Genomic DNA, 118,609 nt, shown 5'->3' on the forward strand with positions numbered 1-118,609 from the left:
CGAGCTTTAGCGCGTGAAGCACACAACGGCATAAGCTGTCATTAAGTAATTACAAGAGGTCTTCGCTACGCATGGCGTTCCCCACAAACTTATGAGCGAAAGTGAGCCACCGTATAGGATCCACAAGTTTCCTGAGTACATGAGCTACCTCACACTATCCACACTACATTGAGCCCACACTGCGCCCATTTAGGCAGAATGGCAGAGCTAGCCGTCCAAGAGGCGAAGAAGCTTCTGATCAAGACACCCTACCACACCACAGAGTTCTATAGTGCCATACTGGAGTGGAGAAACATGACAAGAGACAAGCCCCTGCAGTCTCCAGTCCAGCGTCTGACGGGAAGGACAAGGACACAGCTGCTTATGCACAATAAGCTTCTAGAGCCTGAGACAGTGCCACCCCAGAAGTGACTGCAAAACTTGAGGAGATACGCCAGTGCAAAGAGACATACTACAACTGAGGTGCAAAATACCTGGAGAGTCTGCACCCTGGGTCTGTGTGCCAGCCGAACCTCCAAGTGGTCCCCAGAAGGCACGGTCACAGAACACCCTACACCCAGGTCCAACATCATCGCAAACGAACCTGGTCAAGAGGTTCGTTGCAACCGAGAGCATCTCCGCTCCCACAGCCCCACATCAACAACAGCAACGATGCCACTGTCTACGGGACCCCAACCCCGGGCACGAAGGTGAGGCTCAAGACAGCACTGAAGGTCACCTGCTGCCAAAAGCCACGACGCTACATGGAGTATTACGGAAGCCTTAGTTTCAAAACAGTCATTTCCCTTCACTAAACGAAGGGAGATGTGGCCAGCAACATTGTCATATGCATCCCCAGAATAGCCAGTGCCGCCACCCTCCTTATTTGTAACTGGGGCACCTATAAAATGTCCCGGCCACAGTATGCAGTTGTGTGTGCACCACCGTCCACAGGAAGGGGGAAACCAAAGAAGCACGAGCATAGTACAAGCAGAAGCAGATTAGTGATTTCAATCTGTGCAACCGAACCGTAAATCTGCCTCCACTACTAACAGGTCTGAGGGTGTAGGTGCGACCCGACCAAGTACACGCCACAGTCTTCAGCTTGGCACAAAGGCCACAATGCTACATGGTTGAAACAAAGCGAGGCGGTGTCCTGCAACGTAACTGGCGCCACATGATCCCTTTGGTTCCTGCAGGAGAACAGCAGAAAACTTCACCAGGTATACAGGAGCTGCCACAGCATCTTGTTGCAGTCCGAGAACCACCGTCTTCCAGCACAGCAGGGTAAGGAGCCGCCCAGGGATAGCCTTCTAAGGTTGGTGATTTAGTGCGGAAACGTGGTGGCCAACGTGTTGTTTCCCCAGATCGCCTAAACTTTTATTTGTTTCGTGGCCTCACCTCTTTTCTGTGGTCTTTAAGAGGGGAGATGTAGAGGATGCCACTGTTCTGTTAGAATGCCACAAGTTCGTGGCTCCCTCTGGACATTGGTTGACTGTACGTGTATACTGGCCTTCGAATATTAGGGGCACTTGTTCCTTTGGGATTGAACGTGTCGGCCGTCTGTCTTTCTATGCGGTCACAAGTGACATGGGGCTACAAACCTACACCAGTCATATCTGCACACATCTTACATCTACAACATAGTGCTAGCTCCTGTAATGAACGCACATCGTGTTTGCACACAAGATGTGAGGAGGATTGTGCAAACAGGGTACCTCACATAGCACCTAAAAAGGAGCAATACTAAATAGCAGCTTAGCAATCTAGCTGGTATAAATCAGAAAATTTCCTGGACTTCAAGAGAGCCAACCTTTACACCAATATTGAGCCTGAGGAAAACTATCAGTGGCCGGTCCTCAATATTCATCTTCACTGTTTAAATTCGGGTTGCTGAACATGTGCTTTTTGCATTGTGGTGAGCAGGTGCTCAAGCAAGTATTTGATTCACTAGCAAAAAAATCCGAGATAAACAGGGTAACAGTATGAAATGCATGGTAAGAAAGAGTACACGTAAACGGTACATAGTGCGCCATTAAAATTTGCAACAGCTCACCTACTCGCGCATTATCTGCAACAGCAAGCCCCACGAAGAAGGAAAAAAAATTTTCGCGATCGATGCGCAAGGCCAAGTGGCTACAACAGCAACAAGCGTAAGAACCGGTTTAAATATTTGCACCGTAAGAGAAGAAAGGACAAGCTGACAACCCACATGAGCCTCATTCACAGTGGCAAATTCAACAGACAAGAGCGACAGCACTCAATAAAAGATAAAAGCTGCCCAGATCCAATCTACCAACCACAAACGCGCTGCAAGGCACAAGGAAATGAGGTGCTCCTGGGTTGCACCTAAGTATCCCAACGTGTGTGTGGTGAGAGAGAAAAAACTTTATTGCTGGTCCCTCATAGTTCTGATGTTCTGTCCGGTACTCCTATGTAGACGCTCTTAAGATCCTCAATGAGGGCATCGGTCGTGCCATCGTATTCATTTTCAATTAATTTCAGTGTTCTGTTTGTGGTGGTCCGTGTTCCTATCGGATCTATCATACTGCGCAGAATAGCCCATGTTCGTTTTGTGCTAAGCGTTTCTTTGAGTGCATCACAAAACTGAAGGAAATTGGTGTCTTGCAGCTGCTGCGCGTACTCACTGGCTTCCTGCGCAAGCCTGGCTATCCTGATCCTGAGTTTTCTGTTGTGGCTCTGTCTTTTCTAACGTTTGGTCACGCTTCTCCGCGCTTCCCACAGTAGTAGGTGCCTGTCTACTGCCGGTGTTTCGACTGTTGTCGATATTTCCCGTGTAGTGCTTCTGTGTATTCTCCTGATGAATTCCGTCCATTCTGTAGCACTATCGCACGGTGTGGTCTGCCTTTGCTTCTGTCTATAGGCTGTCCAATCGGTTATGGTGGCTTTTCCTAATCTATGGCGAACCCGCCTCGTGTCAACTGAGACACTAATAATGCAGTGATCACTGCCAAGGTCTTCGCATAGGTTGGTCCAGATAACACTTCTGTCATTGTTGCTGGAAGCAAAGTCCGGCGTGGTATCCTTGACTACACTGTTTCCCGTTCTGGTTAGTTCATCCGGTCGCGTCAGCAGGACCAGCTCATGCTACTCCGCGAGGTCGGCCAGCCTTTGGCCCTTAGGACTGCCTCGATCATAGCCCCAATCAGAGTGCGGAGCATTAGTCCCCTAGGATAATTGCCCGGTCGTTACTTTTCACTTTGCGCAATGCGGCCATCACTAGCACGTCGAACTTTGCCTTCCTGTCTCTAGGTGGCTGTAGACGTTGGCAATAACTGTTTTCGGTTTGCAGCGTCTACATGGCCAGACCGTGATAACCTGATGTTGGACACCGCAGTTAGGGACGTAGTGCACGCTCACCGCTATGTCCGCCCGTGTCGGTGCTGCTATCTGGGGATGGTCAGGGTGCGTGTGCATCTTGTATCCTCTGAGGTTCGGTATCTTCTTGCCTGGTTCTTGTATGCCTATTATATCCGGGGGAACAGGCGTCGCATCTAAAACTCAAAAGTGCTGCGTGTTTAGTTCTAAGAGTCCTGCAGTTCCTCTGCCAGATCTCGAAGTTTTCGGCTACTCTCGTGTGGCGAGAGTAGCCGAAAATCGTCTCTCTCTATAGTATTTTCGCTGTCGGTCAGCTCTCACTCTTTAGGCCGGCGTGCAGGAGTTCCTGGGCTGGTACATTTTCGTTTGTTCGGTCCCTCTTTCGTGGCACGAGAAGAGGAGTCTTCTATTTGTCGTTTGAGCTTGTACAGCTCTGCGAAAAGAAGTTGGATTTGTCGGGCTATGGTATCCAGTTTATCGTCTTTTCCTGTCACCTGTGTGTTTGCGTTCTTGGTTTCTCCTGGCTTGGCTTTGTTCGTATGGGGCTCCTTCCTTTGTTTGAAATCAGCTAGCTCCCTTAGAATTTCTGCAAGGCTGTCCTTTAAAATTCTGTTCTCCTCTAAGATCTTCTGATAGCCTGGACTGAGTTACTGGATCGGCAGTGGGAGACACTATTCGCGCCCAGCTAACCTGTTGTGTGGCGATGGCCGCCGTCTGATGTTTAGCCAGCGGAGCCCGCTCCTGTTTGGGGGCTAGAGGCTTGCAATAGCGTGCCCAGGATGTTGACCTAGATCTCTGACGTCTCCGCCGTCTGGTACGCGATCTCGACCTGGATCTCGATGTTCCTGGTTGCCTGGGTTTGGAGGGGGTCCCCTCTTGCCGTTGAGGGAGCTCCGGAAAGTCACTGAGCTCCAATTCTTCGTCGCCTGTTGCAAACCACCGGGGTCGGTGTTGTTGAGCAGCTTTGTGCGCTCCGCTTCTCGGTCGGCCTTGTGGTCGTGTTTGCTTCAGGCGTTTTTTGCAGCTTCGGTCGCCCGTGAGGTGCTGACCCCCACAAGCGGCACATCGCAGCGAGCACTCGTGTCCATCTTCGGGCTCGAGCATCCCACATATCCCACACATTTTTGTGTCCGGTTGCGGGCAAACGTCCGTGCAGTGGCCGACGCTGTGACAAATCTTGCAAACCTGCAGCGAGTTTCGGCATGGATGGCACGCCATTTCCCCACCGCGGTAGGACCGTGCCGAGGAAAGTGATGACTGCGCTCTTCGAGTCCCCTAGCGTTCTTGCCTGGATTATCTCAATGCCCTGGGTACGGACTCGGATGTTTGCCTTGTCTCTCCGGGCGTGTGCGGCGGGAGTCCATGAATGACACCTCTGACGGTGCCTTATTCTCCTGTGGCAGCATACGCATTGAACGAGTGCGTCTAGCCGTTGACTGTGAGAGCTGTGATCTTGCGTAGGAGATTAGCTGTCTCTTCCTCAGACGTTGAGACTATTGCGATGTTTGAGCCCTGTTTTATACGCAGTATAAAATGCTCACCCTTTACTTTGTTGTGGCAGGCCGCGATCACTGCTTCTGCAAGCATCGGGCTGGTTAGAGTTTTCAACGGGAGTCCTTGGTGCGGGCGGAGAAAGATCTTGAAGTCATCCCGCGGCAGTGGTGGTAACTTGTTCCGTCGCACCCTGCGTCGGCGGATGGGGTGTGAGTTGTGTTCCTTTTGCGAAGGCTCATTCCGTTTTGCCTGCAGGCGTTCCTTCGCTTGCTGCCGTTTTTGGCGGAGCGCTAGCACCATCTGCCATTCCTCTTCGTCGGGTTCTCTCGTAAACCGCCGCAGGTCCTCAGCGTCCGTGAGAAGCGTTGTAGTAGTTCCATCTTTACGAGGAGTTAAGGCTTCGGAAAAATCCATGCCGTCTTCCTCCGTAGCAGGTTTCGGTTGGAACCAACGTTCTTAGACATACTTCAGTTTCACAGCTCCGCTCGGGAGATGGCCGAAGTGGTGGTCAGGCGAACTAGCGGCGCTGCGATCGCGTCTTTCGTCACTTTTTGTTTTGTTTCTGATATAAGTTGCTCCATTTCTGGTAGATTTCCGGTTTCCATTTTGGGAAGTAGTTATTTCACAGTTCTTAATTTAGAGCCTCTTCGTGAAAATTTGTCATATCTGAGCTAGGTATTGTAAATTCGTTTCTGGTAATGAACTTGAAACTTGACTTCTGCTTTCACTTCTGGTTTCATGTTGGTTGCGCTGCATCGTCTGCCACTATCCTTCTCCGTTTTGTAGGTGTTGTGTGATGTGTCGTGATTTGCTCTCTTGAAAATCTTCTTGAAGAAGCGTTTCAGCGTCTCATGACAGCAAGAAGTTCGCTATGCCGCGCTCTTTTGCCCCCGGCTGCACCAGGGGCCTGAGACACGATGCCGCCGGTCACCATTTTTTCGCACTGCCGCAAGACGCTGGAGTTGGGAACGCATGCTACACCGAAAATACAAACGCCTCACAAACAAATCAAAAGTGTGTGAACGCCACTTTGAGGACGACGACATTTTGAAATACTACAAGCATGTTATTTGTGGGTAACAAAGAAGTATTGTTTCCTCGCGGGAAATGGACGCTTGTTCCTGGCGCACTTCGATCGGCTCTTTCCTGGGCTGCCTGAGCACATCTCAAAGCCAAAAAATGTAAGGCGATGTCCACCAAAAGAACGAGCGCAAGTGCCGGCAAGTACATCGGGCGAAGCTTGTAGTGACAGCGCTTCAACTTCAAACCTGCGGTTGGGCTTGGAAGAAGGAACTTGAGAAACATGCGCTACACACTTGGTGCTCAACGAGCTCACGAACGTGACACTGCTTCTGCACTCTGGAAGTTCGAAATTGTTGAGGACGACGCAACGCAGAGGCGATGTGGAGTATTTTTTATGAGGCAACTGGTAGCCGGGCATCAGCGAGTAATGAAAACTGTTGTGCTTGAAGAGGATGGTACTTGCTGCATAAACGGCTACAGCAAAATTCACAAGAGGCTATAGTATTTCAAGCTGCGACTAGCATTGCAAGTGTGGAAAGAATCCTGAGAGAAGCAGACAGCTTGAACATATGTGCGGGCGTGAAAGCAGGCCAGCGTGACACGGCGACATCAGATAATATGCACCACAAGCAGTCCAATGTACTTACAAAGCAAATAGTATGCGCGCGTTGTCTCCGTCTACTGAGAAAACTTCAACTGAGCATGAAGGCTCCGAGCGCAACGCTCAAGCGATATCAGAAACTACGCAATGTGAAGAAGAGGCTGCTTAGGGTGGCTGCTGCACATCAAAAGCAAAAGAATTAAATTTTGGCTCTGAAGAAACGGCTTTCTGAAATGCCCGATAACAGAATCGAGGAAACATTGGCCTAACTTCCTTGCATTTATGACATCGTTTAAAGAGTTGAAAGCAGTCTCCGTGTGGCGCGCGGTACAATGCGGACTGGCTTCTGAATTGTTTAATGCTGAGGATAGGGAGCCCTCGTGCATATAAGCTTCTATATCTGATATGAATATGCTGCCCTTGCCCTCTCTGAGCCGTCTCACACAAATTCTGAAAGGAATACCATGCAAGTATGGTTTCAGTCCTCTCTGTATGGAAGCTATTGGAAAACAGCTGGGCAACAGAGCAGATGGGAAGATATTCGGCACACTGATTTCGGATTAAATTAAGTTACGCCAGGCGTACAATTTCAACAAGTCAACCTTCAAACTTGATGGTTTTGTGGACTACGGTGGTATTTCAAGTGAAGGAACTGACCAACTTGCAGATCACGCGCTCGTGCTGATGTTCGTACCACTTCTGGAGGGCTGGGTGCAACCGATTGCCACCTTTGCCAAGAAAGGTGCTGCGCCTGGCAGGATTTTAGCAGAGCTGGTGTTGCAAGAAGTAATGCAATTGCATAAACATGGTGCTATAGTGATCGCCGTAGTCAGTGACGGAGCTGGGAACAATCGCTCGATGTGGCAGCAGATGGGAATCAGCGGCAGCGTAACCTCACCTTCTCACAGTATTCCACATCCATGCCTGCCTGAGCGCGCGTACCTTTATTTCCTGTGCGATGTGCCACATGCCCTGAAGTGTGTATGCAACCATTTGCTCAAGCACAAATATGGACAGGTGAGCTAGCGTAGTTTATTTCATATATAACCTGTGCTGATTGGCGTCGATAACTCGCTGACAGACCAGATGCAAGCAGCCAGAAAGAGGGCAAAATTGCTTTGAGCAAAAGTTGCTCAAAATTACTTTTTTGTGCACAAAAGTAAATAAAAAGTGTCACTGTGTTTGTTGTTTGCTTTGTTCGTCAAAGAAGAAAATGAATTAAGCCTTGACCTAAATATGTTCATAGTACTTAACTTCGTCCTTGCCACTGCTCGCAGATCACTTCCAACGCATTTGCACGTCCCATAATATCTACGGACAACTATAAAACGTACATGTGTCAATTAAATTTATTAGGCGAAGAAGCGTTGACGGGGGTGTATCAATTCACCACAGCGTTGTCTCAAGCGACTGCTGGGCGTGATGAGTTGACGTGCCTACGTCTGCACAGGCGCTCGCCGTCTTTAATTAATACACATCTTAAGAATAAGCAACAAAAAACAAAGCCCCCGCTGAAGGGAGCACCGTGGCGCTTTTATAGGGAAAAAGTTGGTTGAAAAGCGGAATCGCAGTGCACGATCGCTCATTTGCGCTGTAGTTGCAGCCTCTAAAGACTAGCTAGACATGTCATTCAAAGGTCCTTGGCATAAAATATTGTTCGGGCAGCCAAAACAGAGTCGTCAAAGAGTGAACGGCCCAGGCCAGTTGGGGAAAACGACCCACCGCAGAGATGACATCGCAGGAGTAGACGATGCGTGCTGCGTGAGAGATAGGTCACTGCAGTGCCGTTAGTGCACAGACACCGTGAAGTCCCCGTTACTTACGCGCGGCAGGTTTGTCACAAAATTCAGACTGCGTATCTAAACTACAATTACCGAAGGATAAGCGCCTACAGGCTTGTTGGTGCAAACGACGCGTCACAGCAGGAGCAGACGAAGCGCGGCGCACGACGAAAGACGCGACTGCAGCGCCGGTAGTTTCAGTGACACCCGTTGCGGCCACGTCGGCCAATGGGCTCGCATATGGAGCTGCGAAACTGGTATGTCTAAGAACGTTGGTTGGAACGGCGCGCCATTTGAGGCGCCCGCCGCAACAGAAGCGATTTCTTGAGACGCCATATGCGTCGGTGTCGTGTGCCAGACGCTGCACCGACGCGACGCTTAGTCGTTTCGGAAGTGACGTTGGCTCACCGTGGTCATGTGAGGTGCGTCATGCTACTGACGCGAGCGGCAGCTTCCGGCGCGGGCGCAAGAATCCTAGCGGTTGTAGGTCTCCACGCCGCCACGCGAAACAGCCTCCGCGCCTGACGCCGTACGCGCCCAGGCGTGGTGCGGCGCGTGCGGGCGCATTGGAACGCGTACGTCTGGTTGAGCCTTTAGCTCTGTTGCATGCTGGCTCCGACGCCGCGTACCTGGTAGCTTCTTGAAATTGTGGAGCCACCGGAAACTGGCCTAGGTCCAAGAGGATGGTGCCCCTGGGTTCCGTAGACGTTCACGGTTCTGGTGATACACAATTTCGGTAGGTTACTGGAACTACAACCAACGAAAGACATGGATATTGCGGAGCTCGAGGCGGGTACTGCTGCACTCCTCGACGCCCGTGTGTGTGGTCTGACTTTAAAGGAACTGACAACCAATTATCATTGAACCCATTTTTTTAGTGCAATGGAAAGCTTACCGGTCAGAGTGTCTAATTATGAAGTGCTAACGCGGGAAATCAAAATCTTTTATCAAAATTTTTCGATCTACATAAAGGATGTAGTCGTTCGGAGGAAGCAAGCTGAAAACAGTGATTGGTGAGCGCGATATCGATTATACACTGCCAATAGTGGGAGGCACACGACAAGCGTGGCCGTAGCTGTAACAAAGTACGATTTTGTTTATCAAGCCGATATTCCTGCGATTCGTGTTTTCCCAATTGCTAAATTATTGGTGCAATAATAGCCACGTGTTTTCGTAGTTTCCTGTCCAACGTGCCACAGTCTGAAGGAATGCGTGTCACTGAAATGCCTGAGTGGATCTAGAGCTAATCCTTAGGAGTGGAACTTACAAAAAGAAACAGAAAGCCTCACGTGTTTATTTATTACGTGTAGGTACATTGTTGCACAATATAGAACTAATTTCTCATATCGAATGGGATAAAATTTGAATAGCGCCCGAAGAGAAAAAAATGCAGAATAAGTTTAAAATAGTTTTGAAATAGATTAGGAAAAGGCATTTGATTCCGTAGAGATACCAACAGTCATAGAGGCATAATGTAATAATGAAGTACCCCACATCGCTTACGTAAATACCTTCGAAAATATCTACAGAAGCTCCACAGCTACCTTAATTCTATACAAGAAAAGCACGAAGATACCTATAAAAGAAAGGATCAGACAGGGAGACACAATCTCTCCAATGCCATTCACTGCGCTCTTGGAAGAAGTATTCAAGCTATTAAACTGGGGAGGATTACGAGTAAGGATAGACGGCGAATATCCAAGCTACCTTCGGTTTGCCGATGACATGGTTCTATTCAGCAACAATTAATGCAGACGAATTAAAACGGATGATTGAGGACCTTAACAGAGAGTGTGAGAGTGGGGTTGAAGATTAATATGCAGAAGACAAAGATAATGATGAACAGCCGGGCAAGGGAACAAGAGTTCAAGATCGCCAGTCAGCCTCTAGTTTCTGAAAGAGTACGTTTACCAAGGCCAATTAATCATAGGGAACCCTGATCATGAGTAGGAAATTCAAAGAATAATAAAAAATGGGTGTGATCGCATACGGCAGATATTATCAGCTCCTTACTGGAAGCTTACCATTATAATTGAAAAGGAAGGCGTACAATCAGTGCATTTTGCCAGTGCTGACATATGCGGCAGAGACGGGGAGACTGACAAAGAAGCTTGAGAACAAGTTAAGGACCGCGCAAACAGCGATGGAACGAAGATTGCTAGGCATTAGGCACGTACCCAGGGGGGGCCCGCTCCCCTCCCTCCTTCGAAACTAAGCGCAATACCCTCCCCCCTACCCGCGCCACCACAGCTCACACACATTTCTAAAGTGCCGCCAAATCAATCTTGAGACTTGTCGGCTATATCCGGCGGTCCCCATTTTGCTACCTCTTACACTCCTTTTGGATGGCGGTAGTTATCGGCATCTCCTGGGGTGTGAAAGTCAGTTTTCTCATCGATTCCATGCCCGCGTGATTAACTCGAGATGCGTTCAGTTGTCACCATCCATTGCAACGGTCACGTGCATCGCTGTTGCTTCGTTTGTTCAGCCTTCTTTGTCTAGACTGATCCAGGGAGCAGGAAAGGGATTCAATGCGTAGTCAGCTGGTCTGTATGCTCGTGGAACGAGTTTCGGCGGGAAACAACGCCAGTTGCGTTGCCAACAATGCCAATCGCATGCCTGGTTGCTTAAGACACAATTTCTCTATGGCACCATTTTCATTAAAACTTTTACTCTGTAAATCGCTCGTACGCCCAAAACTGGTGTATGAATGCTCGGTGTGGGATTTCGGTCTTGAGTGTCTCATTCAAACTTTGGAATCGGTGCAATATCGTAGCCTATAATTCATACTTCATAACTACTCTCGTCTATCTAGTCTGTCCACCATGAAAGCTAGTTTGAATATTTCTCTTTTTTCCTTAGGAAGGAAAGTGTCTCAGTGACACTTTCACAAAATTTATCATCATCGCCACCTTAAATAAGTCTTTCCATCTGAGCCAGAGTACATTTCATCCCGTAGACATCATCTTCATAAAGTAGTCGTCCCCTTTTCTCGAACTAACTCATATTGTTACTCATTCCTAAGACAAGTAACGATTGTAATAGCCTGCCCACCTCAATTGCCAAAATTACCGACATTGACTTGTTTAAACGTTCTATTGAAGCTATTGTTTATACTCAGTAATATCCATTTTGCTGTAACATAGGTAACTGTTGTTTCTGTTTTTGTTTTCTGTGTCGTCACATTTCTGTGTTAAATACATTTGTTTTTCATGCATTCCATTCCCTCCTGTAATGTTTAGGGGCCCTGAAGGTATTTAAATAAATAAATAAATAAATAAATTGCAACAGGGGTGTCCGCCTAGCAGCACTAGTTATAGGTTGCAGCGGTAAGCTTAAACAGGTCGTCGCTATATCGTAATGGGAAGCAAGCACTTCTCATCGTGTTCTTCTCTTGCACCAGCACACCAGCACCATGCCCACTGCTCAGTGCCTTCAGTACAATCGGTCCCCACCGAAAGAGTAGCCATCTGCCGACCTAAGGACAGGAGCACACAGGGGGGTCATGGCACTGCTTGAGCCGGGAGACGTGGACAATTTCCTGGCCCCGACGATGCTGGTCGGAAGGCGTTTTGATTGGCTCGATGAGGTAGTTGACCGCGGATGTTTGTTTCAGTACCCGATAAGGACCGTGGTACTTGGAGAGCAGCTTGGAGGAAAGGCTTGGAGGAGTAGAGGGCACCCACAACCAGACCAGCGAGCAAGGCGCAAAGCACGTAGCCGTAGTGGATGAATCGTGGCGAAGCTTTTGGCGCCACTGGTCCTGGGATGTGAACGAACGAGCGAGCTGGCGACATTCTACGGCATAAGCTGCCGCTCTAGAAACAGTTCACTCCGAAGCATCTGGCCGGTAAGGTAGAATCATGTCGATAGTGGATGAAGGTTCGTGTCCGTAAAGGAGAAAGAAAGGGGAGAACCCAGTGGTGCTTTCCGTGCCGGTATTGTAAGCGTAGGTAACGAAAGGTGGAATGCGATCCCAATTCGGGTGGTCAGATGAAGCATACATGGCCAACATGTCACCAAGGGTGCGCTTGAAACGTTCTGTCATCCCATTAGTTTGAGGATGATATGCTGTGGTAGTGCGGTTAATTATGCGACACTCCTTTAGCAATGCTGAAAGGACGTCAGAGAGGAAAGCTCGACCGCGGTCGCTCAGTAATTCTCGAGGTATTCTATGGCGTAAAATCAGGTTTTGAAGGATAAAACTGGCGACGTCTTTTGCTGTTGCAGATGCTAGGGCTGAAGTTTCAGCGTACCGCGTGAGGTGGTCGATAGCAACAATAACCCAGCGGTGGTCGCTTGGAGTGTTGGGAAGCAGACCGTATAGGTCAATGCCGACGCGGTCGAACGCGCGCGCAGGGCATGGTAAAGGTTGCAAGGGGCCGGTGGCATGTTGAGGTGGCGTCTTGCGTCGTTGGCATATGTGGCATGACCGGACATACTGGCGAACGAAACGATACATACCGCGCCAGTAGTAGCGATGCTGGAGGCGAGAGTATGTCTTTAATACACCCGCGTGGCCGCATTGTGGGTCGTCGTGGAACGTCGCGTAGATGTCGGAGCTGAGGTGTCGGGGTATAACAAGAAGCCACTTGCGGCCGCTTGAATTGTTGTTGCGGCGGTACAGCAGGTTATCCCGAATGATGAAGTGCGCGGCTTGGCGACGAAGCATCCGAGAGATCGGTGCTGGCGACTGGCTAGACAGGAAGTCAATAAGCGAAGAGATCCATGGGTCTTTGCGCTGCTCTGATGGCATGTCGGAAATGTTGAGAGCGAAGGCACCGCAGGTGGAAATAGACAAGTGGACAGGGCCAGAGGGCAGGGGTGACCGGGATAGAGCGTCTGCGTCTGAATGCTTTCGGCCTGAGCGATAAACAACGCGGATGTCGTAATCTTGTAGGCGCAATGCCTAACGGGCAAGCCGACCAGTTGGATCCTTTAGTGAAGATAACCAGCATAGGGCATGATGGTCGGTCACGATGTCAAATGGACGCCCATACACATAAGGACGAAATTTGCCGATAGCCCAAATGATGGCCAGACATTCCTTCTCGGTAACCGAGTAGTTCGCCTCGGCTTTGGTAAGGGTGCGGCTGGCATACGCGACAACGTACTCTTCGAAGCCATTCTTGCGTTGTGCAAGAACAGCGCCGAGCCCGACACCACTAGCATCCGTATGGATCTCAGTTGGAGCAGAGGGATCGAAATGTCGCAGTACTGGAGGCGAGGTGAGAACGCGTCGCAGTTCTTGGAATGCGTCGTCGCACGCCGGGAACCAGGCTGAGAGGTTGGAACTGCCGGTGAGAAGCAGCGTCAAGGGGGCGATGATAGAGGCAAAGTTACGGACGAAGCGTCGGAAATATGAGCACAGGCCGACGAAGCTGCGAAGCTCTTTCATGGTGGCTGGTTTAGGGAACTCGGATACGGCGCTAAGTTTTCTGGGGTCCGGGAGGATACCGTCTCTTGAAACTACATGGCCGAGAATAGTAATCGTGCGAGCGCCGAAGTGGCATTTCTTCAAATTTAGTTACAGTCCTGCAATGGAGAGGCACGCAAGTACTTGCTCTAGGCAGCTGAGGTGCGACGCAAGGTCGATGGAAAAAACCACAATGTCATCTAAATAACAGAGGCACATTTTCCCCTTCAGCCCTCGAAGAATGGTGTCCATCATTCGCTCGAAAGTGGCAGGCACGTTGCAGAGGCCGAACGGCATGACAGTAAATTCATATAGCCCATCAGGCGTTACGAAGGCTGTCTTTTGGCGATCGGCCTCTGCCATTGGCACTTGCCAGTACTCGGAGCGCCAATCCAGCAAGGAAAAGAATTCAGCTCCCTGCAGACAGTCCAAGGCATCGTCAATGCGCGGCAGAGGATAGACATTTTTGCGCGTTATTCGGTTAAGGCGGCTATAGTCGACGCAGAACCGAATGGAGCCATCTTTTTTTTTTTAACGAGGACAACCGGAGATGCCCGGGGACTGTTAGAGGGGTGCATGATGCCTCGCTCCAGCATATCGTCAACGTGCTGGTCGATGATATGGCGTTCAGCAGCCGACACACGAGACGGACACTGGCGCGATGGTGTTTGTTGACCGATGTCGATACGGCGAACGACTGCGGACGCTCGGCCCAAGGATGGTTGGTGAATGTCGAATGAGGAACGAAAACGTTGGAGGAGCTAGATGATTTCTGTGTGCTGCGCAGGTGCGAGTTCTGCATCGACGGCACGAGCGAAGACGTCTACAGGGGCATCATTCGCAGCGGGAGGAGTGACGGAACAAATCGGAAATGATGCCGTATCACCAAACATGATGGCCGGAAGAACGCTATGGAAAGTTTCAGCGGTACCCAGGCACTCGCCGGGGAGTGGGGATGATGGGCAGGCCGACGAATTGCACACGTAAAGGGCAGCAGAATCGTCGCAAAAAGTGACGACAGCAAACGGAAGCAGAAAGTTCTGGCGGCGCGCACAAGTGGCCGACGGGGTAAACAGAAGAGATGAGTTCGCAGCAGAGTTACATGACACAGGAACCAGAGCGGCGGAGAAAGGTGCGATATCGATGTCAGAGGTAGCACCAACTTTAGTAGAAGAATGGTCATCAGGGTCGAGGCACGGGACTGATAACGTAAGTTCGGCACGAGCGCAGTCGATAAGAGCTTGATTGACAGATAGGAAATTCCATCCAAGAATAACGTTGTGTGAGGAACGAGATAGGATGACAAATTCTATAACATACATAACGCTTTGAATGACAACCCAGGCCGTGCATGACGCTGAAGGCTGAATGCGATGCGAGGTTGCAGTACACAGAGAAAGAGAGGTAAGGGGAATGGTCACTTTGTTCAAGTTGCGGCAAAGCTTCTCACTAATAATAGAAACGGCAGCTCCGGTGTCGATAAGTGCGTGTACGGTGACGCCATCTACAGACAGTTCAATTTCGTTCGCCGCGGCAGAATGAGGTCTCAAAATGTTCGACGTAAACGCAGTTCTTGCCTCTGGAACTGCGACTGTTAGTTTTCCTCTCGGGCTGGGCTGGGTCGGCGAACCATCGGGGAAATGGATCAGCGACGTGGGGAAGGTGAGCGGCACGCATCGGAAGGGAGGCGACTGTAAGATGAGTCCGGAGGAAGGTTAGATGGGTCGTGGCGCGGAAGTCGAGCAGGCCTGTAGCTTGAGGTGCCCCCACTGTCAGGTAAACGGGGGCTGCGACGGCGGCAGAATCGTGCTACGTGGCCCGGAAAATGGCAGAAATAGCATATTTGCCGGTTGTCAGGCGTACGCCACGGCCGATTAGTAAGGGACGACAAGCGGGCGTGAAGGTGGCGGCGGCACATGGAAGGTGCCAGTGGCCCAGTACGCATCAGGAGCCAGAGGAGCGTAAGGCCGGGCGACAGCGTCAGCGTACGTAGCTGTCCAGCAGCAGGCTGCGGTGGAGAGGCAGATGGCAGCGCCACGGCAACTTGCGTATGAATGACGTGGCGAAGCGAAGGAGCCAAGGTTGTCGACGGCTCGGGTGTGCTGTTTGCCAGAGAGAGTTGGCGCGCGACTTCCTGACGGATGAGCTGCTTTACCTCCGGCATTAAAGCAGAGATGTCGGCAGCGTCACAGCCGAAATGCAACGGAGATAGATCCGCTGTGTCCTGCTGAGCAGCGCGTGTCGATGCACACTGCTTGCGCAGCTCGTCGTACAGCTGACAAAGCTGTATGACCTCGGCAATCGTCCGCAGACTCTTCGCAACGAGCATCTGGAAGGCATGGCCACCAATGCCTTTCATGACGTGCTTGATCTTGCCAGCTTCGTCCATAGATGAGTTGACGCGCTTGCATAGCGAGAGCACGTCTTCAATATAACTGGTGAAGGTCTCCACCTGGTGTTGAGCTCGACCACGCAAACGTTGCTCAGCGAGAAGCCGGCAAACGGCGGGACAGCCGAAGACCTCTGCCAAAGTTGTCGTGAGAGCCAACCAGGTGGTACAATTGGCTTCATAATTGCGCAACCATATGTTTGCCACGTCTGTCAAGTAAAAGGTGACATTTGTGAGCTTGGCACGGTCGTCCCACTTATTATAGGCGCTTACACGGTCATATTCGGCGAGCCAGTCTTCCACGTCGTGGTCGTCTGTGCCGCTAAATATAGCCGGATCGCGCTGCCGGATGACGCCAGAACAGATGATGGTGGGGGGCACGGGAGCAGCAGCCTGGGACGGTCCCGGTTCATCCATTGCAACAGCTGGTGGTAGCGTTCAACTGCGGGGTTCCAGGATGTCGAAGAGAAACCCAGCAGCTCCACCAAATGCAACGGGGGTGTTCGCCTAGCAGCACTAGTTACAGGCTGTAGCGGTAAGCTTAAACAGGTCGTTGCTATTGGCGGCGAGGAGTTACGGAGTCGCCATCTATCGGAAGCGCCTCGCTGGCGTAGTATGAGGGATCACGCGGCGCGCTCCTCATAGGTTTTGCTGTCAGCGCTCACTGAAAACACCACGCGCGAGCTCTCCCGGACATTTCTGTAAGTACTTTCGAAACAAGAGAAGTTTGTTACTGTCTAAATAATAATCTTGGGCAAACTGAAGGCACAAAATCGTTTACAGACGCTGTATCTTTACCGAATACGTACAGTGAACGCTACTGCGCGCGGTCGCCGCGATGGAGTCTCCCGAACCGGCTTCTTGCGTGAAAGGTAGCCAAACGCTGAGGGTAAACTATGTGAAATATGTAGTTAGAGTGGGCTGCCTGTATAACCAAATGGGGCATAACAGAATGAAGCTTCAATGCAGCGATCGCACGGGTTCGCAGCGACCGACTGCGCGTCTGCATGCATGTCCGCGCACAATGTTTTGCTTTCGCTGTGAGCGCGTTTTCGCACCGTGCCATGAGCTTTAGGGTGCAGAATATGAGCATTTGACAGTATACAAGCAACCACTGTTGCGTGGGCGCTATCAGAGCTGTTCAAAATAATTTCATCCCTTACAAAAATTTCTAGTAACTTTCAATAAACTTTCTTTAGACAACAAATGAACATCCTTTAGACACTAAAAGCAGGATTTACTGACCATTTTCATACTTCTTAGAGAAACATTTTAGTAACTTTCTGTTGCTTGATCTAGAAATATCCTAGCAACTTTCTATATAGCTCGACCTATGGAAAGGGCCTAGTTTCATTCTACCAACTTTCTGTTGCTCACCCTAGAAAAATTCTAGCAACTATTTTAGTATGTTTTAAATGTGCTGGCGACATTTAAGCAAATTTCTCCAGCTTTTTTTTCTATATTCTGGTGCTGTTCCAATGTAACCTTCAACATGGGTAGCATATATATATATATGTATTTGTCTATGAACAAAACACACCAATCTTTTTGAAAACTAGCATTTATTAAAAATATTTCAATATCCACGCGCAAGCATGGATGACAACGTGTTTTTTATTTCGCCTGCTGTGGCATCAAAATGCCTTGCTGTGTAGCCTAAGGGAAGAGAAAAAGTAAAAAGAGTTAGTTTAGCCTTATGTGTCTCAAGCTGTCAGTGTATATAGGCAGGACAGCACAAAGGAGTCATGCACAGGATTTTAAATTCAAATTACAAAATAAAGCAACCATGCTAGTTGACTGCACAGTGACACATACTCAGGATGGCATTCACTTGTCTCGGATCCAAGGCCTCTTTTTGGGCGGCACCCTTGTGGGCGTTTGAACGCCGCCCAAAAAGAGACTTGTTCTCCAACTCTTCCGAGCTGAAGAGAACTTTGAGCAGACCCCGGGCAAATCTTGACCCCGAGTTCTTGGCATCTCGCCGCAATCTTGTCAGGGTAGACTCATCCAGTAGAATGCCTTCCCCGAGGTCCACCTGAAAACGGAAAGCAAACATTAGTTCTGGTTTTTATGCTTTGTAACTAAAGCCATTTGTCTTTCCACTGCTATAATATTTGACAAATTATAATCTTATTTAGATGGTCTATTGTAAGTCATGCTATGATACAGTAACATAGGCGACTTTGCAACAAAAGCTGTGCTTCATACTTATAGGTCTCTCAAGCACTTCCAGTGAGTCAGGATGCAGTAGAAATGTGATGGCTTCATTCGGCATTGCTGCATCTAGCCTTTCCAGTTCACGTAAAACTTGCGACAATTGCTGCCCCATTTTACTCTCCAGAAGTGAACAGTGTTTCATGTTTTGGCTTTATTTTATGTCACACCTCAGCAGCGAAATCCAGCAATTATGTAAGCTTTGCCACCAACCCTTCTTTCGTACTAATTAGCCGTTTTTCATTTGGGGCACTCCAACTCTTTGAGCCACATGCATTAAAATAAGAACCCTTGCTTATGTCTTTTGTCTCCCAATCATGCACTGCTGCAGCAGATCGCGCATTGGTCCTTACATCATCAACATCAGAGGTAGCTCACCATGCTATAGTGGCTTACATGAGTGTGGTATCGGAAGCGTATGCGAGATGGAATGCCAGGCTGAATGTATCTTACAGCCTTTGAAATAATGGTGTTGAACTTGGCTAGGTGCTACCACCTCATCTTTCGTTTTAATTAACCAGTTTTTCATTTGGGGCACTTCAACTCTTTCAGCCACACACATTAAAACAAGAACTCCTGCTCCTGGCTTCAGCCAATTTGTTCGTGTGTCTTCTGCTCTCCCAATCATGCACTGCTGCAGCAGATTGCGCATTGGTCCTTACAGCATCAACATCACAGGCAGCTCACCATGCTAGTGGTTTGGATGAGTAAGGTGTCGGAAGGGTGTGCCAGATGGAGCATCAGGCTGAAATTATCTTACAGCCTTTGAAATAATGGAGTTGAACTTGACTAGGTGATCATCATTCAGGATTACACAAGATTTCTGCAACATATTGCACCGTACCGGTTAGTACCAACAGTGTTTCATCCACATATCAGTGTACTTTTTGCATGTGCAGCATCTACTTACAATCACGTCACAAATGTTCTAGGCTCGTGCAGACTAGCTAGTTCACATGGCACACTCAGGTGGTTGGCAACAGCCAAACTTGTACATGTGTGTGCAGTACTGCTATGGGCAGATTAGCCTTACAAGTTGGCAATTGGCATGTCATAGAGCACATGCCATTTTCAGACGAGAATGCCTACATACAAAATAGGCCAGTGCATTGGGTTGTGGAAGCCCAATTTGACAAGTGCTTTGAGCACAAGGACTCAGCATATGCCTTGAAATACTAAGGAGAAACACTAAAGTATGACAGAACATCATGTTTGTCTCTCCATATATGAAATAAGCAATTTGTACCATACGATGAAGCTTGTGAAACCAAAGTCAACGTAAAGTGTGTGGCGATGCCACGAACTTTGATTGCGGTTAGCCACATACACTGAGCTGTTGATCACTATAGGAGGGTTACATAGTCTTCAAAGAACAGTAGTCGACCCAGAAAAAACAGAACCCTTTGTTTGGAGAATAAGCAGCCAAAACATGCAAAAATGAAGCAGAGCCTGGTATATTACATGCTCTCTTTACCATGGCCATAATGAGGTGTGAAGTTCAGAACAAAGAAGTTTGGTTTCATTTTCTTTAACCAAAGTTTTGCTGCCAAATAAATGAAGAAAATATTTTTGGAGGAATAAATTATACGACTAAGGTGTTTTAATGTTCCCATTTAGTGCCCGTGTTGTGAGGGGGGCCAGGAGCTTCTGAAAGTCGCGTCGCTTGGTTCCGAAATGAAGTAGCTCCATTTTTGTATAGAAGCAGAATTAAATGCATCTGCAATCAATCTAATGCAAGTGCTGAAGTAGTACTGCTGCACACCCGCCGAGGTTGCTCAGTGGCTATGGTGTCGGGCTGCTGAGCACGAGGTCGCGGGATCGAATCCCGGCCACGGCGGCCGCATTTCGATGGGGGCGAAATGCGAAAACACCCGTGTGCTTATATTTAGGTGCACGTTAAAGAACCCCAGGTGGTCAAAATTTCCGGAGTCCTCCACTACGGCGTGCCTCATAATCAGAAAGTGGTTTTGGCACGTAAGACCCCAAATATTATTAGTACTGCTGCACAGAATATGAACTGTTATATGTAGGAATTGTACAGTTGTGAGAACTGACCTAAAAGAAGCAAAGTAGCCATAAATCAGTTGCAGTACAGATATTTGAAGTTTAGGACAACCAGAGCTACACTAACTGCCAATAAATGTGGTGACATCACTTAAGCTTTACACACAACACTAAAGGCAAACTTGAAAGATCCTTCAAATACTATCTTTTGTTAATGATTTTACATTTAACAAAAATTGAAGTGATTCGCACTAGACCTAGCTGCGCAGGCTGCTCGGCTATAGAATATCCATCTTAATAGTGTCTTACAAATAGTCTACTGCACTGTATTTTATAGATAACTTCTGAACAGGTCCTTAGAACAAATGCTCCATATTGAAGAAAGTCGTGGACAAATTTGTCAAATTCTATATTTTCTGGCTAGTACACTGGAGAGAGAGAAACGAGATGTGAAAGGCAGGGAGATTAACTGGAAGACAGATATTCAGTTTGCTACCCTAGCTAGACTGGAGAACGAACAAAGGCAGAGTGAAATTAAATGCACATGGTGCATTACAAATGAAGGCTATGTGTATTTTAAAGGAATGTTCCACATCCACACTTGCACTACAATGAAGAGTACAACATGTGAGAGATTGCAGTAGCTGCTCCATGCAGAAGGCTTTCCTAATAATAAAATGAAAAGCAAGGGTTTGTGCATTTTCTTCTAAGTAAGAATAGTTCTGATAAGATAAAATGACAGAAAGACAGCTAATATATGCTGTACTTGACTGTAGAAAACATGAAATTGACCCTTTGAGCTTTTACTATATCGTAATTTCCACGGGTCAATCACGCACACAACAGTCTGCCCCAAGAAATCGCATCAGCTTCTTACTTTTGGTGCTGACACGACTGTGCCAGGCTCAACACTACTGCCACCAATGGCACCACTGGCACCAATTGTCTGGTCAAGAATGTGCTTCAATGTTTGCACCATCCTTGAGGAATCTGCAAAAAAAGAAAGCAAAACTATGAAAAAGTGATTTGTACCTTGGTTGAAGGTGCGCATGTTGTCTGACTAGGCCGGCCAATTCTTAAAGCGATTCACTTGCTAGTGATGCTGTTCCTAGTGATTACAGCTGCAATGCCCCTTTCTACCTCAATAATTTCTGACACTGGTTATTTACGCAGTAGCACAGAATCACATGGACAAAAGAAAGAAATGGGACACAGTGCTAACTATCAACTGAGTGTTTATTGCACGAGAGCAGATATATATATCACTGCACAAAAAAGGAAGATACAAACAAATAAACCCAGCAATATGAACCCACACAGGCAACTAATGTGACAAAAACAACATTTCTTTCTCCAATAAGGAGACTGATGGGCAACTAACACAATCTATGTTCCTCATCTCTGCAGCTTCTACTATTTCTGTGGTGAGCTGGTCAGGGTGTCTGGCCAACTATTGAATGCAATAAAACAGAGGCTTGCATCTGCAGTGTGCGCAATGTCTGGCAAGGTCGCCTGATCGGGCCAGTTTTTCAACGTTGTTCCTGTGCTCACGTAATCAATTGTTGATGCATCTACTTGTGTGTCCCACATACTCTGCCACCGCCCCAACGGGATGCAGTAGACCACCCCTTCAACACAAGAAACAAATAGTTTCCGGTGGGTCTTGTTGCACCCATGTGGCTTGCGTGTATCTGTGTTTACACTCGTGCACAATCTAGACAGCTTCGAAGGAGCAGGGAAACCGATATCTACACCGACACATTTCCTGAACTTTCTCAGATTGTCACTAATCTCATGTAGGTAGGGCAAGATGATTACAGTCGAACCCGGCTATATCGAACTCGCAAGAAAACGCCTATCAGTTCGATATAGAGCATAATTCAATATAAGCCTGGTAAATAATTGGATGTCATAAAAGCACATACCATTTATAAAATCACTTTATTGATGGAATTAGCTTAGTTTCGCATGAAATACAGTCAAATCCGACTAATCGAACAATTTATGGTCACGGTATAGTTACAGTGAGTATATATAGAAAAAATTACGCTTACATCTAACAAAAATAGCAGCGACTCTTGATATATGTATTGAATGTCAAGCGGCGGGAAAATGCCCCAGAAGTTTGCTTTCCCTCGCAGTAGCGGGGAAACCCGGCGGCGGCGCTCCATCCAACCACTCTCCCTACCGTGACCGCGCTGCCTCTGGCGAGCCGTCGACACCCCCCTGCAAAAAAATTATCCTGGCCCGCCCGCAGCGCTTGCTCAGACAGCCAATCAGAGGCTCTTGTGCCCTCGTCGTGCAAGATGGCGAAAGTGCAAATTGTGTCATTGCTTTTCTGGTTCATTGTGTTTGCGCCTTGTCCCGCAGTGTTGCCGTGATGAAGCGGCAAGATTTACTTTTCGTCATGAAGCTCGAAATCGTAAATCGGGTCGAACGTGATGAGAAGTCGGATGTCCTTGCAGCGTGCAAGGTTCCGAGGAGCACCCTCAGCACGATTGGGGGTAAAGCGGCCAAACTTGCGACCTGGTGCTCATGGCACCCGATGCGTTCGCATGGCCAGGTACAAGTGGTTCTTCACTTGTACTGGGTTTCCCCACCACCACAAGGGAAAGCCAGCTTCTGGGGCCATTTTTCCGCCACTTGACGTTCAATATAACAGGAGTCACTGCTATTTTTGTTCGATGTAAGTGGAATTTTTTCTATATATACTCATTGTAACTATACCTTGTCCAGAAATTGTTCGATATATAGAATAATTCTACATAAACGGGTTTGATACAGTCGGGTCCGACTGTACTTTCTTTTTTACTTGTGTCACCTGGTCAGTGGCATTGCGAATTTCGTTCTTTTCTTTATTATGCTGCCTGCCACGGTGGTCAATACATGCAACGGGTAACCTGCATCTAACAGATATGAGACTTTGCACTGAAAACTTATCTGAACCAAGTGCAGGCTGGACTTCAAAGGGGCGTTTTTGAAGCACAAATTGATAATACCTCACTTCACTAGCTTTGAATGAGGTGAGTATGCGAGCACGAGTTTTTTGCCTCTAGGTGCGTAAAACCAACAAGAGGCAAAAAACTCATCCTTGCATACTCATCAGCCCATTCAAAGCTAGTGAAGTGAGGTATTGTCAACTTGTTCTTCAAAAGCGCCCTTTTGAAGTACAGCCCACACTTGATTAGGAGAAGTTTTCAGTACATAGTCTCACATCTGTAAGATGCAGGTTACCGTTGCATGTAGTGACCACCGTGGCAGGCAGCATACTAAAAAACGAAATTTGCAATGCCACTGACCAGGTGACAGAAGTAAAAAAGAAAGTAATCGTCTTGCCCCTTCCTACATGAGACTAGTGACAATCTGAAAAAGATTGGGAAATGTGTCAGCGTAGATATCAGTTTTTCTGCTCCTTCGAAGCTGTCTGTTTATGCAGAAGGGTAAATGCGGATACATGCAAGCCACGTGGGTGCAACAAGACCCACCGAAAACCATTTGTTTCTTGTGTTGAAGGGGTGGTTTACTGCATCCCGTTGGACTGTGGCAAAGAGTTGTGGGACTGACAAGTAGATGCATCAATGAGCGATTACGTGAGCACAGGAATGTTGAAAATCTAGCCCTATCAGGCCCCCTTGCCGGACATTGCGCACGCTGCAGATGCAAGCCTCTGTTTAATTGCATTCGATCGCTGGCCAGACACCCTGACCAGTTCTCCAGAGAAATAGTAGAAGCTGCAGAGATTAGGAATATGGATTGTGTTAGTTGCCCATCAGTCTCCTAATTGGAGAAAGAAATGTTTTTCTCACATTAGCTGCCTGTGTGTCTTCATACTGCTGGGTTGATTTGTTTGTGTCTTCCTTCTCCCTTCCTTTTTTTGTGCAGTGATATATATATATCTGCTATTGTGCAATGAACGCTCAGTTGATAGCACTGTGTCCAGGTTTTTTTATTTCGTCCATGTGTTTCTGCACTACTGTGTAGATAATGTCATACCAACTAGTCCACCTGTCTGTCCTGACAGCACCTTTTTCATAATAGCCTTCATTTCTATAGAATGCGTAGTGTCGTGACATTTGAAAATTTCAAGTTTTCTAACACTGCAGGTAATGGTAATGCAAACTCAAAGTTCAAAAATACAAAAGTTTACAGCTCCATCATAGTTTCTACACTCTTTACAGACTTCTACATTGCCAGACAATTGGAAAGTGGTTATGGTGGTTCCGCTACATAAATCTGGCAATGCGCACCATCCTCTCAACTTAAGGCCAATATCTTTAAACAGGACAGCCTGCAAACTTCTCAAACGCATTTATTGAAACCTGCTACATTTCTTAATTTATTTCCTTCTTCCTTGCTCGGATTTATTGGCAGCATTTGCAGTGAGCAGAAATTTTGTTTTGATTCTGTTGAAGCCATGTAGAATGAAAAGCAACTCCACTACAGCTCACACCCTAGCACCAAATCTGCGGGATACACTGCGATGGACGATTAGTCGCCAGCTGGCTTATACTGGCGATAATGTAACTGCCTTCCTTGTGGTTGGGAATAGCATGTCTACTGAGGTGAAGACATGCATGCTTGTTGATGACTACAAAACTATATCTACACACAAAGTTAACAAGGTTGAGCACAATTAATCCAAGCAATAATTTACCCCAAGACGATTCTATCGCAATGGCAAAATAAGTGTGGCAAGCAGACTCTGAGTGTCGAAAAATAACCTGTGCATTTCTAGCAAGCAGCATCACGTTAAAATGTAATTCACCTTTACTTGGATAAACACTGGACATCTTTTTACAACATCCATTATTCTTCAAAAATTGCCTGTTGGAAATACCACAAGTCTAGCTCTTCAACTGGATTACAGACAATGCTGGGCATGTTTTCGAAAGAACAGGCACAGTTCTAAATACAATGCAGGAGGGGGCCTTCATCCCTTAGTGATTTTTGTTGTGCTCTTGATGGTGGCCACTTACAATAACTTCAGAGAAGACTGCAGCACTTTTACAGCAATGTTACCTCAACATTAAAAAAAAGTGTGCACTTACCAAGGCAGTCCTGAGCTTGCTGAAGCTGTGCTTTTGTTTGCCGCAGCTCAGTTTCCAGCCGCTCTACAGTGGCCTGCAGTTCTAATATGACCTTGGCCTGGTCATCCTGAAAGTGTAGTGTGTGTAAAAAACCAGTGGCATGAAATGCAAACAGCATTTTCTGGCTTCAGGCACTATCATAAAATTCTAAGCAAGTGCTCCCCCATTTTACTTTCGAGCGATTTGAAATGGTCACTAACATCCGAGCAAGCACTCCTCCCTTTCTTCAGCCAGTCCACCACTTCATGCATTTTCGCTGGACTGCTTAGCTGCTGCAGTTTTTTTTTTTTGAACTTTTTAGAAATTGCATATTAAATCACATAAAATGACGCAATTTACTAAGAAACAAATTTATTGTTTAGCTGCATTTCTGCCGAGTCCTGATAGTTCACAAAAGCCAAGTATCTGTGTAGCCATAGCCTTCATCAGTCGCCATTTTGGTCAAAGGGGCGAAGTTTTCAAATGCAAATGAAGCGCGAGACACATGGTGCGATTTTGCATGCAATCCGTTGTACGATGGGTTGGAGTCCGACTTGCACCATGTGACAATATCGGACACGTGGCATGCATGAGCGAGCGGAGCATAGCTCTGTGCAAAACCAGCGCCCCTGCATGGACGCTTTGAATGACTTCGCAAATAAAGTGAAAACAAAGGTGTCTGCACAGCTTTCTCATCTTAAACAAAAGATGCCAATATAAACGTGACTTGTGAAAGCCACATCTGCAGTGTCGAATCCGTTCACAGCTGCCAATGACAAACAGCTGGCAGGTCTAACTCACTGGGCCGTCGAATTGGAGACCTGTGGCGCTTGTGACAGGACTGCATGCAGCTTGTAATAAAGCGCCATGTTGGTCAGCACGTGTGCACAATCATGCTGGTCACACTGTTCGCATCTGAATTTTACTGTCTCGTCCCCTGCACGCTATTCATTGCTACTTAAATTGCAATACATTTGATTTTGTCGAAGCCGATGGAAGCGAACCAGCACGCCAGGCTAGCCTGCGATCGCTGGGAGAAGACAGTATAGGCCTAGCCCGCTAGATCTGGGACTGACAGCTCTTCAATTTCGGTCCGCGACCAAGCAAGGCCACAACGCCTCCTCGCACAAACTTTCTTGGGATATCTTTTCCAGGGGGGAGGGGGGGGGGCGCTTGCTCGGAATATTACGTACCTATGTAAAATGTATTCACCATGAACCACATTTTGAAATCTGTCAGCATGCCAAAAATTTTAAATAAGGGCTTGCTTAGAACTTGGCTTTGGTTTCTCCCATCACTATACATCACACAATAAAGAGCAGGTGTTCCAATGAATACATAATTTCTTTGCATTGAATAAGCTATAGTTTGTTTCACAGCCATTCAAACAGCAGCACATACGGAAGCGCCAGAGAGAGCAATGAATGTTAAGCAACGGCAGAACTGCTGCAGTCGCTCAGTTATCCACCATAACAAATCATATGGGCCACTTAGTATGTGCCGCTCTTCAATGAAAAAAAAGTCAGTTAAAATTTCACCGCTCTGTGCAGAATAAAACAATTTTGTCTGAATGTGTATTGCCACCCGCGCCACGCAGGACATTTGTTGCAGCGACACTAAATGGCCACTCGCCTCATCCGCGACACTTTTCGGAGGCGGCAATGTGGTGCGGCAATACACTGCTTCAATTGTAATCACATCAACACTGAAATTAATCGCAAAGGTGACACAGACATCTTTAATTGTGCCACAATTTTCATGTACATAAATACCCAAGAAAGCGGTAGATTGGGTGGCAGCCAGCATAGCGCAATTAGTGGAGCAGTGCACCAAACATGAAAAGGTTGCGAGTTAGGTCCCCAGCAGCAGCAAGCAATCTTTCCTCCATATCATTGATCTGAAATACCATCATTAAGCAAATGAAAATGAACAGTTCATTTTCCCTGTGCTTCTCTCGGCATCGGTGTCCCTTCTACTTCTTAAGTTTACTGAGCCCATCTGTCCTAAATTCTTCTCTGGTTTTTTATTAATAGGTTACATGCTTGGACAGGGTTATTAACTTGTTAACATAAAACTGTAGATGCCATAATGTAATAAAATGAAGCCAGCCAACTCTTATGACATATACATGGGCTAGTAATGAGATGTGAATATGTTTGAATGGCTGCAAAGTGCTCATATATCTTTTGCAATTTCTCACTGCAAAAACATCCAGAGCAAGCAAAAAGTAAAACTAATGCAGAGAAGTAATACACACACTCACTAACTCTGATATACAGCAAAGACTATAGTATGGAGCATTGAATCAGGCAGCACCCTCTTTCCTTCAGTCGACACTCTGTCAACTAGTCTTCTGCACTAAACAATGTCCAGTAGCAGGAAAAGTTTAAATGCTTTGCTCGCTAACATAGAGCTGTTCTAATTTAGCAATGCATCTCATAGCCTCCAATGCACAGTACAGAGCTAGTGTGATGAAGATGGACCTCAATGTGTTTTGCCACACATTTCTTGGAGATATTTCTTAAAAGTGGTGCTTGTCTGAATTTCTACCACTTGCATAATTGGGTTCTGGCCTGGTTTATTTTGACAAGAACAGCATGCCTTAACATTTGCAAGCAAAACAGGTTTTAGTAGCCCACAGCCATTTACTTGCCAATTAATCTGCAATGGAAGTTCCAGACATCCACTACACTTAAGGCCAACAAAGCTCATCAGTCTGTATTGGATCCTGCATTTCTCATTAATAAAGAACAGCTGTTGCTAAACAGACTATGTGCGTACACAAGGACCACTGTACAGGCATAAGAAAAATGCCTTGCTAGTCAAGTGCAGCAGGTATCAAATCCATGCAGTAAGAGCCACTTGCAAAAATATTCTATAAAAAAACAAGAAGTAATTCTTGTGTTCTAACAGTACCTGTGGCTCTTGAGCTGCAGTTAAAGGGCCACCAAAGAGTAACAATAAATCAGTTGCACTCGTAAGGCATTCTTTAAAACTGAAATATGACAAATCTTGCAGTCATGGGTTGGCTATTAGAAGCTAAAGTACAGGTCAAAGTTGCAATTTTTGAATGTCATGCTGAACACCGTACCTGTACATTAGTGTGATGCCACAAATTTCAAAGCATCTCTTTGTATTTAGACCGTACTGGCTTAGCGAAAATTTCTAAAACATGATATGTTTAATCTTTTATCTCCTTTAGAGCACTATGTTGCCTTACTTTCACCGACAAACAATTAACTAGGCCGTCAACATCGATGACGTAATGACAAGCTTCAAGGTGGCGTGGCCATCCGTGTTTCCTTTTAAGGCAATTTCTGGCTTATTACTAGTCTTCTCGCAGTAGGAGTGGCACATTTCTTTTATATTGCAGAAATATGCCATGTCCCCTTTTAACGTGCTTTCTGGCTTACCGCTCTATTCACAGTTGGACAGTCATTTTCTGGTATAGTAGAAAGCTAATTTGCTAATGCAAGTGATATCATTTTTTTTCTTTACTCTCTTTAAAGAACACAGCAGTAATTAGATGACACAAAGGTTCAAGTATGGCGAGAAACTTGAAAGTCTTAGTTGGAAAGTTACAGACAGCGGCCCTTCATTTAAAAATAAATTTTTCAGGGGATTAAGTGGAATGCAGTAGACCACTAGTATGATCCTAAGCCACAACGACTACCTGTCCAATGCTCTAGTAAGTCTGTGCCAGCTGCTGTTTGATCTGTGACTGTTGTTTTCACTCTTACAACCATGGCTCTAATGCTGCAACTGCTGTTCCTTGATAGCAACAGATAACAGGTGGTGTCTGTAGCACATACTTTACAGGAATAACAGTTCACAGGATTTGGAGTTTTTTAAAAACTATGTTTACCCTGTCCTCGCTCTCACTGTCTTGGGTTGAAGCGGAACCATGTGCTGCCGCACGGTTGTTCCACTTCTTTTCCCTGGAGGCAAGGCTCCCTGCAAGCAAAATGAGCATCAAATAAAACAACTTTCCACATAACGCAATGCCCGAGGAGTGGAAGAAGCATTTTACGAAGCACATGGTTCAGTTTCAAGTATCTACTAGCAATGATGTAGCAACTGCATGACATTTCTGTAGTACAGCTACAGTGTACTAGAACATTTTGGGTAGTGGAAAGAGTGCGCGGTGCGGCGACCGAGAGAGCTGTTGCCATTTCTGTTAACCGCCGCGCGTGGCGCTGGCGTCTAAAAACCGAGGAGATTGGCGCCGCAGGCAGCCGCAGTAGCACGTGTGGGTTGCTGTTAATTAGGTTGTGCACGTACGCTGTTTCTGCTTCATTTACAGCGTTTCCGATACTTTGTAATTTCTTGCATTGCGTAGTACGCTCAAACAGTGGTTCGCATGTAGTCATGGAGAAGAAAACCAAAAGACCGGACACGCACTGCTACGCGCCAGGTTGTAAGACCGGGTACCCTGGATTCCGTGAGTTCAATGGACGGACGTTGTCGTTGTTTAAAGCCCCGAAAGACGAAACCCAACGAAAGCAGTGGGAGAGGAATTTGCACCGCAGCGACAAGCCATTCTCGGAAACGTCGGCGGTGTGCGAAAGACATTTCGAAGCGCCGTTCATCGTGCGGGATTATGTGCACAAAATCGACGATAAAGAGGTGAGGATCCCTCGTGGCAAGCCTGCGCTGACCCAACCTTGCTGCCCGACTTGCCGGCCTATCTTTCCAAGCAAATTCAACAAAAACGACGAGAGAGAAAGCGTCCAGCTGCCTGTGCTGTGGCACCGACCAAGAAAGTGCGCTTGTCGCGGCGTGCCTTACACGATTCCTGTCAACACGACACCAACGTGCAAGAGGAGAGCGTGAGCCCAAATTTGAACGAGCCTAGTGAGCCTGCTTCATTGCAGAAAATCGCTGACAAACTCAGCCTTCCGAGCTCATGGACAAGACTTAATGTGCCCAATTTTGATGGAGTTGTGTGCGCTACAACTACCGTGATCAGAGATCCATTTCTTGTCGCGCACGAGAAGCTGCTGGTGTTTACTTCAGACGACAGGGAACGGGTCTTCGCTCGCCCTTATTTTCATAGCAAAGAAGCGAAAGAAGTTGAAATCAAGTCCATGGTAGAAGCTCGAGATGTTCTTCACCAAACATACATTGCCATTGTTTGCAAAGGAGCGATGGACCGACAGCAGTACACCAGCGACTACGCTGAACACCTTACAGACCGGCTGAAGGCTTCTGTGCTCCTCGTACAAGATAGTGTGTTCAGCAAGTCCTGTACAGGGACTGTTACTGACAAAGGTAAGCAGCTAGATTTGGTGGTCGAGATAATATAGGCTGCAATGAAATTACTTTTAATCAGCAAGGAAGATCGTTGTATAAAAGCAATGTACATTAATGGAAGCTTGTCATGCCAAAATTATATTTTTTGCTGTACTTTTATACATTATACTTTTATGATTACTTTTAATTATACTTTTTATGATCATATTTTTGGTTTTAAGGTTTCTTTTAGCTAATGCGCCTGTTAATTACTCCACCAAATGCCTACATTACCACTCATTTACAGAAACTGCATTGTAGCAAAGATCACATAGTGCTAAGATTTTGTAAGTAGCATCTTTCACATCCTATGCTTTTGATTACAGGTACTGCCTGTCTGGCATGTCGCTACCTCAGGAAAGGGCTCCAGGCAAGAAGATTCCGAGTAAAAACGCAGAAACCAGTGAAAAGAAACCTTCAAAATTTGCTGAAGTTTTCCCGGCAAAAGACAAAGCGCCTTCTCTCACGTCTGTGCACGCTGCGGCAGCATATTCTCAGAATATGTGTTTGAGAAAGAAGACAATCACAACACAAGAGGAGAGAGAGGTCGGCGACCCCAGGGACCAGATACTCCAAAACAACGCGCAGAACACCTGGCATTGACCGTAGGTCAGTAACATATAATAGCTGCAGTTAACATTGGCGCAATTCCAATGTTTTCACTGCATTACTGGCGATGCTGTCTGCTAGTGCCGCAGAGGCGAGCGCCTGTGATAAGAGAACTGGCGCGAGTGCGAAGTGCCCAGAACGTGCTGTTTGCCTCTCGCAGGAGCTGCTCGTAGTAACCCGCGAGTAAAATGACAGACGTCACCGTTCAGCGCAAATCCTGACTCTTTATTGAAGTAAACGCGAAGATTCACGCATTTCGGGTCTTGCGCCGTCTGCTCAGCTGAGGTAATCTGACGAAAACTTAGCCCTGCTGAAGTCATATTACTTCGATTAATTCGCTCATAAACAAATAAGAACATTTGCACCGGGAGTACTACGCATACATGTGGCAATAATAAAAGAAAACTTCCGTGCTTGCTGTTGCCTGGCTACTGTCGGTTTCTTGCTGGTGCTCGGTTACGCGCTGCTAGCGCCACCTGGTAGTGTTAACATAGAGTGCCTCACGCGCTGACCGCCGCTCTTTCCACTACCCAAAGTATTCTAGTACACTGTAGTACAGCCGAATTGGAGTGTAGGCATATTAATGATATACTGCAAATTGAACAGCACCTTGAAGTTGTCAGCGGCATGCATGCCACCTTAGTATTTGTTTACTTTCACTTAGGCCTGCCTTGCACCGGAACACACAATAATTATGGGTGGTTCTATTAACAAAACAGGGGTAAGTGTGTTGCTGTTTGGTATATTTTTTTTTTCTCAACAAGAAGTGGCACACAGCAGCACCATCAATTTCAGTTTTCTGTAAGCTGGAAGTTCTCATTCATTATAATGTGGTGCAATTAAAGATGAGAGTCATGGCCGTCAGCAATCTATGTAGGGAAGTACGTCCACTGTGAACACATGTGGTTACTGCGATGTGGTACCACTGCAATGAATGTGGTACAACTGTAAACATTATACATAATTGTCCAATGAGGGGAATCTCATTATGCTGCTGCATTGCAGTTGCTTTGGAATGTTTTCTTTTTTTTCCAATTTCAAAATACCCACCCAATAACCCCTAAAAAAATGAAACACGTGAATTCCACTACCACATTCCTGGAAGCACTCAAATTCAAGCTCATACCTCAACGGTGTAATTATATGAGCTGCAGATATTCAAAGCAAGACAATGTGCTTGGTCTAGCAGTTTGCTTTTGGGAGCAAGACTTCGTAAGCAAGCTTCATAAGCCAGTCTATATCAGGTAGCTCACAAAAGAATGACAGGTGGACATCAAGGAATGCATAACTGCTCCAACTAACGATATTCTGAGCATTTAATAGACGATAGCGTGAGTATTAAATTGTTTGCGGACGACTGGTTACTTTACAAAGAGATTAATGATGCCAATGATCAAGTGATCCTGAGTAAAAGTCTTACTGCAATTTCTGACTGGTGCGACACCTGGGAAATGAAACTTAACGAAGAAAAAACAGTTTTTATGTGCATTACCAACAAAAACCACCCTCTAGCATATCAATACACTATTAATCAATCCACGGTCTCTGAAACAGACTCCTTTAAATATTTGGGTGTAACCATCAACAATCGTCTAACCTGGTCGCAACACATTGATAATGTTTGTGCGTCTGCTCGACGTAAACTCGGCCTACCGAGACACAAGCTAAAACATTCTCCTCCATCCGTGAAACAATTGCCATTCAACACACTCGTAAGGTCGCGATTAGGATATGCTTCCATCGTCTGGGACCCATTCACGAAAAAAAAATATTAAAGAAAACTGGAAAACATAAACAGGCTTGCCGTCCGCTACATATATAATTGTTATGGACGTTATGACGCCCCCTCTCAATTGATTAATGAAAATAATATTGCCACCCTAGAATCCCAAAGAAAGGTAGCACGCCTAACATTGCTTTTCCGCTTTTGGAAAAGGGAAATACAACTTGGTCATTCACCCTGTCTCCAGCCGCTACCAGCTAGAGCTACCAGAAATTATCACTCCGACAAGATAACCCCTATTTTCGCAAGTACAAATTGCTTTATATATTCCTTCTTTCCTAGAACAATAAATGATTGGAACTCTCTGCCAGCCGATGTATTCCTGTCCAATAACATATTACATGCCATTGAAAAACTGCACTTCAAATAAACGTGTGACCGCGTGAGTACTTTCATGCGTGTTAGCATGAAAAACAAAAACAAAAAACTGTGTAAACTGGTACGGTAAATATTTCTCTCCTTTCAATTCAATCCGTTGCACTGTATGCTTGTTGAATGCTTTTTACGTATTTATATCATCCTTCAATGTACCTCATATGATTCAATGTATTTCATGTTTCATATGCACTTCTTTTCTTTGAACGCATTTAATTGCATTACTGTATGAACGAATTCCCTCCTGCCTGGGTCACAAGTTGGCCTGCAGTATTCTGTAAATAAATTTTAAAAAATATTGTGCTTGCGGCTGAACTGCCGTAGCTGCACTTCAAGCTAAATCATACATAGATTGCAAATAACTTACGCTGTAAACTACAAATAATTGTCCTTCTACAACAATGCAAAGACAGCTTTCTTGAGGAATAACTAAATCGCTATGGCAGCGCGGACTGTCTAAAAGACGAATATTTGGTACAGCCTGTGACAACGGGCAGCACGTGGCCACCCTATGCGGACACGTCTCGTGCCTGGAGGCACGTTCTTACGAAAATATATTTCATGTCACAGATGCAAACAGATCACACGCGCACCTTCATGGTGGCCATTAACTGCACCAATATTTTTACTAGTCTTTCACCACCGTGGCCGCAACAAGGCGGGCTCTAAAGTTTGCCCTAAAACCAACGTACTGCCTGCACCACAGCGAAATGCATTCATGCACGCTGAAACACGAAAAAAAATCTCGACAAAGAATGTGGCCACAGCTGAATTAGTGCCTTTTTGACATATATAGCCTACGTCTTGCTCGCTTTAGCAGTTGCAGTACTTACCGACGGCCAAGATCTTGGCTGGTGCTGCTGGCTTTGTCGGATCCCACTTGACATGGACGAAATCGCCCTGGAGGCGCTTCAAGGTGCTGGTCGGGTCGCGCATCAGCTCTAGTCCTATACTAGTGTCCGAAATAGACGTTATGGGATACACGTCCCACTTCTCTTCTTCTTCCCACAAGACTAGAATGTGCTTCATGACTGCACAACACATTGACTAGAATGGAACTGCGGTGAAATGTACTCCAACTGCAGTCCCCACTCGAACGCACGAAAGCAAATATGGCGCTTTCGACACACTCCAATCGGATTGGATTGAATCAGATTTAATATACCATTGAGCACTTCCCCTAAATATAGCTAAACTACGGTAACGTCACTTTTCTTCTAATGGCAATACTATTCCCAAAACAACTCTTGAAAGGGACCATTAATTGTAGATATAATATTATGTTGAGAATAAAATATTGGAAACTGCCCGAATTCAACATGGTTTTCCGACTATTGGTGGGTAATCTTGGCACTGGCTTGGTTAAACCACGGTGGTTATGCTAGGCTTCGCCGTAAGCCAGCATAAGCCTAAGCCAGCAAAGGGGGACAAAGCTGACATAAATATAACTACCGGCCTATAACAGTCACGTCAGTGGTTTACAGGGTAGTTATGCAGATTATAAAGGACAGACTGCAGGCATGGGTAGAGCACGAGGGGTGCTTGGAGAGCTACAAAATGGGTTTCGGAAGCATAAGAGCCTAGAAGACAATCTGTTCTCACTAACACAGTGCATTGAAATAGCTGAAAAGGAACACAGAGCCTTATGGCTGGCTTTCTTGGATATCAAGGGAGCCTGTTACAGTGTACTTCAAGAGGGCTTGTGGGGCATTCTGGAAACTTTAGGAGTGCAAGATGGAGTAACCAATTTCTTAAAAGATATCTATAAATGTAGCCGGGTGATTATACAATGGGAAAAGCAGGTTTCGGAGCCTGTAATGATTCGGTGGGGGCTTTATGTTTATGTTTATGCTGTACCTACATGGTTTAGAGGCCAAAATACAGCAAAGCGGACTCGCCTTCAACCTATCAATTTTCAAACAAGGAAAATTGATTGAACAGTCATTACCAGGACTGAAGTACGCGGATGATATTGTATTAATGGCTGACAATGCAGAAGATCTGCAGGGATTGATGGACATGTGTGGTACAGAAGGAGACAGGTTAGGCTTGAAGTTTAGCAAAGAAAAATCAGCAGTCATGATTTTTAATGATAACATTTGCGGCGAGCTTAAGATACAGGAGGCCACGCTGGAGATAGTCGATATATACAAGTACCTTGGGGTGTGGATAAATAATGGCATTGAGTATCTAACAGAGTACGAAAAATATCTAACGACTAAAGGTAACAGAAGTACAACGATTATGAAGAGTAGGGCACTGTGAAACTACAATAGGTACGAGGTAGTACGAGGGATATGGAAGGGGGTAATGATTCCAGGCCTGACTTTTGCCAATGCAGTTCAATGTATGAGAGCACGAGACCCGGCAGCAGTTGGAAACTAGGCAACGTGGTGCGGGTATGCTCGCTCTGGGAGCAAATGGCAAGACACAAAATCTTGGGATGCAGGGGGATCTGGGATGGTCTTCTTTCGAGGGCAGAGAGGCTAGTAGCAAGGTAGCATTTGAGGAGTGATTGAGAAAAATGGGGAAAATGCGGTGGGCTAGGAAGGTTTTCAGTTACTTATACACGAGGAATGTTGACACAAGGTGGAGGAAGCGAACTAGAAAATTGACAAGCAAATACTTGGGCAGCAGTTGGGGGACAGGTAGGGAATCATTCGTCAAGAAAAAAGGTTAAGGGGACAGAGAGGGGTATGTGGAAAACAGAGATGCAAACCAAATCAGCTTTAGAGACATACAGGACGTTTAAGCAAGAAATAGCCAAAGAAAATATTTACGATAACTCTAAGGGAAGCTCATTGTTCTTTGAAGCTAGGACAGGTGCACTGCGGACTAAAACGTACCGAGCCAGATACCAGGAGACTGATTTGTTGTGCGGGGCACTTCACCCTGCAGTTGAATGTAACGGGGAACTATTCAAACCTTTGGGTTTTAAAGACAGTGAAAGTAAAATAGACATTGAAAAGGTAGAAATAACTAAACGGAGGCTATCTGATTGGTGGATAATATCAACGCAAAAGTAAAGGAGTAAATAAATAGGTATGCTTGCTCATGGTACCATTCATATAGTACCATTCAGCATATAGTACCATTCAAGGCTAGGTGGCGCGTGCCGCCACCCGATTCAAAGGGTTGAGCCTCAATCATCCGTCCACCCATCCATCCAGCCAGATTACAGCCGCGCCGTGCATGGCCTTGTGTCAGTCCGCATTGTTAGCATTGTCTTGGTGTGTATTGGCGTTATCACCTCCAGAAATGCCGCGCAGGAAAAGATATAAGAAATATCTTTATGATTGCGCTTGCAAGGTCCCAGTCCGAACCAAATGTAGGAGGAAAACTTTGGACAATGCAAGCGGTGCTGGCAGTGGTACGTCCGCTTCGGAAAGCGACGAGGACTCGCGAAGTGCCCACGAACGGCGTTCAGAAAATACGTGCTGCGATCGAGATTCGTCGCCACCAAGCAGCCCACTTGCCGATTCGAACAGTCACGATGAAAGCTTCAGTAACGTTGGCGAAAATCCTTTTGTGTACTCAACCGACGGGAACCAAAATTCTGCTGATACGCACCGGCACGACTGCTCGTCGACAGATGATGAAGAAAGCACCAAGGGAATCGAGGACGCCGAACAGACGAGAAATGAACTGGTAAGTATTATTGTTATTTTGTTTACTTACTACACGGTCTCATCAGTGTGGTACTTCATATACGGGGATTTTGTTTAGCTTTTACTTTTAAGGTTAGGGAAATTTTTAGGGTTAGGGAACAAAAAAACACGTTGACCTTGATTTAACCATTTCAGTTTCCAGGTTCGTAGCCTATTCGTAAAAGTCAATTCGTGTGCGCAGGTATATTAATGATAAAGAGGTGCCCTTAACAACCTTTTAATTACTGATCCCAGATGCCTTCGAGCACGTTGAAGCCCCTTGCCGGTGTAGTCAGCTGCACTATGAAATATATGGAAAAGCTCGTGCATTCCGCAGAGGTGACCATCCTGTGTTCGATTTCCTTCGTTGACCTTCCAACCTCTGCAAAGCTTTCATTTCACGAAACGTTTGTGATTTCTTTTTCCAGCAGTAGTAAGATACTTTGCTCTGAATGACAAATTTTGTCTAACTCTTGTAGTCTGTGTCAATTTGGAGAGTCCATACAGCATTTGTGTAGTAGCGTTTCTGTTACTTTAATACCCATATCACATGAGAACATTGGAACAAGGATGAACGTGGTTGGACGACAATTGCAGTGGGCATATATATCTATGGTTTGTCATGTTCAGTAGACTGTTGAACTTCTTATACTGCTGTCAGCTGTATACTGCTCAAAGAGTCGCAAGTGCAGCAACATTGAAAGTGCTTATGTTGAAAAAGGTAGTTCTGCGAGCACTTTGCTGCTCAAAGAAAAATATGCTTTCGACTTGAACAATCCTCATAAGCCTAGCTAAACGAAGTACAACGTGTAGTTCTTTAGTTGATTGTTTATAGGCAATTTGCCGTGGCATCATACCAGCTGTCATGTTTAGATGTCCCTTGAGCATGGTATGGCTGCGGCTTTATTTAGTGCAATTTATTTGTGCAACTGTAGTGAAAACTGTCAGAAATGTGCCATAACGATGATCACGTCATTGGACATCAACAATCTGTCGCACATTTGCCCAGTAATTACTATTGATAGTGTTGCCATTAATTTTACAATTATTGAAAAGCTAGTTTATGATGTAAACATACTGCTCCTGTACTTTCTCTTTGCCCAGGATGTCCTGCTGTACCCTGAATCAAAGCTGTCACGGGGACAATCTCTGATAATGGTAATGGCCCACAGCCTGCAGCACCATTCATCTAAGGAAGCCACAGAAAGCCTCTTGAAGGTCATTGATGCCTACATGCCTCAAGGTGTTCCATTCCCAAAAACAAAGCACCTATTTTTTTAAAACTTCTCCTCGGCACTTGATTGTCAACGTCGCACACATATTTATTGCACTGGCTGTAGTGAATACCTCGCACAACTGCCTTGTGCAAGTGTTAATGTAACGTGTCCTCAGTGTACATCAGTGCACAGCATCTCTGCACTTTTAGACGTAGGTTCCTTTTTTCTTACTCTCGACCTTGATGCCCAAATCAAGGACATACCTTTAAGCGGCAAGTTATTGCAGAACCGAAGAGGTGCATCCTATAATGTCAAGGACATCACTGAGAGCACAGCCTATAACACTTTGCCTATAACCGACAAAGACATATCATTAACATGGAACACAGATGGTGTGCCATTGTTCCAGTCATCTGGACATAGTGTATGGCCCCTGCTGTTGCAGCTGAATGAGCTACCCTTCAAAGAAAGAGTGCGCAAGCTTTTGCTTTTTGGCTTGTGGTTTGGAAACGGCAAGCCACACATGAATGCCTTTCTTAAGCCATTTGTGGAAACGATGAACCGCCTCTCCTCTGAGGTCATCTCCTGGACAAGCGAGTCTGGAATGACAGAAACATGTCGTGTTTATCCGGGCCCTTGCACTCTTGACACTGTGGCGTGCTGCATGGTCATGAATATGACACAGTTTAATGGGTCTCATGGCTGTGCGTGGTGCAAGCAAAGTGGTCAGGTTGTCCAAAGAGGACGAGGCCATGCCCGCATTTACCCAATTCAAGAGTCTGCACCAAAGCAGAGGACGCAAAAGACCTTTCCTAGGCATATTGATGAGGCACACAGGAGCAAGGGGCCGTCTTGTGGCATCAAAGGTGCGAATGTACTGTTTTTCATGGCATTCATACAGTTTCCAAGCACATTTGTTGTAGATTATATGCATGCTGTCTGCAATGGATTTGATCGCACCACAGCCTTTATGTGGTTCAGCCACAAGAGGCAGAATGAATTTAGTCTTGGATCGCACCTGCAAGAGATCAGTGCCAGGTTGAGCCAACTGACTCCAGTGTGGGAGACAACAAGACTGCCGCGGTCACTCCTGGAAATGAAGTACTGGAAGGCATCTGAGTGGAGAAATTGGCTTCTTTTTTTCTCTACAGTGGTATTGAAGGGTTTTTTACCCAGCAGATACTAGCAGAGGACATGGAATGATTGACAGCAGATAGCATGTCACAACTGACGTCATGGCGTTTGTCACGGTTCAAATTAACCAATCGTGTGTGGCTCGGTGGAACGGACCTCCTCCGTTCTATCTTGGAACGCATACGAGATCGCACCCCAAATGACCAAGGTTCTAAGAAAATGTCGCGTGCACAGGACAAACACGCATTGTCTATGACACTCACTTTCCTTATGTGTCTTGAACTTCGCATATGCCTTGTTCCATGAACTGAACCCATCTGGCTCCGAAAATTGGTCCTTTCCTGATGAAATCAGAGTACAAGGAAAGCAATTTATGGATCCTTTGGAGGGTCTGTACAGCAGACATTCACGCAAGACGACTTCGCCATTGGTGCGGTGAGCATAGAACATTTCTTCCTTGAAGTGGCGGTGGTGGCCCTTCGGTACCACGTCAGTTGGCTGAAAGTACCTCTTCGAGTGAGAGTAATCACCTTGCATGTTTATAGTATCTTCACAAACATCCTGGGTTTGTGCCACCCAAAAGTTGACAGTGGCTGCGCGCAAGGGAAACTAGCCAGCGGGATCATAGACATGCAAGGACCCTAACCGAGCGATGGCTGGTCTGTTCCAGTCCGGCTGCTCATCCCTGGAGAAACAAGCTTGATCATAGTGTGTGATGAAGTTGGTTTTTCGAATGTGCTCACTGAGGCTGCTGACTTTAAAGCCATAGACGAGGGTGCCTCGCTTGCATCATTGCAGCAGTCTCGATGAGCGGCCGGTCTGCTTGGTCGCCTTCGCTGGCCTCACGGATTACTGGCCGGGCTCTGGCCGCTGGCAAAATAGCTAGAAAGCATTTTTTTTCTGAAGTGTCGCTAAGGTTCTTTTTTTTGCCACTGTTGCTAAATGGCGCTTTCGAGCACCAGAGAGCTCCTGTTTCAATGACATGGTACAGTCACTGCAGAGCCTACTAGCCAATTTACGAAGCTATAAGTAAGCTATACGAAGTTTGTTTTTATAGAATTGCTTTCATTAAGCGCAACAATGAAAAATAATTTCAAAAGACATTTATGAGTTACAGTAAGGAAATTTAGCAAGAAAGCTGACATTGGCGATAAAACTCGCCGACACGAGTTCATCAAGTTCTCTAGGTCATCATTGTTTGGCCTCAAATCCAGGGTTCTTACCAGAGTATATACACATTCTGAATATTTGTACCTTTGTTTCTGTATTTGTACATTTTCACATGATTTGTGATTGAATGCTTAAGTACATTAGTATATGAGTAGGTGTTGCAACAATGTGGAAAACTTGTACTGTATGTTCTTTTGTGATGAATAAATAATACTGCTTGGACTGTGCCATTCCTTAAGCAATAGTTTTCTTGGACATACATTTGTGAGCACATGTATTCTTTGGTTATCAACACCAGTTTTTCTCTGGGATAGGAAGGTTGGTTTGCTTTGGTCATGAGACATCAAATTCCTTTCTTGTGTGACATTCATTTTTCAGCATGTGCACATACAGGATCAACATCCTTTAATATTAGCTGATATATGCCTCACAACAAAGGAAAAGTTATCATGGTAGTCATGGTCTTGCTGTAGCATCAGAAATCACCTTTCGGTCAACTTGTGCACGTTATATGCAGATATATGTGGAGATCTCTTTACAAGGCACTATTACCTCCCAGGATATCAAATTATTAACTTGTCCAATTATTTTTTGTACCTTTGGGGCATACAACAGAAAATAGAGGGGCAGAATAATCAAATATACGATCATGAAAGGCAGAATGCATGATGGGTTGATGATGATGAATGTGGTGTTTTGTGGCGCAAGGGCCAAATGTGGCCGAAGAGCGCCAGGCCAGTGGTAATGCGTTCGCAATGGAGGTTTGAATGACGAAGGGCAGATGTTACGGTGGCTGTAAAGGGGCCTAAAAACAGTCGGTCTGAAATGCATAAAACCTATACAAGATAAAATTATGCCGATGGTTTATCGGCTGTACAATGGACACGAAATACACATTGTGAAGTAATGATGATTTAGTGATATATCTCACAAATATACTTTTTCCAATAAGCACTACTGCCTTACAGAGTCCTTGGGGTGCAAGGGCCTCTAGGCATGTGCTATGCTAGACTACCATCACAGCGGCATCCTCTAGAAAGAGGATGTGCTATGAATATCTGGGGCTAAAAACTTGCAAGTTGAGATGGTTAAAGAAATTTAGAACTGATTTGGTGTCAAAGAACGGTTCTTCACCAAGAAACATTGCTGGATGGAGAGGGGTGTGCTGACGATATACAAGGGGAAAATGTCTCTTTCTCTCAGCTTCGGCTTCCCGACACTCCACGAGGACGTGGAGAACGGTCAGCCTCTCACCACATCTACCACACGTTGGAGGTTCATTTCCAGTCAGTAAAAAATTGTGGGTGTCATAGGTGTGTCCTATCCTGAGTCGACAGAACAGGACATCAGTTCGTCGTGTTTTCGATTTCGGGGGCCAGAAACCTAACTTTGGTTTAATCAAGTGAAGCTTATTCGTAGCTTCCATGTCCCACAAGCGTTGCCATTGGCTTCGCAGATTCTTCCGTAAGAGAGGCTTCAGATCTGTGACAGGGACAGCAGCCGTAGGAATAATAGCTTGCGAGGTGATTGATGTAGCCATTTCGTCAGCTAGTACATTCCCCTCGATGCCTCTATGGCCAGGTACCCAGCATATAATGACATGCTGGTTAGACATATACATTCTACAGAGAATGGAATAGAGCTCAGTAAGTACAGGGTTTTTGTGTTTACAGAGTGACTTCAAGGCTTTTATGACGCTTAAGGAATCTGTAAATATAATTGATTTTTGAAGATTTGATTTTCTGATATGTTTCACAGCCAACAACAGTGCATGGGCCTCAGCCGTAAATATACTTGTTTCAGAGTGCAGCACACCAGATTCCGAGAAGGATGGACCAGTGGCTGCGTAGGACACCCCGGCATGCGACTTAGAAGCGTCTGTGTAGAACTCTGTACACGAGTACTTGTACTGGAGCTCCAAGAAATGCATTTTGATATGTGTCTCTGGCGCATGTTTAGTGACCTCTACAAAGGATGTGTCACACTCTATCAGCTGCCACTGCCATGGCGCTAACCGTTTCGCTGGAGCCATAAGACAATGTTCAAGCACCGGAACACCCATTTCCTCACTTAGGTTCCTTGCGTGCAAAGAGAACGGTCTTCTCGCTGCAGGTCGGTTATTGAAGAGTATAGCATTGGTCATATCGTTTATGCATAAATAAGAGGGGTGTTCGCAGTTAGAATTTACTTTGAGGAAATATGTAAAAGTGCTATATGATCTCTGAAAATGGAGTGACCATATATTTGCTTGTGCATAAAGGCTTTGTACGGGGCTTGTCCTGAAGGTTCCAGTCGCGAGGCGGATTCCTAAATGATGGACAGGATCCAACATCTTTAAAGCACTTGGTGTAGCGGACTGATATATTATAGCGCCATAGTCAAGACGTGAGCCGATAAGGCATCTATACAAGTTCAAAAGACATTTCCTGTCACTGCCCCATGTTGTACTTGATAGAAGCTCCAATAAGTTCATTGTTTTGAGGCATTTAGCCTTCAAGTATTTAATATGCGGGATGAATGTCAGTTTCGAATCCAGTATGATGCCTAGAAACTTGTGTTCGGCGCTTACAGGTAATTTGCTACCAGAGAGCTCAATAGCAGGAGGTGGTACTATTCCTCTCTTATTCGTGAAAAGAATGCAGGTACTTTTCTGTGGGCTCAACCTGAAACCATTTTCGTCAGCCCATTTTGCCACTTTATTTAAGGCATGCTGGACATGTCGTTCGCAGATAGTCAAGTTGCATGATTTAAAACCAAGCTGAACGTCATCTACATATACAGAGTATGAGATCGTTCGTGGGATAGCCATGCCCAAAGAATTCATTTTCACAATAAAGAGTGTGCAGCTTGGCACACCACCTTGTGGAACACCAGTTTCCTGAGTGAAAGACCTTGACAAGGCATGGACCACCCTAACACGAAATGTGCGGTTAGAAAGGTAACTTTCAATTATACTTAACATACTCCTGCGGATACCCATAGCGGAAAGGTCTTGAATAATACCGAAGCGCCATGTGGTGTCGTATGCTTTCTCCAAATCAAGAAATACGGAGAGAGAAAACTGTTTGTGTAGGAAGGCATCCCTTATATTTGACTCAAGGCAGACAAGGTGGTCTGCGGTCGACCTGCCTTCTCTGTAACCACACTGGTAAGGATCTAGTAGTCTATTGCTCTCAAGGATATAGATTAGGCGCCGGTTTATCATCTTTTCAAAAAGCTTGCAGAAACAGCCTGTCAAAGCGATAGGCCTGTAACTACTAGGTAAGGACGGGTCCTTACCCTGTTTGAGTATGGGTATTATTACAGCTTCTTTCCAAGAAAACGGAATATACCCAGCGGCAATGCATGATGGGATACAACTCCCACAAACAACATAGCACTGCAACTGGTAAGTAAGCTAGTACGGAAAAAACTCTAGTAGCTGAACACATGTGCATGCAAAAAAATGGTACTGCATCTTGGAATAAGTTAACAAGCGACCTGTAAAAACAGTTTGTGTATGTTTAGGTGACTAACGAGACAGGAGGGTAGCTCCAGCCATGTGGTGCATTTTGCAACAAAACTGCATTTATGTGACAGTGTCGTGACAACGAATGCGGTGAGATGAAAGGAGTCGATTTGGTCCAATATGAATTGAACGTATTTGGGAGTGCATGATAAGTACCTACTTATGGGCTCTCTTCTTTCAGTGTGAGATTTGTTCATTGAAATGGCTTGTATACGGACTATGGATCTAAACAAGTTTAAAGTAGCTTCTTGGTGATTATTTAGTGTTAGTGATAAACTTCTCATGCCTTTTCTTTTCTGCTGTTTACGTAATCTTGTGCTATCCTGTGTTGCTGTTATATGGTCATTATGAGCGCTCTGCAGAAAACGCATAAAGGCTGTAATGCTCACTTTTATTACCTGTTGATGAATAATTGTCTGCACTGAAGTAAGTGCAGGCAACCAGCAGATTTATGGTGCCCCAATTACTCTGCTCTGCTAACTCTGAGGAAAAACGCATTGCAATGGCCACTATAACTGTGGCTTTCCATACCACATGTTAAGCTTTAAGCTAGTCAGCCCATGTACACAGTGATACACCTTGCAGTCATGTATGCAATTTCTGATGGTTCCCACGGCAAGTGCTTAGCATGAGTGCTCATGTGTAGCAGTATGCTTGCATAACACAAGGGAGATAGAAGCATGGCTTTTCCATGAAATAATTTCCTTATTGGAGGGGGATGGTTTTGGAGAAATCGATTGTTTGGATCAGAGAGCAAACGGGTATAGACGATATTCTAATAGACATTAAGAGAGAAAAGTGGCGCTGGGCAGGTCATGTGATACACAGATTAGATAACGGTTGGACCATTAGGGTGACAGAATGGATACCAAGAGAAGGGAAGTGCAGTAGAGGACGGTAGAAGACTAGGTGGTGCGACGAAATTAGGAAATTTACAGGCGCTAGATCGCAGGGAGAGGCCTTCGTCCTGCAGTGGACATAAAACAGCCTGCTGCTGCTGCTGATGATGATGATCTTTGCAGGCCCTAGGTTCACTGCCCCATAGAGATTCCAAAATTATATTGCAGGACATGTCTTCGGTTTATTAAAATAGTATTTCTATAATTGAAGTGGTGCTACCTTGATTAACCTGGAACTAATTAATGCAAATGAATTATTATTTCGCTAACAACTGTTAAGCATTATATATAGTGTTCAAATCATTAAAGGATGAGTACTATAATTAGAACGATAATTAGTATATAATTAGGACATTTATTTATTTATTTATTTATTTCAAAATACTGCAGGCAGCAATGCTGCCTTAGCAGGAGAGGGTTACATCAAGTGCAATGACAAAGATTTCACAAAGGAATCTACATTTGCACAATCAACAACAGACGCTGGCAGGCAATTCCACTCTTCAATTGTGAGCGGAAAAAAAGACTTCTGAAACATTTTTGTCCTCGCAAAGTACGGGCGGATAACATTTGAGTGATTAATTCTAAAAGACCTGTGTTCTGAGCGGGAAAGATAAGTTTCGCGCGGGATACCGATTTTGTTCTGATATATCAAATAAAGCATTTTTAGTCTCGCAATCTTTCGGCGTACACGGAGGGGTTCCAGATTCAGTCGCTGCAACATGTCAGTAACAGATGAAGTAGACCAATAGTCAGACACAATAAATCGGGCAGCCAGGCGCTGAATTCGTTCTACTTGTGCGACATCTTTAACGTACTATGGGTCCCATACTGCGGAAGCGTACTCAAGGACTGGTCGAACCAGAGTGCGGTATGCCTTGAGTTTAACACTTGACGGCGAGTTTTTTAGTTTCCTGCGCAAAAAGCAAACTTTATTGAACGCTGTTGTAGAAATGTTCTTCAAATGTTTGTCCCATTTTAAGTTGCTTGTGATAGTTAGTCCTAAATATTTGACAGACGTTACCGATTGAATAGCTTTATTAGCAATGTCGTACGTATGAGACAGTGGCTTTTTCTTTGTGGTTATTGTCATGGCAAGTGTTTTATCAAAATTTATTTGCATACCGTTTCGTTCGCACCAGTCCGCGAGTGTACAGAGGCTATTGTTCAGTAGTGTTTGGCAAGAGGAGCTATTGACAACACTATACATCACGCAGTCATCAGCGAACAATTTTATTGTAACAGAGTTATCGATGATAGAAGCAATGCCGTTTATATAAATTAAAAACAACAGAGGACCAAGCACTGAACCTTGTGGAACCCCAGACAATACCGGAAGATCAGCAGACCTAACACCCGCACACTCCACAAACTGTGAGCGATTACCCAGATAAGCCTGCAACCATAATATCAATCTCTCAGGAAGCCCGGCATCCCTTAATCTGTCAATGAGTAAAGTGTGTGGCACACGATCAAAAGCTTTCGACATGTCAAGAAAGACCGCATCTATCTGCCTACAATTATCTAGAGCTGAAGCAAAATCATGTATAACTGAAATTAATTGTGTAGTTGTTGAGACAGTCCTCCGGAAACCATGCTGATACTCAACGAAAAATTTTTTTGATTCAAGGTACTGAGATATATGGTGAGCTACTACATGCTCCAGCAATTTACAGCATGTGCTTATTAGAGAAATTGGTCTGTAGTTACGAGCTTCTAGCCTGTTTCCAGATTTAAATATGGGAACTACTCTTGCCGTGAGCCAATCTGTGGGTAAGGAGCATTGGTTGAGTGATGCGTTAAACAGAACATAAAGGTAATGGGACACAATCTCTGAGTACCGTACAAGGAAGGCATTCGGTATGCCGTCAGCACCACTTTACTTTTTCATTTTTATATTTAAAAGAAGAGAAAGTATTCCTTCACGACGAAGAACTAGGTCAGGCATTGAGTTTGCAACGGGCGGTGGGTCAGAGTATTGCGTTCGTAAATACTGAACATTTGGTCTTGTAAACGCTTGATGAAAATTAGTGTTAAATTCATTTACAACAAGAGTAAGGTTTGTACACATGTTACCATTAATCTTTAGATAATTCATGCACGCTTGGGAACCTGACAAGTAGCGCCAGAATTTCTCAGGAGATTCCTTCAAGGAAGCTGTAAGAGTTTGGCCAGGAAATTTACTACGCGCAAGCTTCAATTTAGTAACCAGCTGTTCTTGAAGGGCGGTTAATGCTGACATAGTTTTACCCTTCCTTTTTCATTTAATACGCCGCTTTAGATGGATTATGTCCCGACTAATCCATGGGTTCCAACGCTTTGTAATCTTTCTACGCAAAGGAACAAACCTGTCAATGCATGATGACACTAATTTCTTGAACTCGTTCTAAAGATGAGAAACATCGCCACCATGCTCAAAATCAAAAAGTGAGAAACGCATTGTATCTAGGACAGATTCATCATCTGCAGCAGAAAAGTCATGAAAAGTTGCTACCGAGGGAGGTGCTTTTGTGCTATTGATTTTTAGAGTAACTTGAACAATCTTGTGGTCCGAGATGCCATCAGAAGTAATAACTGAGTAATCTTCAGGAAAATTTTTCAGAAAAAGAAGGTCGAGAACCAATTGCACAGTTGCAGTGGTGCGAGTCGGAATAGTGACTATTTGTTTCATGTCATGAAAAAACGAAGAATCAAGAAGTAGGCGTGCGTTGTCTGCATCATCGGGCCCCGAGATAGCGAGTACATTCCAGTCTATGCCTGGCAAGTTGAAATCGCCAGTGAGCAGCAGCTTGTGATTTGGTTTGAGCATGCGCTCTAGGTAAGCGGCCAGTGCTTCCAGGTATGACACATTGCTTTTTGGTGGCCGGTAAACCACGCCAAACAAGATAGAAATATTTTTGTAACTGATTTTACACCAGACACTTTCATGGTTTCGAATGCCCTCAAGCTCGACACATTGTACTTCATTTTTTGTTATTATAGCCACGCCCCCTCATCCTTCGCGATCGCGTCTTATTATATTGTGGGAAGGCGGAATAATTTCGTAATCATTAATATTAGGTGTAAGCCACGTTTCAGTTACGGCAAGTATATGTGGGTTGTGAAGAAAAAGAAGGTCTTCAAGCTGATTAGACTTATTCGCAAGGCTTCTTGCATTAAGCAAGATCATTCGGAGTTCTTTCGTTTCGGGTCAGTTAGATGTCCGTGTAGATCGGGATTTATGAAGCGCGACAACCTGCGAGCTTACTTCGTCCCATTCGTATATCTTGTCGTCTACACGTAGCCGGTCATAGTCCAGTGAAATTTTTCGCGCCTCATCTTTAAATTGCTTACCATACCGCCAAAGATGAGAACGCTTAGTCAGCATAGTCTTACAGTAATCGTGACAGATCGATATACCTGTTTTCTTGAGCTTAAAGCAATTCTTCAATACAGACACTTTTTCATTGTAGTCAAAGAAATTAAGCAACACAGGCCTAGGTTTATCACTGATTCTACCTATTCTGTGTATCCGTTCGACTGTGTTGGTGGTGACACCTAGTTTTGCACAAAATATGTCATCAAGAACCCGCTTTCTCAAGTCACCAGCGCTCTCATTTGTTGGTTCTTGAAGGCCAAAAATTATAAGGTTCCTTCGTCGACTTCGGTCTTCCAAGTCATTTAACTTCTTCTGTTGATTGTGTATAGTTTCTTTCAAAGAGTTGATCTCTGACCGTAACTGAGCCAGTTGTTCTGTGTATTTTGCAATAACAGTTAGTACGTCGTTTAGTTTATCGAACCTATCATTCATAGTTTTTTCAAGAGATGTTTGTGAAACAGAAACGCTGGTTATCGAGGCCTGCAAGGTTTCTTGCATGTTTTTTAACATTAGCTCAATACCAGAAGGTCCGGGATTCACTTCTACAACCCCAGCCAGCAGTAGCAAAAGTACATTCCGTGCTTCATCAACAAGTGACAAACATACAGCCGGGCACGGCAGGACAATAATGAACCTATTATCGCTACGAAGACATATAGATGAGCGTTGCACACCAACCTGTACAAAAAGGAGCAACGGATTCATCGTTGTGCTCATGAAGGTCCCGCCGTGCCCTCTGATGTGGTCCCCGTCGGCGTGGCTTATATATCCCAGTGGCGGCGCTGATGTCATGTCTGGCTGGTCTGGCCTCGTCATGAAGGCCCGTTTTCCGTAGGTGAGCACGTGGTCTTGAGCGTCGGCGATCGTTGTCGTGATATTCGATGAATTGCGAACTGGTATGGACGCAGTCCACAGCGTGACCTGTACAAAAAGGAGCAATGGATTCATCGTTGTGCTCACGAAGGTCCCGCTGTGCCCTCTGATGTGGTCCCCATCGGCGTGGCTTATATATCCCAGTGGCGGCGCTGATGGATGCACATGCATGCACCACTGCAAGAGAACTGTGAATTAATGAAAAATCAATCATTGTGATTGTGCTTTAAATTGCCAATTAGCAGGTTTGACTTGATCACCTCATTAGTTTGTGCAACAAGGATTTCTTTGCCTTTTGCTTCACAGCAGTAACTATTCTGTCTCGTCGCTTTCTTTTAAGCTGCAGGAAGAAATTATCACTAAGACGCTCTGGTATATTCATAGTCGTTATTCTATTCCTCATCTTTCATGTTGAACTGCTTCTTTGTTTTACATATGAATGAGCATGTGCACATCAAACAAAGGTAAAAACTGTCAACCAACAATCTTTAAACTTTCTTTAAACCAACTTTTTTCAAACGAAAGTAAGAACAGAGCCTACCAACTTTTCTAAAACTTTCTTGTAACAAACTTTCTTCAAACAAAAGTAAGAACACAGCCTACCAACTTTTTTAAAACTTTCTTTTAACAAACTTTCTTCACACAAAAGTAATAACAGAGCCTACTAACTTTTTTAAAAACTTTCTTTTAACAAACTTTCTTCAAACGAAAGTAAATACAAAGCCTACCAACTTCCTTTAAACTTTCTTTTAACAAACTTTCTTCAAACGAAAGTCAATACAAAGCCTACCAACTTCCTTTAAACTTTCTTTTAACAAACTTTCTTCAAACGAAAGTCAATACATATCCTACCAACTTTCTTGTAACAAGCGTTAATAGGAAGTAAAAGTACATAGGATGTTAATAAAGTTGATAGAAAGTTGGAAAGGAGTCTAAAGAAAGTACGTATGCATTTTTGTATGGGATTGTAGAGACTACGACGCATACAGGGACTGTGGTGTGCCGTCACGACGAGTCAATCTTTTTTTTTCTTCTAAATTCTTGGACGTTTCCATATTATTTCTCGAGTTGCGTCGCACTGTATGTTTATTGGTGTGCTCAGCATGTGATTCCCGCTGCTTCTTTTTTTGTAATCCAGTGCATTAATTCATAACACGTACAAACATGACCATATGCCATGCCTTTCTTTAATGTGCGTCTTACCGCTCCCTTTCCATTCCAGTGAACTTGCCAGTATCTATAGCATCGACAAGTTCATACACCAAACCGTCATGACATTAGTCGGGCAGCGGACTCGGGCGAGCGTCTCAGCGCGCGTTTTCCGAACATAGCAGACCCGGCGCCGTAGCAGAAATCTTCCTCGCGTCTGTGCTTGCTGCATAACCGAGTTGCAGCCGATGACTGTTTGCCGGTTTAATGTTTCGCGAGCCAAGCTTCACGCAGCTTCTTGTCCTGCGGCTACGTGTGAATAAGGCTGACACCGGCCTCCAATGCGTACGTCCGGCACTGCGGCACAGAGCAGTAGCCTACCATGTTGCGCGCCTTCAAAAGCAGCCACTACCTATTCTAGTGTTTTCAAGCGTTGTAAAGGAGACACTCGAAGCGGGAAAATCTCGCCACTAAATGAGGACCGCAGCGTACGAGGGAATTTAAACTCGTTTTCAGCTCGCGTCGGCGCTCTCGAAGCAGCCGACGCGGCCGCTATGTCCACGTGATCTCTAATAGCACGTCACGCCGACGGTGGCGCCAGCTTTTCCAGTAGTGGAGCTCGAGGCCAATATCATAATGGGAAGCAAGCACTTCTCGTCGTCTTCTTCTCTTGCACCAGCACCATGCCCACTGCCCAGTGCTTTAAGTACAAAATAAACTTTTCCATTTGTTTCATTATTTCCTTGAGTAACGGCTCGCCGCAACGTTGGCATATCCTCGGTACCATATACCCGTGATATAGGTTAGATAAGGTGGAAAATAAAATCAAGCAAGACAGCGTCCATGATCAAACTCTGCAATAACCTGTAACACATAAGGAATATGAATGTCACCCGTTACCTCGTCTCGTTTTTCCCTTACTGTACAACACTTTTCATGCAAAGTTGGCAACTGGAAACAAGAGTCGCAAGGAGTTGAGAAATGAAGCAGCATACTAAGGGAGATAGCCGAAGCAACAGCCAAACAGGAAGGAAAAACAAAAATTAACGAATTTAACGTTTACTTAATTGTGAAACTGTATATGGATTAACATACTTTTATTTAAAAAGAAGTAGAGACAACACCGTCATAAATGGAGAAAGATTCTATGTGTTTTGAATGACGCTTCTACAGTTATCAGTCTAACCACCTCACGTAGCCACTTCTCTGCTACGCTTATGTGGTTGTTTTTCTAACCTTTCGCGGTGGGCGCAGTACGTCTAGAACCGTGGCGTCCTGCGCTCTACGCGGCTGTACGGTACTAGTGACCACGCATCGTTACACAACTTCCCAAATAACTATACGAGTCGGTTTTGGCACTTAGCTTGGTACAGCAATAAACGAGGGATACAAAAGAACTGGGATTGTTCCGCAAATATGTATTTCTCTGTATTTCTCCAGAGGTAATAAATAAACGCTACTAGAAATCTTGATTTTACACTTTCTCTTGTTTATTTGTGCTTGGCAGTGTTCTTCCTGCACTTCTTCCCGCGGGAGTCCATTTGATGTGGTTCCTTGTTTGTCAAGCCAACGAGATCTTTATCTCACAGGTGTACACCTGCGAAATACACCTTATTTAATTTCTCTTTTGCGGGTCTACGCGTTTCTATGGCAAACCATGGGTATTACTCACATTTACAATAGTAAAGGTAGCCCCACTCATTTGCACAGAAATGTTGCCTTGGGTTGCTTCCCATCCAAGCCTACCCCCCCCCCCCCCCCCCCCCCCGTAAATAGAGCGGCTTGGATCAGAGAGTAACGGGTATAGCCGGTCTTCTAATTGACAAGCCGTTGGACCATTAGGGTTACACAATGGGTGCCAAGAGAAAGAAAACGCAGTCGAGGACGGCAGATGACAAGGTGGAGCGACGAAATTAGGATATTCGCGGGCGCTAGTTGGAATCGGTTGGCGCAGGACAGGGGTAATTGGAGATCGCAGGGAGAGGCCTTCGTCTTGCAATGGACATAAAACAAGCTGATGATGATAATATCGATGATGAGTTTTCAAAAAATGAACAGCTATTATCAAAATATGTGTGAAAGAATGTGCATGTCCTGGTGTTAATAACATTGGCAAGTTCCTGTAGTTCCATCGCACGTTATGAAGCATTGTTTAGTAAAAGCACAAATAGAGCAGAAGGAACGAATGAGGAGATCACTCGCATACAAAGGGCTCTTCAGAGAGTGCAAATTATCCCTGTATAGCCAGGGAAGTCTAGCTGCCTGAGAAGCGTATACAGGGGCGCTATAACGTAGAGCTATACAAAAAGTTTCTATTCCAATTCTGCAATCAGCCCTCCACGATTGGTCGAAAACCTTTTTAGACCACCCCCGCTTCGTCTTTCTGCCATGCCCCGTCACGAAAGCCACGATAGCTCCCCATCTGATACGACGTCTACACACTGATTATGCATGATTGGACCGAACAAAAGAAAAAGTTATTTCTGATTCGACCCCCTTTCGCCACTATGCCACGGATATTGGTCAACGTTTTTGGACCACATCCATTTCACCTGCCTGCCCCGCGACGTCACAAAACCGCAAAAACTCAGCGCGTCAAAGTGACGTGTCCACGTTAAAGTTGCATTAACATGCCGAAAAAAAAAAACGGATTTTTTTTTTTTTCGGAATAGCCGCAGGCTGCCCTGTTCCGAAGTATCTTGCAATGGACATAAAACAAGCTGATGATGATAATATCGATGACTAGTTTTCAAAAAATGAACAGCTATTATCAAAATATGTGTGAAAGAATGTGCATGTCCTGGTGTTAATAACATTGGCAAGTTCCTGTAGTTCCATCGCACGTTATGAAGCATTGTTTAGTAAAAGCACAAATAGAGCAGAAGGAACGAATGAGGAGATCACTCGCATACAAAGGGCTCTTCAGAGAGTGCAAATTATCCCTGTATAGCCAGGGAAGTCTAGCTGCCTGAGAAGCGTATACAGGGGCGCTATAACGTAGAGCTATACAAAAAGTTTCTATTCCAATTCTGCAATCAGCCCTCCACGATTGGTCGAAAACCTTTTTAGACCACCCCCGCTTCGTCTTTCTGCCATGCCCCGTCACGAAAGCCACGATAGCTCCCCATCTGATACGACGTCTACACACTGATTATGCATGATTGGACCGAACAAAAGAAAAAGTTATTTCTGATTCGACCCCCTTTCGCCACTATGCCACGGATATTGGTCAACGTTCTTGGACCACATCCATTTCACCTGCCTGCCCCGCGACGTCACAAAACCGCAAAAACTCAGCGCGTCAAAGTGACGTGTCCACGTTAAAGTTGCATTAACATGCCGAAAAAAAAAGAAACGGATTTTTTTTTTTTTCGGAATAGCCGCAGGCTGCCCTGTTCCGAAAGGTATAAAAGATTGCTGCCGCCGATCGCTGAGGTACTGGCTACTGGCACCTGCCAAAAGCATGGGTCTATTTGCGTATAATAAAACCTTTCGTGTGGCCGTGCAGCGTTTTCTAGCATTTTCGGAACGTTTACGACCTGACTCTGCCTAATCTTTTTTGCTGAGGATTCGTTTTAGCAGCATTCTTAACCTTCGTTGCATGCCGCCGCGATTTTTGACCAGCCATCGCAAGCTAAGTAAGCGAAAGCGAACCAATCGCAGACGGCGGCACTACGTTCTTCATTCGGTTATCGATATTCAATGCACTGGCTCCCCATTGAATCTCTCTCCATTTGAGCATGCTCCTCGATTCTTCTTGTCAGCCAATTAGATAAGACAAGCCGCTCAGTGCAGGCAAGGTTATTCGATTTTAAAGCAAACAAAAGTGACTTCCATAAACGAGGAGTGCGCTTGACTGGTCTGTTCAGACAACCCATCGGTTCACCGCCCGATGGGTGCGTCAGCGGTTACTCAAGTTTGACGTCAGGAGATTGGAATAAATACATATTGGAATAGTTTTACCTTATAGGGCCCCAGCCTCTACTATGCACATTATGATGTTTTATGCCTATACTATGCCCACAGGGGTGACATTTATTATACTTTCGATTCACTTTGAGGTTTATTTCTGCACATATAATTTATTTAAGTGTTCGAAGGCTATTAGAAAATATTTGTATTGACAAAGTGCCTACTTTAAGTTATCAAATCTTCGCACGCCCTTAATAAAAACAGTGAATCCTCATATTTATTATCTTAAAAGCATGTCTTGTGCACAATTTTGTTGGTGAGGAAATTCCTGATCTGATGAGAGACTGGCAACACTGCAATTCAGAATCTTTTCAAATTTCGAAAAACAGGATTCGCCCAATTTCTTGCCTTCTGTTCACAACTGTATTATACAGTGCAGGTATATATGCCCAATTCAAAATGTAAATTTTATATAAATATTTCTAAAATTATATGTCACACTAGTGCTTATAGAAATGCTGGTACATTAGTTGAAATAAAATGTAGGAATGCATTAGGCATGGTGGACTTGACATTAAATGCAATGCTCAAATTACCCATTTACGTTACTCATAACAGGTTCTTTCTGTGCTAGTAATGAACTTCCAACTGTCGTCACTGAACTTCTCTTGCAGCCCCAGATATAATAAAATGCTAACCCTACATTGCATGCTGTAATTCAAGTATTGTGTAAGTGTAACTATGTGCAAGTGTAATTCACGCACTCAGTAAACACTGGCAATTGGGGCTCTGATGAAACAGACAGTGAATAGCTAACTTACTGAACAATTTTTTTCTCTAAAGAGTAACCACTTGAAAAAAAAGATGTGAATAGAATAAGATGAAAAGAATCTCCGGGATGAACCATGTAACCAGAACCTAGAGCCAACAAATACATGAATTGGTAACAGACCAAGCTCATATGTACGAAAGAGAATACTGAGAAAAAAAAAACACGGGCTTAAAAAGCACATCATCCAGACATCTGTAGTGTAACAATAATTATTACAATGAATATACAGTGGAATCTCGATGATACGAATCTCACGGGGTCACGAAAAATATTCGTATTAGCCGAAATTCGTATCATCCAAACAATTAAATCTAGCTAAATTAAAGAGTGAGAGGTGAATTCACTCAGGCACACTCACGTAAAAAGCATTTATTTTTTGAAGGAAAAGTCTCCGATGTCCTTCTGCTTCTTTTTTTTTTTTGTCAGGTCAATTAGCAGACTTTGTTCAAATCCATAAAAACGCGTGCACGTGTCGTCGCTGATTTCATCCGCGGCCATAGCACGCCTCAGAACTTCGAGCGCATGCAGCGTTTCAGCCGCCGGTGGTGGTCCTTCGCCGTCGCCCACGTCAAAGACAAGAACGCGGCTAGAAGCACAGCAGCCACTCCGTCCGATGGCACGCGGAAAAGGAGGAAAAGCACAAAAGCAACAAAAGTGCCACCGCTTCGCGCCCAGTCGCGGCCTCCGCGCTGTCCGGCTCCATGTCCGCGCCTCCGCACCAAAAGAGAGAGGGAGAAATCGCGTAACTGCGCGCTGTTCTCTTTCACTGCCGTCGGTGGGGCTCGCGGTCGCGTCCGTCCGTGCGCTGGAATGGTGCCAACTGTGGCCTCTTCTCCGCGCAGCGGCGCAACCTCCTCCCCTCCTTAGCAACCGGCGCGCCGGTCGGGGGCGCAGCTGCGCATAGCAACTGTGACGTCACACAGTAGCGGTAGAACGAGCGCGCGGGCGTCGGCGGTGGCAGCTGCACCGCCGCTCCTTCGTCAGACGTCTCGTTGCAATCGAGTGAGACCCGTAGCGCCGAAGCGGCCCAGTGATTGCGCGCCAAGCGGTTCTGGAAGCGGCAGCGGACGCCGGATTCCCCCAACATCAAACGCCAGAAGAACAAGGAGCGAATGCGTGTGCGACGAATGAACATGTCACCAGATGCGAAAGCAAGGGAGGCAGAACGGAAACGCCAACAGCGACTGATTAGATCGCCGGGTACTAAAGGCAGGGAAGCCGAACGCAAGCGGCAGCAGCGACAGGCGATATCGCCGAACACCAAAGCGAATGAATTGGAGCGCAGACGGCAGCAGCGTCTGGCCTTCGCCAAGCACACTTTCAAATTTCCAAAGTGTCTTCGGTAATATTCGTATCAACCGATGCGGGTCGTAAATTGATTCGTAACAACCGTTCTCTAGCCCATTGGAAAGTAATGGGGCTCGACCGAGACCACAGAAAAATTCGTATCATCCAGAAATTCGTATTAGCCGTGATCGTATCATCGAGATTCTACTGTATGTAGTTCGTAGGGGCATGCGAACAGTAATTTTTTAGATAGGTACGAACATCGAATACATTTTGAATAATAAAAAGCCACAATGTAACAAACTGCTGTTTTTGCAGACTTCTTTTCATCAAGGTTTACCTCTATCTTTGAGTTTTTTCTCAGCTACAACGGCTTTGTGTAGGTCAGTTCTGGTAATTAATTTTGCTCTGTGTTCCATAACGTTTCGAGCAATGATCTAGAGAAAATATGGTGACCCCACAAAAGTCTTTCAGGGAGCCTTTCAGAGCAAGTTTCAGCTTGGGGGCTCCATCTAAATACACAGAAAAGGAGAGATCATTTTTCTTGACAACTACGGCACCATACCTGGTGAGGTTTGTTGCATATAAAAGAAACAGAATCTAGCGACTGTTGGTAGTGAATTCTTGATGTAGGTCATCAATATTTTAATAAAAATTGTTTAAAATCATTAATTTTCAGAAAACGAGACTATCAAGTTTACAACTCAAACTCAGCAATAAAAAATTATATCACAATTCTGTAAAATGCTCTAAATAGGACATCTAAACAGGACAAAATTCATGCAATAAACAAAGCGTTAAAATATGCCACCAATAAGTGAGTAGGACATTTGCAATGTCCCTGTAAACTATGTAGCAAGTTGATGAAAGAGGTACGAGGCTCGACAGGTGCGAGAGGTACGGGAATCGATACCCCGCACCTCCACCAAAATGTTACGCGAACAAAGGATTAAGAACTCGAGACTATTTAATGAGTATATTTACAAAGGAAAACTGCAGTGCTGGCCAGTTAGGCACACAACTCCAGAACATTCGTCGTCTTCGTCAGGGCGTCCGCGTGCATCGTCCTCAAGAAACACGAAAGATGCATGTATCAATATAGATTGATACCTCAAATTTGTCTTCTTTGGAAGATCAAGCATATGCAGTTCAAAGCACCGCTATATTTATTTCAGGTGCAGAGCTAAAAATTTATTAACTTCCTGATCCAATATTTTTTCAAGCTGAACAATCTTTGTAAGTTCCTGTTATAATATTGAGGCCTTCAACCAAAAATCTGCTTTCAGCAGTCACCAGAATTTAATTTTTTCTCTCAGATGTCACAAATTTCGTTATAATCAGCCCACCGGTTATTTTAGAAAGGCATTTCTGCGTTTTACATGTATTTGAAGAGGTGGCATCGGAGTTGTGCCAGAGTTAACGCTTGCTCTCAGGAGCATGTGGAGATACTTGTGCTACCTGATGGGGTACAACACTATGTAACATACTACACATACGTAGACTTTTAATTCAGACTCTACTTCAATGAGATTGTTGACCTATCCTACAGTACCATGGTGCTGTGCTCTCTTAAGTCTGTTCAAGTGATGAGGACCAGGAGCAAACGGTGCAAGTTTATGGCCGGTCACCTGTATGAATGCACTGGTGTATCTTTAGGGCATTCTTCATCGAGAATCTCTGAAGGCAGAGTGGGCAGTGAAATGGCTTCTCGCCTCATGTGTTTCCTGAGGTAGCTCCTTTGTGAGAAACTCTTAGAGCATGAAGGGCACTGAAATGGCTTCTTGTCTGTGTGGATGCGCAGGTGGACTTTCAGGTGACCCTTGTGTGAGAAGCCCTGAGAGCATGAAGGGCACTGATATGGCTTCTCGCCTGTGTGGGTGCACAAGTGAACTCTTAAGTTGGATTTGCCTGAAAAGCTCCGAGGGCAAGAAGGGCACTCAAACGGCTTCTCGCCTGTGTGGGTGAGCAGGTGGGTTTTGAGTCCCTGCTTTTGTGGAAAGCGCTGAGGGCATAAAGGGCAATGAACAGGCTTAACACCAGTATGGATGCTGGCATGTGCTTCCAGAAGAAATAGTTCATCAGCCTCATAGTCACACAGCTCACATTGGTGGAGGCATCCTTGCTTTGAGTTGTCACATTTGGCAGCTGATGGAGAAAGGCAAGGCCTCGATGCTGCACAAATAAAAAAAGTAAATGAGAGTTATTAGGAAATGTCAAAAAAGAACACAGATGTTAAATATAATGACAAGCTGCCTTTTTTTACGTTGGGAAATCTTGAGCGTGATTTTAAGTACGACGAAACAAAGAACCCTATAATTGTCATTTTTAATTTATTCAACATTTCTACATTTGAATGCTGCATGACCCTGTTTGTGCATCCACTTATAAAGGGGATTTTCAGAAAGCTAAGAAATTACGAAGTGAGAGAATGGAGTGTTTGCCTACTCTCTCGGATTTCTTCGACCCTTAGAGAACACTTCAAGGTGGTTTGACCAAGCCTTCTCTCATATTCTCAATGAGCACTTGAGGCGGAAGGGCAAATTTGGCACTTGCAGAACTTGTTATGATTCGCTCACACAATAAATTTGCCCCATACGAGACTTCATGAACAAGTTTCCTCTTGATCACACACTGAACTTTTGCAACGTTTTCGTAATTCGAGATTGCAAGGAGCCGGCTACGAAATACCGCAGTTTTCTCCATATAACCTGTCAACACGTACAACCCACATCCTCTTTCAGAACAGTCCAGAAAGAAAAAAAATAGTGTGCGCGTATAACCCAAGGAAATAACTGAATACAACCCTTGGATGTTTACAAAAAGAGCATTCATTTGCGGATAAATGACTTGTCCATGTTGTATCTTCAGCCAGTGACTCTCTTTTACTGTTTACATTTTATTTTTACTGTTACTGTTAGACGGGAGCTGGGCCATTGAGCACGGCTTATCGTGACCCAAGTTCCACTTTGCCAGCACCACATGCACTATTCAATAACTACTAAACGCAATATGGCGACCCATTGAGAGGAGGAAAATTAATCGTAGTGCAGGAGGTGACAAGAGAGCTTCAACACACAAGGGTGGAAAAGTGGTGGCGTTCCTCATAAGATAATGAAAGGGTGAATACTCGAGAACCTTGCCCTGAAGTGTGGCTTTGTGGCAGCGTATGCTGTGCTGCCATGGAGCAAAAGTTCAAATCGAAATTCCAGTAATACGCGCCTCGATCCTGACCTTACGGTAACATTTTTACGGTGTTTGGTGCAGGTTAAGGTGCAAAAATACGGCAACTTCTTTTTGAGTGCACTCTGCTCCTTGTGCTCTGCCATCACAAGATAGTGGCAAATGATTGCTGGAACCGACAAGGAATACTACAAAAAAAAAAAAAACAGCTCCCTTTGCAAAGTGCAAATGATCTTAACACACTAGAAGGCGAAGGTATTGTAGTATTCGAGAAGGGAGGCACCAAGCACTGTCGGTGGCTCCAAAGGAAAGACACACACACTAGTTTCATACCATGGCCAACTTACCCCTCGGTTGCAGGGAGGGTGTTTATATATATATATATATATATATATATATATATATATATATATATATATATATATATAATTTAACGCGCATGTTCCTCTCAGCAACATGGGCACGGGGTCTGATTACGGGCCAGTAACATAACGCAGCCACAGCCCGAAAAACCGACAGAGCGAGACACACATGAACGTCAACTTCTTCCTCAATGCTGGCACAGAACTGGTGCCGAAGTGCTCCGGTACAAGAGTCCCCAGGTAGAAGTGAGCCAACCTGGCGACCTAGGCAAAAGACAGCACAGGCAGGTCGTAGCATGGTTTAAGCCTGGCGACATGAACTGCTTCGCGCCCTCGGAATTTTTTTTTCCTATATACAGGCGTCATTACACATTCCAACTTGGTTTCGGCAATGTTCTCGATGAACTCAACAAGAAATTTTGTTTATATTTGGCGAAAATAAAGGGCACGTTATGGCCAATATGTAGGTGCACTTCAAAGACAAGGCACTAATTATACCATTTGCAGTAACTTATGCATACAAGTTATCCGGAACTTTATGAATGTGTTTAGCGAACAAAGAATTTATCCCGTAGCCCTGGAAGAACTGTGAAATCAACAGACATCTAATGCAGCAGCAATTGAGTGAGGGGGGGGGGGGTACGCGAGGGAGGATTCCATCGTACACGTTATGGTCAAGTAACATGTGTGTTGATGAATTACTGTTTTTTTAATTATCAAAAAGTGCTCCAAATCCTTTCATGCGGGAAGTTTTCAAATGGAACAATCATATATATACGAGCAACCTTTTAAAGTATGCGACATAACTACAAGAAACTGAAACTTATTGCAACTTTTTGAAAGAAAGCGCTTCGCTGGAAATCGGTTTGTAATTCTTCAAGGTCACACACATTTGAGGCTTTTTTTATAGCGAAACTGTTAGCGTCTAGTTGGTCGGCATTTTTCGTGTCATCATCCATGAGCAAAAATGTGGACCGATCCTCGAGGTAGTACAATACCAGGCCGACCCGCAGAGGAGATGAAGCAGGCTTCAAGCACTCGGCAAAGTGAAGCAATAAGTGTATACATTCCTTTGAATCACGCATACAACATATAGAACGGCATTTGTTTCAATAACGAACAACACAAAACAAGCATCCTAACCACATAATTGATGATAAGGCGCTCCGACAATGCGAAGTGCGTAGCGCACCCTACACGTTTCACGGTAAAGATTACCGTAGCGCAAGCGGCCACAGCGACAGCCGCTTGTGACGTGGGGAATGACGACCGTGGCCTTTCGTGCGCAAGAGAACCAGCCCAGCCTGGCAACTGGTTGCATTGTTGATGCAGCACCGTTATGGGTAAAGAACGCATAGTTAGGACTCCCGAGAAGCAGCATAAATACGAGGAGCGGCAGAGGGAAAAACGGCAATATGACCAACGGTGGCGTGCTGTCAAAATTACTATTACTCCCGTTATTATCATTAAATTATGGGGTTTTACGTGCCAAAACCACTTTCCGATTATGAGGTATGCCGTAGTGGAGGACTCCAGAAATTTTGACCACTTGGGGTTCTTTAACGTGCACCTAAATCTAAGCAGACGGGTGCTTTCGCATTTCGCCCCCATCGAAATGCGGCCGCCGTGGCCGGGATTTGATCCCCCCACCACGTGCTCAGCAGCAGAATTAACTTAATTCATAGAGGTCAGTGGGTGAAAGCTAGAATTCACTCATATAGACCATTGACCATTACATCGGAAAAATACAGGTTACAAATGCAGGCAATTAAATTAAAGCTGAAAGAATAGGCAGAGAATAATTGCATTTTGGGAGAACTTCAGAATGGCTTCAGAATTGATTAGTCGACTGCCCGACTGCCCCATTCGTGTCTGCGAAACCCAATAGAACTTCGAGGCCTGTGTTCGCCATTACGGGGCCCCGCCTAGTTGGTTGCGGTTCAACACCACGTGTTCGATCGTTTCGTCTGCACTTCTGCATGCGCAGCACAACACACTAGTCAGTGCACTATCATACATGTTCACGGGCACAAGTGTCCGAAGGGCTCCCGCCCTCGCCTCGAGCAGCAGCGCGCTTCCCAAGCTGTTGTCGTACAAGCGCACGGCGGCAATGTTGCGTTTGTGTTGACGGCATAGGGCAAGTGTTGACCTGTCATCTTGACGTTGTCGCCACTGGCGTCCCTCCTCTTCAGTCACCCGTTGGTGCACCTTGTGTGCATAAGCCTGTCCGCCCTCCGCATTAAGCGGTTCCCTCAAAAACCAAACAGCTTCTCCAATCGGTATAGACACACCTCACCCATGCCGTACGAAGGCATGTGACTGTCAGATACTCAAACACACGTCGTGCCCATCAATCTCTTTGCATGATGAGCAGACACCAGTGAAATGTCAATTTACTGGTCACCTAGCGCGCTTCAAAGCTCGACCACCCCGTGCCCCCTTGCCCTGCTTCGTTAGCCACTTTTTTATGACAGCCGAGTGCAACATGTCCCACTTCCCCTTGCCGCCGCTCAAGCCATCCTCGAATGCTAGCGGACAAACAACCGCGCTTGCAAATGACAGGCTGGGTACGTGCATGAGTTCCCATAACTCTCTCACCATGACGTACCGATTATAATCCCACAAACAACGGCGATGCAATACGACTGGGCTTGAGGCGAAGCTTTTCATCGTTGATGTCGTACATATCTGCTGCCGTGGACAGCTTCACACTAACATATTTGTAAGACTGGCAGATCAGCTGCTCTACATCCAAGGCAACCGAGATGTCACCTGCCGAGTGACTCGTAAGTTGGACCACCCCAGTCTTTTTGTCGCTGAAGCGAAGCCCTACATCAGAGATCTCTGACTGGCAGATATCTAGCAAGGCTTGAAGCTCCCGTACAGACTCTGCCATCACCACTAGGTCATCTGCAAAAGCCAAGGCCGGCAGTTTGTTGTTCTCGTCTATTCCCGTGGTGGTGCACCTGAGGCGGAAGCCGAGGCCCGAGTTCAAAAGCTTTCTCTCAATGCTGAAGACAAATGATGTACAGCAGTGGCGACAGCTAGTCTACGCGGATGGCTCCATCTCTCGGGGGGAAACGACCAATAGAGAGAGGGAAAAGCGATGACCGCTCGAGCGCCGTTTGAGAAGCACAGAGAGTATAGAGGAGGCTGTGGCCCCATAGATGATTTGCTAGCCCAGAACGGTAAGTCGCCGAGTGGACTTAAGCTCAAAACAAGTTCACCGAATTTACATGGTCAAGAAGGCTTTATAAAATAGTCCATTTAGTATTTGACAGTGGAACTGTGGGGGTCAATCACAAGAAGGCGTCCCTGCAGCAGTTTGTTAGAACGCATGGTGTGAAACCTCAGGTTATGTTACAGAAAACACTGATGTCTAGCATGACCTTAAAAGGTTTCAAAGCAAATGTTAAGGATAATGAGCAGGGCAGAGAACTCGCCACTCTCATTAATAGTAGACTGGCATATATTGAGCATGATCTTCACATGGCAGGTTGCAAGATTGAATATATTATGGTGGAGATAATTTTAGGTGGGCAGAGAGCATGTAAGAAGGGCATTTACCTGCTTAACCTGTACAGTAGCCCCCGGGACACGAAGCAGAGTTTAACGTTTCTCTTTACCAAAGCAGCCAATCTGGCTAAGGAAGGGTCGTTGCTTATTGGAGGGGACTTTATTGCATCCTATCATATGTGGAAATATCTTTATAGCACTATTAAGGGGGAGAGGCTACGGCAGCAGGCACTAGACTTGATTTTAACTCAGGTTACAGACCATTCGTATCGTGCTAGATGTGGCAAGTCTACATGTATATTCGACGCCGGATCTCACTTTTATTCGGATGATGGTGGATTCCTACTGGTCTCATTCTAATATAGACTTTGGTAGCGACCATTACACACTTATGATTACATTGGTAGTGGCTAATAAAAAGTGCACATTCAGGATGGTTCACTGGGATCTCTTTAGGAAACGAAGAGCGCAGAGAATCGATGAAGGAAGTGGGTTCACCTTGGAACAGTGGACTAGTCAGCTGAAAAGTGATGTTGAGGTAACCACTATGGAGCTTAAGACTGGTATTAGCACAGAGCAAATGGATAGTCGCACAGCGCATTTGTTGGCAGCAAAGAAGTCAACATTAGCAAAATGGGAGGGTCAGAGGTTGAATAGAAGGCTTAAAAAGCATATAGAAATGGTTAATCGGAAAATTTAGGACCATTGCTGGGGTACTGTGCAAGCAGCAATGGGATGAAGTATGCACTTCTATATTGATGGTCGCATTAAGAGGGGAGGCATCTGGAGCTTGCTTAGACATTTACCAGATGAGACAAACACTAAACATAATCAGAGGCCAGTGATAGGTAAGCTGGCCCATCAGGAGTCTCGGGACTCCATGGAGCAGGCATTGCTGAACGATTTGTCTGACAAATACTTTCCGTTGGAGACCTGGCGTGACACACCTGACGTGATTTTGGAATATAGTGAAATAGAGTTTTGGATGAGGAATTTACTGAAAATGATATAAGGGTGGCGCTGCAGGATCTTAATGGTCGATTGCCATCAGGGTCGGATAGCATCACAAATAAAATTTTACGGAATTTCAACAAGGGGTCTATAGAGTTCCTTACGCGGTAGATCAACAGTTGATGGAAGGAAGGCTCTTTCCCGGAATAGCAGAAACATGCTACTACTGTTATGATACCCAAACCGGGGAAGGCCATAGGGCTTCAAAATCTCAGAGCCATTTACCTGACATCGTGTTTGGGGGAAAGTCACTGAGCATGTCATTTTAAATAGGCTAATGCATTATGTTGAGGCAATGGTGTCTTTCTGCACTTGATAATAGGAGTTCGGCCCGCCCTCTCAACTCGAGATGCTGTCTCTCAAGCAAAATTACACCCTTTGGCTCGTATCTTGCCACCCAACAATAATCGTCATCTGTCTTGTCCGCATTTCCTTTCTTTACCGCTGCAAGCCGCGTACTTCCAAGTCACGAACGGCATGCGCGTTATCATCATGACAGAGCATTCTCGACAGGAAAGTAACAAGCAAAGCGTTTTCTAGAAAGGAAACGCAAGCAAGGCAGATGACGATTATTGTTGTGGGGCAAATATATACCCCAGTGGGTGTATATTTGTTTAAAAGTGTATGATAAGGAATAAGTATGAGCTCATTGACCGACAGACAAGGGATACTAAGGTACTACTTGGAGTTGCTGTGGAAAAAGCTTTCGATAAAATCCGACATTCTTTCTATGGGTACTATCAGACTTGAATCTGGGGCAGCGGCTATTCCATTTTCTCAAGGCTTTCCTTATGGATAGAAGGACATGCCTCAGGGTAGGGGAGATAAGGTTGGAAGTCTTTAAATTGGGTTGCTATGGTACGCCGCAGGGATCTGTACTCTCGCCTATGTTATTCAATCCGGCGATATCGAAGTTGACTAATATACCGGACACTGCCTGGGGTATTGGCTATTCTATCTACGCAGATGACTTTACTATATGGGGTATCAATGGTAGTGACGCAGAGCTTGATGCTAGGCTGCAGGAGGTGGTAACGTTAACGGAAGAGTATTTGGGTCTTATGGGGCTCAAGTGCTCCACTAAAAATTCGGAATTGTTGATCTTGAAATCTAAGAAGCTAGGCCGTAGGCTGAAGGATTGGGTACCGGAAGTTGAGCCTTGCATTAGAATCCATACTAGGGAAGGGTCGTTGATACCCAAAGTTGAGGCAATCAAAGTCCTGGGTTTCGTAGTTGAAGCGAATGGATCAAATAATAGAACCATTCAGTGCATTACCAAGAAGACTGAGGAGGCCGTAGGACTTATCAGAAGGATCTCTAATAAGCATTGGGGTTTAGGAGAAGGTGCGATGCTGTTACTTTCCACACTTCTTCTGTGCAATTTCTTGTATGTGGCAGTAAGCTAAATTGGAATAGGGGGGGGGGGGGGAGATAAATTGGAAGCTTTCATCAGAAAAGCCATTAATGTGGCTCTTGGTCTGCCTGCGAGTACGTCAAACAATATGTTGTTGTGACTGGGTTTCCTTAATACTCTAGATGACATTGTCGAGGTTCAGCTAATGGCACAGACAGAGCGCTGGCTAGGTACACCAGCGGGTAGGTATATCTTAAGTCAATTGGAGAATCGGTGACTATGACACGCGATGGGGAGGAGCTACACGAGTTGAACGTGAAGCTTTGGGCCAATATCATAGTTTGTTTGTTTCCGTGAAATGTGCGCTCTGTGCACAATGTAGGGAGGCGCATGGCGAGAGATAGGGCACTTTGTTACGAGAGGCAATGGATCAGGAGGAGGATTCTGCATTTGTTGATGCAGCATGGATTAATTGGAAAGATGCTTATTCGGTGGTGGTGGTAGATGGCAAAGGGAGCGTTTGAAATGCCGTTTCTTCTTATACAAAAGATGCAGGGGTTGCTGAGCAGGCGGCTATTGCTCTAACACTGATTGATTCAGGGATAGTATTGGTGTTTAGTGACTCGCAACCTGCAATTAAAGCCTTCTCGAAGGGACTTGTTGAGGAACTAGCTTACAGACTGCTGCAGGTTAAAGATATCACTTTGCATACAGTTAAGTTACTGGGTTCTCGGTGCACATGGGGTCATTGGAGGGAGCCCCGCAACCTTAATGAGGTGGCACACAAGGAGGCACGAGGATTAGTGTGCTGTGTACTCCCTTAATGGGCTGGATCTCCCGCTCCTTAGTTCAGGGACCAGCTGTTAACCTACAATGAGATCACCAAGCACTATTACTTAGGGTGCAGGGCATTCCCCATGCAAATTCTAAATTAAATAGGCCACAGGCGGTTACATTAAGGCTTCTGCAGACATGAACGTAGCCTAACCCGGTTGTCATGAACAAAATTAATTTGGACTTTGAGGTTTCAGTCTATAGTAGTAATTGTGGGGGTTTGCTCGATTTAGAACACATGTTGCAGTTTTTCCCTGTAGCACGAATAGCACAAGGACGTAAAAGAGAAAACAGACACTCACAAGCACTAACTGCTAACAATTTATTTATGGGATAGATGCCACTTTTATACCCTCAGTTTGTTCCCTCGCTTTTTTTTTTTTACAAGCAAGTGTCCACTGACAAGGTAACAGCACAAATAATCGTACAACTAACTTGCAGACAAGGCAAAAGCTATTATGTTTAATGCATTCACATGAATTCCAACTTCTTTGACAGTGACATGGACCATTGGCTAACACAAGCATCGCCAAACTTTCAATGTGAGCACTTTCAATGATGAGAGGAGTTAATTCACATTTTTTTCTCTCGATAATAACTGTACCTTCAAATCGCAGAATGTATCCGCACTTACGATAATGAATTACAAGGAAGCCATCCGGCGAAGGCTTGACAACTTTATTGGAGCTCTACCTCAGCCTATTATTTATGCATCTGCCGGTTTACCCGATACAACTCTCTCCACAGGGCAATGAAATTTGGTAAATAACATAGGTCCTACAGTCAACATACCCTTTGTTTTACTATATGCACACGTCCTATGTTTTATTAGATGGTCTTGTTTTTGCACACAAGCTGATAAGCTTGTTTGGAGCTGTGAATACTATGCCAACCTATCCCCGTATGTAGTCCTATCATTTTCAGGTTATGCGATAAGTGGTGGATGTAAGGAATTACGGCAAAAATTTTCTTTTTAAGAGACTCTGAGCTGGCTGACGTCTAGAAACGAGCCTCTCCTTACAGTGTTGCTCTGAGCAGTACTTCAGCGATTGACACAATCAAATTGCTTGGAAAACCAGCCTCAGTCAACCGCAGTAGCTGTTGAACACTGGAAGAAATTAAATGTAGGCATGACTTCTTTAGTAAACTGTTCAAACACATTTTCGCTATGCCCCTTTTAATAAGGTTGTATGAGCAGAGCTGTACGATAAAAGAGGCTTATTAGCTCTAGGTTGGTAACACCAGCAGATGTGATCCTCGGACAACAAAAATTGTAGATCGAGAAAGCGGATACTCTTATCTGTTGGCATTTCGAAGGTCACATCAAGAGGTCAAAGACATTCACAAATTATGCTTCTAACACTTTCACATTCTTTTTGAAAATGATGAGAAGTGCAGACAAGAAACAAAAGGAAATAATCAACATATCTGAATGCTCTGTAGACTGAGGTTCCCTTAAACCTCTCTGCCTAGACTCTACTTTTGCAAGATACAGGTTGCCGAGGATGGGTGCCGAACAGGATTCAATATATATGCCTTGCTTCTGTAGAAATTGAACATTATTCGAGTGGATAAACGTTGAGGTCAGGTATTGCTTAAGTAATGCCAAAAAAATCTGAACAGAAGTTGTGGGTTCATTGCAAAACCACACAGCACCAAATTCTTCAATGCTTTCTTCAACACAGGTTAACAGGTCAGATTTAGGAATAGAATAATAAAGGCCTTTTATGACAGCAGACAATAAGTTCAGCCTCTTGTCAGAGTGCACAACAAATTCTAAAACTTGGTCTGAACAGTTCACAAAGAAGGTGTCGTTAATGTCGAGAAGATTGTGTTTTTAGCAGGTAAGTGGCTATATCATTCTGCCAGGTCCCTTTCTCAGACATGATTACCCAGAAGACGTTACTTTTGTGTCTTTGCGCTAAAAGATACCTCTAAACACTTCCCACTGTTCTTCTCAATGCCTCTTACAACCGTATTCAGATTTTTTTTTTTTTTTGCACATTTCAATGGCTTTAGCTTGGACTTTAGCCAACGAGACGCTTTTATGTTGCCTAAACACGGCTGAGATGGCTCCGTTAGCGAGCACTACACACAACGAATTATCTACTAAATAAGGAACTACGCAACGCACAGATAACCTTGAAGGTTGCAGCTTAGCGTTTTTTATTAAAAGGAGCATATAGTGAAAATGTGTGAACAATGCAGTAAAGAAATCGTGCCCTCATTTAATTTCTTCCAGTTTTTAACAACAGGTAGTACAGTTGAGTAAGGCTGGTTTTCCAAACAATTTGATTGCATCGATTTCTGAAAAACTGCTCAGGGCAACGCAGTCAGGAGAAGCTGGTCAGCCAGCGCAGAGTCTGTTAAAAAGAAAAATTTCCCCGTAATTCCTTACATCCACTGCCTATCACATCACTTGAAAATAGGACTACGTGGAAAGTGTGACATAGTATTCACAGCTCCAAACAAGCTTATCAGCTTGTGTGCAAAATCAAGACCACATAGAAAAACAAAGGCTGAATGCAAAACGCAGCACAGAAATGATACGTTAACTGTAGGACCTGTGTGTTTTATAGAATTCCATTGCCTTGTGGAAAGAATTATATAGGACAAACTGGCAGATGCATTAATGATAGGCTTAGGGAGCACTCCAATAAAGTTAACAAGCCTTCGCCGGATGGCTATGTCGCAATTCATTATCATATGCACGGATACGGTCTGCGATTTGAAGATACAGTCATTATGGGGACAAGCAAATTCAAATTACCTCGTCTCATCATTGAAAGTGCTCGCATTGAAGAGTTTGGCGATGCGTGTGTTAGCTAATTGTCCATGTCACTATCGAAGAAAGAGTTAAAATTCCAGCACATGCGTTAAACATAACAGTTTTAGCCTAGTCTGCAAGTAAGTTGTACTATCATTTGCTCTGTTGTCAGTACACATTATTTTTTAAAAAAGTGGGAGAAAAAAGTGAGGGTATAGAGTGGCACCTGTCCAGCAAATAAATTGTTGGGAGTTAGTGCCTGTGTGTGTCAGCTTTCTCTTCCACGTCCATGTGCTAATTGCACTACAGGAAAAAACAGCAAAATGTTACACCAACAAGCCCAAATATCTACACTGACGGAACACATGCTTTGGCGCTGCTTGGTGTTGGCCGGTGATGGTTCTCAAAGGTGAACAGTGGTGGCAGCCGACGCTGCACAGTGAAGCGCTGGCAGACCAACTCAGGCCTGTCCAGAGGGCCTGTGTGATGGCAGAGGGGCTCGGCCTCTCTGTACCGACGTGCGAGCGGCTCGCATCCGTCCCAGACCAATTCCTCAGGATCTAAATAAAGTTCTTCATGCTATACCATACTCGTCTTAAGAGCCACGACGTCCTCGAACTACCCTGGCAGACAGTTGGCATCAATTTTTTCCACTGAGTGGGAGAGAAGTATGGAAGCATTGTTGAATTTCCTAGTTATATTCTGAGCTTTGGCACTTGAAACACACAACGGCAGAAGCTGTCGTTAAGTAATGCCAAGAGGTCTTCGCTACGCATGGCGTTCTTCGCAAACTTATGAGTGACAATGAACCACCATTTAAGAGCCACAAGTAGGTTGAGCACATGGAGCTACCTGACACTATCCACACTACATTGAGCCCACACTACCCCCGTATAAACAGAATGGCAGAGTGAGCCGTCCAAGAGGCGAAGAAGCTTCTGAGCAAGACACCCTACCACAGCATAGAGTTCTAGAATGCCATACTGGAGTGGAGGAACATGCCAAGAGACAAGCTCCTGCAGTCTCCAGTCAAGCATCTGACAGGAAGGACAAGGACGCAGCTGCCTATGCAAACCAAGCTTATAGAGCCTGAGACAGTGCCACCCCAGAAGTAACTGCCGAAATTGAGTAGATGCACCAGTACAAACAGACATACTACAACTGAGGTGCAAGAGACCTGGAGAGTCTACACCCCGGGTCTGCGTGCCATCCGAACCTCCAAGTGGACCCCAGTAGGCGCGGTCGCAGAACACCCTACAGCCAGGTCCAACATCATCACCAATGAACATGGTTAAGAGCTTCGTTGCAACAGAAAGTATCCCTGTTCCGACAACCCCACATCAACAGCAGCAACAATGCCACAGCCTACAGGACCCCAACCCCAGGCAGGAAGGTGAAGCTCAAGACAGTTCTGAAAGCCACGTGCTGCCGAAAGCCACAACGCTCCGTGGAGTGTGACTGAAGCCCTCGTTCCAGAATAGTCATTTTCCTTCACTAAACAATCAGGAGATATGGCCAGCGAGGTCTTCATATACATCACCAGTATAGCTACTGCCGCATCCCTCCTTAATTTCTTCTTAATTAGTACAAGCAGAAGCAGATTAGTGACTTCAATCTGTGCCACTGAGCTGTAAATCTGACCCCACTATTAACAGGTCAGACGGTGTAGGTGCGAGCAGATCAAGTACACGCTAGTCTTGAGCTTGGCCCAAAGGCCATGATACTACATGGCTGAAACACAGCGAGGTGGCGTCCTGCAGCGTAACTGACGCTACCTGATACCCTTTGTTCCTGCAAGAGAACAGCAGACAACTTCAGCAGGAATACAAGAGCCACCACAGCATCTTGTTGCAGTCCGAGAACCACCGTCTTCCAGCCCAGCAGAGTCAAGAACTGCCCAGGGACAGTCCTCTATGGACAGTGATTGAGTAGTGTGGACATGCAGTGACCAACGTGTTGTTTCCTCATGTCACCTAAACTTTTAATTGTTTCCTGGCCTCACCTCTTTTCTCTGGTCTTTAAGGGGGGAGATGTAGAGGATGCCACTGTTCTGTCAGTATGCCAAAAGTTGGTGGCTCCCTCTGGATGTTGGTTGACTGAATATGTACTGACGTTAGAATAAAGGTGGCACTTGTTCGTTTGGAATTGAGCATGTCAAGCACCTGTCTTTCTGTGCGGTCACAAGTGGTATGGGCCTACAAGCCTGCACCGGTCATATTTGCACACATCTCACATCTACAACATAGTGCAGGCTCCTGCAATGAACCTACATTGTCTGCACAAAAGATGTGAGGAACACTGTGCAAACATGGTGCCTCACATAGCACCATCAAAAGAAGCAATACTAAATAGCAGCTTAGCAATCTAGCTGGAAAAAACCTCAGAAAATTTCTTGGACTTCAAGAGAGCCAAACTTTAGAGAGAAATTGAGCCCGAGTAAAACTACCAGTGGTTGGGCCACATTCCTTAATATTCACCTTCATTGTTTACATTTGAGTTACTGAACATGTGCCCTTTGCATTGTAGCGAGCAGGTGCTCGAGCAAATCCACGGTGTCTACCAAGTTGACATTTCTAAATTTCCCGAGTTTTTCAGGTTTTCCCAGAGCGCCTTTGGCAAATTTCCAGAGTGATGCAGAACTATGTTTTATGTCAAGACAGGCTGAAACCACATCACCCGATGCTGTCACTCTCTAGTAAGCATATGAAAAAAATTAAAAAAAAACAACAATCTAATCTGAATATTAAGGAATAGTGTTTAAGTTATTCAAAAAGAGAATAGAACGGAGGGGTAAGTAAAATGCACAGCAAAAAAAATATCTTCGAAAAAAATTGCTAATCAAGTCGGACATTCTCAAATACGAATAAAAAAAGAGATGCATACAGAAGCAAATATTTTTGAATATGAGCTATTTCTATCAACTGATAGCAAGCTCAGTGGTATGAGGCCCAAACTTTGTCACAATTGAGATTCTCTCTCAACAGCTCGTGAGTCAACCTCAACTGTCCTGACATACTCTCAGCCCGTGCACGATGCCTCAGTGTTGCGTTTCCTTCAGGGTGTCTACTAAGTTGACATTTCCAAATTCCCTGAGTTTTCCAGGTTTTCCCTGAGTGCCTTTGCAATACTCCCTGAGTGACACAGAACTTTGTTTTATGTCAAGACAGGCTCCCTACATCATGTCGCCCAATGGTTTCACTCTCTGTAAGCATGTTAAAAAAATAAATAAAAAATAAACTTAATACAGTTTGCACAGTAAGGGGCAGTGTTTATTTTATTCCAAAAGGAAACAGAAGGGAGGGCTTAGTACAATGCACAGCGAATAAAATATCTTCAAAAGAAATAGTAAAACCTATTGCAAATTGAGTCGAACATTCTCAAGTACGAATAAAACGAGATGCATACAGAATATTTTCGAATATGAGCTATTTCTATCAACTGATAGCAAGCTAATTGGTATGAGGCCCGAACTTTATCACAAGTGAGATTCTCTCGCAACAGCGGGTAAGTCAACCTCAGCTGTCCAGACATACTCTCAGCCTGCGCACAACGCCTCAGTGTTGCATTTCACTGAGTTAAAGAGTTTTTTTTTCTTTTCTTGGATGAGGAGCACCTGCATCTCGGTGTCAGCCAACGCTTTGCTTTTAGAGTGGAAGCTCCTCCAAAAAAGCGGCGGCATGATTCCTTTCCTGTTCACTTCGGAATGCGTAGGTTCTTTGTCTTCTTGTTCTCCTTTGGCTGCGCGTTCACCACACAGACTATTTGAAGCATCCTCTTGGACAGTTGTACAGTCAGCGTCCGATTTTTCAAACTCTTTAGGGGCCGCGAAAACGTCAGAAAAAATTAATGCATCTTTTACAGCCCTTAAGGGTTCAAATCGCCACAGGCACGCCCGAAAAAGCTCTGAAGGCCTGCCAGCACACTTAATAGGCATATCGGTGCTCGTACTGTGACAGAAGATGGCGGGTGCACGCGTGTATAATTAAGGAATACACGCTGTGTCCCGTGACAGTTGCCCCTTACCACACTTGTTATGCTTCACAGTGTAACACTACTGTAACGAGGTGAAGCTCACCCCCAATGCCTTAACCTCATTAACAATACTAACTACATCATTATCAAGATATAAGGTTTCTGTGAATTTAAGAACTGTGTGCTTAGACCAATAAAATATAGCCTGTGTCTTTTTTGTGTTGATTTTCAAGCAACTTCTTCTAGACCAATTTAATACCCATGCAAGCACATAATTTGCTAAAGACACCATGTTATCTGGCTTTATACCCCTGAAAAAAAGTGCTGTATTATGTGCATAGCCAACCCATTTACAATTTGCAAGAGCCAAAAATGTTTATATAGACAATGAATAAGAGTGGCCCAAGTATGCTACCTTGAGGCAGTCCAGTGTTAATGTCGTTTGACTGTGAATGGAAATTACAATGTGAAAGAAGCTGACTTCGGTATGGTAGATGTGAAGGCAGAAGGTCGCTAGACTTTCCATGCACGCCATACAAATTTTTTTGTTCTAGATTTATACAGTAATAAATTATGTTGCAAGCAGTCAAACGCTTTCGAGAAGTCAATGTATACACCTAAGACAAGGTGTTTATCCTCAAAGGCATCAATTATAAACTTTTTTTAAGCAAAAAGAGCTTGTTCTGTAGATTTGCCTTTCAAAAAACCGTATTGGGCCTTGGAAATTAGACTGTGTTTATTTAAGAATCCAAAAAGCCGCACATGCGTAATCTTTTCCAATCCTTTGGATAACACTGGTAGTATAGATATCTGCCTAAACTTTCCTAGACCATTTTTGTCACCGCCCTCGTGAATCGCAGTTACCCTCGCTGTTTGCATCTTTTGCGGAAAGTAGCTAGTTTCATGCACTAAATTAAATATGTGTATCAGGATAGGATGAATGATCTCTATAATATATTTCATAGGGCAAATTTGCATGTCATTTACGTCAAGTGTTCTTGAATTCTTTAGGCTGTTAAATATCTCTACAACTTCAACTTTTGTTGTTGGATAAAACATCATACTAGAAGAGAATGTGCTCGTTCCCAGAATAGGATACGGATTTACGTTGTAAGAATTTGGCTGGCCTACCGCAACAAAATGGTCAATCAGTGCATCTGACAAGCCTATTCGATCTTTCATTTGACCATTTATGCACAGACCTGAAATTGTAGTCAGCCTTAGGATTAATTATGGTGTTTCGTCATTTTCACAGCAGCTCAGTATTGTTGGCCGTGACAGAGAAAAAAGTAGTATAGTCCTCATCTTTTGCGCTCTTAAGTCTGGCATTTAAGCGACTTCAAAACTATCTAAAAATGTCACACTTGCAAGGGTTTTTGTTTTTAATAAAATCCCAGTAAAGGCGGTTCTTTAATTTGATTTGGCTACAAAGATCACTGGTTAGCCATGGCTTTCGTGACTTCTTACTTCTACAGTGTGAACCATAGGGGAACTGTTTTTTGTCAGTAATGAAAGTCTCATACATGAAATTCTTGTCACATATTGCAAGAACATGGCACTATGGCAACTAGCCCACAACGTGTTTTACTGCACTATCATGAGTTTTGATATCCTCATGAAGAGCCTCTAAAGCACTGTTTATATCTTGGAGACGCCGCGATGGCTCAAAAGGTTTCTTGGTTGATGCTTCATTTTCGATGAAAGCAAAGATGGGAAGGTGGTCACCGCTTGCAATCAAACCACTACAGAGAACATTTTTTTCAGTGTTCGTGATGAAAAGACCAATAAGGGTGTCTGGGGACGTCGCGTCTAGCGAAGGACGAATCCCAACATAAAAACGTAACGCTTCTTTATTCTACGAACGATGGCAGCAAGCGGGCATACCACAGCTACGTTCGTCACAGTAGCGGATGGTAGAAGGCGGCTTTTCTCAGCCAGGCAGCCTGTTTTTATAGCCACCGTCGGTGACGCATACCTCGGGTGACGCGGCTAGGGTGGCTAGAAGGGGAGGTGTGAATACCGGCGGCGCTTTCCTTCGGGCGCACGTGACCCCCTAGCGCACCGATGCCACCAGGGAGAATGTGGCGCTGCCGCTCGCGGCGGGGTACTCGTAGCCGCGCTGGCCTGCGCCTCGGTACCTCCGCTGTCAGTTGGTCTCGTCACCTCTTTTGGAGTGTTCCTCGCGACAATCTGTCATTCGAGGGCGAGATGCAGTCGGCAGCGAAAAAAAAGACGGAGCGTTGGCGCTTTTTGCCCGGATGTGATACTGGGTGCAGGAAAACCCCAGAAAAAGTGTCTCTTCCATGCCCCTCCCTGGAAACAAACGTTTGCCAAACGGAATCGAGCGATCCTAAGGGCCAGGCCAGGCTCATTGAAGCTATGACATCGAGGTTCCCTGCAGGAGTCATGAGGTAATCTTAACATAGTTTTTCTCTCAAAATGGTACATGATAGTTGTCTTTGGTATTTCAGACGGGCCAGCAAGGAAGAGCTAGGCCACCCTTGAAACTCTTCCGTTTCGTGATGAATGGGAGGCTCACTCCAAAGGGCTCGGCTTTCTTAGTAACAGTACTTCTGCGGGGCTGAGGATGACCATCCATTCAACAAAACACCTTCTAAATTACCTTGCAGAAAACGCTGACTTCATGTACATGATGACTTCGAAACTGAGTCAAGACCGCCTAGAGCAATGTTTGGGCGTTGTGAGACAAGCGAGTTGGGCAAACAATAATCCTACCCCAGCTCAATTCATTTTAGTCATAAGGTATGTATACGTGCAAGCTTGGTAAATAGTACCTATTTTTTGCAGAAGTTCGGCATGCTTATGTAACAAATGTTGCCTGTGCACATCCAGGAGACTAAGCTTCTACAGCCTAGCAAGGAGCCCCAAGGATGGCAATGTGTCATCGGATGTCCTGTAGTTCTTGTTATCTGTTGAAGAGGTGCTGGCTGAACAAGAAAGCCACAGTGAAGACAGCATGAAGGCTGTGCTAACTGATGCCGTGCATGTGGCTTTGGAACACCAAAGTTATGTAGAGCACCGCAGCGACGCACGACTAGTTTATTACATTGCAGGTTATGTGGCGAGAAGGCGTGTTTTGCCCACACATTGTGAAGACTGCAAAGCAGCATGTCTTAGTGATAAAGGCAATATCCCCAGAGAACCTCCATCAGAGGCATCCAAAGAGCGGGACCTTGCGGGCATCTTATATCCCTCAGAATCGTTCTATAAGCTGGTCGATGCCCTTGAAAAGAAACTCACTCGTTCATTTAGTGTAACACGCTTGCATGCCAAAGCTGTGGCCGAAATTTTGCAGTCAATTCGTGATGTGCCAAAAATTGGTTGCCTGGACCATTCTGCTACCCTGACAGCCTCAGTTATATGTTTTTATTGCCTCACAAGGATTCACTTTTTGCTTAAAGGTTCAATCAGCAGAGCAGTGAGAAGAAACAGAAAACACTGAAACCTTGTGTGTTGTAAAGTCATGACAATTTTTTTCCTCACTTGTAAATAAACGATTTCATGACCAGATCTGTTGCTTCACTGTCTGCAATTATGGGAAATTGCTTATACGAGCGTCAAATTGACATGCTACAGGTCTACAAGTGCAGACAGAAAGTGGTTTGTAAATATAATAATAATTATGGGGTTTTACGTGCCAAAACCACTTTCTGATTATGAGGCATGCCGTAGTGGGGGACTCCGGAAACTTAGACCACCTGGGGTTCTTTAACATGCATCTAAATCTAAGCACACGGGTGTTTTCGCATTTCGCCCCCATCGAAATGCGGCCGCCGTGGCCGCGATTCGATCCCGCGACCTCGTGCTCAGCAGCCCAACACCATAGCCACTGAGCAACCACGGCGGGTTGGTTTGTAAATACGTCGAGACGAATTACCAGGTAATGTCTCTTAATCTACAGACATTACCTGATACGCATAGGATGATTGACTACTATGCGTGCGTCACGCATAGGGTGATTGACTGCTGATCTCTAATACGACATTCACATTCTCACAGAGGCGAAATACAAGGCGCCCGTGTGCCGTATGATGCCAGTGCGCGTTAAAGAACCCGAAGTGGTCGAAATTATTTCGAAGCCCCCCACTAGCCGCTAACACCCTGAGCCGCTTCACGAAATGTGCACAGACAAAACACGTTTGAGTCTCGATACAGTGTGAACTGGGCCCGTAAAATTTCACAGGAGTAATGATGTGGGCTGACATAACATCGTTTTCATGATAAATATTTGTTCTGTGACGCTCGCAGAAAGCGCGCGATACCCGAAACGGGCTCACTTTCACTTCGGTGCTAGAGGTGCAGCCGACGCGAGGCTGGCGAGGCACTCATTTCGGCTGCCTGCTTCCCGCGCCTCGGTCAACAGCGCCACCTCGCGGCATCGGTGCGCTGTGGGGTCACGCTTTCGCCGCCGCTATTCACACCTCCCCTTCTAGCCACCCTAACGCGGCGGTGGCGCTATGCTTTATCGGCCACGTACTCCAGCGTGCAGCCATTCAATCCCTTTCTCTATGGTGCAGCTGTGTTATGCTTGGCCAGATGATAAGATGGAAGGTGCGCAGAAATATGCGCAGAGTGTGTCGCCACATCACCCCCCCGCGGAGTGGAGAGCCCTCAGGGCTTGAAAAAATCTGGGCAGCGTACGCGACGTCCGCTGCGCGTAGTCACGGAAGCAGGCTGCGATGTCGGCGGTCGTGGATCGACGTCTGTGGGTGTACTGGTATTCGCTGGTTCGGCGGAATCGGTGTAGGCCGGCTTCAGCCGGTCGATAGAGACGCGGATGGCGTCCCCTTTAATGCGCAGGGTGAAGGTTTTGTCGTTGCGACGGATAACTGGGTAGGGTCCGCTGTAAGGTGGCTGTAAAGGCCGGCGGACGGTGTCGTCGCGGAGAAAAGTGTGCGAGCACGTTGCCAGATCCTTGAAGACGAAGGGCGCGGTCTTACAGTGGTGAGCTGCAGGTGACGGGCGGAGGGTAGCGATAGTGCGTCGGAGCCGGGCGATGAAATCAGTGGGATCTGACGTCGCGGTGGTGGATGGCGGTGCAGTGAGAAATTCGCCTGGGAGGCGGAGAGGTTCCCCGTAGACGAGCTCTGCGGGTGTAGCCTGAATGTCGGGCTTAAAGGTGGCGCGAAGACCTAGGGTGACGGCTGGGATGGCTTCAGGCCAGGTTGAGTCCGGGTGGCACATGATGGCTGCTTTGAACTGTCGGTGGAAACGTTCGATCATCCCGTTGGCGCATGGGTGGTAGCTGGTGGTCCGCAAGCGTTCGAACCCGATGGTCAGCCCGAGCAGCCGGAAAAGGTGCGATTCGAACTGCCGTCCTTGGTCGGTGGTGACGCGGCGAGGGGGCCCGAAGCGGGCAATCCAGCCGGCGAAGAAGGCCGAGGCGACGTCTTCCGCAGTGATTCCCTCGAGGGGCCATGGCTCAGGCCATCGAGTGTACCGATCGATGGCGGTGAGGCAGTAGCGATAGCGTCCAGCTGGAGGCAAGGGCCCTATGATATCAAGGTGGACGTGTTGAAACCGACCAGAGGTCTGGGGGAATGCGCCGAGTGGTGAAGTGACGTGCCTGGTCACTTTAGCGCGCTGGCATTGAATGCAGGAGCACGCCCAAGTGCGGCAATCCCGCTGCATGGAGGGCCAGACATAGCGGTCAGCCACGAGGCGTGCAGAGGCGCGTATGCCGGGATGGCTGAGATTATGTAGCTGGTTAAAGAGGCCACGGCGATGGGAAAGGGGCACGTAAGGCCTGCTTCGTGCTGTTGACATGTCGCAGTAGATAGACTTTGTCGATTCAGGTATGGGGACTTGCTGCAGTTCTAGCGAGGACCCGCCCTTAAGAAGCTCCTGCAGTTCAGCGTCCGTAGTCTAAGCCTCGGCGAGGACATCAGCTGTTATCTGTGAAGGGCTAATAGCTGCCACACGTGAAAGCGCGTCGGCGACCACGTTGTCCTTCCCGCTGACATGTTGGATGTCGGTGGTAAACTGGGCGATGAACGAGAGCTGGTTCTGCTGAACCGGTGGGAGTTTGTCGCGTCGCTGAGAGAAGGCGTAGGTCAGAGGTTTATGGTCGGTGTAGATAGTGCAGTGTTGTGCTTCGAGAATGTGGCGAAAGTGCTGAACTGCTTCGTATATCGCCAGAAGTTCTCTGTAGTAAGCTGGCGAGCTCGACTGCGCGAGGGTCGTAGTTTCGTCGGTGGGACTGGCCGCAGAAGGGGTCGTTTTGCGAGCTGAGAGTTTCTTGGAGAAGAACGCCAAGGGATGCCAGGTGTTGCCTACGTGCTGCATAAGGGCGGCGCCTACAGCGATGCTAGAGGCGTCCGTGAAGAGCCCCAAGGGAGCGTCTGGCACAGGATGGGAGAGAAGTGTAGCGGTGCAAAGAGCAGCTTTGCATTTTTCAAAAAGTTCTGTTAAAGCCGGTGTCCACGTGATGGGTTGGTTTCCTCGTAGACCAGCCAAGGCATCATGGAGGGGAGCCTGGTACTCGGCTGCGTGTGGCAAGAAACGCCTGTAAAAGTTCAGCATGCCGAGGAAACGGCGAAGGTCTTTAGCGGTGGTTGGTTGAGGGTAATTTTGCATGTCTGAGATGCGTTCAGGTAAGGGTTGAGTTCCCTCTGATGAAACTTCATGGCCGAGGGATTTGACGACTGAAGCGCCGAGCGTGCTCTTTGGGACATTGACGAGAAGGCCGTGGTCATCGAGGCGTTGGAAAAGCAGACGAAGGTGCCTGTGGTGTTCGTCGGCGTTGCGGCAAAAGACCAATATGTCATCAAGATAGACGAAGCAGAAGTCGAGGCCGCGGACGACTTCGTCGATGAAGCGTTGAAAGGTTTGTCCAGCGTTCCTCAGGCCAAAGCTCATGAAGGGAAACTCGAACAAGCCGAAAGGAGTAATGATTGCAGTTTTCGGGACGTCGTCCGGATTGACGGGTATCTGCGTGTAGGCCTTGACCAAGTCTAGCACGGAAAAAACGTGGCAGCCGGAAATGCGATGTGCGAAGTCCTGTATGTGGTGAACGGGGTACCTCTCCGGAATTGTGCGGGCGTTGAGGGCACGGTAGTCCCCACAGGGCCGCCAGCCTTTGGTCTTCTTAGGGACGAGGTGAAGTGGCGAGGCCCATGGACCGTCGGAGGGGCGGGCGATTCCCTCCTGAAGCATGGCTTCGAACTCTGCTTTGGCTATGCGCATGCGGTCCGGGGCAAGGCGACGCGCGCGACAGAAAACCGGGGGCCCTGGGGTGGTCCGGATGTAGTGCAAGGTGGTATGCTGCACGCCGCGTGGCAACCCGCTGGGGCGCGTCAAACCGGGAAATTCGGCGAGGATGGCGTGGTACGGTGAATTATGTTCGACGCTGAGTACTTTGATGCTTGGCTGGTGGGTAGTCGTTCGCTGTCCTGGTGCAGAATGTCCCGTTGTCGCGTCGATGAGACGGTCGTGGCGGCAGTCCGGAAGGAGGTTGTAGTGCGCCAAAAAGTTTGAGCCGATGATTGGCTCTGTGACGTCGGCGATGACAAAATTCCAATGAAGGTCACGGCGTAGGTTTTTAAGCTGGACGTGCAGGCGGAGCGAGCCGTAAGTTTTGATAGTAGACCGGTTTGCCGCGCTGAGCTCGAAAGACGTAGGACGGGGACCTTGAAGGTGGGCTCGCGGGTAGCAGCAAATGTCGGAACCGCTGTCGACAAGGAACCGCTGCTTTGTAATTTGGTCGGTGACGAAGATGCGACGGCCTCCAGGTTGGCAGCTCGCAGTCGTGGCTACGAGCTGCCGTTGGCGTTTCCCTGATTTCTAGCGGAGCAGGGCGGTCGACATTGCCGTGCTCTGTCCCCGAAGCGTCTATGGTAGTAACACCGGTCGTCATCACCAGGCTGCTGCGACGGGGTAGTGTTCTGGCCACGGCGTTGCGAGTGGCGCGTCGGCAAGTGTTGATCCAGGCGTCGTTGAATGGAGCTGAGCTGTCGGTTGATATCGTCGATACGCCGCGCGAGCTCTATGGTGTTCGGCGGTGAGGCGACAGCCTGGACGGTGGGCGATAACGGCGGCAAAGAGACCTCGATGACGCGATCAGCGATCCCGGCGAGTTGGTCGAGAGGTAGCGTAAGCTGAGCCTGCAGAATTGCCTGGACGTGCGGTGGAAGTCGTTGAAGCCAAAGTGCTCGCAGTAAGGAATCTTGGACTTCCATGTTGCCCGCGAGAGCACGCATGTGGCGGAGGAGCTGCGAAGGCTTGCGCTCGGCAAGTTCTGCGGACTGAAGTTGTCGCACCTTCTGGTCGTCCGAGAGTGACAGGCTGCGAATGAGTTCCGTCTTGAGGTGTTCGTAAAGGTTGGCCGTTGGTGGATTGGCAAGGATATCCCGGACCTCGCTGGCGTAGCGGGCATCGAGGTGGGCGACGACATAGTCGTAGCGGGTCCGGTCTTGTGTGATGTGCGCAAGAGAGAACTGGGCCTCGACTTGGGCGAACCATACCTCGGGCGAGTCGGCCCAAAACGGCGGAAGCTTGACAGCGACACGCCAGACGCCGTGCGGGGCAGCGTGCGGGATGCCATCTGCCGGGGTCGTGGCGTCTTCGGCGGAGCCGGCAGGATGCTGCTGCATGGAACCATTGAGCTGGTCGTGCCGTTCCTGAAGCTGTTGCTCTTGCCTCTGGATCACCTCTTGCTGCGTGTGAAGCTGTCTGTTGAGAAGTTCCAGCTGTCGTTGAAGGGCGTCTTGTTCGTCCATGGCGATGCGTTGTTGTTCGTTGTCCGGGTCACCAGATGTGGGGACGTCGCGTCTAGCGAAGGACGAATCCCAACATAAAAACGTAACGCTTCTTTATTCTACGAACGATGGCAGCGGGCGGGCATACCACAGCTACGTTCATCACAGTAGCGGATGGTAGAAGGCGGCTTTTCTCAGCCAGGCAGCCTGTTTTTATAGCCACCGTCGGTGGCGCATACCTCGGGTGACGCGGCGGTGGCGCTATGCTTTATCGGCCACGTACTCCAGCGTGCAGCCATTCAATCCCTTTCTCTATGGTGCAGCTGTGTTATGCTTGGCCAGATGATAAGATGGAATGTGCGCAGAAATATGCGCAGAGTGTGTCGCCACAGGTGCTTGATGAATAGGTAATGCAAGTAGAGTTCTGAATAGTGTTTACAAAACCATGTGACTGCAGTAGCGATGACAAGTCATTCTGTGCCCTTGAAATTTTTAGCATATCAATGTTAAGGTCACCATTGAGGAAAAGGATGTACAGTCAACGATTGAATTTTCGGACGGCAAAATTTTCGGACACGCCTGATATTTCGGATGTCTTCGCGGCACCGCCACGAGCCCCATAGAATCAATGTATAAGGACATCTGAAGTTTCGGACACTCGAACCCCCCACCGTACAATTTTCCGGACTTTTTGACGCGACGGAAGGTCCTTTGGCTCCTCACGCAGCGCCCTTGCGAAGGAAATCGACTTGCAGCCGAAGCATATCACTGCTTTGAACCACAACTGGTCGAACCTAGCCGTCACACACCGATTTGGTCTGGCCACGCTGGCTATGTTCATCACCGCACTTCCGCCTCCAACGGCGCGATGTCATTTGTTTGTGCAGGCCCCGTTTTGGCTAGCGTGTTGTGTGGTTGTGCTGTTGTGTCAAATGTGCTCTGTGACGCTAGGCCAAGGTGCTTCGACGCTGACGCTGAACTGACTGACGGGGAAATAGTCCGTCAGGTTGTGGGGGATTCAGAAGACTCCCATGTTGAAAATGAGGAGCCAATGCCTGCGCCGCATACAAGCGCCTAGTTGATGCGAGCACTGTTGACTCTTTCATCGGTCAATCAGCAGCAAGAATCTGAGCTTCTTTCATCGGTCAATCAGCAGCAAGAATCTGAGCAAGGGTCATGCTGACATGACCCTTGCTCAGATCGAGGTGAATATGATTGCATGCAACCGGAACGCCGTCCAAATAACAATCAACAAGTTCTTCAAGCCACTGCAGCAATAACACCGGCTTCCCGACGATGCACATGTACATAATAAACCGGCAGTCGGCTGCATACAAAATTTTTGAACGCCTCTTTTTATAGCCACTTCACTGATGCTTTGGCAGGGTTTCAGAAGCCTGGTACTTCGCCCTTTACCTCTAGATCCAAGAAAAAAAGAGAAAAGGTGCGCTTTTTTGCATGCATTCATTTTTTCAGACTGCCTGAATTTTCGTACATTTTTACATTCCCTAGAGGGTCCGAAAAATCAGTTGTTGGCTGTATTTGTTGGCCCGAACGAAATAAAAAAAATTCTCCAAGAAAACACAAAAAGCATTAATATCGGCAACGGACAGGCAGTAGACAACAGAAAAAATATTGGACCGACTGTGCACACTCAGAACCTCAAAGCCAGCATTTCAAACAGAAAATTCAACAATATTCCCATTTAGTCCAGCTTGAGTCAACAACAGCACACCGCCTCTCCTGCGTTTGGAGCAATTTAGGACAAAGCTTTTGAAGCCTATTTGAGTAAACGGAACAGAATTGTTTGTGTACCAAGTTTCAGATATGATAAATGACTGGAAGCACGGGCTCCGGTTATTCCTGGGGATGGCCATCAGCTCACATTGAGATATTACGCCCGCAACAAGCACTTCACGAGCAATGTGATGAGACGGGATAAATACTACGGTGAGCTGAGAGGCGAGGTAATCCCCCTGCACTACCCAAAAGAAACTTGACTGTGTCCAGAGGCTGTTCCTTGCATCTTTCTTCCATCTCCGGCATCTTTAACATCTCCGAAAAAGAAGCGGACTCACCAGGAAGCATCATCAAATATCAGTCATGCTACGGTTAAAAGATCAAAAATCAGTGTGTATGACAAGCCAGGTACATCAGAGGTGGTGAACATCAGCAATGTTCCCACAGCGTGTAAGGCCCATAAACCTGAGCAAAATTAGCTTGGTCATATAATCGAAGAAATTGAAGGCATGTTTTCCTTCGACGAATGACAGACGTGGTTACACTAATTCAATCAAAGTCGTTGCTTGGATGTCAAATAAGAGCGCTGTGTACAACCGGAAGCTACAGATCAAATAATTGAAGGGTGATCGAAAGGAATGCATTTTATTTTTTTACTGTGCTCAAATGGTTGAAGCATAGCACCAATTGCTGTGCAGGTTACCAGCGCTAAAGAAGCGCAGGTGACTGCCCTCAGTAGAACTAGTGCCAGGCGCGTGGCCAAACGCAAGCAACACATGCGACTGGTTGCACTGGCAACCAAAATGACGGTTATTTTTTCTAGGCCCACAGCATGATAGTTGCTCCGTGGGCTTGTGACCTTATCTGGTAGCCACAAAGAATACAGTTTCCACTCCTAAATGTTTCTTGGTCCATGGCTCGGGCTAACCAAGAAGCGGTCGACCAAGTGCAAAAATGAGAAGTTGCGGGAAGAAAGGTCCCACGTAGCCACCTCGTTGCGGGCCTTTGAGCATCTTCTGCGGCGATGAAGTGCTCAGAAGAAGAGAGCTTGGGTGAAGAGGGCACCCGGGAGCTGCCATTCGTGAGGCCAATCGGGGCACGTCCCAGTCACCCTTGCTTGCGCAGTGATTCGACCCCAGGAGGGGAAAGCACGGTTTGCGCAGGATATCAGCTCCAGTGCGCTAGCCGTGTCCGCTATGTTGCCATTACGGCAGCAGTTCCTGGAGATCGCACTAAGCACAATGCGCGAGCTGGGGGACGGGGCACGGGAAGGGATCCCCGCACAACATAGGAATTGACAAACACAATCACAACATCAGATATAAGAATTCTGATAAAAAATGCCCCACAACATTTTCCGTGTCACCATTACAGTGTTCAACCCTCTCAGCAGGAAACTCATTGTTGCGAAAAAGAAAAATTTGGTACCATAAATATTGGTTGTTGGTCCCTTTGATAGTCTGATTTCATCTCTGCCCCCACCCCCCTTCCTTGTAATGACAGCAGAATTTTTATGCATTTCAATGTTCACAGTTTAGGAGTTATTTCCCCAATGTGCCAGAATGCCACGCAGCTTATTGCAGAAGCATATAGAATCCTAGTTCCAGTTCTGTTACCTTTATCAGATAAAACGAAATGGCTAGTTTTTTTTTACTTTGCTGTAATACAGTAAAACCCCCAGATACAATTTTCAAGAGCCAGAAAAGAAGAAAAAAGTACCCTATCTATTTGAATAATGATAGCACTATTCTGTAAAAAAAATTGCTACAGATTCAGGGGTGCGATCATTACGCGGGTTAAATATCCTGCAAAAAGAAAAAAATTTTTATCCCGAATTTGCTGCGGGATGACAACAGGTCAACAAACAGGCGGCTGCCGTTGTAACAGTGCGGGCTACCAAAACAAAAATGGAGGCCGGCAGAGCAAGCAGAATGCGCCGAATGAGATTTTTTGTCTTTTTACGAGTACATTACGTGCATTGAAACAGTTTCTTTCGTATCAGTAATAAATAGTATGGTTAATATCGGCAAGTCTGTGGCAATAACGCAGCCATGTCCACTTTGAGGGGACAGAAACATGCTTAGCTGAAAATGACATAGAAACACATGGCGGGTGTGCAGTGGAAATTGGGGCATTTGTCTTCACTACTATCCTAATATGGCACATTTCCGCTAAGGGTGGGCGAATATCTTAGCTGTGTTACAAATGTCGGCGTATGAATAGGGTACGCTTCTAACGTATCAGTGTAAACGTGGCTACCATCGTTGCCGCTCGCGATTTACCTCTTCAAGGGTCATTTACCTCTTCAAGGGTCTATTACTAGTGCAGACAAGAAGAATTGAAAGGTGCAGTTTTTGTAACAATAATAATAATAATAAAGCCAAGGCAAGTTTAGCTGTAGATTTTTTTCTCATGGAAGTGTGGAAAGTGATGAAAGGAATAAAATGGACCATCTGCTTAAGAATGTTTGGTGCGTGCAGACCGCTTGGTATATCTTGAAGGGCTGTTCGCGTAGCATTCGACAGCATTCAACAGATGGTAAGCGCGATCATTAGATAGATTTGGCAAATGACATATTGCTGCAGCAAGTTCGAGGTGCGATCATTACACGGGAAGGGAAAAAAATTTAATTTTGACTACAAAATTAAGCGGTGCAATCATTACGCGAGTGCGATCATTCTGCAAGTAAATACGGTAACAGCCGGGAAAATGTAACAGTCAGGAAGGCCGCAAATTGCCACAGCAGTGATAAAAACGGCTCTGAATGGCTGCCAGTACAGTTACTAGACATCTTGGTGCTTGTACCTTGACAGAGGACAGAGTGTGCACATGTGTATAGCTGAAGGAGACATACAATACAATACATACATACAAGCTGAATAAATAGAAATGGCAATTAGACCGAGGCACTTAAGACTGCTTACATAGGTGAATGCGAAAGCATTATGCTCCCTTTGGTGAAATGTTTTTCTCCGCACGTTCCTTGTCTGTGCAACCTTTCACCTCGGTTCTAACGTGGCAAATGTCTCATCGCGCTCAGTTGCCTGCGAAGAGTTCACAACTCGAAGGATTGCTCGGTGGCTCAGCTGAGAGCAAGCTCTTTGTCTTGTTTTGCGCAGCACATGATTTTGCATGGTGCACGTGAGAATGTCTGATCAATGGTATAAGTCAGTGCCGTAATCACGAGCGATGAAGCAGACACAAGAGAATCAAAGAGCACAGTCGTGCATTGGAACCGGGCAAAAAATGGCAGATAATTTCATTTACTGTATGGAATGACTGCACGATGTGATAACAAGCAGACAAAACAGAAGTATGTCCCTCTAGCTGTGACACAGAGTAACACGAAGACTCGCAGACATTGTTAATTATTAATTTATTAGGATAATTAATAATTATGAAATGCTAAGAATTAGTCACTAGTTATCTCGAATCAGTTTGTTTGGTAAGACAGCGTTAGCAATCCTTTATTCATTTTGCGACATGTATGGGCATGTTTCTTCAAATACTTTGCTCTATTTAATATTGCAGATGTGGTCGAAACAGCGGTGCTCACTAGTGATTATGTTCACTTTGATTTTCTCAACTATTTGCAAATCACAGCTTCAAGGACATAAGGTGAAAGGCCATTTAAAAGGTGATTGAATTATGAGAATTATGAACAGAGTAGTTTGAACCAGTAGTAAATATCAATAACCTTCTTACCGTGATAGCATTTACTTGTAGATACTACTGTTGAGTAGAACAATACTGTTGAGTAGAACAATTGAGAGTCAATATACCAGCGGTTAGCTGAAGAATATAAAGAATATCAGCTAATCACTAGCGGCAAGCATCGATTCGATTTCGCACAGTTATGTGTTGTCGGCATTTACAATCCTTCACTGCAAGGGTATAACATGAACAGTCATTAACAGGGTTATTAAATTATGTTATGTAGGCTCTCATATGCTTAAGTCCGTAGAGATGACAAGCGAACACAGCATTGATGGTGCTTTGCAGTGCAGACGGCAGCTGTGATGCGTACAGGACGATTTCGCAAGTCCCGTATGTTCAGAGAACGGCGACCAATTTGACCATTTTGTATTATAAATTTCTTGAAACGGCATATGGTGTGAAGCAGTAAAAAGATGAAAACAAAGGATGAAATGCCCAACAGGCCTGTAAGGAATGAAGTGACTGCGTGACCGTAGGTTACGCTTGCTCGGTGCGACTGCTATAATGGAACCCCGTTTTGCCTGGCCTGTGCACATATGTCACACTTCTGTTCACAACACGCTGCTACATGCCAGGAAATGGACGAGTCGGTCGATTATGACAGTGCTCCTTCTATTTGATGTTGTTCAGTTAGCTGTGGATGAGGAAGTCATTGGCATTGTCCAGATTTTATTGGTGGCTCCTTTAAGCATATTGTCCTTACGAAGTTCTCTCTTTGACACTTTCCGAGTCTGCAACAATCTGGCACACTTGCTGCAGCGACGACTATGGTTGCTACTGGCGTCCCACCAGGCTAGAAGGGAGGCCCAGGAATCCCGTGGCAGTGTCCGAGAAATCGCAGAGTCGTCAGAGGGGCCTGTTTCCTTCTCTTTTTGGACCAGTTCATGAATAGCCGGTTGTCCATGTCATTCTTGTTCTCGACTTAGGCGCCAGGAAGGTGTCCGCTAAAGCACCAGCGTGATGATCTGCTGCACATCATGACAGTGCCGCAGCACTTTCGATTGAACGTGACTTAAGACGTCTAACATTGAGTCATTGGGTGCCTTTGGCAGTAGCGGATTCTGCGGTGTAGTTAGCAGAAAAGAGCTCTGCCGGTCGATGACGGTGAGCCTTTGGTCAAGAAACCGGTGCAGTCACATATGACCTGGTCAGGGTTATGAGGTCCTTGATGAAGTAGTGTTTGCGTGGGTCTGTTCAAAACTGGCGTGGCTGCTAGCAACTATCTTTTTCAATGGTAACGTAGTCATTCGTTCGATGGCGTTTGTAGCAGCTTGTGTCCTTTTTGTGGTTGTGCATGGTCTTAGGAGGCCTTGACTCTGTCGTTGACATGGTGTACCCATGCTTGTGGTTCCGAACACTGCTTCACCAGTTTGTGGTTCCGAACACTGCTTCGCCAGTGTTGATCGTTCTCTTCGCTGCGGTGGTGGGAGGATCAAGGGTGGTAGCAATTTTGTCACTTGTATTTCTAATGGCCATGGGACAGGCTCCGAATGTGCCACACCATTCGCACAATGTAGGGCGAGTGGGCAGATGTGTAGGAATCATGGGCTAACTTGATTTGTACCATTCGGCTGGTCGCTGACATCTGTTCCCCACACGTTCCATGATGTGGGGATTGAGGTGCCTTCTCGTGCCTTGTCCCACAGCTCCCGCACTGTGTTTAGCTTGATTTCCAAGAACTGCCCTCTTAACCACAAGATTGCCAACACAGCTAGCGCACCGAAGCTAATTTTCTGCTCAAACTGTGCTTCTCCCTCCCAGGGTCGAATAACCACGCAAGCTAGTGTCACAAAGACGCGCCCCAATCGGCCTCCCCAGTGGCGGTCCCCGGGCACCCTCTCCACCTGAGCTCTCTTCCACTGAGTGCTTCATTGCCATGGAAGATGCTCACAGGCCCTCAACGAGGTAGTTACAAGGACCGTTGCTCCCACAATTTCTCGTTTTCGCGCTTGGTGGACCGCTTCCCAGTTGGTCTTAGCGCAGCAGCTATGCAAATTCCATCAGTCTTCAGGTGAGCCTTTGGCCATAAGCGCAGTGACTGTCACACTGTGCTGTATCTTGGTTGAATAAACCCGTGCTTGTTGGCAATCTCACTCTGGAGCCTTGTCTGCGCCATGTTAGAGTCGATGAACCCTGCCTAAGCGCCTTTGTGCGTTGTGGAGTGGAGGAGCGCCATGCCCTTCCCAGACCGTCGTTCGTACGGTGAGCCTCGTGCAAACCCACTTCCACATAACTACCACCCAACTCTGTTTCAGCATGTCATAAATGCAGGCCCCTTTACGGCCGTCGTTCCTGCTTGATCCCCTGGCCACGTGCTTAATGTCCATCGACGTGGATAACACCTACAGCATGAGGTACGTACCCTCTGCTTTCGGCCACCAGGAGCAATCCCTTCTTTGGACAGCCCTTTTGTCACATCGACCGCCTGGATGTGTACCCCCCTAGTCCTCGCCATGCCACTTTCGGGTTTCCTCAATTCTTTGAGGCGCGTGTAGAGCAGCTGCCTACTAGCCCCTCCAACCTGCTGTTCCCGCTCGCTGGCACCTTTTCGTCCTGAGCACAGTTGAGTGCTCCATGTGCCGCATCAGAGTTGCCCTGCTTGAGTGCTGGCACTAACTCGCTCGCCGGCCTCTCTTTGTCTCGACCGCCTTTCTCTGATGAATTTGCCGTGGACCAGACAGAGTTGCGTGTCACTATGAGCAATGTTACAGCAGTGCGATGCACGTAGGCGCACTTGTGAGACATGCGTCAACTCTCCAGCTGGGAGCGCGAAGCCCGCGAGAAGGGCAAACGGCATTCTGTTTGAAATTTCAGCTCTTTCTGCGGCACATAGCGATGTAATACTTAGCAGAAACAATCGCTAGTGCGCATTGTTTAGACGGCGCTTGTCAGCTCAAGATGACCACATCTGGTGAGGGGCCCCTTAACATTTTGGACCCAGCCATCAGTAAGGTGAAAACCCTCAATGCTCATCTGAAGTGCTACGGTTTCTGCCTTTTGATTTAAAACATCGCCAGACACCAGCACTTGCATGGTGATTATGGCTTTCAGTGACATCAAAATAGCTTCAAGCTTTGGGAGGGCACCTTGGCTGACATTCTTCTGTCGTGATCCAGGAGATGTCTCAGCGACTTCCAAAATGTTCACTGTGTTGTTTACGTAGTCTGATATTGTCTGCTTCGAGATTTCTCATTCTTTTGCGACGTCCCATTGCAACAGGTCACTTTGCATTTTCCTGATAATGGTGGCCTTCTTTTCCATTGTCAATATGCTATGATTTTCTCACATCAAAGCCTTTATCGAGTTGGCCGTAGACAACGAAGGCAGTATCGGCACCATTGTTAACAAATGGCAATAAAACGACTGAAGACAAACGGTCGTTGAAGCGGCTAAGCCTAGCATCACAGTATGCAGCTGAGGAAAACCACAATGCACATGAGAGGCGATACAAAGAGTACCACTGGCCATATGCGACTTACGAGTGCTGACAGCAATGACAGCACAAAGGCTTGCAGGAGAGTGCATCAAGCGGGACCTATCGAGGCTGTATATGAAATGGTAGCTCTGAATAGGCATGTGAGATTTGTGCAACGCTGCTTTCAGACTGCGGGAAAACAACATGACAGCGATGTTGTTTGCATTTTCGGTAGCTTTGAATTTGCAATCATGAGAAAAATTCAGAAAAATTAAACAAGAACAGTTCAAAACATTCTAATTTTCATTGTTATTATACATAACTATATGGAGCACGTTGGCAATAATATTGCAGAGTTAAAATATTCCGGCAGGCCCAGAAAATAGGGTGTCCAAAAAAATCGGTCGGAGATTGTATCATTATTATGCTGTGAAAAAGAACATATTCGAATTCCATTTTGTGTCAATAAACATCTTGTAAACCATTTTGAAAATCTTACGCTGCAACCGCATGCACCTGAATTACCAAGGAGAGGTTGGGCTTTGGTCAGTTGTCACAAAATAACTAGCACAATCTTCCTGTGTATGCCATGTAGTATACTGTGAAACAAAATAAAGTTTTCTTTTTTGTAGTTGTCAAAGTGGAGAAAGCGTCATCGTTTTTGTCATTATTGTGGCAAACATGCCACATTTGTAAACTTTGTCCAAACACACGTTGTGCAAAAATAACATGTCAGGGCTTTATAAGTGCATTTGAAAACAATGTGGTAAAATGGGTGGAAGTGCAAAACAAGATTGTGGCAGTGCGCCGTTTGGTTTCTATGAATAGAAAGTAAAACAGAGCGACTGTCGATTTTCACCGGAGGCTTTGTTGTGCAATGGCTACCCTGTTGACAGTGAACTTGAAGACACTGTGATAGAATTCTTTTGTGAGAACCGTGCACGAGTTCTCCTGACGACAGCAGATTCAATTCATTGCAAAGGCATTTGAATTGCTCACTAGTGCCTCATTTTTCAGAAGGAAAAGGCTTCACTTTTCACATCAGCAAAGGTGGATAGCCCATTGTAACAAGATTGCTGAGGAAGAATAACTATCCACTGGCACAAACAAGTGGTACAAAAGAGGTCCTTTCGGCCACTGCAGTCTGTAAACCTGGCACAAAAAACCCGAAGCTGCTATCGAAGGGAGAGGACCAAACTAGCGCATAGCCAGCATTTACCTCAAGACAAGTACAGGTCGTCTGAAGTGATTGCTGGTGTGCAACTCAGGAGCCCAGTGCATGCTGCTCATTGCCTGATGGCAGTGTTGGACACACCTAGGCCCGCTTAGTCATAGCCAATGATGTGCTCTGGGATGTTGTGACCAAAGCTTGTCCCAGGACAAGAATCCTTACAGTTCCCGTGCAGTATTCACCTCCCTCAATGAATGAGCATATTGATAAAACAATGTATGTTTTATAGTTCACTGCATTAAAGAATTTTGTTGGAATTTTATTCACATAAAACCCAGGGGTCAACTTACATCTCTAGTGATCTATATTCATGTTCTTACACTCATACACCAATTTATACATAACTAAGAGACTCACTGGGTGTAACATTATCCTAGAGCAATGTAAGGGCTACAACAACACCAGGACAAGACGGCTCTAGATTAGGCTCTGCCATCTAAGGTGCTTTAATGCTATACAGAGCATTATTTTTGCATTTTGCCTCAATCAGTATACAGACAAGAATAAAAAACTTGTTAATTTGTCATCAGCAGCAGAATGTCGCACACGCTTCAGCAAGTTATGCCAAGCTAGGCAGACTTGGCCATCTACCACACACACACAAGCAAGCAAATGTAAGAGAAGTGTCGGCCACTGCCCACCTGAGGTGGAGCTTAACTGTTCCACAGCCTCCGTAGTCTGCACGCTCCTAGACTTGCTCCCTGGTTTCAACGAGCAGCCGACAGACTTGTCAGCTAGAGGCAAGCTGCACTGCATGGCAACGTCGACCTGACCAACGACCTTTGAAGGGGCGTGGTGTGCCATTTTGGCAGTGATGCTTTCAGCTAGGCTCATCGCATTTGTGAGGCCTGCAGAAAATAAGTGAGGCGATTGCAGTCCTGTTGCAGCATCAAGAACAAGAAGTAAATAGAATAGGATAAATACAGGGGCATAGCCAAGGAACACAAAATAACCCTTCCGGTTCAGTATTCCTAAAGGGCTGCAAAGGACAATCCACATTGAGTACTCGAAAGCACGGCAACCTCTTTTTTGTGGAAGGCTTACAATAGCAGAACCTATTTGAGACACTTTTTCATCTCATGCTTTTTAAAGCTATTGGTGTAGTCCTACTAATGAGAAGTTGTGCAAAATCCTAAGCTCATTGCAATCAGCCTATTTAATGTCAACTGTAGGATCTCCAATCACCCCACGTCCTGTGCCAGCTGATACCATCCCGTGCTCGCAAATTTTCTATTTTATTACACTACCTGTCTGCTGTCCACAATTGCACGTCAGTTCCATTGGTACCAATTCAGTAACCCTGATAGGGCGTCAGTTACCTGCCCTACACATTACATTGCTGGCGCCAAGTTCATTTTTGATGCAACAGCATTCTTTAAGAACTTTACCCACTTAGCAGTAGGTCTGTACGTATGTATGTATAACCACACATAACCTCTTTCCTGCCAACTTGGGTCAGTGTGTAGTCTACGGTCAAATGGGTAGAGAATTTAGTTGCTGTGCTGCCCCTGGCAACTGGGTTCAAAACAAACTGCCGGCCCAACTTGGGCTTCTGGGCATGTAACAATTGGTATGTGCTGCTATTCAACAAACTTCTTTGATGCTAAGTAGGGTCACTGGGTATGTGCCATTGTTCAATGACCCTGAGCAGCCTCCCCCAGTGATTGATTGAAAACTTTATTATTCCACCGAGCTGAGGTGCCCGCCTCTTAACCTACGCGTAGGTAGGGGGGAGGACGAAGCAGTCCCCACGTGGCGAGGACGGTGTGTATTCACGGCCTCGACGGCCAGACGGATTGCTCGACGCTGGTCGTCTTCAGCCTCGCTCTGGAGCAAGGCCTCCCAGGCTTCTCTACTGTCAATGTTTTCCTTGGCCCCTGGGGAGCCAGCACACTCCCATATTATATGGTCTAGCGTACCTTTCTGCTTACAAATTTTGCAGAGGGCATCGTTATAGTCCCTCGTCTGTGTTAAGTAGATCAAATGTGGTGATGTATAATTGTTTCCCTGGAAGCGTCGCCAAATGCGAGCGTCCTCCAGAGAGAGAGACCGATGCGGAGGCGACAAGATTCTTCTTTCAGCTTTGTAATATTTGACAATTTCTCTGTACGTGATGATGCTATCTTTTATCCCTGGAACTGGTTGCTCTAGAGTTGCCCGGTGGTAGAGTGCTTGGGCGACCTCGTGAGCGGCTTCGTTGCCTGGGACTTCTTTATGGGCCAGTACCCAAATAAAAGTTATGTCCCTCCTGGGAGGGTTTTTGAGTAGAATGTGGAGGGCTTCTTCCGAGATTCTCCTTTTGTTAAAATTTCGGATAGCTAATTTGTTATCGCATAATATTACTCCCGCTTTTGTACCCGCACAAGCGAGTGCTACTGCAACTTCCTCGGCTGTACAGGCGTCCCTCGTGCACGTGGAGCACGCTATCTTAACGCACTCGTCGCCATCAACTACCATTGACACCGCAGCCCCGTTTCTGCCGCAAGCGGCGTCCACGTATGCTACTTTATGCGCCGGTGTGTTCGTAAGTTTATTTACTAGAGCCTTAGCCCTGTGAGCTCTCCTCTCTTAGTTGTAGACAGGATGCATATTTTTAGGTAGGGGGGTGATTCGGAAGCGTTTATGCACGTCCAACGGAATGTCTTTCTTGTCAGTCGGGGCACCCCTGTCGCATTGGATTCCTACCCATTCCATGATTTTTCTCCCTGTTTCAGACTGGCCTAATCTTTCCAACTGAGACACTCGTACTGCCTCAGTGAGCTGAACTAGCGTGTTGTGAACTCCCGTTTTGAGGAGGAGGTCTGTCGAGGTTGAGTCTGGGAGCCCTAGGGCTCTCTTAATGCTCTTCCCGATGATCACATCTATTTTCTCCTTTTCTTCTCGTTTAAACACAATATACGGTGTGGCATACGCTATATGGCTGGTAATGAAGGCTTGCATGAGTCTGAGGAGGCTGTTCTCTTTGAGGCCCCTGCCTTTGAGTGAAATTCTCCTAAAGATCCTCGTGACCTGCGCCGCGTATCCTTCTAGTTTTTTGATCGTCATGAGGTTGCATCCATTTCTCTGGATATACATGCCCAGAATTCCGATTTCCTCCACCTTGGGAACCTCATTTCCATTTACGAAAACATTGATGGGTCTGCTGCTCCCAGCGTGTCCCCTTTCATGTCTTGGCACAATGATTAACAGCTCCAATTTCTGTGGCGAGCACGCCAAGCCTCTGCTGGCCGCATACTATTCCACCATATTCGCCACTATCTGTAGCTTAAGTTTGATGGCTGCGTCACTCCCACTGTTAACTCAGATGTGATATCATCCGCGTACAAGCTAAATTTAATCGATTTAATCTTATTAAGTTCCGCCGGGAGACCCCTCATCGCTATGTAGAATAGGAAGGGTGATAGCACCGACCATTGCGAGGTCCCCTTGCTCCCAAGGTGATGGGAGGAGATTTTACATACAGAAATTTTATATTCGCCTCCCTCTGCGACATATGCATATACCCTTCGACATATGCATATACCCTGTGTCCCACACCTACCTCTTCGAGGCCTACCAAAATAGCCTTATGGCTAACGTTGTCAAATGCCTTGGTGAGATCGAGGCCTAGGATTGCCCTGGTGTCAGTTGAGTCGTATCGGTCTAGGATATCATGCTTAAGTCTGAGCATGACATCTTGTGTACTGAGCCCTGGCCTGAATGCAACCATTTCATGTGGCCAGAGATCATTCTCCTCCATATACCTGGTCAGTCTCGTTTGAACAACATGCTCCGTCAATTTCCCTACACACGAGGTGAGAGAAATCGGTGGCATGTTGTTCAAGCCGGGTGCTTTGCCTGGCTTGGGAATAACGACTACGTCCGCCTATTTCCATGTTTTTGGGAGTTCTTTCTCCCACACCTGGTTCATGAATTTGGTTAATGCAATGATGGAGAGCTGTGTTTGTTATCCCGTCTGGACCGGGGGCCGATTTCTTTCTGAGGTTATTAATCTCTGCTCTAACCTCTGTCGTGGTGATGGGGGCATCGACATCTGGATTGGGAGGTCCCTCGTAGTCCTTAAACACCTCGCTCTCTGCTTTTCCAAGATATCTCTCTTGGAGCTCGCTAATGAGGTCGTCATCTCTGCCAACAAAGCCATGCCTTGCGCTCACCTGGTTTGTACTAGCTTGCGTTTTTTATTTACTAGGGTCGATTAGATGTCTGAGAAGGCTCCAGGTTTTGGAGAGACTCATATTGGCTTCCATCTCATCGCACTTGCTGTACTAATTCTGCTCGTTGAGCTTAATCGCATATGTTTCTATTTCTTTGTTGAGTCTGGCTAGTTCGCGCCGGATATTCCTGTTTCATCTTTGTGCTTTGAGTCTTTTCTCCAGGTTACTCTTTCTGCTCCACATGTTCAGCAGTTTGCTGTCTAGTGCTGGCGGTGCGTCCTCATCCTCTACAGTTGTAGTTGCTTCCCCTATGTGCGTTTTAAGGAGCTGTGTCCACTCGTCAATATTGTAGATATCATCCGGCAGTGAGGCCTCCTTTCTTATCTCTCAGAATTTATTCCACTCCGTTAATTTTGGTTGTTTGGTGAGGCGCGTTTTGACGCCTTTTCCTAGCGTGAGCGAAATAATAAAGTGGTCGCTGCCTAGATTTTGTCCTGTGCTTTTCCATGTTACTGTTCCCGCCATATGGCTTATCGTGAGGTTGGGTGCTGTGTCCCTGATTATACTGTTGCCTGTGCGCGTAGGGACGCATGGGTCAGTATGTACAGTAAGCCCTAGCGTTTCTATATCTTCCCATATTCGTCTACCTTTGGGGTCCCTGTATGTATATCCCCATTCCTCGTGAGCCGTGTTGAAGTCTCCCATAATGATGAGAGGTCTCCCATCTGCGGCTTTGAGTGCTCTGCAGAATAAAGTAATGAATCTAATTTTCTTTTGCTTGGGTGTGCTGTACACATTCAGCAGGAATATGCTATCTCTATTTTTCTTCCCTGTGATAATCTCAACAAGAACAGCCTCTGTCTCGCTGGGGGAGACGGAACGTTGTGGGATCGTTCCCCACCTGCGGCAAGTTGTTTTCTCATCCACTTTAAGTTCCATCAATTTATCGTTTCTTTATTTCGTTTACTAAACACCAGTAATTTCCGCTATGTTGTCCTTGGTGTCAGTGTTCGTTGGCTTCTTATGACAATTCTAGAGTTCATGACATAGTTGCCAGTTATCCGTTCCTCCACCCAATTTTCTCCCACTTTTGCATTAAAGGGCCCCTCGAGGTCTGGCCATTTCGAGCTGACTAGCTTAGTGCATACAATGTGCGCTCATAATCATGGACACTAAAATTACATCTGTATTTTACATCTGTGTATTGTATTTTCCTGCCCGTGTAATTTTTTTTGGTAGGAATGTAGTCGTGACCATGTTTTTCTAAATGTTTAAAAATTTTTAGGCTTGGTTACAGCAATATTAGCTCTTTGTTTGGCTGGTTAAGCTCTGCCCCACCAGGTGCCTGGACCACGTAGACTGGTCAGGCCACTCACGTACGTCTACGCTAAGGCTCCTTCATCCCGGCAATAGTATGGGGAGGGGCTTTAGTTTACGCTTTCACCCACCCGTCAAAGCATCCAGCTCACCTGTGGTTACCGGAATATTGGACACACTTGGCACTGCTACAGAATGCTCGCAATGCACATTGATTCGATAGCTCGCGCTTAGGATCAACTGCCAGGTGGCTGGTTGAGAGGTTGTAGAGGCTTCGCACATTGGCTCCAAGGTAACTGAACTAGACAGTGAAGAGAGCCAGTGAAGGTGGAACTTAAGCCCAATCACTGTGCGAATGAGTTTAGGAGAAAATGTATGGCTATGGAGGAAGGTAACTTGTAATTGTCCGTAGCTCTCTTAATATGAGATGCTTCAATTCTGGTGCGAATGTTTACTGTACCCTATGCATCCACAAAACTTGTTCGAACTGTTTAAAAAAATGTTTTTATGTCCCAAAACCGCAATCCGATTACAAGCCACACTGCAGTGGGCAACTACAGAAATATGGAACACCTGGGGTTCTTTAACATGCACCTAAAACACGGGTGTTTTCGAATTTCGATACCATTGAAATGTGGCCACCATGGTGGGGATTCAATCCCATGACCTAATGTGTAGCAGCCCAACACTATAGGAGGTATGCACTGGGACTGATCCTCCAGAGGGCGCCAGCGTCGTTCCGGCTTGTTCGCCATGCCTGCGGTCCGTGCGGCCTTTCCGCTCGGGTAGGTCGTGTAAAGAAGCCATGTTTTCCGATTTGCGAGTTCACCTCGGCAGTGACTCGTCGTTCAAGTGTGCCAGCATCTGCCAACGGTCTCAGCAACGTGTTCGCAGTGCGGTCGTGTCTTTTGCAGCGAGTGTAAATACTAGCTATGCATATTTCCCGTTTCTGCAGCGTCGACCTGCTGCATACGCAAGAATGGTGAACTGCGTTGTTTGGTTGCAAGAACCACACAAAAAAGAAGCGCGGCGACGAAAATGTCGCGCAGGTCGGCTTTTTTTCACTACCCAAGGTTGTGAAAAACCAATGTAAGAAAACCGAAGAGACGACTGCTCGAAGGAGAGCAGAGTGGCTTCGTCAAATCAACCGCAAGAACTTGGACAACTCAGCAAACCATTACTGAGTGTGCGGCAAGCACTTCATTTCAGGTAAGCGCTAATATCTCAGAACGAGCGTTATTTCAAATTTAGTATACTTTTAATGATGCCCAGCGTAGCGGCAGCGTCGTGTTGGTGGTTCTAGGGTCAGCGAATGTCTCAACATTCGCGCGACCGCCTCAACGCAGCACAGTGAGCCTTTACTGCAGTTTTCTGGGCTGGAATGATCGTTCTGTTTTGTACTTTGTTGCCAGAAGAAAATAAGCTCAAGCAAAGGTAGCGGGTACTACAAAATTATTATTTGAACAGTGCTGTGCGTACATATGCAAGCTGGAAAAGAAAACGCATTCCGTTTAAAAGCGTACGTCATTCTCAATCAGCTGCTGTTGACGAGCCACTAAAACAGCTCTACTGGTGATCTGTGGGTCTCGCGTTCTATGCAGCTATATTTCCGAAAATACGAGGCGCAAAACGAGTGTTCTGCGCCAAAAGTAAAACAAAAACCTTGATAAAGAATTTCTAGTGAAAGCCTAGAGCCCACTATTGCGCTGTGCATGTAAATCCACATCACACAAGAAACAGTTTGACATTCATTTTTTGAAAGGTTGATGGTTTTATTTTTTGCAGGTCGACCAGCATATGCAATGGCCGACGCAGACCCAGACTAGGCACCATCACTTCATTTAGGACATGGAAAAAGTGTGGACACTGAAGGTTTGGCATCCCGGTAAATGCCCTTACTTTTTCAAGTGCTAGGTAAGTGTGTATGCTGAAGTTCGTTATGCCTTCAGCAGGAATGGGCCACGTTTATTTTCAGATACAGGAGAAAGCAAAGACGCTCAGAAAGAAGAGCCTGCCCTCTGAAAGAATGCCAAGTGAGCCCAAATACAACAGTTGAAGATGACATAGTGATTACAGAAGACGCACTTTCATCTGCTGATGGTCAAGAACCAGAACAGCCACAGGTTCCTGTCGAAGTCTGTAAAAATACAGGTATGTCCCAGAGTGCTTATCACCAGTAGTTGTGTGGGTTTAAGCAGTGGAAAGAAATGCATTTTGTCTAGAAGAAATTCCTGGTTCTAGGATCACACATAGGTGCATCTTTTCAGGGAAGGCTGACTTCAGTCATGTGACCAAACTGACAATGGCTCACATCGGACAGTTGGAGGAAGAAAACAGGCACCTTCTCTCAGAGTGTGGAGATGCAAAACAGGAGCTCGGCTCATTGCCGTAATATTCAGAAGCTCAGTGCGTCCTACACGGCCGCTCATCACAGCAATGCGGTACAGGCATACAGACCCGAAGCTCGTGCTTCTCTTCGTCTTCCACTTAGCTTAGTTGTGCGTCTCCGATGGACGCACTGGCCCTCTGAAGAACACGGCCAAATGCTCGCGTGTTCTAGCTAAGAGTGGATGACCGTGTACGTTCCTTTCTGCGCATCATTCAAGCATTTCGCAAGCGTACACAAACACGTCTGCGAATCGCACTAACTTACCTGGCAAACGATGACGACGCGGCCGTCAGATAGCACTTTCAGGCACGGCTGCTGGACCCAACCGCTCGTCAGATAATTATGGGCCTCCATTGCCTTGTATGCCTTGAACTGCTCCCTTGTTACGAAGCTTGTTGCATGAACAAGGTAGTCTTTTATATCCGTGAAGTCGACGCGCGGTTAGAGATCAGCATCGCGCCGAACTTCTTCACCTCGGAGATCAAGCGGGTCGACGCCGTCGCAAAGGCACAGCTTTTGCAGGTACCGAGATCTGTCTTCCTCGGAAAGCTCGCGTGTGTAGGCACTTAAACTCATTTTGGCAGAATTCACAGCACCGCTCACATGGATTACGCTGAAAGCGTAGGAAGAAGGCACAGGCGCCGCAACTCCGTGTCTCACAGCGAGCAACACAACACCACACTGGACGCAGCCAGACGGAGCTGGCGAGACCGCAGCAATGGCGGACGGCTCGACCGACGCTAGCGCCCCTTGCGTCTGACGTCATGTGCATAGCTCCTATAGCCACTACGCAACCACAGCAGGTCCTGAACCATTTCAGGGACCCTTTAAAGAACACGAAGGTGTCCAAATCCGTAGTCTGCCACTACAGCATGCTTCATAATCTGATTGTAGTTTTTACACATACAACCCCATAATTATATTTATGTTTAGCACATCTGCCATAATACGATGATGGCGCATGCGAGGCAATGACAATGCTCAACCTTCTTGTAGGTTGTGAACAATGATGTACAACTCCTCGAGAAATGGGTTCCTGTAGTAATGGAGGTGTGACAAAACTTTATAAAAGGTGTGCAATGTTATCAGCAAGAATGCAAGCCCTACACTCTTGTTGGTAAGATTGCTGGCTAATTAGAGCATGAACTTGTGTGAAGAAAATGTGCAGGGACCACATATGATGACTGTCAATGTAAGGGAATAGCCTAAAGGAATGAAATGATGAATAAACAAAAGAGCAAGCAAATGAAAGAATAAGAAAGAGCAAACGAATGTTTTCCTTGCAGAGTCCAACCTCCAACAACAAAAATGGTCAAAAGAGCCAAAGAAATTCACTTCAAAAGATTTCATCGCAGCCACATGTCTATGTCAGTATGAAATGAAGAGTACACCACACTGCTACACATAAAGCCCAGAGCAAGTAACAAAGTTTCAATAATATACCACCATAAGAACACTATACAAACGGTTGCCGATCGCAACTCAGACAAACACTGAAACATCTATGTATACCTGCAGGCATGCAGAGCTATTTTTGATGCTGAAACAATTTAAGCAATTGTTGCGGCCGACTGGCATTCCCTATGTACGAGACCTAATCTATACTAACACTTTCGCCACCACTCACTGACATTGCTTGTGGCGCAGCAACTGCACTGTACAGATAGACAGTCTTATGACAATGAGTCAGGCACTGAGGATGCAACTGGCAAGTGATAGTGCACCTGACAGAAAATACGTTGAAAAGCAACAGTATTCCCACAAAAAAATTACTCACAGCTGCGGATGTTCAGTCACAGTTAACAACATAATTATTTCTGTATGATTAATTGTCTTGGGACAGCTCTACACAAATTTTCTGGATTCGTCTGTTTCTTTTGTGATGGCATCAGGCACAGAATTATAAGAGTTCTGGCCTAGTCAATTTTATATTCGCATTTAATGCACTGTGGGAACTTCCAACAGATAATTGGTCGGCCTTACTGGCCTAGATCTGAATATGCCTTGCCACCTGTATAGCACAACAGTGATAGGGTGTCACACATCACTCAAACAACATTTCATTCAATCTTCCTTTACTGGAGCAGCTCAAGTATTAGAAGCATCAGCATGCCTTGGGCAAGTGGATATACATACCAGATTCTGGACTGAGGCAACCAGCAGCAATTAGCACTTGCAGATAATTGTTGTCAACGGTGCAGAGATAGGCTAGATCTTGACGGGCACAACTCACAGCAGAAACTGTAACGACAGCAGTAACACAGTAAAACACATTAGACTAATGACGGTACAACCATGCAGGGATGTGTGCCTTGAGCACTTCACCGCGTAACTGTCGCAAAGTGAAAAAATGTGCTCCTCGCGCAACAAGGAAAAATTTTCTTTTAACTGTAAACTCTCGAATGTGTAGCGTTTGTCCGGGTAGCTCGTAATAGATGTCCTAAAAACAGCAGACAAAATTAAGGCAGACAGACTACCTGTATAATATACCGTATTTGTGTTATTACAATGTCGACCACGGATGCAAAGTTACGCGCATGACATATTGTTACAAGGCGGGAGACGTCTATTTAGAAGGCTCGGAACTGAAGCACTGGATGGAGCGAGGCCGCTACAGCAAAAAAAAAAGTCTTCACCCGCTCCTTTTTTTTCTCGTGTGTACAAACGTGCCGCTACAATATCAACAAAGAAAGCAACGGACGTAGGCAAGCTGATTCGTGCGCTCATCCATGTTTACCTTTGAAGGTGCTCGTAAGCGACAGCAGCAGGGAAGCGAGTTTACCTGCTCGCTCACCACGTATGTAAATACGTTAACACAGCCAACACAGCATACCACCATAGAATACAGAACAACTTTGGTACCACTACTCCACAGCTCACTCATAAAGTCGCGTGCGTCTAAAAAATCTCTCACGTGACCCGATCCTAGGTGCCTAGGGACAGGATCGTTTAGGGATTTTTGAGAAGGCGCGGTGGTGGCGCCGAGCTATAGTGCCTAGAATGTACTGGCTAGTATGCCGTGTACCCGCTCTTTTCAATGGAGTAGCGTGGCGCCGCCTGCAATGAATGCCCACGGTGGCCGACAGAGGTCGCTGCCACACGGGTGAGTGCAGACTGCGCGTGTCGTCTGCTTCGCATATCAGCTTCGCAGCTGTGGCGTCGGTTTCTATGTTGGCGTTTTCAGTGTTATTACAGCGTTGCGTGTTTGTTCTTGGTGTTGTCAAAGAGTGAGTGCGTCGCTGCTGTGTTCGTGTGCCTGTCATTACAAGAACTATGCGGCGGCGGTGAAAAAATGCCGAAGAGACAGTGCAAGGAGGGGACCTGCTTTGTGCCATTGTGTCGAAGCGGTTACCGCTCGAACAAAGGGCGGGTATCCTTGTTCACTCCACCACTGATACGAAGCAGTAGCAGAATGGGCAAGAATGATCAGGAGAGCAGACAGAAGGCCGGCACCAACTGCTGTGGTTTGCGAAAAACATTTCGAAAACAGCTTAGTCGAGCGCGCGTTCTCTATCACCGTGAACGGCGTTGTCCCCGAGATTCCACACGATAAACCACGCCTGAAACCCTACGCTATACCCACGATATTTCCTGAGTATCCTAAGCATACACCTTACTTTTCGTGAGTATATATACCAGAAAAAACAAGAAAAAAGGAGCAGTAGTGCTTTGATCTACTATACTGTTATGTTAAATTTTCAGGCCCACCTTTCGCCTTTCCCTCTCCAGGTCAGTGAGCATGCATTACTGAGCCTGAGTTACTAAGCAAGGCAATATCAGCGAATCGCAAGTTGCTTAGGTAACAGTCTCGGAAGAGAACAGCAGTTTACGATAGGTAGCGAGGCACTGGAAGTGGTAAGGGAATACATCTACTTAGGGCAGGTAGTGACCACGGATCCGGATCATGAGACTGAAATAACCAGAAGAATAAGAATGGGCTGGGGTGCGTTTGGCAGGCATTCTCAAATCATGAACAGCAGGTTGCCGCTATCCCTCAAGAGGAAAGTTTATAACACCTGTGTGTTACCAGTACTCAGGTATAGGGCAGAAACCTGGAGGCTTGCGAAAAGGGTTCTGCTGAAATTGAGGACGACGCAACGAGCTATGGAAAGAAGAATGATAGGTGTAACGTTAAGGGATAAGAAAAGAGCAGATTGGGTGAGGGAACAAACGCGGGTAAATGACATCTTAGTTGAAATCAAGAAAAAGAAATGGGCATGGGCACGACATGTAATGAGGAGGGAAGATAACCAATGGTCATTAAGGGTTACGGAGTGGATTCCAAGGGAAGGGAAGCATAGCAGGGGGCGGCAGAAAGTTAGGTGGGCAGATGAGATGAGATAAGGCAGATGGTGGGCAGATGGTGGGCCTGCCGTAGCAGACGACGGCTAACACGCTACGGGAGGAAATCTGCAGAAAAGTTCGTTCGAGCCCTGCGGAGCTGTTTTTTCAATCGAGATCTTTCTTCGTCAGTCGGTAACTGGCCTTTAGAATTTCGTGTTGGAATTGCGGAAGAAATAGAGAAAAGGACCATTATTCAAGGCGTATTTAATGCGTAAAGCGCGCGACGTTGAGAGTTCGTGTTGCTGAAACACGACGCAAGCACGCTGTGTACTCAAGCACGCGCGTAATTACCAAAGTTTCAGGTGTTGACAGCGTGAAAGTATGTGTACGTGGTTGCGTAGGTTCATTTACGTACTTGCAAGATACTTTTGTTCGGCCGGCGCGTGAGAGATTCCGGCTGTGTGCGGTCAGCAATACCTGGCAACAGGGCCGTTTTTCTTTCATTGCGGGGTGCTTTGGTAATCGTGACGTTTTTTTGTTCTTTTTTTTTCAAGTACTGCTCCAGAAGGGCACATGTAATGGCTAAAGGAGGCCCCTGAAGAGCTCGTGACATTACAATAATGCAGGCCTCGCAGGGAGTGTTCGCATACAAAATTGGCTGTCCGCGATCTTATACACCCTTGGCATGCACAGGCTTCGGCGAGCCCCATCCAGCCCTGGTTCTAGCTTTGGTGTTGCCGTTGCCGCTTTGGTGCCCTGGAGGCGCCGTCAATAATACGAAATAATGACAAGGTTACAACTAGTAAATAAAATTTATTGAAGAAATACAATCGCGCCGAGGCGCCAACTTCTAAAGCAGCGCTAGCGCGCACGCGCGACTGTTATGAAACGCCAACGAGGAATTTGCCGGCCCACGTACGACTCTACGATCAAAGTGCACGTTAAACATCCCCAGGCGAGCTAGATAATGTTATCCGGAGCCATCCACTACGACTTGCATCCTAGCTTTAGTCGCTTCGGAACGTTAAGAACGTTAATCACCACAAACCAAATCAATACATGTGGGCGTACATTCGAAGCTAAAAGACCGCATCGTAAGTCATATTGAGCCTTGCAAAAGCGTCGCGAATGTGCTAACTTCTGGTGGAGCTCAAAACACACCCTGAATAAAGTCGCTTTTATGTCACAGCTAGGCCAGCTGCAGATGCGTGCATTTCACCGCAAGACGAAACTACATGAAACAAAGAGAGCACATTCGAAAACAAAAGTCAAACAACACGCTAAAAACCACGCAGAGCATGACCACACACTTTTTCGAAGCGGAAGGCGTGAACTAGGCTCGGAATAAGAGGTTGTGAGTAGCCGTGGCCCTTACTTCACTAAGCCGTGCGTTCTTTGCCACTTCCTCGAAGCCAGCCCGCCCGATCCTGCGAATCCACACTTCTTTTTACGTTGCGCCCGCCGGACGGCAAAGCAATAAGCTTTTTGCCCTCGCGGCGTCTGTTGCGGCAACCGAAGGCGCAGCAGTATGGCATCGCAATTAAGTTCTCGGTCCTACACGTTCTATTACGCTAACGCACTCCGTCAGTCCGCCTGCCCTACTTTCGTCGCACAGGCCCAACAATGGAGGTCGGCGCGCGCTGGAAAGAAAAAATATACAAAAGCGCAGCGCCTGCTCCGCGCTGGAAAGAAAAAATATACAAAAGCGCAGCGCCTGCTTCCACGTGACACAGATTGGCCAATGGGGGAGCGGAGGAGGCTGGGGCGACAGGAAGCGTGGAGGAGGACGCGCCAGGGTGAGCGGGGTGACGGAAAGCTCTAAGAATGGCGCTACTTTTGAAAACTTGAGGGGCTTTACACACACCTAAAACCCCTTGATAATTTGAAAGTAGCGACACTCTCCTCCTCACGGCGCTTTTCTCCTCGATTCTCCTCGCCCGCCGGCTGCGCACGGCGCGCTATTCCTCCTGAGCTCCCGCGGACGGGCAGCAGGATTCTATGGAGGCGTGTTATTTTGGGCCAATTGCGCACCCCAGTGGGGTTGAAAGTTTTGAGAAATGCTAATAACAGCATCGATAATGCTGCAGGCAACGTTTATGAGGAGGTTGGTTTTTTCTCAAAGCCGTATGAGTGGGGTATACTGATTTAAAGGGAGCTTTGAGGCGAGTTCTATACTCCAGACAATTTTTCTGCCACATGATCAGATGCTTTACTTCGTGCGTCTGATCTAGTATTGCTTGTGACACATCCCTTTGTGTGTCGCTTATTAAGCGAAAGCCTTAGACCTCTGTTTCAAGGTCCCGTTGTGAGCTACAGAAAATATCACGTGACCGAAGGAAGGCGGGGAGCGAACCAAAGCATGTGCAGCCGCGTATCAGAGATGATTAATGATTAGCAATGTAGTGATTGATTAGTGATTGGATTAAGATGAATTCGCGTGTATTAAGGATGATTAAGGTGGATTAAAGTCAATGAAGGTGCATTAGGGTGAATGAAGTAGGATTAAGGTGCATAAAGGAGGACTAGGTTGGATTAAGATCGATGAGGTTAATTAGAGTGGATGAAGGTGCGTTGATGTGCATTGAGGACGATTATAGTGGATAATGGTGGATTAAAGTGCATGAAGAAAGATAAGGGTGGATTAAGAGGGATTAAGCTGCATTAAAGATGATTATGGAGGGCTAGGGTGTATTAAAGTTAATGCGGAAGCATTACGGTTGATTAAGGAGGATTAAAGTGTATTAAGGAGGGTTAGAGTAGATTAAGGTCGATGAAGGTGGATTAGGGTGCATTAAGGCCGACTTTCGTGGATTATAGTGGATTAAAGTGAATGAAGGAGGATTTAGGTCGATGAATGTGCATTAGTAGAATAATTGGTCTTAATACTCAATGAACCCCAATTCACCTTAATGCTCCTTCATCCACCTTAATACTCACAATCCACCTTAATAAAACCTAATCAACCTACATCGCCCCTAATGTAACTTAGCCTACCCTATGCGGTCTTAATCCTCCTTTATCAACCGTGATCCATCATAATCCGCCTTAATCCTTATTCACGCACTTTAATTCCACTCAATCCTGCTTAATGGTCCCAATCTACCTTAATACACCCTAATCCGCCTCTATCAAACCTAATCCAGCTCCATGGTCCCTAATCCACATTATTCGACCTTAATCTCCCTTTATCCACCTTAATCCTTGTTCATGCACCCTAATCCACCCCAATCGGTCTTAATACCCTGTCAACACTTCACCTTAATCCACTATAATCCGCCTTAATCCTCCTCCACGCACCTTAATCTTTATTCATGCATCTTAATCCATCGTAATGCACTCTTATCCACCTTAATCTTCTTTAATACACTCTAATCAACCTTAATCCTCCCTAATCGACCTAATGTCAACCACTAATGATTCATTAATTAACTTGGGTAATCATTCTCTTATACAGGGGTGGACATGCTTTGGGTCCCCTCTGGCCTTCCTTGGGTCACGTGGTACTTCCAGTTTACAACGCGACCTTGAAACATAAAGATCTAAAGGCTTTCGCCTTAAAACGTAAAAAAAGCTCAATTTTGACTAGTTAACGCTCGTCACCTGCAATACCACGGGTATACTTGCCATTAATTTTTTTCAGGGCGCAAAGCAGAATCAATAATACTGCACTTCCGACTGAATAACAACAGTTAGCGACGTGCGAAGTGATGGAGCCTTCCCAGAATATTAAGCATACTGAGGACAACCGCAACAAAAACGCTGGTGAGCCGGCCGGAAGAATTTAAAAAATTAATGCAGCATTACGGGATGCTTTGCTACGAGCTATAAGAAAGACCCATCAGCCCGCAAACAACGCTGTTCTTTGTCGGAACAAAGTTCCTTAAGCCAATGTCCTGCAGCCACTGCTTCTTACGCAAGGCGTCACGCTTTCATTGTGGTATCATAAAAACGGCATAACCATCTTCAGGCTTCTTGCTGCAGTTATATGCGCAACAGCCCGGCATAGCGCTAGCACATAGACCAGAAACACGGCGTACAACGTTCGCTACGCCGAGCTAAAACGCCGAGCCAGCCGTACTCAGGAGGAAAATGGCGCGAACGAAAAAGAAAAACACAAGCAAAACTCAAGATCAGCGCGTTTCCAAGGGCAACGGCAGGGAGACCAATCGTCGTGCAGAAAAACGGGAGCAAGACTGGTTGCCCCGGGGGAACGCACAAGGGGGCGAGGAGGTCGCGCGGCGGCGGCAGAGTTCAAAGAGTGTCGCTACTTTCAAATTATCAAGGGACTTTACACACACCTGCACTGCAGCGCTCCTAGCGGCAGCCGCCGGCATTCATTGCATCCGGTGCCACCCGGGAGGCCGCGGACGGCACACTAGCCAGTATATTCCGAGCTACGCCGTGGCGTCGGCACAATAACCTAGGTAGGATATTAGGCAGCATAGTAGCAAGAGCTTGGTGGCGCAAGCCACCGCCCCGTTCCAAAGGGGACGCTCATAACATCCATCCATCGATCCATCCGCGTCGTGGCGTGTTCGTCCTCGGTGTGAATTTTGGGGCGCAAATTTTGAATTCTTGGTAGGAGTAGTAAACGTACCGGCTTTGTCTAGGTCTGGCGGCTCCCCCGTTAGGCTTAGGCGGTAGGAGGGACCTATTTGATAGGCTTATTTAATTCTTTCAGCTAGCTCTTCGAATTCTTACGTGGAGTAGGGAGTAATAATTCCTTAATTTTGTTTGGCATAGCGGTCGGGTTTGCGTAAGTGATTTGGCGAACTTGCTCGCTGGGCCTAGGACGTAGGCCTAGCGATGAAATCGAAGAACGTGAAGGCCGCGGGGGACGGGGAGCAAGTGCAGTGCGACGAGTGCCTGCGCTGGTGCTTCCTCGACGAGACTAAATTCCAGAATTTAGCAGACGCGGTGGGGTCTAGCTTCACGTGTAGGTCGTGCGAGGGCGTCAGGGAAGCCGTCCAAAAACTGGAAGGGAATTGGGCGGCTAAGTTTGAAGAGCTTAAGGCAAACCTGAGGGAGGAGCAGGAGAAGCGGGTAGCACTGCAGGCGAAAGTTAAAGATTTCGTCAAGGTGGAGGCGGCCCGGGCAGCGCAGTTAGTAAGGACTGTGGCCGAGCTTGAGGAAGCGAAAGGAAGGAGCGCCGAACTGAAAAAGCGGCTCGACGCTCTTGAGACTCGGGCAGCGGATAATGTCGGGTCAGGACACCAAAGCGGTGGCGAAGTGGGAGGCAGGGAGCCAAAGCAAGCGGTCGCTAGCTCGCCGCCGGTGAATCGGCGTAGCTATAGTGAAGCAGCGCAACACGCCCCGAGTGAGGCGACGCTGCGGCCCCAGGAAGCTGGAAAGAGTGGCACCTACATTGAGGCCGCCACGCGGAAAAAGCAGGCGCCCAGGAGACAATGCCCCTTGTCGAGTCCGAATGACGCGGAAAAGGACAAAGGGAAGCAGGGCGAGGTAGGAGAGAGTGAAAGGGTGGTTATCGCTGGTGACTCAAACCTGGCTGGGTGCTCAAAAGCAATTGTGGAGAGGGTGAAAGGCGACAAAAGAGTGGCGGTAGGGACATTTCCAGGGCGGACAATGGGTTCTGTCATGGAGCGAGCAAAAGAAAAGCTCACGGAAAATGCCCACGTGCGCAACCTTGTCGTAGAAGCAGGTGGGCTAAATGACGTCCTGAACAGGAAAGGGCCAGGACTAGCCCAGCGCTTGGCGAAGGGGGTGGACGACTTGCGCGAGCTATCCCCTCAGGTGCAGATCGTGGTGTGCACGGTGCCGGAGGTGCCTGTGCGTGACAGTCACGTACAAAGAGCCGTAATGGCTGCCAATGAGGCAATATGGAAAATGAGCCGAGAGAAAGGCTTCGAGGTTGTCGAAGTAAACAGGGAAGTGAGAAGTTGTGGTGGTTTTAAACGAGATGGGATCCACTTCAATTACAGGCTAGCACGAGAAGTGGGCTGGCGACATGGGGGTCGCGCTGTTGCTTTTATAGGGGGCCCGCGGGCGCTCAGGAGGTCAGAGTAGGTAGAAATAAAGAAGGTCCCCTAGGGGAACATCAGAAGAACATCGCCGCCGATAACAGAAAAAGGAGGAAAGCAAGAACAAGAGCTCGCCATGCAATAGGCTACATAAACATGCAGGGCGGCAGAAGAAAGAAAAAGTGGGCAGAGATTGAGGAGCAGTTACATAGAGAACAAATAGGGGTGTATGCGGTTACAGAAACGCACCTTGAGACCCGGAAGAGCCGCCAGTGATTGAGAATTATGTTTGGGAAGGGTGCAACAGAACTAAGTCGGAAAGAAGGGAGGGGGAGTCGGAATGCTCATCCATCAGGGAGCCAAATGGAAAAGATTAAATACAAGATGTCAAGAGCATCTATGGTTATCAGGCACAATGAGTGGGGAAAAAACTTGGCTGGGCGTTACGTTATTGTGGACCGGGAATAATTGCACAGAAAAGAATAAAGGGTTAGTGGAATGCATAAGCGCTGATATTAAGGGTTTCGGTAATGGTGCTGAATTTATCCTATTAAGTGACATGAATGCAGTCCTAACAAAATTGTTAAAGTGAAGGTCTGGGCTGTTGCATTGGCCATGTCATTCTAAAACTGTAAGGTCTGACACTATCAAAGCATTTGGCAACTTTAACAAGCTTCACCTCATTACATATATGTATTGCGGTGGGACCGTTCAGCATGTGAAAATAAAAATACCGGCAAATAGAGAGTTCGAGAGCACCTGAGATTATAGTAAAGCGGGTGAGGCAGTATCTTCGGGGTGACGGGGACATCAAAGCTGGAACTAGGGCTGCCATACGTCCCGTCACCGCAACACACTGTTTGCTTCATCGCATTATACAAATGTGCCGCGGTGAAGTTATTGCAGACGTACATACACATTCATTCGTCCCAACTTTGCACAGAACCCTGCGTCCGATTGCTAAAACTAAGAGCTCAAAAAACGGGCAGAGATGCAGCTGAACATCACAGGGTACAGTATTAAGCTCCACCTCACTGTGTTTATCGCACCCTTAGTACCAATGATATTAAACATCTACTCTGCATTTTAGTTCGTGGAAGTCTGGCAGACCATGTGATGTCACTAAAGCTGCGTTGTGTTCACAGCCCTACGCGATACTTGTCACGGAAGTCACGGATAGCGCACTAGCGCTGAACCCGATTGAAAACATGCGTTGCCCCATTTCAAGGGCGCGTGAACAGTTGCGAGCAAACACCACCTTAAGCACTATATTACTTATGTAATGTAACTCGTGGCGAGGTACACGTACAATACATCCGCCCACGACGCCCGTCAAGTAAAGGTACATGCGCGATGCGATGACGCTGCTGAAAAGGGCGAACACGGCGACGCTGCTGCACAGCGCCGATTCGCAAATTGCATTGCGGAGGCGCTACGCCACTTGAATATTTCCATCGTCAGCACCACTGAATTCTTGAGAAATACGGGTCTCGGACCACCAGAGTTTACCGAGACCGAACACCACTACTGCACGACTTTTCGCCTACAAATACCAAACCCACTGCGGAGACTCATACAACGCGCCACATGGCGTCACGGCATCACTTGGCGCCACCATCGCGCCTTCTCAAAAGTCCCTAAACGATCCTGTCCCTAGGCACCTAGGATCAGGTTTCAGACGCACGCGTGGACGCGACCATAGAGTTACTATACTGACTCTAGAGGACAAGCTACCCATAGGGCCCATGCATTGAAATCGGGAACCGCAAGAGCGCCGCCATGTTGCTACGCGCCGAGGTTGCCAGCTCCTGAGACGCTTGCTAGACTTGGTGACAGTAGTCAGTTTTAATCCGGCAACCGTAGCAGCGTAGCAGCATGGCGCCTCGCTTGTAGTGTCGTCGTGTGGTGTCGTGATGTGTGCGTGCAGCCGTGTGTTTGGGCTTTATAAGTTGGTTCTTTATTCTATGTTGCGGGACGGTGTGGGTGTGGTCCATGTTGGCCGTACAGGTGGCAGCTATGCAACCGAGGGATGATCCTGTTGAAGTTTCCGGCGGTATGCGGTTTTCAGCGGTCACGCCTGTTGCAGGAGTGTCACTCGACGATGTTACGAGCTCGAAGCTGTGGTCAGATTCCTCGTTGGCGTTCCGTAATTCTCTTCGCACGGGCGCGGTATGTTGCAAAAGCCGCTTTCGCGATCTATCGTCGCGACGATAGATCGTTCTTTTTATTATTATAAGTACTGATCCAGCTGTAGGGCACATCTAACCGACAAACGGAAGTCTCAGGAGAGCACCTGAGATTATAATAAAGCAGGCAGCGCAGGAACTCCAGGGCACCCAAGGGACAGTGGGGGGATCAAAGCTCGAAGCAGAACGGTACGTAGGTTCGGGCCGCCGAGGCAGGTGTGTGCCAGGGAGTGTTCGCACGGACAGCTCCCCTGGCACGCGCAGCAGTGACTCGCAAGGTCGAGATACTTTAAAGGCACCTGCGCCCATGATCTTTCTTTTGCCTCGGTGAAGTGAGCACGATTAACGAGAATAATATGGAGGGCATCCGGTGCAGTCGCGAATGCGTCATGGCAAATGTAGCTCGCGTCGCTTGGCGTGTGTAGTAATATCGGAGTTGGTTGTATGAACTTTATGCATAATACGCTTTGTTACGTTAGCTTAACGGAATGGGTCTAGAGGACGGTGTTGGTACATTTTTTCGTACCGCCCTAATCCTATACCCCCCTTTTTTATGCATGCGTACAATTCCTTGCCATGACGGATCATAGCCTCCTTCATTTTGAAAAATAGAGGAGGCTATGGACGGATTGACCAGTTCAAGTTGTCAACTTGTCAGTAACTGTCATAGGAATCACTGTAATAAACACAATTCCACGATCGGATTGTTTACTTTCATTTTTTGTTGTAACACTGAGGACTACATAGAACTTTATCTTGTATATGTGAGAGAAGTATGTGGATATCACGAGCTTAAGCCAATGTGCGATACACAGACAAAACAGCTGCTACAACATGAACTGCATTGAGGGCCACACAACACATACGTAATAAAAGGTGCAAAATATAGGGGGAAGCTTCAAAATACTCTCTGTGGCACTGCAAAGTATAACATATATTGTATGTGTACAATAAATGTTCAAAAAACAATGCATCAATGTCCCATTTGCCTTCAAGTTTATTTATTATCAAGTTCAAGTTTACTGAAGTTTATTATGAGCATATGTACAACAGGAATCTACTGACACACCCACACTGACACACCCGCAGTCAAGGTGGCTGTTCGAGGTGTGCTGGCGGCCTCAGTGTAAGAAAAAGAAATTGGGTGAATGTCGACACCAGTGCCACTGCTTCTTGCCTCTGACCTGCACGTGCCTCCGCGGCAGCTTTGTGCACAACTGTGCTGGCGTGGCGAGGCGTAGGAGTCATCCGAGAGAAAGAGTATCGTTTACATGGAGAAGTGGCTGTTCACATTGCCTGTCGCTTTCCCTCAAATGTTTCCTTGGCAACTAGGGTGACACACCCACAGTCAAGGTGGCTGTTCGAGGTGTGCTGGCTGCCTAAACGAAAGAAAAAGAAAGAAATTAGATGAATGTCGATACCAGTGCTATTGCTTCTTGCCTCTTACCTGCATTTGCCTCCGCGGCCTCTTGGCTTGCGGAGTCTGTATGAGGGAGCTGCTGTGGCTAGGCGTAGGCATTGTCTAAGCAAAAAGAAAAGGCCATTGAAATGGAGAATTATGGAAATAAATGTAGTTATGTCTGCTTCTTGCAGTCTTCTTGCCTAAAAGTTTTCAAACATAGTGTCCAGTACACACCAGCACTGACTGCTTCTGCTTTTTACCTGAGGTGTTGCTGCGAGATCCTTAGTATGGCTGTGTGCAGCATTGTAACATTTGGTGGAGGCATTTGAAGTGGTAGCCAAAAATATAAAGAATCATCCTTGTCTGCACGAATGCTTTCAATTTCTAAATGCTGTGGTAACTATCACTATTAGTGCAAGGCCACCCACATCTATACGGCAAGTGCCATAGCTCGAAACTGAATTTTTCCTTTAGTGTTTCACAAGGCGTCTGATATGTCCACATTAGATGTGATGAGTTTGTTTTTATTTATCCCAGTGTGGAGAGAGCATCATTAAATTGTTTTTTATTTTTGCGTCTTGTTTTTTGGTTTATTTCTGAATTTATCAAGCAGCAGTCTCATGATGCTAAAGTGACTTGTGTAATGGCAATCAGCTTTTGTTTTGCAGAAAGACAACGCATTTCCTGACCCATTGTTTGACATCCCCTCACTCGCATAATTTTGCGGAGTATTCTACCTATATTGACTTGCTTGACCTCCACTAAAGAGTCTTGCGTTTTCAAATACGACTCTTAAAATCATTCGACACTTCTCATAATTTCTGTACCTTGGGCTTCCGATACTCTGCATTCACCATTTTTGCTTGTTTCTGACTAGAAATGTCTTCTTTAATTTAGAGCTTAAATTTTACCTTTGGAACACACGGAAGGGCTTGCCATTGCATATCTGCATAAAAGGGAAACATGTTTCATTAAACATTTGCAAAATCCAATTGAAGATTGATAAATGCAGCTTGCAGTGTGATATGACTGAATGAGCCATAAAAGTAACTCATCTCACTTGGTAAATTAAAGCACATATTAGTGTGATGTACAAGATACGTTACACTAACGTGGTGGGTTCTCTTGCTTATACAGCAAAATAATCGGTGCGCGAGAAAAAACATTATTTTTGCATACCCCTTGTACACACTGATTTAAGGAAAATGAGCTGGAGCTGTCCACATGATCTACTTATTTTACCTGCGAGCATACTCAACAAAAGTGTGTCCCAGCTGCTTAGTGGTATTTGAGGTTATGTCAGTATTGCATATGTGCCTGATGTGTAAAATAATTGAATTTTGAAAACGCTCGCAGGGATCTGATGTGCATATCTGCAGTTAATGGATACATGTAAAAGACTCAGCATCAAGTGCAAGTGAACAGTCCCACAGGCCCGGAGTCGTTCATGCAAATAGATTCGCTGCACAAATGTGTGACCAGGAAAGATATTCCACATGAAATGGCATGCAAGGAAGTGTTGAAAATATTGCACAGTTAATAAAACGCCTACGCTATGAATATGTGGGTTGATGCACTCGTTATGCAAAACGGAGGTGAGGCGTGCAGACAGGACACAAGAGTAGAGTATTTACAAGCAAACAACACGAGCGCCGCCCACTTCTCTACTCTTGTGTCCTGTCTGCACGCCTCACCTCTGTTTTGCACAATGAATCCTTACCAACTAGCTCAGCTTTCTGTCGTTCTAAGTCTCGATGCACTCGATTTCGTCCGCATTAGGCACTCGCCTCTTGATTACTTCGTGGCACAGAAATACTCGGCATCAGGCTGTTTTTCTGCTGTGGCCTTTGTAGAAGCATGATTGTTCAAAGTGCAACAATTAAACAGATTCTTTGAGTTCCTTGTGGCTTCGCCAGTACAATTCCGGTGCGCTGGTCCGCCTGTCCAGCAATTTCATACTGAATGGAAACGTGCAAATAAAAACACCGCTCCGCATGTAGAAAAATGCTCTACTGTGACGCTTCTCAAACGATTGTGATGCACCACAAGAGCTGCCTACTCGCGTGATATTCTCAACAAGGAGATACATTCGTTTACTTACATGTGAAGGTATATGCGAGAGCACTTCAGGGCTTATGTGGCACATAATGCACGAGTGTGTCATAGCGTCCGATGTCGACGCGCGATCGCATGTCAAACCTAAACTGTACGAAACTACTACGCATCCAAAAAACAGATTCGAAACCGAAATTCGCGTCATCCTTTATTGCATGAATGCGTATATCGTGATTTACATAAGTGACGGACTTAGCCATCCTTTCTGTAAGCTTAATATTAACGCACGCCCTTCATAAAGCCATCTGGTATGCGTTTTTAGATGACAAAACATAAGGTGACCTATACTTGTTTTCAGCTCTTTCAATTGTAATTGCGCTGGCCACATTGACCAGTAGCAACAGGGCGGCGCCCTAGAGGTTCCCACTTTTCCGGCCCAGCTTTTACTCTAGAGTTGTTCTACTAACTCTATGGACGCGACATAGAAATGTGGGGACTTTCGGTCCTTGAGATTTCTCTTCGCCTAGGTACTACGGAGTAGAATGTTCTTAGCTCCGTTCATCTCTAGCCGAGCTGGCAACGCAATCGACAGAATGCGTGGCCGGTAAGGCGAAGAACCCGTGTCTAAAGTGAGTTTGTTGCTATTTTGTTGCGACGGTAGCATATTAAATTGTTATAGTCGCAGGGGGATACGTTTGGAAGTGAGGTGTCTTCTCGAATGACTTTAATGACAAAGCATTACATCGTGCGGATGCATTGTTCATTTGTGTCGTTGAGCAAGGTCAGCATACCGCACACTTAGGAGATTCGCGGGAACGGAAACAGTTTATGAATTCTACTGCCGTGCCGATGCGAGTTTGTTGGTTTAATAATTTATTTCTATTTTTTGCGGCGGTTTCATATTAAATTCTGATAGTCGCAGGGGGATACGCACTCAAGCATGCGCAGTGTATTGCGGAGAAGTATACCAACAGTGGACAGCGGCCACTGTCAGAGGATATAGTGTGCGCACCTTCCGTCACGTCTCCTGTCGCTGTACAAGCACGGAGACGCCGAACAAGTGTACTGGCAGGCTTTCAGAGCTATTTCGCACGCAGTTGTAGCGATCTGAGCACTTGTTTCGCACACATGGAGCTCCCCGTATATGAGCTAGACATCGTAACAGCCGGGATTAGTAATACGCGCTCCTTCATTGATTACCCTTGCGCAAAAGCACCTCGATCAGAATCGCCACGAATCTGCACCACGTAGCCAATATCTGTGTTACTGTACAGCTTTCCAAGGGTCTACCGCTGCTATGAAATTGCATGACGACCATTTTTCTGTAGCATACATTTGTTCCGTATTCATCCGCAGGGCGTAGTGTTTTGCCAGTATGACTGTACAGCTTTCACAACGATTTGCGGCTCAGATTGCATGGCGACGCAAGTTTTAGTACTTTCACATACAGAGTACAAAATGTTCCATTCCCACGAATCTCTAAGTGTGTTGTATGCTCAGTTACATTAAGAACTAATTCATCGGCACGGCAGATGAATTCACTAACTGTTTCCGTTCCCGCGATCCCCTGAAGTGTGTGGTATGCTCAACGATACTAATGAACAATGCATCAGCACGACGTAATGCTTTGGCAGGCTGTCCAGCTCTAACAACGATTTACGGCTCAGATTGCATGGCGATGCAAGTTTTAGCACTTTCACATACAGAGTACAAAATGTTCCATTCCCACGGATCTCCAAGTGTGTTGTATGCTCAGTTACATTAAGAACTAATGCATCGGCGCGGCAGTTAAACTCATAAACTGTTTCCGTTCCCGCGATTCCCCTGAAGTGCGTGATATGCTCAACGACACTAATGAACAATGTATCGGCGCGACGTAATATGCTTTGCCATTTTTATCATCCGAGAAAACGCCTCACGTCCAACCGTATCCCCCTGCGACTATCAGAATTTAGTATGAAACCGCCGCAAAAAAAAAAAAAAAAAAAAAGCAAGAGGCTCGCATCGGCACGGCAGTCGAATTCATAAACTGTTTCCGTTCCCGCGAATCTCCTGAAGTACGGTATGCTGACCTTGCTCAACGACACTAATGAACAATGGCGCATCGGCACGATGTAATGCTTTGCCACTAAAGTCATCCGAGAAGACACCTCACTTCCAAACGTATCCCCCTGCGACTATAAAAATTTAATGTGCTACCGTCGCAACAAAATAGCAACAAACTCACTTTGGACACGGCTACTTCGCCTTGCCGGCCACGCATTCTGTCGATTGTGTTGCCAGCTGGGGTAGGGACGAACGGAGCTAACAACTTTCTTCTCCGTAGTACCTAGGCGAAGAGAACTTTAAAGGACCGAAAGTCCCTGCATTTGCGACGCATGGTGCGACCACTGCTCCTCGCGCATGCGCAGAAAGAACGGAGAAATTTAATTATGATGTGCTTGTCTCGCTTGCTGCGTGCCGGAAGTGCTTCAGTGTAGTGAGAAATCGTTCTTGTGCATTCTGTTACTTCCTTTTTATAGAAACAAATTAACTAATATTCGAACTATTACGAACATAATTTGTTCACCATAAAGGTCGGAAAATGAACGATGACGCACCCTGGGCAGCCAATTGGATAGCTCGCCCTACTGACGTCAACTGGGTGATTTACGTCACGGATAGGGACGGCTGAAAA

The 118,609-nt window shown here is 46.2% G+C and overlaps 1 protein-coding gene and 1 long non-coding RNA gene across 2 annotated transcripts; both read right to left on the reverse strand.

The window, feature by feature from the left end:
* Window positions 1–17,598: 17,598 nt before the first annotated feature.
* LOC140214359 (uncharacterized) lies at window positions 17,599–34,394 on the reverse strand. The gene is made up of 4 exons (XM_072285730.1): window positions 34,199–34,394; window positions 21,118–21,230; window positions 17,838–18,057; window positions 17,599–17,678 (listed from the first exon to the last, which is right to left on the reverse strand). Exons 1-4 carry the CDS (start codon window positions 34,392–34,394, stop codon window positions 17,599–17,601), a joined length of 609 nt encoding a protein of 202 aa, XP_072141831.1.
* A 24,072-nt stretch (window positions 34,395–58,466) lies between these two features.
* On the reverse strand, window positions 58,467–102,894 carry LOC140214333 (uncharacterized). Its single transcript, XR_011891290.1, has 4 exons — window positions 102,765–102,894; window positions 102,164–102,268; window positions 92,809–93,015; window positions 58,467–58,523 (listed from the first exon to the last, which is right to left on the reverse strand). It is a non-coding gene; the product is annotated as an uncharacterized lncRNA (long non-coding RNA).
* Window positions 102,895–118,609: the final 15,715 nt, after the last annotated feature.

This window comes from Dermacentor andersoni, unplaced genomic scaffold (assembly GCF_023375885.2).
Source record: "Dermacentor andersoni unplaced genomic scaffold, qqDerAnde1_hic_scaffold ctg00000039.1, whole genome shotgun sequence".
In the NCBI taxonomy this organism is placed as follows: domain Eukaryota; kingdom Metazoa; phylum Arthropoda; class Arachnida; order Ixodida; family Ixodidae; genus Dermacentor; species Dermacentor andersoni.

Excerpts from the sequence above, each read along its gene's own strand:
- LOC140214359 (XM_072285730.1), bottom strand. The coding sequence starts at position 34,394 with ATGAAGCACATTCTAGTCTTGTGGGAAGAAGAAGAGAAGTGGGACGTG. Across the intron at positions 18,058-21,117 it reads CAGTCGTGTCAGCACCAAAA|GTGGACCTCGGGGAAGGCAT; the intron begins GTAAGAAGCTGA and ends TTCCGTTTTCAG. Across the intron at positions 17,679-17,837 it reads ACAAGTGAATGCCATCCTGA|GCTACACAGCAAGGCATTTT; the intron begins GTATGTGTCACT and ends CTCTTCCCTTAG.